At 37.6% G+C, this 144,179-nt stretch overlaps 1 protein-coding gene across 1 annotated transcript; it reads right to left on the reverse strand.

Moving 5' to 3' along the window:
* Positions 1–40,815: 40,815 nt before the first annotated feature.
* On the reverse strand, positions 40,816–110,251 carry hdac11 (histone deacetylase 11). Its single transcript, XM_036559045.1, has 11 exons — positions 110,060–110,251; positions 109,548–109,608; positions 108,545–108,693; positions 106,214–106,314; positions 100,496–100,612; positions 88,257–88,299; positions 82,165–82,241; positions 80,590–80,652; positions 60,852–60,948; positions 55,043–55,221; positions 40,816–46,268 (listed from the first exon to the last, which is right to left on the reverse strand). Exons 2-11 carry the CDS (start codon positions 109,580–109,582, stop codon positions 46,029–46,031), a joined length of 1,101 nt encoding a protein of 366 aa, XP_036414938.1. The 5' UTR covers positions 109,583–109,608; positions 110,060–110,251; the 3' UTR covers positions 40,816–46,028.
* Between the last annotated feature and the right edge of the window lie 33,928 nt (positions 110,252–144,179).

Genomic DNA, 144,179 nt, shown 5'->3' on the forward strand with positions numbered 1-144,179 from the left:
ATTTCTGGGGTCAGACTTTAATTAGTTTAATGGATCGCCAATGATGTGTTAGGGTTGAAAAATAATTCGCAGTAAAATTTGTAATTTATAATTTGGGCAGACTGGCATTGAGTAGTTTACTGCAGTGTGCCCTGATTGTCAAATGTGTTAAACATAGCTTACATTTGAAAGAAATGTTCTCCTCTGCATGAAAACTTTCTTTGCAGTGAATTTTGTGATGTTTGTGCACTGGTGTGCACTTTTTTACAGTGTAATGGCTCAGTATAATGTATGTTGTCTGACTCATGGGCAGCCTTTAACACATCGTTGCATCGTACATGTTCACACTGTGGCTATAATATTGTCAGAATGCCCACACATAGTGAGCAGACTGTATGGTAGTGAATCCAAGCAACCTGAGTTTGAACACAGGTTTGACTGTTTCAGACAGATCAAAAGGCCAGTAGACTCTGTTTGATCTCTAAAAAGATGTATTGTCTCAGGCTACACTCCATCCTGACCTCATACATTTGTGTGCCCTGCTCATGCCCATGCCGACTATTTCCCCATTTGAATGTGCGGATGCCAATTACTCTGCATTTTGGTTTTACAAGTAGAGCACTTCGCTCCGCCATTAAGACTGATGTAAAGTGCCACTGCTGAGCCTGCGTAATCCACTTATAAAATTATTCTAGAGACCATAAAACCAGAGCTAACGGGGAACTTGAAAGTAATTGCATTTGACAGAGTAATGTTAGATGTAATTGTACCATGTATTAGAATCGACTCGATTTATGAAGAACAAACGCTCTTGACGACTGCCCTAAAAGGCTTTATGTGTCACTAGTGTTGAAGTCATTGTGAGGGCTCCTTGTGGCTAAGGGACAGACAAACTTCATTTGGTTTGTTGGACTGGTTCCAAACATATGATTGTAATCGACAAGGAAATCTTGCTGTGGGTCATGTGACACACCCCCAAAGCCCAGTGACACTGAATTATGGGGTTCTATGTCCTACCAAATCCATGTGCTGAGTAGAGGTCTGTAACTTTCTATCATTATATAAACGCTGTGGTAATGTCCTTGCCTTGTGGCTAATGATGAGTTTACTATTGTCAGATCCAAACTAATGCTTAAGAGGATTTGCTGTTTTTTTTTTCTGGGCATTAATGTGTGGCTAGTCAGAAATATTAAAATATACCAGAGCAGTCTTTGTGCTTGGGCATATATGCTTAGACAGTCAAGTTTGCACAAAAGAACCCTACCATAATAAAGCCAGTCATACAGTAAGAACAGAATTGCTCTCTTTTTTATCCTGCTCTTTCCGTGAAGCCCCTTTTTCAAGGCTGGAAGATGAAATACTTTAAACTGAATTTTCCTCACTTCTGTACCTACTTCATCATCCCAGTCCATCCCTTTAACTTTTCATACAGAGACCTCACGAAAATTTATCACGAAAGGTTCCTAGCGAGAATATTTCCTAGGCAGGCTCTGGTGAGACCACCAATGGAGAATTTACCTTGGCCTGCCTTGCTAATAAGCTCAGTTATCTGTGTGATACCATAGTCAGAACAGTGCTGGAAGATTATGGGAAAACATTGGAATGTCCACAGAGAGAGGAAGTGGGTGTAGCAGGAAAGTCTGGAATCTGCATCAAGCTTTGCGTTCAGGCTAATCTCAGCAATGCGGCATCACAACAGGTAGCCACAGACAGCGGAGAGGTTTCAAAACATTATGAATATCCCAGCCACATTGGGAAAATCATAGCACAACTAGTCAACTTATCAACTGCATTTTGCTATACATTTTATTTGCATTGCATAATTATTTAATAAGCAATTACATAGCTGTGTAATGAATTACTTTTATATTCAATTTACACACTGTCTCGAAAGGTTCAGACCTGCGCTTTTGACTTTTTTCTCATTGTTTTGGTGTCAAGGAATGACAAAATTGTGGCAAAAATATAAAAGATGCTTTTTCTTTCCACAAAAAAGGCTGTACCAAGGCCTAATTTATATGATTTTGTTGCCAATCCATATTTTAAGGGGCTAAAAATTTAGATAACTGATAGTATTGGACAATATCATTTTATTTATATATTTTAGATTTTATCCTGCAATAGCTTTAGGTAAAAACATTGCTTTACAAACTTATATGATTGTCAGTTGTCAACTGTGAATTGTGAAATATGACTATTCTCAATGTTTCTTAAACTCAAATAAACAGCACAAAATAACAGGGTGAAGTAATTACCCTACTTTCGTTGCAGTTTTGGTTTTTCTGTTAACTGCCTCCTCTTATTTTTCATCATCTCTTTTCATAGAAAAATGCTTTTTATTTTATATCATGTCCTCATGCTAAAGGTGAGGTTTGGATGCATTTTTTTTTAGTTATTTTGATCATAATGGCATTTTCCATTCAATTGTACGGTAGCAGTTCAACCTGTATTGCTGTCATAGAGTTAAACAAGGGATGACTTTTACTAGGTACAAGCATTAAAACTGGGGTGTCAAACTGGGTTCCTTTCTGGCCACTGCTCTCCAGAGATTAGCATTTTCCCTTTCTTCAAATATTTCGAACTCAACTCATTAAGGCCTTGCTATTGGCTAATGAGTTGAATCTAGTGTGTTTAATAAGGTAGAATGCTAAACTCACTGGCAATAACTAAAACTTCTAAGGGTTAACAGTACAGGCTTATTAAACAGGAAATGGTTACATACTTTCACGGATAAAAGTGGTCACTGATAGTGGAGGTCAGTTTGCACATTCCCTATCTGAGGCCTTTCAACAAAGAGAAAAGTCACTTTCTGTAGATGTACACAATGACAGCTACGCCCACAAGAGAAACTTATCTTGGTTAGTTTGTCACAGGACTGTCTGTAGATTCCAGCAGAGCCTGAAATATTTGCCTGAACTATTGGGTCCCAGGTATCAGGTGTGAACAGGTTCAGACATCATTTCTGAAATATTTGTTATACATGGGTCAGGTAAAATTTTCATGTTCAGCTTTTTTGTCTCATACCTTTATTTTTATTTCCTCTACTTTATTCTTCCTTCTTAGTTTTATTACCTTAAACATTTTTTAAGCCGGGTCTGTGAAGTGACTTGTGTTGGTACTGAGGTCCATTGAGATCAATACATTGTGTAGTTTATCCGGAATATAAATATAGACAGGCAGAAAAAGATCATTCAGGTAGAATTTTGTTAGGCTACAGTCAGGTATGAATTTTGTGGGGCTACAGTCGTATAGGGGTAGAATTTTGTCAGACTGCTGTCGGTTTCAGGCAGAATTTTGCCAGATCACATTTGGGTTCAGAAACAATTTTGACAAACCACTGACCGGGTTAAAAATAAAAACAGCTGAGATACAGTTAGGTTCAGACCCAACTGAACCCAATTGGATTCAGAATTTTGTGGCACTACATTCTGATTCACAGAAAAAAATATTTTGGGCTAAAGTTGGATCCACACAGAATTTTCCTGGGCTACAGCTGGGTTCAGAAAGAATTTTTCTAGGCTATGGTCAGGTTCAGAAAGAATTTTATGGGGCTACAGTCGAGTTTAGACAGACTTTTGTGGGGCTACAGTCAGGTTCAGAGAAACAAAAATTCAGGCTACAGTTAGATTCACATAGAATTTTGTTGGACTACAGTTGGGTTTAGGCAGAATTTTGTGGGGCTACGGTCAGGTTTAGAGTATCAATACTCATTGTAAAGTTAGATTCAGAAAGAATTTTGCTGGGCTATAGTCAGATTCAGAGAAAAGAAAAAAAATAGGCTACAGTAAGATTCAGATAGATTTTGCTGGGCTACAGTCAGATTCAGAAAAAAGGAAAAAAAATAGGCTACAGTTAGATTTAGATAGAATTTTGCTGGGCTACAGTACAGAATTTTGTGGGGCTAAAATCAGATAGACAGAATTTTGTCAGACTGTGGTTGGGCTTAGACAGACTTTTCTGTCTGTTGAAAGGCCTCTAGGCCTGTCTGATATAGTGATGTATTGGATATAGATTGACAAGCAACCCAATGGCGATGCTTAATCCTTCTATTATGTTAACAGATCATCATTATTATAGGTAAATTTTGACCCTGTAAGGCTAAATCCCCTCAAACCAGTCCTAGTATATATGTTACTCTACAATTTCATTTGCCTCTATCTGCCAACTACTTATTCATCAACAACATTAACTTATTTTATTGTATTGTACTTTTCAAATGTACATTATTTACCTCAAAATCTGACATTCATTTTGTTACAAAACACATTTTTAGAGCATGTTATGAGTTTAAATGGCTATTTTGGATTTAGGAGCCACACAAGCTACTGGATTAGCTCCTTCTATCATGTATGTACTTCACAGTTATTTTATGTGAGTTGATAACATTGCATTATAAATATATTCACAAATGTTATGTTTTTGGTTAAAATTGACTGTTATGTTACAAATAAAACCAAAAGGTTTTTTCATTTTTTCAGAAGATCTTGTGGGCACTGGGGTCAATCTGGGCCAATCTAATTATATTTTGAGGTGCCATCCTGCCATGAGTTTCAGAGGTGGATGAGGACTGTGCTATTTGGGCATTTTTTACACGAATGCCTCCCTTCCAGCATTTTGCTGCACATTTCCTCATCAGAGTATAATTCCTCACGCTCTGAATTTATTTCAGCATTGTCCTCTGTTTCAGACGCCTCTTCTTCCATCAGCATCTTGTAAATCATTGTCATCATATTGATGAATGATTTCATTGATTTCATAGACTGTGAACCTTTTATTTAGCCATTGTGGTGGCAAAAAAATATGCAGAGAGAAATGTGGGCTCAGAGATTGTGTGTGTATGTGTAAGAGAGAGGGTATGTGCAAGTATGTTGTGTGTGTGTGTGTGTGTGTGTGTGTGTGTGTGTGTGCATGTGCATAATTTGCAATAAAGTTTATCAGCACTGTGTTTCTACAATCTGCCGCATTGTTCCATTCTGAATTATGTGGTCAAATTTGAGCATCAGTCAACAGTATCTTTGTACCCATATAGTCTAGAGACTTTATATATATATATATATATATATATATATATATATATATATATATATATATATATATATAAACCTACTTTAGCTTTAATGTGAATCAATGGAATCACACTTTTTCCAAGTCATTTTGGGATGTTTCTTTTGGTCCATTCATCAGAAAATTTAGGATGAGAGGTCAGCTTAACTCAAAATGATATAGTAACATGGCTTTTCTTGCATTGACTCAACTTGAGGACACAAGAATTCGCACAGCTCAATCTTCTTAGTTGAGTCAAAAGTTCTCTTAATTTTTAGTTTTGCATCTCAGTTAGGTAAATAAAATGAACTTGTTTTTTACACTTAACTTCCCCAGTAGCCAGGACTCTTTTTATCACACAATTCTGCTAGACATTGTTCCCCTTGGGTGTGCACTTACGGATGGCTATGGCATTGCTAGGGCTAAAACTCACAACCTCACCAGAAGAAGCTCAGGAATGCACATGGTTTCAAGAACAGCTATTAAAATGATTGGTGAAGTAACATATTCAAAATATTTGAGGTTATTCAGTATTATCTTATTTCATGTTTGATTTTAATTAAAGATTTCATTTTAATCGTTAATGTATAAAAAAGCATATAAACTAATTGTTGAAGGGGGTATACAATCAATAAATGCAAATTTTAATAGAAAATATTATTATTTTTATATAGGATAAAATTCTAAACTTGGTGCTGTGCATCGGTGCATTGTTCTCTGGCTGTATTAGCATTTGGATCAAAATTTCAGGCACCATTGTAACTCTATATCCCAGCTTAGCCAACCTCTGTGCCTCCAGTCTTCTAGCAATGATGATCAGAACAGAAGAAACTGTTTGCCCATGTCTGCCAGTGGTGGAGAAATGTACATGCCAGGAAACACAATCTGTCTTGGTCATTCAGTTACTGTTAATAAGCACTGTTGTGCGGTGATTGAGAGACGAGATCAGTTCCAGAGGAAATCGTTGGACTTACAGATGGTTGTTATGTATGTAAAGTGTAAGGGTTTTCATATGAACTCATATGAATGTTCAGCTTCTCCACATTTCCACATTGTGTATTTTTAAATATGACTTATTGGGAACTAGATTTCTCAAGTCCATTTAATATGCATATATACTTTTTAAACACAAAGAAAATCTGAATGCAGACCTCTAATCAGCAAGCCAAGAGTGACAATAGCAGGGGAAAAACCCTTAAGAGAATGAGGATGAAACACTGAGAGGATCTAGACTTGAAAGTGAAAACCATTCTCCTCTGGGCTACAGTGGGTAGTGCAGTTAAACTCAGAGATGAAATTTACATAAATAGGACTCATACATTTAACTTGCATACTTTTTATTGCACATCTGCGAAAAAAGACACCAGAAACTTGATTACATTCGGTTGCAGTGAGTTTTTTCCTTTCATTACTTTCTGCCTTTGTGTCTGTACTTTAAAGTTTGTCTGTGGCTCACACCAATCAGTAAGTGCTCCAGTGTTAATGATGCATGCAGCTGGTTTCATATTTCTGTCTTTAGTTAACAATTTCTCCTCATTAGCCCAACATATACTCAGCCAGCTCATTTGTGCATGATAAATGGGAGTAAGTGCAGGTAGTTAGCAAGGAAGTTAGTTTTGCAACTAATTCAATCTTTTCATATTGATACTACGCAAATGCCATAATCAGGGTTATTGATGTTGCCCTATTCTTCTGTTGCAAGGTTAGGCCAGGTTTACAGAACAGTGGCAAAAATCCCATTTAGTTAAATGAGAAATTAAATTACTCATAACTCATTAAATGACCACCTACATTTGGAGTACATTATTAATTTCAAATGATATTTAATTTGCATGCATGTTCAAAGACACACTTTTAAGATCAGATGTAAAAAAAAAATCTGTAAATTTACAGTAAATTACCGGTTATTAGGTACATTACTTTCACAGTAATATACTGTACCATATTAACAGCAAATAACAGTAACATAGCAACTCAATACTGTGACTTCACACTCATCTGGACCACAAAATTACTGTGATGTAGTTGTATTAGTTGTACGCTTACAGTAATAAGCTGTACTTAAAATACAGAAATATCCTGTATTTTTACATGACTGCTATAAACGTAATGCAACTAGTAATTTACTGCAAATGCAGTACTTGGCTGTGCTATTATGTTATTACAGAAAATGATTGAAAATTAGTTGATTTCACAGTAAAATGATGAATATAGTATTGTACTATGAAACATATTATGAAATCCTGGCCAGGTTTATTTCACACAGAGGCTTATTATTTAGTAGCTACAGAAACTTCAATGCAAACTAAGGAGCTATTCTTAGGTTATAGAAGTGTGTAATAAAACTTTGGGCCCGCTGGCAGGCCCATGGCTTGTTAAGGGGTTAATCAAGCTAATGTTAGCAAAGTGGCTAATTTGTCATTGTAATTTTCATCCTTACTACTTTTGATTAGCTAAAACACCACCGTCCACCTTGGTTGCATAGCAATTTAATCTGGAAACTCACAATTACGAAACATCTTTAAACAAAGATCAACACAATTTCTGAATAAAATTGGATAAGCCAACTACATTTTAGTGGTGATTTAACAACACAAGGACAAACCTTGTCTTATACAAAGTGTGCTGTAAAAAAAAACATGGAAAATGTAAGCGGAAGAGCTCCTTGGGTTCCTCATCAAACTTTTGTGAACTGTGAATACATTATCAGGTAGATAAGCCACTCTACTTCCAGAAATGAAATAATGAATAAAAATGGTACATGAAACAGATAATTATTAATAACTGATCTATGCGATTTCCCTGAGGATATTTAAGTGAAGAAAAGCCCTTATTAGATCAAAAGTAATTAAAGAGTTGAGCTGTTGAGTGCTTCAAGGCAAAAAAGGAGCTACATTGATCTGAGCTATTGATACGGTAAGAGTCTAAGAAGATTTGTTGGATTTCCATGCTCGTTAGTCATTAAGCACTGGTGACAACTTGTTAATTTCCTTCTAATTATCCCTGAGCTTAAGCCCCTTATCACAGCAGTCCCCCATTATATTTCCGGTAGGAGATTTAGTGGGTAGCTATAAAATGAGTTCCTGAAAGAAATCATAAAGATAAAGGGACAAATTAAAGTTTTTCCTCCAACGTTTTGGTCCGTTTCCTGATAATCATGATGAGGTGGGTGATGATCAGGAAGCTGCGGGGACTAGAAGCACTTTATATTCACAATATATATTTATAATATATATCAACAACAACGTAACTACTACTGATGAATTCACTTTAATAGATGGACTAAAGTAGTACAGCTTCATGTAATTCCACATATGTATCAACTTGAGTTTTTCCTCATGTAATCACTCACGTCTTTACATTTCTATATTGGATTAAAATCACTGATGTTGTTGGAGAACAGTTGTTTAACCCCTCAAAATCCCAGTCTTACTACATACTAAGGCTTATTGTTCAGTTACTACAGGGACTTAGCTGAGCTATTCTTAGCTTATAGAAGTATGTAATAAAACCTTGGGCCCACTGGATACTTTTTTCAGCTAATACTACACAAATTCAAATCATAATATATCATCTTACCTTCTATTTGGAAACACTTACAAACACACAACTGTGGTATTAAATCTACACTTTTCAAAGAATTTTCCAGCTTATTTCAATGAGCTAGGAGTGAAAAATAGTTAATGTAAAATTACCACATGCTTGTTGTCGCGGGCGATAGCAGCAACTACTAAGGGTTAAGGATGTTTGGAAAAGTGCCTCGGGCTTCTTGTGTCTTCTCCCCAGGTTTTTTTTTTTTTGACTAATGTCTGTGGAGTGTATCCCTTTGTATGGTTGAGGAATAGATTCTTGACTAGAGCTGTCATGGCCTGCTCACTTAATCAGCTCCTGATTTCATGAAATATTCATTCTTTACCTGCAGGCTCTCAGCATGGGTCGTTGTATGAGAGAAGTGTGAATGTCTGTGTGTGTGTGTGTCTGCATATCTGCGTATTAGATGCAGACAGTGCTTCCAAATCATGCAACTTTTCGAACATGACTCATTGGCATTCCTGCAGACAAACCTCATATCTTGCACTGACCCAGAATGACTGCTTCAAAAATCTATTTTTTTTCTCTTTTTTTCTCATTTTTCTCTTATCCCAGATGTAGTTGGTCAGCCAGGACTTTTGTAGTTTTGCACTGGAGCTAAGAGGCTAATGTAGCTAACCAGTAATGGAGGTAAATGCTTCACCAATTAGCATTGTGCAAACTGCATGCCTCATCACACACTTGCCTAAAATGTGTCAAGTTGTTAAGTAATCTCAAATAGACTTGCTTAGTTCTTAGTTATTGCTATTCAACAGGCAAAACACTTTCTTGTTAAGACACATTACTGCATGCTGAAGTGACCAGAAGCTGTAACTGATGAAGCTTCTAGTGTGCAACTGCACTGCTGGGGGGGCTTTGGGGAGAGAAAGCAGAGAGCTACATGAAATTTGCTTTCAGCTCAGGCCTTCTGGGGATCTGTGTCTTTATGTGTTTGTATGATTTGCTGTTTGTATGCCTTGGGGCAAGGTCAGGTTTGTAGTGTTTACAGAGTATTTCACAAAGCAGGATTTCTCCTATTGTAGCTGGATTACTTTTCCCAGAGGAGGTTGTATAATGTAATGTGTGGAATTTGATCGGCCAGTTGGTTTGGAATAGAGTATCTGTAGACTTTCCCCAAATTCCCACAAATTTGAAAGGTTTGAAAGGTCATAGCCCTGATGTTCACATCAGCATAATGCTACAAGACACGCTCAATAACAATAACAACACAGTGCATGGCCATGTCTGTTAGCAGGTTCTGTTATTCCAGGGGTGCCCACACTTTTGTGGCTTAAGATTTACTTTTTCCAGTGGACAGGTCATCGTGATCTGCCAAAAAAGGCTATCCTCATCCTTTTTAAAAGCTTTGAAACTTTTTAATGCACTTCAGTGGCCAGCATTGGTATTTAGCATTACAGGGCAAATGACTGAAAAATCATATTAACCTTATTCTGATGATTTGCACTGAATAGTGTCAGCCAGGTTTCCCATTCTGCATGGAAGTGGCAAGTTTTTGGTTTCTAAGAAATCCTGTTTTGCAAAAAACAAATGTTTGCACATTGTGTTAACATTTCATGATGAATGGACCAATACAAATAGCCCATTACGAAAATGTATAATAAGGTTTTATATTAGAACAACGGTAAATCTGTGACAATTTATTGGAAAATCAGTAATTTATGCAGTATGATTAGCTGACATATGTGCTGTCTAATACAGCGATCCATCTCTTTTAGTTCACTCAGCAAACTGTTTAGCTCAGAGTCATAACCTTTAGCTTAATCTCTGCTCTGCTTGCAGTCAATAGCCAGGAAGACTGCTCCTTATTACAGTAGCTTGCTTTGGCTTTTATTCTGGATGCTTGAGGATAAAAGATCCCTCCACAAACAAGTTCAATCCAGGTTTTGACACTAATGTAAGCGTGGGATTGTTGAAGTTAGCTTTGACTCCCAAGGACCTTTAAATGTCAGATATACCCAAGAACTTAAAAGGAGAAAGGGAGAATGAAAAGCTTAGCAGGAGACAGTGCCTGGTGCATGTTGGAAATTAAATGATTGAATCCCACATTGACCAAGAATGAACTTTCCAAAGTTATATTTCAAAATGTCAGTAAAAGTCAAACTCAATGGTCAGCTGCATCTCCTGTACTGGATACTATTGAATCATGACAGGCATCATAACACACCATGGCTATCCTTTCACTTGTGAGCTTTCTCAAGGAGAAGCTTTAATACTGTTTACTGATACACTTATTCAACATTATCCTCACAGTTCTGCAAATTTCTTCATGTGCAATATATATATAAATGTATTGTGGTGGAGCAGGGGTGGAGCCGCCGCCTTTCCCTGAACATGTCGTGTGCTCCTCCCCTGATCATGGACAGCTGTAGCCAGTTAGTGGAGGATCACAGGATACATAGAGACTCTGCACGTCTTAAACACACTGGTGAGGGTTTTGGCCCACTGAGCCATTTGTACTTGGTCTGAGTGAGTTTGAAGTGGGTTTTGTTTTGGTGTACTGCAAATATGGTGTATAATAAAACACTTTAGTTAACTCGTGCTGGGGTCTTTGTGTGTGTGTGTTTCTGAGCGCTCATCAGGTTTCCCAGTCAGTGTGCATTGGCCTTTTCTTCAGGCGGCACAATAGTATTTTGATGTCTCCACAGATGATATACAGTGAAAAATAATTAGCTGTATCACCTTAGTTTTATATCACTGCTTTTACTTTTTCTTGTAGCCACATTCAGCAATTATTTATTTGTTTTTACAAAACTAGCCAGCACTGATTGACTGATTTGACTAGCCATGGAATCCAAATAACACTTCATACCTTTGTATTTTCTATTACCATTGTATTTGTAACATTGCATTTTCTCTTACGCTTGTGAGGTTGTTTCAAACATTAGTATCTCTATATTAACTTATATCTTGGTTAATATAGAGATGCTAATATGCTAATGACCTGTTTTTGCTATATTTGAGTTGTGTTGGCTGACAATGGTTTACAAACGAGAATTCACATTTAGCAGATTTCTAGATTATTTTGGTAAGATTAGCAAGGTAACTATAAACAAGCACAGTATTGCTTTTTTATAGAAAAAAATAGCTATTCCTGTCAGGAAAGTGCACCCCTTGCAGAAAAAAAGATACTGTTAAATGTTAGCAGTGTTAAAAGTAAAATACTGTTAGCAGCGCTACTGCCAGTTCTTTACTGTTTTTTTTTTTGTTTGTTTTTTACAGTGGATTATTATTAAGGTCATTACAACACATTATTAAAGAACCTTTAAATATTTGGCCATGTAGATATTTGCTTTATACTGCTGTTCTCTTTTGTAACTTTCAGTGTTGTGTATGATTGGCTTTATGATGTAGTATTTGAGCTCATCTTTGACTTTAGTACATTGAAATTTGCAGCAAAAGATGAAGGTATTGCGAGTTATGTCTGACATTTGACTATGACTTTGAATGACTAAACTCAGATTCGTTCATGCTTTAAAGTTAACATTATGAAAGTTCATGTTTTACTACAAATTTCAATCTTGGAGCTTTTAACAAAGCCCAGTCATTTCTCTCTGCACCACCCTGTCATTCTGCTCCTGTGAAACCCAGGGAATAGATGTGTTCCTATAACAGGAATGAGAGGATTTCTCACCATATGGACAGCAGAGAGAGAGTGGACATAGCTTGAGGCGGTTGTGCTGCCTCCCTTATTCTGTTTCTTGCTCGTTTTTGCTCTCTCTTTCTCTGCGATATGATAGCTAAAGAGCCGGCCGTTCCTTGGTGAAACTCTACTGGGACATAAAGCTTGTGTTCATATATTGTTTGGGCTGAAGTTATTGTGGTCTCTGAAAAATTAAAGGAATATTTTTCAGCCTAATCTCCACCAGCCACATCTGTTTATTACAGTTAATTATCACAAACAATAACTTCATTCAGTTCCATGTAATATTTTGACTCAAAACTTAACTATGGAACAGAAGCGATTGGGCAGTTGCTAAATTCCATACTCCTTCAAGAATCCTTCTTTGCTGAGACTCCACTTTCCAAGAGAAGGGAACGGAAATGAAATCAAGGTGTAGGATGACCTCAGAGAGCTTCATTTTGGGGTTCAAAGATAAATTGCTCCACTGTGCACCATAAAACATGTCTACTTTGTTTGTAGCTGGAAAAAGCAGATGCTGTTGTAAGAATCAAAGTTGTGATCTTCCACCACTGGGATTTTTACTGCACTTCACATGACTTCATAGCTTCATGACACTCTTCAACTGAGAGAATACAAGGATATATCAGCATCTGTGATGACATCACCCAGTACATTAAACACTTTTATAGGTCGGTTTCTCAGGTATGTGAGCAGAAGTAGTAGGAGGCTAATGGCTAATGTCCTGGTCCATTAACATGGCTTTACTGTGTCATCTTTGGGCCAAAAATCCAAAACAGCTCCACATGAAAAGGAGCTGGAGCATGATGTGATCAGACTGCACAAATGACGTGCATCACATGCGTCACTGCATTATTCATAGCTGAGTGGCTTTCTGCTTTCATATTTGTCTGTAGACCTACCACAGAAAAAGATCTGTGCTCATAAACTGTGATCTTCATTCCCACGTTCCAGCTGTTGGACAGAGCGTTGTAACACTTCATAGCTTCACTGGAGTTTGAAGACCAGATGTCTTCAGCATTGTTCAGTAATGCATTATGGATACAACCTGTTTTGCTTATTAACCATTAGGTCATTTAAATGTAATTACATATTTCATTGTATACTGAGTTACGTAACATTTTTTTCTGCATCAACAGGTTCGAGTTTAATCTCGATCATAATGTGGCATTGGTGTGGAGTAAGACATGGAACAGGCCATGATTCTGCTGCAAGTGCTCTTTATTAGAACCACTAGCAGGAAGGCACATAACAGCACAGCACAAATGGTGAGGAGATCATCAACAGCCATATATCAGCCATTGGTAGACACTCAACCCAACTACCCAATACAAAATAACACAGGCAACATGTATGCACATTTTAAACTAACAGAATACAACACAAACAACAATAAATAGTCCCTTGTCTGAAGGTGCACACCTTTCATGAGCCTCCTTGCATTGTCCTTCACATAGCCACACCTCCCATGCAGCTCAGAGGCTGCACGACCAGTAGCGGGACTCTACAATAATAACAAATCTCCTCTTCTTCTTACAAACATGGGATATGGATTAAAGGTTTTGAATCTGCACCTTGGCTACCATATCAACGGGGGTCAGCTGGAATTTAACTCAGCACTGGGGTGATGCACTAACAACCTGAGTTTAGAAAAATACATCTTCACTCCACAACATATTGACGATGTGCAGGAACTGGTTTCATCTTCAATTGACCCAGTATGAAAAGGGGAATTTGTTGCCAGTTCTACAAGTCAGCTATGCAGCCATTGGCCTTTGTTGTTGTATTTTGCACTTTATAGTGCACCACATGTTTTCAAGACAGGTCTGGACTGCGCGCATGCAAGTCTAGCATCTGCACTCTGATTATGCAGACATGCTGTGGTAACATGTACAGAATGTGCCTTGAATTTGTGATGTAGAAATAAAAATGGATGTCCCTGAAAAAGACGGCATCTAGAAGGCAGCATATGTTGCTCCAAATTGTGTGTGTATGTCTTTCGGTGTTAACAGTGCCTTCACAGATGTACAAGTTATCCAAACTATGGGCTGTAATATGTGTCATGATAGACCCTGGCTTTTGAACTTTATGCTGGTAATAATCTGGATGGTCCCTTTCTTCTTTGGCCCAGAGAACACATTGTCCATAAAGGTTGACCCATCCAACTACAGCATTTCTGGACATTGTTGACATGGATTCTACTGTGCATAGGATAATCTCAACTTGCATTTCTGGATGCAGCAACAAACAGTGTTTATTGACAACAGTTTGTCAAAGTGTTCTTGACCCTTTGTGTTGACGTCCATCTTAGAAGTGTGCTGCTTTTTAATGCAGTACTGCCTTCAGATGCATAAAGTTGTGGTTTTGGGCTTTCCATTTAACCCCTTAACAACCCAGGCTTAATACATACTAAGGCTTATTATTCAGTAACTACAAGGACTCCAATGAAAACTGGTTGAGCTATTTTTAGGTTATAGAAGTGTGTAATAAAACTTTGGGCCCAGAACATTGTTCTTAAAGTGTTAGATTATTTGCTGATGCCTTTTTTGTCAAAGTGGTGAGCCTCAATCCATCTGTGCTCATAGGAACTAGACCTTTCCTGAATGCTCCTTTTATATTCAAACATGATTGCATCACCTGTTCCTAGTTTCAACTTGTCCACGACCCAACTTTGATGGAACATGTTGCAGGCATCAGTCTCAGAATTAGCATATATTTAAAAAAAGCAATGCAGTTGATTAGGCAAAATGTTAAATATCTTGTCTTTGTACTATTTTCATTTAAATATAGCTTAAAGTGTACTAACAAATCACAGCTTTTTATCTGCATTTCACATACAGTGCCAACTTTTTTGGAAATATGGAGGTGAGGCATAGAGAACCTGTAGAATTTGGTGGTAAGCATGTACCAACTTTTAGGCTTTTTAAATGTCAGTGTGAAAAATCTATATTCTGGCCTTTAATTTGAAGAGGTTGTATTGACCAACAGTACTGGCATGCACTCCAAACATGTAGCAGGCTCCAGTTTAGCTGTTACTGTGATATTACATCATAGAAAAGAGTTTTGAGGCTTTTTTTTTTGAGAATGTGAAAACCTGTGAGATTTACATTTACATCCGACTTCAGCAAAGGCAAAAAAAAAACAACGAGTAAACCTTGACAGCTATGTGGTTTGTCACGACCTGTTATTATTGCTATGGCCTAGGCTAAGGGTTCTTAACCTGGGGGTCAGTACCCAATTGGGGTATGAAGGTGTGGGGGTTTTAGAGGGGACATGAAGGTGTGGTGGATCCACACTTTCCACAGAGTTTCTCTGTTTTCTCTGAGCTTTAAGCAAGAAATAATTAATATATAATTTCACTATTACTTCCCTGTCACTGGGGAAAAGGTTTTGTTGTTAAAAGATTTAGAAATTTAGAAATATTTGAAACTGTATTTGTTTAGGTTTTGGCTGTAGTCCTCAAAATGATGAGCTTCTTAATTACAACGTCACCACAAGTGCATTGCATGGTTTATGTGTAAAGGACTTCTCATATATTTGCAGGCGATGACTTGCAGAAATTTGGAGTCTTCTGGCAGACTCTATTGGAGAACCAGACTCTATTGTGCTGGTATGGAGTCAGTTTGGCACTTGAAACATTTGGACTGGTGAGTGTAATAAGGCTGGGACAAACGTCTGGTTACTGCTTACAGTATGTTCCACTTGGAAAGCCTTATAGTGTGCTGTATATTACGGTATTCCCAACACCCAGAGGATGAATTCAGTGCATAAAGCACTTTGATATTGCTCTGACCTGAAACAGTCTCATGTTCAAAGAGGCTCTTGTAAAAGTAAAGTGCAATTAGGTTTGATCTCATGAAACAGTCAAAAATCTCCACAACACGAGTGAGGTAGGTAGGAATTTGTTATTCATTAAGTTAACTGTTGAATGAGTGCCTCAGTGAGCATATCATACTATATCTCTCTTATTTGGACAGAACTTTGTTTTACTGTAGCCGTTTACCAGAATATACATTTGCAGTAATTATCCGGTGTTTGCACAAGATAAAAGAGAATGAGTATAACAAGCTAGCTTTAACTGTAGCTGGCTCAGTAATTAGTTAGTCTGCAATCTCCCTAACCGTAGCTAGCACTTAAAATACATAATCACACCACAACTACTCTTTAACCATGCTCAGAAGAGTAAATACAGTATAATTGCTTTGTATATAAGTTTGCTTTGTGTTACTATCTTTGTATATTTATTACATACAATCAGTGGTCCAGTAAGACTTTTCATGTCTGTGTGTGTGTGACTTTGTAGAAAACGGAGAAAAATACAGCTAACCTGTTCTAAAGGCTAAACGGTCGTGACTGGAGTTCCAAATTTCATTTTTATTTTTGGTTGTTGAAGTCAATGTTAGGGTTAGGGTTAAGTGTAGAAGCTCAAAAAAAAATACATATTTCTTAATATAGTCAGTGGACACTCTTAAGAAAGTCAAAAAACAAGGGAAAACAAAAGTTTCCAAAACTGGAGTTCAAAAAAAAAAATAAAATTAGATATGTGGAGAAAATGACAACCATTCAAGACCGTCAGATAAACAGTATTCAAAGCTTTCATCTTTGACAGATGATACGAGAAAATCCAGATGTTCCTTTCCATCCCTCCACTGAGAGACAACAACTCAACACCATGGGTCTGAAAGGATGTGCAGCTGTCAAGAAGCCATTACTGAGCAAAGAAAATAAACCAAAAATAAGAAAGTCTGCAAATCAAACAAAGAAGCTGCTGGTGCAGGAATGTGTTTGGGATTACTGGGATTGTGAGAAGCAGAAAATGCAACCAACTACTATGACTGAACTTTGGAGGTGAGGAAAAATATCCCTGCAGATTTTTTTTTTAAAAACTGAAAGCAAGTCTTCTGAAAAGAGTGGAAGCTGTAGTAAAGGCAAAGTGTGGACACACGCAATACTTAGTTGTCGAGCTCCTGTGTAATTTTCTTTTAAATATGTTTTCTGCTTTTTAATTGATACTGATTGAATGTATTTAATGACAGTTTTCACTTTAAATAAAGCATGGTGTCTGACATTTGCACAGTACTGGTGCCTATGCTTCCCAAGTTACAGCTGTTATTTGTATATAATACTTACATATACATAATACACATGGGACATATGTATGGCCCCATGCCCTGATATTGTATAAAGCCTACATGTGTGCATGTGTGTGGGGGTTGCGTGAGCAGGGAAGGTGGATGGCCTACATGTGTGTACAATTGTGAAACCTTTTTCTCTGCAGGTGCCTCCATATGTACTACTATCTAATCAGCAATCGGCACAATATATGTACAGAGAGAGAGAGAGAGCGAAAGAAAGCATAAATATGTTAATAGCCCCAGATAAACCTCTTTGCCTTGCACATAGTGATTGCCCCAGCAGGTTTCTCGTTCTTGGTCTTTCATATTGGTAACATGCAACATTGGTGGGAAATGTCTCTGAGTGTCTGCCTTGTTATGATTTCAAGCAGGATTGCAAGAGAATCAGCAATGAGCTGACAGTCAGTAAGTAACTCAAGCAGACAATTTTATTTTCATCTTCTGCTTCAAAGCACATTTTATACAATGCACATCTGAAATAAGGGTGTGCACAAAAAAGAGCTTTGAGAAATGGGCCACAAATTCCATGGACAGAGCATACAGTAAATGTCTGAAAATGCACAGAGTTTGTCTCTCACAAATTGCAGAATCTTGGGCCTCATAATTTAGGCCATATCTTTTTAGGGCTATCATTTCTTTTAAATGTCTGCAAAGTTGCAGTTGGGAACCAGTTGGGAACCAGGGATCACAATGTCTACAACATGATTATAGCCATTTTATTTACTATCCAAAACACCAGTGAACCTACATGTATCTGTGAGACAATGTTTAAGGCCAAAATAATCATAAAACAATGTGTCAGATATCAGGCAGTGTATTCATAGCCATTTACTGTAATACCTGAGGGATCTCTGTAAAGGATCTTTTAGAGGCTTTAAACTCTTCAGACGTCTGGTTCCTATCACCACCACTGTGAACAATTCTGACTCTGAAAGTTTCTCTAGAATGGAGCATTTCACATCAAACCACTCTGAATGACAACCATTTAATTATGCAGAAATTTAAAAAAGGTGGAATTCTCCTTGAACATGTAGTTGGTGGTAGAGTGGCTGAGTTGCATACTTGCCCACATTGGCTAAAGTGAAATGTATCAGCATGTGGAATTGGAGCTTTCTCTGAGCTGCCATTTTTCTATCACTCTATAAAATAAGCACCATGCTGCTTTTTATGTTGGATGCACACAGATTTCAGATTACTGTGGAAATTACTGATTTGTTCCATCAGAGACTGTGTGAACTGTTCCTATTCATGTGTTTGTTCAAAATTGTAGATTGTGACACGAACAAAGGAAAATCTACCATTTTTTTGTCTTTGTTAGCCGTTTAGATTTATTTTGACATGCTCTTCAAATTAAATGGACAACAGCATTTAAAAATATCATTATTAACAGAGAAAAGTAGATGAAAAAGTAGAAATAACTGCTTCTTTGCCTCAGCATTGAAAGGTTAAAGACATATGCATGCCAATTGGCCACAAATGGTTGGCACCTACATGTATTTTTGTAATCATGGAGAACCTTAAACCGTTCTATGCATACAATCCCCCTACAGTCCATTAATCATTCTTGACATACCTTCAGTTCATCTAGGTTTCGATTTCTTGTCTTGTCTTGCCAAGAATTCTTCCCTGGACTTGGAGAATACCAGACAGACTGGAAGCCTCGGCCTAGCCCATATTCAGCTTCGGGATTCTGCCCAAGTCAGGAATCAACTTAGGACCTGGAGGCATCTGGATGCATTTGTCTTCCCCTTTATATTCTGCCATTACTGAGGTAACAAGGTGTTTGATGCGCCTGAGTGTAACTTATTCAGATTTTGTCTTTCCTGCCAAAACATAAGCTTCTGCACCAATACATCAGTTTGTAGTAGAGGCAGAGTTGTGCAGAATGTTAGTGTGACTTAATTTGCAGTATTACAGTAGTTTGAAGCCAAGAAACTGTCCAGGACCAGAAAAGTTTAGTGGTATAAACTCAGGTAGCCCAAGGGATGCTGAACCAGTGCTGGCTTTAGTAAGGCTGTCAACTCCAGTGATGCTAGAGTTGCTATTGCAGTAGACCTGTGAAATAATTGGTCCTAGGAAAAAAGGTGATTTTGGGGCTGAAATTTAACTGCTTGTATCTGGGAAGGAGGAAACATTTGTAACTTAAATGTACATCAACTTAGCAATATTTTAATAGAAGTAATTTTGGGTTATTTCTACTGCTCCATTCATCATGAAATGTTCAATGCAAAATGCAGTAAAAAAGAAGAAAGAGTTTGAGTGGAGACGTGGCTACAACAAATGTTCTCCAATATGAATGTAAAATTGAACACTTTGAGTAAATTAGGTCCTTAAATCATCTGTTCTTGATCTACTGTGCATTGCTGCAAGTACTGCGATTAAAATGCCATTGACAAAGGCAGCAGAGGCCTTGGCGAGCTCTGCGATTGGTTCTGATGAAATGTTTGCATGGTTTTGTGAAAGACATACCAATCATTCCAGGTCTTACCAATCAGTTTTGCTTTTTGTCACATGAACCAACATTCTCATTTCAGATATGGTAACTTTTTGCCCTTCAATATATCTCAAACCTACTGTACACCCTGTCTGAAAACAAGAAAAAAAAACTTTCCAAGGTCTGAATGTGCTCATGTCGAGGTCCATATTTCATCGCGAAAGGAGTCTTTGTTGCTGCGGTTCAGACGACAAGCTTAACTTCCTCTGGCAGGGTGAGGCCGTTCAGCTCTCACACGGTGGTTTGGCAAGCTGGGGTTTCGCTCTGGGGTGGAATAAATAAACGCTCATGGATCCTGGCCCGCTTTGTAGCACAGCACAACCTAAAACATGGCCTCTCTGTTGTCTAGACGTCTGCAGCTGGACATTCCCTGGAGAAGGTTTTTCTAATAGGTCAAGAAATTGACCTCCCTCCAGACTACCCCCCTTGTCTTAATATTGTCCATTCAGACTGGCTCACAGCCCTGTGTCCTCTCTCACCTTTTCATTAACCTTGGGGTTAGAGAAAAAGTAAATAGGTTTTGGAGAGCCTAAAACTGGTGAAACCTCAGAGTTAATGATTCAAATATGGCGTTTTTAAATGAATAGCTCCCCTTGGATGGCTATTATGATTATGTAGACTGATATTTTAATAAAATGTGTTACTATAATGCAGAGCTTACATCTTTCCAATGAAAACACAGGCTTTCTCAGTACATCTGAAAAAGTGATTAATGGGGTGCTACTTTACAAATGAGCTTGAACCTTGAAAATGACCTTGAGCTTAAAAATCATTTTGTATAATAAAGTTACCTCTTGTCAAAATAAAGTTACCTCTTAAAGTTTTAGGAAAATACTTGTAGAATACTTATCACTCCTATGCCATGGTTCAGTAGTTTCTTTGGCTGAACAATAATTCATAAAATATTTAACAATTTATTATTTAACATAGATTTCTTTTGTGTTTTAATATATGACTTTAGGTGACTTTAGAAATGGACAAAAAGGTTCAGAAAAAACATAGGCTTTAAAATAGCTGCTACTACTATTTTTAGTTGTGCTATGTACACTGATCAGGCATAATATTATGACCACCTCCATCTTTCTATGCTCATTGTCCATTTTATCAGCTCCACTTACTATATAGGTGAACTTTGTAGTTCTACAATTACAGACTGTAGTGCATCTGTTTCACTGCATACTTTGTTAGCCTCCTTTTACCCTGTTCTTCAGTGGTCAGGACCCCCATGGACCCTCACAGAGCAGGTACTATTTGGGTGGTGGATCATTCTCAGCACTGCAGTAACTTAATTCATAACACTGAAAAAGCAGCGGTCATCACTTCCACCAGTGTTAGATCAAACTAAGCTTAAAGTCAGCAAGAAATACTGCATCATAACCCCTGCATTGTATGGAGGACCAGATTTGCCAAAAAGAAAAATAAATAAAATAAAAAATAAATGACTTAAAAAAATGTAAATTAATATGTGAAGTAGAATTGCAAAGAATAATGATGATAAATCTAAAAATAAATAAATATACATAACAATGAATATATTAATAATTAAAATCTTATATAAATTAATATGTCTGCATTTATTTATGTCTATTTAGTAATTTCCCCTTCTCACTAATTTTTGTTTGTTTATTAACAGTTTTCTGTTTTTCTATTAATTTATTTTATTAATATATTTCCATAACTATTAATTTCTATATTTATTTATTTCTCTATTTATTTCTGTATTTCCTTGTCCTTATGCTAATAAAGGTGCTGTCAGTCAATGATGTCACAGCGTCTTAATATTCCTATTGGTTGATCAGTGTCAGACTCTGTAGTTCGATTGTACACGTCTTGCTCTCTCAGCGGTAACTAAGGACAAGACAGTACAATAATGGCTTCTTACAGCAGCAGACAGTCAGAGATCTGACACTCTCGGCTGATCTGGCTGAAAATGCAGGTCCGGATTATTTACTCTTTCGTGTGGAGGCTGTGGGGACAGTTTGATCCATTTTGCTGTCTCTGCTGATACAGAGGTCGACCCTGTAGTGTTCAGAAGTTTGGAGGAGGTGGTTCAATGTCTTTTCCTGCAAAATTCAGATCACTCAGACATTTGGACACCCGTGAAAGAACAGTTTAATCAGCTCTTCTCCTCCTGGTCTTGATTGCTAAGCCTGAACGTGAAAAACACGCCCCCTCATTATCATATGAACGAAGAAATACAGAAATAAATAAATGAATCAATGAAAATATAAATAAATGAATTGATGAAAAAATAAATAAATGAATACATGAATCAAAGAATAAAGCAAACAATTGTTAAAAATATAGATATGGAAAAAATAAAAATGGCATTAATAAAACAAAATAAATAATACAGAAATAAATTAATTGAGAAACATATAACTGCAGAAAAAGGAAATATGTGTATAATTACAATCACAATAAGCAATATATACTTTATTTAGTTTTTTTATTTATTGATTTATTTACTGAGCCATTTATTTTTTAATTTAATTTATTTTTCAATTTGGCAAATCTGGTCCTCCATAGTATTGAGAATGCTAATTTAAATGGTAACTTATTAGAACCCTAAACAAACATCCAATCTTTAGCAATAGTTAGCCAGTTATAAATGTACTTAATTTAGACAGCTTGTGATAGTGATTGTTATTAGCTAGCCTTTAATATTACAGTACATCAGCTACTTATTGCTTATGACTCCAAAAAGCTAGAGCCCTGGGTATGGTAATGGGGTCGTAGTATGTCTTGGCTGGTCAGCTGTGTGATTGTTATTTGGGTTTGATCCAGAGATATGGCCAGCTGCCTGGCTCTGATGGGCCTGTGATGATGAAAGTCCGTTCAGTGGACTTTTCCCACTGCTGCTCTTTCCCTGTGAGCCATACCTTTATTACTCTGCGTATCATTTTCCATTATCACAGAGCCGTTGGAATGGCCTCCACCCATCTGAGCAGACTACAACCAAAACATAACGTGTGCAAATGGCTGCTCTCAAGCTAAAAATCCAGACAGACCCAGTGTGTTCATTAGAAAAGCTTGTACCTCATTAGTAGTGATCATTGGAGAGGTAAATTTATTTATGTTGTGTTTTTATCGTTCTAATTTGCAGTCTTGGAAAAGGCCCGCTCTACTGGTGTGAGCCAACCATCGCAACAAAGAATCATAGAATGTTTCAATCTCTCTCTCTCTCTCTCTCTCTCTCTCTCTCTTCACTGAAATCTGAAATGTGATGACACAGGTCCAATATTAGTAGGCAACGCCTAAGTTGCAGCTGCAAAACACAAAACTCTCCATACACCCATGTGATGACATGCACACTAGGGATGTAACTGAAAGCAAACATGTTATTGAGAATTAAAAGACGATGCACTCTAAACAGATACAAACAGATAGAAATATAGATGCAAAAGGTGGCATTCATTTTCAAAATGCAAAGGTCCATCTGAAAGTTTTAATCTGCAGGAAACAACTTGCAAGATGCTGTTTAGATTCACAGAATACTACGGAAGACAACACGCAATCCCCCACAAACTGTGTGTGCACCATGTGCGTCTATCACTCGTCAGTGCTTTGCTCCACCATCCTGATTTCTGTCCTGCTAACCAAACCCAGACACATCTCCAAAATACTAAAATAGTTCTGCCCAAATTCACAGTCTGCAGCCTGCAAAGTATCATGTTATGTTGCATGTATGAGCTATTCACTAAAATGAGCGCGCTACTCACTGAAATTGCTTTTATTCACATTTATTGACTACAGTACAATACATTTATGTTATCACTTCCAATATCCAACTATCACTTCCCAGCCTAGATGCAGCTCTGTAGCCTATGCAGAATACATGCTGAGTGTGATCCAATACAGATATTTTAAGCACTAAACAATTGGGACTATGTAAGCACATGGACAGGAAATGCAAAAAAAAAAAAAACTGTGATTTAAATCCACTTTATCCACTTTGATCTGTATTTTAAAAAAAGCTTTTTAGCGTTTTACCTTATCAACTATCAAAAAGGAGCATCCAGGGAAAGACCAATCCTTTATGAGCAAGGATTGGTTGAGGCTTGCCACTTTGCCAAAAGAAGGTATCAGCAAATAATTCAACAGTTTACGAACAATATTCTTCAACAAGCAACCACAAGGATTTAAGCCATGTCACCATCTACGGTATCTAATATCATCAAAGGATTCAGGGAATCTGTAGAAATCTCTGTGCGTAAAGTCAAGGCTAAAAACTACAGGTAAATGCCAGTGACTTTCAATGCACTGCGTTAAAAACTAGCATGCTTGTGCAAGGGATAATTAATAAATAAATAAATAAATATTTAAATTTATAAAGTGCCTTTTGAATACCCAACCACACTTTGACAAACCGTTGCCAGTAAACACTGTTTGTCAATACATTCACTATTAAGACTGTGCTATGCACAGTGGAAGTCGCATGTCAACAATGTCTAGAAACTCTGCCGACTTCTCTGGGCTTGAGCACATCTGAAATCGACTGATGCACAGTGGAAACATGTGTGGTCTGACAAGTCAAACTTTAAGATTGTTTATGGAAATAATGGACATTGTGTTCTCTGGGCCAAAGAAGAAAAGTAACATAGAGACTGTTACCAGCGTAAAGTTTAAAGTTCAGTAGCCAGAGTCTGTCAATGTATTGGGGCATATTAGGGTTCATGGCATGAGTAGCCTAACCTGTACATCTGTAAAGGCACCATTAATGCTGAAAGATATTTACATATTTTTGAGCAACACATGCTGCCTTCTTGATGACATAGGGATGTTCATGTTTATTTCAGCATGACAACAACAAGCCACATTCTGCGGGGTTAAATCACGCATGACTGCATAAACAGAGAATGCAGGTGCTAGACTGGCCTGCCTGCAGTCCAGACCTTTCTCCCTTTGAAAAGGTGTCATGCATTATGAAGTTCAAAATACGACAACAAAGGCCCCATATGTTTGCACAGCTAAAGACTTGTATAATGGAAAAATGGCAAAACATTATGTTTTCAAAACTGGATCAGTTGGTGTCTTCAGTCCCCAAATGGTGATTAAGTGCTGTAAAAAGAAAGGTGATGTAACATTTTTGTAGTGTGTTGTGGGAATTAAATTTGGAATGGCCGTAGATTTACAAAAGAAACTATTTTCATTTTAATACTGGTCAAACAAAATTAATCACTGCTAATCACTAATCACTGCTTTCTGTTTTGTTAGCGTTTCATGTGCATTCCAAACTTTTTTGGAACTGAGGATTGTATAATTTTAGAGTGAAACCACTAGCATAGAGTTATATCCTCCCAGGAGAGACTGTGGGAGTGGGAAAGTGTAAAAAGGTCAGCCGTTAATTGACCAAAACAATGTGTCTCAGGCAAGATGCTGATGTAATTCATAACAGACTATGTAAACATTTTGTCTTGGCAGTTAAACATGCCCCTATGATGAGAAAGAAATTGGCTAATTAATGTCATAACTTTGGACCAGTACCAGAGACAGAAATTTGTTTTTTTGTTTGTTTGTTTGTTTGTTTTTTTGTGATCATACCATGCCTGTTATGTTATGCAGTCAATAAATATGTAGTGGCCCACATTCATTGTGAGTACTGGGCAGCAAGAACATTAAAAATGCAAGTGAGTTCACACTACAGACCTTCACTGATTCTATATCTGCACATATGGCCAATTTCTGTTATCCCATCAGCATGTGTTATGGTCCAAATGCACACCCTCCTCCTGCAGCCACCTGCTGGTCCACTGCACATATTGCAGCATTTATGAATAATACATGACCATCTGGAGATAATTGGCTATAATAAAGAAACAAGCAAAACAAGAAAAGTATTAACTATACGCTGTCATTTACAGCAGTCCATCATGAGTTTAACCCTTGTGTTCTTAATGTGGTGAACCTGCCCAAATCCATTAACAGAAAAAGGTTTTGAACTTTGGATGAGGTTTTTACAACCTGCATTGTACATCCAAACTTTACATCCTGCATATTTCCTTCCTAGAAAAGCTTTAGGTTCAGTTTCGATAAGATCAGTATAAAGAAAGTGACAATATCAGCCACTATGAAATTTCTCTGCCATTCCTTTCCAAAAAGCTGCGAACGCCTTGTGAATACAAAGCGCAGGAGCCTCTAGTGCATTAGTGCCAAGCTGTAAAGGACTGCAGATGCAGATTGCATGGTAATTAGATTCCCAAATACTTCAAAAAAAAGTTTTACATGATGTTTAGAAGCACAATATTAACGCTGTATCACTTACTGTGGAAAAGAATAGGTAGAATATCCTGGAGCAGGACTCAGTGGTTTGTTGCTAATGGTGCAGGTGACAACTGGAAACGCTATGACTGAGTTTGTGATCATGTAAATTTTTAAATCATGGGCCAAGGTGTCTTTCATCTGGGTGTTCCTTTCTTATTCCCTCTCTCTTCTCTTTCACACTTTCTCTTCTGCTTCATCTGCCTCCTCTCCTCTCTCATTCTTCATCTTTAATGAGCAAGGATGTAGTTTTGGGTTCAGAAGAGGAGCTATGAACAATGCATAACTAGAAAACAGTAACAACAACCATCTACTTTTTCTGTTTTGAAGATTTTGAATAACATTTTTGCCTCTTTACCATAACATTATCCAGCCAGTAAAGGTGTTCTCACAAACGGTTACTTGTCTAATCATGGGTAAGGAGAGTAACATAACTATGGAAATGAATGTTGCAGAACCATGGAGATGTGTGTGGTATAACTATAATAATGGGTATAGTTTAACCATGGAAATTAGTTTAGAACAACCTTGAAAATGGGTGTAATGTAACCATGGTAATGAGTGTAGCGTAACTATAGAAATGCATGTACTTTAACAATAGAATTGGGTGTAGCTTAAGCATGAAAATAGATGTAGCTTAACCATACATATTAGTGTAGCACACATATAGTATATAGTATATATGTACACCGATTAGGCATAACATTATGACCACATTATGTCCTTGTTTCTATGCTCATTGCCCATTTTATCAGCTCCACTTACTATATAGGTGCACTTTGTAGTTCTACAATTACAGACTGTAGTCCATCTGCTTCTCTGCATGCTTTGTTAGCCCCCTTTTACCCTGTTCTTCAGTGGTCAGGACCCCCATGGACCCTCACAGAGCAGGTACTATTTGGTGGTGGATCATTCTCAGCACTGCAGTAACACTGACGTGGTGGTGGTGTGTTAGTATGTGTTGCGCTGTTACAAGTGGATCAGACACAGCAGTGCTGCTGGAGTTTTTAAACACCTCAGTGTCACTGCTGGACTGAGAATAGTCCACCAACCAAAAATATCCAGCCAACAGCGTCCTGTGGGCAGCGTCCTGTGACCACTGATGAAGGACTAGAGGATGACCAACACAAACTGTGCAGCAGCAGATGAGCCATTGTCTCTGACTTTACATCTACAAAGTGGAGTGACAAGGTAGGAGTGTCTAACAGAGTGGACAGTGAGTGGACACAGTGTTTAAAAACTCCAGCAGCACTGCTGTGTCTGATCCACCCATACCAGCACAACTCACATTAACATACCACCATCACATCAGTGTTAGTACAGTGCTGAGAATGTGTAGCAAATAGTGTAGCAAATAGGTGTAGCTTTATCATGGAAATGGGTGTAGTGTAACCATAGAAATGGGTGATCCATAACTTTGGAAATAAGAGTAGGGAAACCATGGAAATGGCTGTAGCATAATTGTGTAAATCACAGTAGTGTCATTGTGTTGCATAACTATGGAAATAGGCATAGCTTATCCATGAAGACAAGTGTAGGTTAATCATAGAAATGAGTATAGCATGATGGTTATAGCATGTGCAGAGTGGCTTTTTTTTAAGGGTAAATCCAACAGTCAGAATCCACAAGGCAGAAAGAGGTCAAAACACCAGAAGACCACCAGAAGTTAAAGAGGAGACAAATCCATAATCAAAAAACCAGGGAACAAAGCAATGATCAAACACAGCCAAACACTGCTAAAAGCACATGCCTCAGAACTCAGGAGGAAACTTAGCAGAAATTCAGAGACTCTGCAACCAGTAAGGCCGACCAATTGAGAATATATATGGGTGACCTAATGAGTCCAGGAATGAGGAGGACTGTAGTGAGTCAATACAAAATGAGTCTGACTCTCCAAAGGAGGATGCCAGGGAGGGGCTGGATCCAAAGCAGGACAGGGGAGTCCATGTGGTGTGTCCTTGCAGAAGGGAGACCTCATGACACATGTAGCTTAGCCATAGAAATGGGTGTAGCATGGGTGCAGCTTAACTATGAAAATGACTGCAGCGTAATAATAGAAATGGGTGTAGCTTAACCATGGAAGTAGATGTAGATTAACCATGGAAATGAGTGAAAGCTTGACCACAGATATGGGTGTAGCTTAACAATGGAAATGAATGTAGTGTAACCATAAAAGCGGGTGTAGCATAACAGTTTAAATGACTGCCATTTAATCATGGGAATGGATGTAGCTTTTTATGGAAATAAGTGTAGTGTAACCATGAAAACTGGTATAATCACCTGATCCATGTATCAGTGGGTGTAGTTCTACTTCAGATAGATTTTTATCCATCAGCCCTTAGTATAATTCTATTTCTATCATCCATATTAAGAGTAAACCTGTACTACGTAACAATGTCTCTGACAGTCTTTGGAAAAAAATAAGGAACCAGTGGAAACCATGCCTATAATAATGAAAACGCTAGGTTAAGCAAGATAAAAGGCCACAGTCTGGTTATTTTAGCAGAAATGCAGGTAATTACTGACTTCATGGCAGAAAATGGAGCTCAAAACTCCCCCAGCTCATAGACAAAAAGAGATTGCTGCTGATAAGCATATAAAAGCACTTACACTCTTGCAGGGAGCTGATTTCTGTGGTGCTTTATGATGTGTAGATTTTTTTAATAAAAAGTTACCCACAGTCTGAGAGCTTTCTAGCTTTTCAGCATCCATCCAACCCTTTTCCCCACAGAAGAGCACAAATAGGATTCAAGAAGCAAATGAATGCTCTCAGATTCTCGCTAGTCATGTTGGAGGCCACCTCAGGGGGTATGTGCATCACACACACACACACAGACACTGCAAAAGCCATCAGCAGTGTTTACTCCCGCTATGATGAGAAACCGCTCAGTGCAAGTGTGATGTCCTACAGTGCAGATATCAATTCACACACCTTTCAATTAGGCCGAGAGGGGAGAAGGGACTATTAGCTCAGGCTGTTTGATTACAGCAATAAGCGTATGGGGGGGAAAAAAGACCCTCTAAACCAGAGGAGGAAAAACAAAGGTGTAAAATCAGTCAGTGAATGTCTCTCCAGGTTTTCTTGTGGGATAATGAGTGCCATCATTATGTTGGAAGTAGAAAAGCTTGAGCAGAGTACACAGCTGAAGAAGTGACTCAGTGGTTTGCTCTATTGATTTTACATGATATAATTTCTCCACATTCATGCAGAGCACAATGGGAGAGAGGCTGGTGTTTGGATAGAGAGTCTTGCCATTCCCCGCCCACTAGCTGAGTGACTGTGTTCAGTAATGTCAGTGTGACAGATAACATTGCATGCATCACTTTGTAAAAGTTTGTGGTGAAGACTGAAAACCACAGCAACACTTTACATCTAAAAGTAATTGAAGGGTGTTGGCTCAATAACTGCATCAGTATGTGACTAGCTGTCTTGCTGTGGTTTTTGGACATTGATTTAATAGAGTGTATTGCAGGTTTTGTTTTATTCCCACATTTAACATCAGTTAAAATGTAGCTAACTAGCTAAGTATGCTTATCAATTAATGACACAAAGCAAACAATATTCACCTCTAATTTCCAGCACTCTGGCAGTTTCTCTCCAAATTTACGTGAAAAGTTGTAGAAACCCTTCTTTTTCCCCACTTCATGGATGAGCTGCTTGTGTCGAGAAGAGGCGTTTGCCAAAAACAGTGCATCACATCTTACTCTGCCATTCACGGCTAGTGTAGACAGCTTCATTGATTATAATGGGGGCCTCTTGGTTTTGACATTGTCGCTCACTCACGACACTTGCTCTTAGTGTTTATTTGAGTAAAGAATTCCTCAGGCCCTGTCCCTGCAACATGTTCTATATAGCACTTTGATTTTCCAGTGTAAGAAATAGTGATTAGGGACCACTGCGAACACAGAATATAATTTTTTCTTGGGTTGTACTGATAAGCTCAGTGACTTCAAACGTGGCACTGTCATAGGATGCCACCTCTGCCGCAAGTCAGTTTGTGAACTTTTTGTCCTGCTAGATCTGCCCCTTGAAAATGAAATGGAAGGACCTCGGAGCAACAACAGCTTAGCCACAAAGCGGCAGACTACGCAAACTTACAGAGTGAGGCCAGTGAGTGCTGAAGCGCATAGTGCCTATCCTCTGTTGAATCACTCATGAAAGGGGGGGATAGTGTAAAGCACGTCACGCTGGACTACAGTAGCGGAAACACATTCTGTGGAGTGACAAATCACTATATCTGGGCAGTCTGATGGAGTCTGGGTTTGGTGAATGCCAGGAGAACATAACCTGCCTGACTGCACTGTGCCAACTGTAAAGTTTGGTAGAGGAGGGATAATGCTAGGGGTTGTTTTTCAGGGGTTTGCCTAGGCCCCTTAGTTCCAGTGAAGGAAAATCTTAATGATTCAGCATACCAAGATTTTTTATCTGGACAACCTCTTTATTTTGGACGATTGGATGCTTCCAACTTTGTAGGAACAGTTTGGGGAAAGCCCTTTTCTGTTCCAGCATGACTGTGCCCCAATGCACAAAGCAAGGTCCATAAAGACATGGTTGGGTGAGTTTGGTGTGGAAGAACTTGATTGGCCCGCACGGAGCCCATGACCAGGGACCAACTCCATATTATTGCCTATGGATTTAGAATGGGATGTCATAAAAGCTCCTGTGGGTGTAATGTGTAGGTGTCCCAATACTTTTGTCCATATAGTGTATGTATATGTAATAGCATATGTGGAACTTGTTTAACATCTTTTTGGTCACTCATTGGACTGCCACTGTATGTAATTACAGTAGGGGAGAGCAGGGCACAAACTAACATGGTATCAGATATTTTATGTACTTATGTACTAGGGAATGTAGACACTCACATAGCATAGTCTGCTAATTTTGACAGTTTAGTTCTAAAGCAATAACACACTTTATACTTCAAACCCACACTTCTCTGATTAACGATTGGCTCGTGACACAGTGGAATCCTTTGTTTATTAAGCCTTTGAAAAAGCCATGTCCACAAATATCAATACCAGGTAAGCACATATCAAAAATTTGACTTGTAGCATTTCTTCTTTCTTCTCTTTTTCTTTTTTATTCTTTCTCTTTGACTGTCAGTGTACTATCAGAAAAACCTGTGGGGTATCGGCAAAAGCAGCAGTAGCTCTAATACATCCTGGGGGGTAAAAACAGAGAAACAGTCTAGACCCTCAACAGTTTCAGTACAGAAACTGCAGGTGCCCCCGCGGTTCCCCTCTGGCGAGCCGCTGCCAGAGCAGAGAGCCGCCCAATGCCAGCGATGTGTCACGCTGTGAGCTGTTGTCTTCCTGCAGTAAATTCCCTCTGACAGGATTTTAATAACAGCTCCTGCAGTCTTGCTCCCTGCACAGCACAGGTGCCACTTATCGTGGGCGATTCGCTGTCTTCCGAAAGCTGATGGATCTGGCTCTCGGCCTGCTTAAAGACAGCCCAGCTGCTCCAGTCAAATCCATAACCGTCTGGGCCGGATCACAGCTCAGATTAAAACGTCAGAATTACACAGAACTGGTGACAAAGCCCATTCAGAGGCTTCTGTAACAATTTAAGTGTTGCTAAATAGTGCCAGGATATGCTTTAACCCCTTAAACTGCAGGCGTGCTATTCTGTTATTTATCTTGAAGGAATTTTCTGCTGCACCTGTATCATCCCACCGATTACCATGAACAATGCTTTTGATGCATTTCCCTGGTCTCAGCAAAGAACAGAACACATGTTGACTCCAAAATCCACTGGGCAGTTGCACATCACAACCACTGCACTCTAACAATACAGGTCTTAGAAAATCACTGGAGTGCTTCAAACTGAGGGCTTGTTTTTCAGTTTTCTGTTACATTTTTAAAATGTATTATTCAATAACTAACAAGGCTCCATTTAAAGATGAGTGTTATGGGATGCTTTCTTATTGCTTAAAAAAAATCTATATTTTTTATACATACAAATATGAGATTTACAAAACAAAGTTCTTCATGTCAAACAAACAAGTTAGGCATCAACAGAAGAGGTGGTTAAGTTGACTTGTATGCTTTCACCTTACATTGGTAATGTTGTGGAGCGTTTGCTACAGCGCATGCACCCATTGTCATGGGTTGCCAGGTTTGCGCTTTTTCCCACCAACTGAAATTGCTGTTGAGGGGGAAAATTTTATGTTCTAAGTTGTTTTAAGTTAATAAAGCTAAACATTGGAGTTCTTCTGAGATTAACTTAATATTTATTTAAACAAAAGGTAAAAATAATATTAAAAGGCAGCACTGCCAGCTGCATCTCCAGGATAAGAGCTGCTGTAGTGTTGATGAGCACATTGCCAGAAACCAAAGAGCACATGAAAGCAGAGCTAATTAAAGTGGTTTGATTCAAAATCTGAGGTTAACATGTTGCGTACCTTCAAATACACATGAGACAATTGTAATAAAAATGAATGAATAATAGTTATAAAAGTGAAAGAGGTCATAGTGCAGTATATAGACCATACTTTGATCTATATAAAGGAAAAGGCTTTTTCCTAAACCTCCCCCAACTTCGGTGGTTGAACCCACCATCACCCTGAAATTTTTTTTTGACATCTCCACCACTGGTAACTATTATTTGCTATCTACTATGGAACTAATATTTAAGTTATGCAATTAAGAGAGTGAGGAATTGTGTTTGCTCACATAGAAATCCTTAGAGTTTAAGGGATTAATTAGATAACTTAATAATAATTGTAGCTGTAAATTATGATAGTTACTCTTCAAAATCTTAAAAAACTATTCAGAATCTGTATTAGCAAGTGTTGCCTTCAGAGTTTATCTGGTGAAGTACTCTAACCACCATTAGTAGTGTGAGGTTTCTTTGCACTGGTACAGAACGCTGCATCAAGAAAGTGTTGAAAAATGTCTTCGAAAATGAGTGACGGTGCTTTAATGAATGGGCCCATTTCAAAATGGATGAGCGCAATCAAAAACTTATTCAGCTTCAAAAATATTCCCCTAGGAATGTGTTTACCTGTAACAAGAGACTGAATGCAAACAATAAATTATGCACCTGCTACCTTCCAGAAAAATCCTCCAAAACAGAATAATAAAAAGCAACAGAGTGCCCACTGGCTTAGCCTGAACTGAAAACGGGGATCTAATAAAACAGCCTAATCTCATTTCCATCTATATTGCTTTGCCATTACAATATGCAGCGCTCCCCGGGGTGTTCCCCGCTTTCCCAGAGCAGAAGGGTGGCCTTTCTATTGATGCAGCACAAGCTGTGAGGAAAACGGTCACCAATGAATGCTTCTACTAATGGATGGATGATTGGTTGGTTGGATGGATGGATGGATGGATGGATGGATGCATCAATGGCCCTGGAGTTTGTAGGCTGGTTATTGGTGTGTTGTAGATTTAGACAACAAAACTAATTGATTTGGCTTCATTGAAGAGTTATACTTTTGTATCAAGAATCTTGGTTTGCTAGCCAGAAAACTATGAATCCATAGATGATGACCTTGAATCTTGCAATGCACATTTTTCTATGTGATTCTATATGGGTTTAGACTGGTTCAAGCCATTGTTTCATGAAAGAACGAATAAATAAAGCCTGCGAGCACTCAAAATATCATAAACCGCAAAATAACTGCATTAAAAACATAAAGACTTAAAGCTCAAAGCAGGATTTCTCAGTTAGTCCAAACTCAAGCCTGCCCAATGTAAGGGGACATATGGAACACTTCTACCAGGCAATCCATACTTTGTCATCTAGCTAACCAGAAATCCTATTTTGGGAAATACCTCCATTGGACTCAAAGGACTGTCTTGGAAAAGGAGTTGCTTTACTGTGATAAATTTCCTGCCAGTATGTCAAAAAATGGTCACCAGTGAAAACTTGAAGATGGATGGATGCATGGATAGAGGTATGTATGGATGAATGGATGGGTACTTTTTGTTGACTAATTAATGGCCCATTGTGTTTAGGCTGGTCACTGTTGCTGTGGATTCAGTCAACAAAAATGAATCCCTTTGACTCCATTTGAAGAGTTGGAGTAAACCAGCAGGGACGACCAACTTCAATTAGAGCTGCAACAATTACTTGATTGATAAACTTGATTACTCAGTTTAAAAAAACCTTCTCGTTTAATTCTTGATTATTATGATAATAAGGATTTCAGATTCTCCTACTGGTTTCTCTTATGGTAAGAAACAGTCTGATGGACACACCAAATACAGCGATTGTGTATTAAAATGTGCACATATATATATATATACAGTATTGTTTCTTCATAATCATCAAGTTCATGTTTTTTGTTTGACCTTTTTTACTCAAATAATAACCAAAATAATCAATAGATTACTGTAATCAATGTAATCAATAGTGGCTTCAGGTGTCTTGAAAACTGAAGTGCCAAGCTTGATGAATTGTTTGTCAACATGCAAGAGGGTCACACACAATCTTGTTCCAACTAAGAACAGTTCTTGCATCTGTGCTCCTGAAAATGCATACTGTAATGGGTAAGATTATGCAATCCTTACACCCAGGAGTCAAATAGCTGGTGCTTGGTATCAAAGCGTTATTTACCAACACCTGAAATATGATTCGAACACCCACAGATTTACTGAGATCAAACATCTCTCCCCGCTGGCTGCAATCTCAGAGAAAACAACGAATCTCACATTTACAAGGTTAAATCATTCCAACTCTGAGGCAGACCGTCTTCTCGTCTTCTTGTTTAAAGTTTTACGGCTGATTACCACCACTTTCAATAAAGTGCAGTTCCAGCTATGAGATTGTAAAATTCGTCAACAGGGACAAAGGAGTGGATGAAACAATTCGGTAAAGGAAAAAAACCAAAACACTCACACTGATGTTGCTGCACTCATACCAAATCTGAACTCTTTTGCTCAGATTTAATATTCAGCATATACCGTCAAGCTCAATTCAAACATTCAGTGTTATATAAGAAATTGCATAACCCTTTTTTTTGCTTTCAGAATGGTTGAGGTTAACTGAGTTCATTTAGCACTTTTCCCACTACTCACTCTAGTCCAGAGGTTTGGCTCATTTAATACACCTGATTCAATTCATCAGCTAATTAGCACTGAGCTGAACTCTGAGTGTTAGAAGAGGGAAAACTCTAGGAGTGTAAAAATGCATCAATTTGAATGGTGATTCATTCTTGGATGTTAGAAATGATTATAATGGATTATTGTAATATTTAGTACAGTATGTGCTCATTTTTCTGGCCAAAACAAAATTCTCATGCAGCAAAACAAAAATTATACTGAAAAGCTCTTTTACTGTCTAGATTCCACTAGTGTGTAAATACAGATGGTTGACAAACTAAAGGAAGAATCAGACCCTCTCACAGTAGGGGTCAAGCATTCAGGCCTGTAGTGTTCTCTTCATGCATGTCACACACGCACATGTACTCACCCCCTTTAGGAGTGACTAGTCGACTAGTAGACTGATAAGTCCACTAGTCAGCGCTCTGGGCAACTATGAAGACACTGCCTGAAATACTGTGATGGTAAAAACTGCAGTTAAACCCAAATTCATTTGTTAGAGTATGAAACCAATTCTACTGCAAGCTGTATAAGACTGTGTTGAAATACAGGCTAGTAAGCCAGACTGGGACTGTTCAAGGACTGTTGTCTCTGATAGGAAAGTACGGAAGTCTAGAGAGGTCACGAGCTGATAGAATTTTCTGAATTGTTATCTTGAGATAACAAGATAAGTAACTCATTATTTCAAAATAACAATGTTGTTATCTTGAGATAACAAGATAAGTAACTCATTATTTAATTCAGATAATTTTGTTATCTTGAGATAACAAGATAATTAAATCGTTATCTCAAAATAACAATCCAGAAAATTATAACTACCTCATGGCCTCTCTGGACCTCTGTAGGAAGAGCCATTTGACTGACATACAAAATGACCAGTTACAAAACATTTAGACATGAGCACAACAAAAACAAACTAGAACTTCAAGAATAAGTTCTTAAAATGAGATGTCATGAATGTTTTTGGTTCAGTGACTGGGCCTTTATCTTGCTCTGAAAGGCTTATCTATAGCAGTGCACCAACATTTAGCTAGCTAGCATTTGTTTCCCATCGGACGTATAATATCCAGAGCCAGTTTAAATTCTCTATGAAAGGTGAGATTCTGCGAGCTGTAGGGATTTTAGCATGCAGTTTACATCAGACAGTCTGAATATTAAAAATATTAACAAGCTATTAACAGAATACCGTTTCCAGACATCTGGAACACTCACATATTTTATTTTTTAATCATAATAAAGACTAGTCGATCACTCTTTTTGTATGACTAGTAAAAAATAACAGTAGTGCAACGCCTAGCTCACTTCAAGAATAAGGATGATAAGGATGAGTCTTTGGACCTTTGTTTTTTCCACATTTCTGTTAACCAGTAGCAATGCTTTTTGTATTGTTTTCCAAACTCTCAAACGGTGTTCGTCGTTGAGTGTGTTTACATGCACTTAATAATCCAATAACTGCAGAAAATCAGATTTTGTTAGTAATCCGATCAACACGTTTACATGCTCTTGAGTATTCAGATAATGGGAAACTCCAGGTCTACATGAGTCAGACAGTAATCAGATTTACGCTTTGCACCCAGCCAATAAACTCACAGAAGAGGACAGGACGTAAACTCAATACAAAACTCAAACTTCATGCCGCAGCTTTTTTTAAAAAACTGAAAATGTAAACATACATCATCTAGAAAATGAAGAATATTTAAATCCTTAATTTCTTCAGGCATGTAGTTTGTTTCAGCGTCAATCCAAAAAAAGTGTTTTGCTGCCATCTCACAGCAACGCTTTCTTATTTACAGTACCGCCATCTGTTTCGCACATGCACAGACAAATCCGAAAGAAATCAGAGTAAAAGTCTACATGCACTGAGAAATCTGATTACTGAGCTAAAATCCAGATGTCTTTTTCTCAATCGAATTTCGAGAGCTTACTCCGATCTAAGACATCAGAGTATGCTGTTTACATGACCATTTAAATAATCAGATAACAGCAGAAATCCGATTATGATTGAATTATGGAGTGCATGTAAATGCACTCATTGTAATAAGCAGTTTATGCAATGCAACCCTACTATAACATCCATCTCTATGCAGCTGACACAGCCTGATCACATTCTGCAATGACTTTCTCAGTCACTTGAGGATCAGTTGCTCTTCTGTTTTTCCTTACAAATCTCACTAATGCACTGATACTAAATGTGTGGTTTTGACTACAATTTCCAGCCCTGATGTCCTGATGTCTTTTCCACAGATCTACGCATAGGCATCACTTTAGTCACTGTTTTTTTTAGTTGAGCACTCTTTGTGACTGAAGCTTCTGCCATCCACCAATGAACCTCCTTTCAAAGTCACTTGGATCTTTTCCTCTTGCCATCTTCATCCAATATCAAGGTCAACAGGTTCTGCTCAGCATTTCATATTTGCCACAGAACATGATAGGATGCTAACTGCTTATCTGTATCATGCAGTACACATGTCTGGAAGCATCTGTTATGTCTTGCTATGTTTCATCGCTCATTTATTCAGGTGTTTCCTTTAATTTGTCACCCATCTTTTCTAGTTCTTCTAGTAATATTGGATGTAATAAGTTTTAGTCAGATATACTAAAAAGCCTTCTCCTTTCTGGGCAGAGCGTGTGTGAGTAAAGGATGCACTGCCACCTGGTTAAAGGAGCTCCAGCGTGAAACCTTATTGAAGCCAGGGTGTGTGAGGTGAAATCTGGTGGACACACTCATTGCCTCAGCCTCTATAAACACAGGTTCAGCACCAGTAATGAGGGCCTATAAAAGCTGGCCAGCAGGGTGCCTTTGGAGAAAAAAGAGTGTTTGAGTAGCTCTCTAACCTTCGAACGGACAGGTAGTGTGACGTAAATGACCTCAGATATTTGTTTGCTGACTCATAAAGACCTTCTTGAAATAACCCATGACATCATCCTAAAGTGAGCCTTTAGTGTGGGTGCTGCTGGCATGCCCAGCTGGCTACGTCAGAGCTGCTCAATGGACTGTTTTATAGAGCTGTGTGAAGCACTTTGGGGAAAATATAGGACCTGAAACAGAAAAACAGACTTTCAGTCTGCTCAATACAGCAGTACATGTGGGCATTTTCCATTTTCTTGCCCACAACACATGATTGCATTTGGTCAAAAAATATTTATTTATTTATACCAGACTAAATTTTTTTTTTACAAATGTTCAGGTAATATGTAAATAAAAACAAGGTAAACTAAAAAAATCATTCTTTAACTTAAGTATGAAAAGGATTTTGGCAATTCATTGACTTTCTTTCAAAATTTTGGCAGTTTTATTGATCTAACATAATTTACTTAAATTGACAAAACATAATCTGCCATCACATTTCCAACTGTACCCATTACTAGCATTGATTTAACTTCTTTTGGTCCAGATGATCTTTCTAAAGTTTGTTTAAAAGTCAGTTTAGAACCACAATCAACAGTAAAAAAAATATAGTAATGCCCTCTTACAACCAACAACAAGGCCAATCTTCATCCAATGATATTTAGGCAATTAACCAAAATATGGAACTGTGGTCTCCAACCCTGGACCTGGAGACCTTCCTGCAGAGCCCAGTTCTAACCACAATTTGCCACACCTGCTCCAGTCATTCAAGCTCTTCCCAAGTCCCTGATAGGTTGAATTTGATGCATTAGAGTTAAGTAAGGGGTGGGGCAGCAGCTTACTGGATACAGGTTGGAACTAAACTCTGCAGGAAGGTAGCTCTCCAGGACCAAGGTTGGAGACCGCTGATATGAAATATAAACATATACTCACGGGAAGCCTAGGAGGAAAGACAACACAGAGATGGTGAGGAAAACCAGAGACCCCCAGTATGAAAATAGATGCAATGAGCCAATAGAATCATGTGTCCTGTGCCAGCTGCTAATGTCAACAGACTAAACTAAATTTCAATGTGATGACTCAACTCAAAGATCCTATTTACATAACATTAACATATCAAAAACATAAACTTATCAATACATAAATACATAAACTTCTCAAAAAAGTTCAGCCAGTCAAGTAATGTGATATATATATTCTAAGTACAATAGACTTAATTTATTTAGGAGTTTGTCTTGTAATACCAGGTGGAAATCCCATGAGACTTGAAAAAACACAGTTCATTTTCTTTTAATTGACTTTATTGGCTTTTGCAGATGTAATGTTTGCATTCTTTCATCGCTAATACTTTGAGAACTTTTTGAAAATGGGTCAATCCCATTTACATGAACTTGACTGGGGTCACACTTTATTTGGATGGTCCCCTATAGATGATCTAGAGATACTTATATTATTAACAAACTTGGTGAGAGTTAGTTGATTCTACACAACACTAAGTTTAGGGTCAGGTTTAAAACTAGGTGTAGGTTTTGCCTTGAAGTTAGGGTTAGGTTTAAGGTTAGGGAATGATTTAATAGAATCTTTCACACACAACTTCCAGTACAGTTGCATTTATTAGGTATTCTGTTGAATGTTAAAGATAGACTGAGCATCTGCAAAGCATCTACAGTGGACCATTCAATTAAAGTGTTACCTTGATTTGTTTTCTGAACATGTACAAGGGACAGTTTTATGTACTTTGAGTCCCTTTATGTCTGGTGTCGAGAGTCTTGAGACTAAACTAGAAGACAGTCTACCTAGTTACTGTAGACATAAGTGATAGGTTATAGCACAGTAAAGTGTAATAAACATGCTATGCTCAACAATTATGTCTGAAAAGCAAATAGTTTATAGGCTACTAAAGACTATATTTACTGATCATAAAATGCCTTTATGCACCAGATGAAACTGAGGTTGTGCCCCCTGAGAAAGTATCACCAGTATATATAGAGGACATAGGCAGCTATTTGATATTGAGATTAGGCCCTTGGATGTTAAGTCTGAGACAGATTCATTATATTTACAACATTATGTCCATCTATATTTCTCTAAAAATCATTTGCACTGGTGCATCACACCATTCTATACAACAGTTCATTGCGGCCTAATGTGATTGGTTGAAAAGGGTTCCACATTCGCTTGCTGCCAATTTCTAAGTAAAACCAGTGATTGCTGGAACCACTTTTTGTAGAAGTTAAAAGTGTGCATTGGAAACCTACTTTTTAGTTTACTTTGCAAAGCTGTTGTATGAAAGCAGTAGAACATTTGAGGTCATGTGCTATCGCGAATAACAGCATGGCCGTGATTTGGCTGCAGGCAAGAGCTGAAGGCGGCACTCTCGTGTTCTACTGCCTGCCTGCAAATTTCTCAACACACAACAAACTAGTTATACTCTCATATCTGCTGATGGGAGCATCTCAAGTTTCACTCCACAGCACTTCCATCTGCATCCTATCAATTAATCCTCATCAGTGGAAATGTATGATATGTGCTTTTGCACTTGAACGCAAAACAGGCTAACAAAGACATGGTGGGAAGAAATGATGATAAATAGTATAGCCCGTTTTCTCGCCCTGCTCAGAAGACGAGTGCTCTCATCATTAATCACATTCTTCAGGAGTGGAGAAGCTTTCAAACAATAAAGGTGGATGTATTTGGAGGTGGCAAGCTAATAGAGAAAGAGCCAACATAAATCATTGCTAACGGCTAACACAAGCTCACACAATGTCAAGCGTAATCGTATAATTAGGTTTGATTTATTTGCCCCATTCTCACATAGAAGTGGTATAAATGTTAATGCCAGGTACAAAAACAAAAAATCATGAATCCATAAATAAAATATCATATTTGGCACTTTTGTTAATTGTTTACAAGGTGCCACGATGTGTAATGCATGGAAACAGTACAGTAATGAAGTACATGAGTATTGAACCACATAAAACTTGCACACCCAAACATGTTGGATTAAGCTCCCCTGAGAGGAGAATTAGTGCAGAAATCAGTTTCGATTATATTCTTATGGATAAATAAAAACACATCACCCACATCAATAAAGAAAAAAAAAGTAATACAAGTCCTTTGTAAGACCTTAGAATTCACAGAGAAAGATTAGATTAATTAACATGATATTGGTTTATTTTAGGTAACACATATTGGGGGTTTATTGATGTCTTGTTCATTGCTCAGAACCCAAATTTGACATTTCTGTATTGTTTATTTACTTTGCATTAGGCTTTATGTATCACTACACATATTAGTACATAATGGGAGGTCTGGGATTTCAGAAACATCCTAATCTGTTTTGTTTTAATTCTATAGTTCAAAAATCCCAAACACTGTAGCCATGTTATCCACCATTCCCTCCCATTACCTCCATGTGCTGATGTTCTTACTGCTTTAATAAGTAGTATTCATAACAGGTTATATTGTCAGGGTCAACTAGCATTATGGATATACAGTAAAGACTGCAAAAAATGATATTTTTGACAAGACACATCTTAAAGCTAGTCAATATATCATATATTTATCATATTTGAGACTGTTGTAAGAATATTACAAAATGAATTACCTTATTTCTAGACTTTTATACGATATGCCTCACTTCACAGAGAGCAGTGGCTCCCAGTGGGCTCCTCTCAGAGTTTTTATATGTAAATGTTGAGAAAGGTAAAACAGATGGTAAAGGGTTAAAAAAAAATAATTGGGACTACTTTGTCTTACAACTAGCTGCATGCACCTTCCCCCAGGAATACATGATAAAACTCGGGCAGTATATTCGTAGCTATTTCAAGTAATAGATTTGAAATAATGCCTCTAAAAGCATTGAGAGGTAGCTTTTAGAGCCATTAAATGCTTCAGATGCTTCTGGTTCCTATCATCACCACACTTCTGACCCAGTCAGTTTCTTTAGAATGGCGCATTATACATCAAACCACTCTACATGTCTTTGTTTACATCTTGATGACTGAATTATCCAGAAATTCTGAAATTTGGTGGAATTCCCCTTTAACTAATAATGAAATTCATAGTGATTTTCACCTAACAGACCTCCAGTTACATACTAATGCAGGTCATAATGAATAAAACTTAATGCATAGTACATAAACCATACAGAAGTGTCAAATATAGGCTTTACTGAACAAACAAGAACTTGATAAACCCCCACTATGTGTTCCTTTAAATAAAGTGATTACCATTATTACATAAGGACATGTCCAACCAAATGTCAGAAATTTCGATAGGACAGTAATTTGTAATTTTTTCAAGGACTTATAATAGTCCAGTGCTTTACTTTTTTCATTATAATTGAATTTTAGATCAGGTAAAGTGAAAATAAACACTGCATAACTTCACAACTTCATCGTACAACTCTGTTGTAAGACCTTATTCATAAAGAAAGATGGCATTAATGATCATTATTACACACTGCTAATGATGCTATTATTGACCTGTCCATCCAAATGACACCTGAAAGGTCACATATAAAGTATTGAATCTAGCACCTTCATTCCCTCCTCATCTAAGTGCTAACTAATCAGTCTTTGCTATCTCACTGCAGAAATCCATTATAAATCTATCAGGCTGAAGGCTCGCCTAAAGGCTTTGCATCTTTCATCTTGGCCTCGTACACATCCCTTTGAGTGCACAGTCTTATCACACTCATTAGGAGCTATTACCAAGCTCCCTCCGGCAACAGAGCATTAAAGCAAAAAGACAGGAGACACAAAAGGACCTCTTTAAAAAAAAAAATAAAAAAAATAACCGCTCTGAAACTTTTACATCTAAGAAAGAGGAAATGTCTTACCCAGTCGAGTGCTTTCGGTCTTGTTAAACTCTTAAGTTTTGTGATTATTAGGTTGTCGGCTTCCCTCAGGCTAGAGGCAGTTTGTGAGCGGTAAACTCGGATGAACTCTTCCTGGCTGTAAACAGCTGCATCTGGTCAGGAGAGGCCACAAGCAGCTTTAAGGAGATAAAGGCATGACCTATGAGGAATGCGCACCTGTAATTCATATTCCCTCACTGCTAGATGTCTCAGAATGGATAGTGGGTTGAGGTGAATGAGGAGGGAGGACTTGCTTAAGGCTTGCTGGGGGAGGTGTGGAGTAGGGTGGGAGCTTAGAGCTCTAACGGCCTACACACCATCTCCCAAAACCAAGTCATAAACCGGGCAATAGGGTTTCTGTGGGACAGCAAAGAATGTTAATGAATCTCCAGCTTATAAGCCACTTAACCACAGGTTTAGTTACAGTGTAGTGTATTAGAGGCCTGATATCTTAAATTTTTCCAGTATTTAATTCCATTTATGTCATTTGTGGAGTTTTATGTACAAAAAAAGAGTTGGAATTGATTTTTACATGACCAACTTTTCCAACCTCTCTTTATCCCTTTGAATGTTTTTATTACTGTGCTTTTAAAACTGATGCATGTAAATGAGCTGTTCTGATTGGCTGCCCTGTATAGCACCTCATTCAAAAAGCAGTGTGTGTTGAAACAATCCCTCTAACTTCAGGCTGAGTGGGTGGAGCTAAAGTGCTGTAAACTAAGTAGGTGGATATACAGCCATATGCAAAAGTTTTAGTGCCTAATGTACATGTACTCGAATCGTTGTTGGATGGAAGAGCCCATCAATCCATTATTTAATTTGTGACAAATTCACAAAAAAAAAATCCTTATATAAATCATATGCCAACCAGATTATTTTTGGATGGGCCTAGCAGTCTAATTGGATGGGCACGGCTCCCTGAGGTCCACCCACGTCAACGGGCCTGCAATGGTCCTCATTAAAGGAGGACACCTTTTAAATGAAGACTTGAAAAAAGTCAAATGTCTGAGAAGTCAGCCATGCACTTCAGTTGAACAGCACGTTCAAGCTGTATCATATCCTTATCTGCTTCATCACACCGCTGTGGGAGTGTAATATAGAGACTTTTGAAGACCAAAAGACATTGGGTTCACCGGTCAGGTCATTACTGTGCATTTCAACTAATTAAGTGCAATTCATTTCCCTTTTTGAGGGTTACATTGGGTCAGACCCACAAAGCCAAACCAATAAAGTGCTTATTAACTCATTGATAAGAATCTGACTACTGAATTGAGCCCATGGTGGGGTAGGAAGCAATTCACTCCTAATATTTTTTACCTGGTCATGAATAGCTTCTTGACTTGCTTCCTTTTATTCCTCCAAGATCATGTCTAGATGGATGACAAGGCCTTTTTTTAAATTGCTCTAGAACCAGACTTGAATGTCAGGACTCTCTCGAAGATGTCTTGAAGAATATTACATTGTTGTATCGCCCATTCCTAATCTAAAGACTATCACTCACATTCACAGCAGTCCTTGTCTTGACATACAGTGTTGCCAAATACTACCTACTTCCCTAAAAAAGGAATTCCACACATTTCTCTAATATTCTGCAGAATTAAAATCATTATTAAGGTGTATAAAAAGTCAGAGTGGTGTATATGCCATTCCAGAGAAAACTGCCAAGTCAGAAATGTTCATGGAACAAAATGTCTACAATGTTTAATATCTCAAAGCTACATTACATAAAGTTATTACACAAAATGGTTATGGATACACTGCCCGATGCCTGAGACATTGTTTTATGACAGTTTTGAGATTAAATTTTTTTATTTTTATTTTTATTTTCAGATTTACCTCTAGTTTACCCTTATCAACATTACATATAGATCCACTGGGGGTTGTGTAAAGTACTGTATGTAAAATTACTATATTTGTGTTGTACACATCATGACCCCTTGTTCCTATCACCACTGTTCCAAAGAAATCAAAGTTGGTAAGTTTCTCTGCAATGAACCACTTCACATCAAACCACTCTGAATGATTTTGCATCTCAAAAATTGAATTTTTGAAAAATTGTGAGAATCCCCCTTTAAATGGTCACTACAAGATGCTTCTAGAAAACATCAGGACATAATTTAAGGTTAACATTAACACTATGGTAGCACTAATTAAAATCTAAGAATTATTCAATTGTAAGGAGCTTTATTTTAGTCTTAGAGATAAACATTAGACCAAGAGAATGACAGGAATCTATGAGTAAATTAATGACATAACCATAGAGGTACCACCTAATTTGGAAATGAAGAAATTTTGGTAGAGCAGTAAATTTAGAATTTCTCAATGGACAAAAAAATTAAAATTTCCTTTCAAATTGTATTGGCTTTTGTCCTTATTGGTTAAGGTGGAATTCCCAAAGATATAATGTGCAAATAAGCATTGTATAAAGTACCAAAGTAAAGAAATAAAACATTCTAAAAAGGTTTGATCCATAGTTAATGTACTATACAGTAATGCACCATAGGCTGAAGCGGTTTAAGAGTTTAGGCCAATCATCGTCGTCTAACTGTCACACATCTAACATTTCACATCTTCCTCATCTAACTCAGGCCTAAATGCTTCTGTTACTGAATGAAAATGACTACCACTGTTAACTCATTAAACTCCTGGAAACAATTCCTCACTCTTAGTACTACATAGCTTACATTTTAGTACCATAAAGTACCATTACCAAAAGATATTTCATAGTTGTAAGTATAATAAGCTTAATAGCCATAGTCTGGCAAAAAAAAATCAAATGTATACAGTTTATATAATTACCTTAAATGTAGTTGAACAGCCAAGACACATTTGGTGTCTGTAGCTTGCTTCTTTAGTTTGGCACTGGAGCTATACGGCTATGTAGCTAACAATGAATAGCCCACCAGTTAGCACCGTGCATGCTTAAATCATCGTACCCTTGCTTCTGACCATGATGGCCTGTTAAGTGTTCTCAAACAGACTTGCTAAAGAAGCTTCTTTCACCAAACATTACGCAAATATACGTTTGATTTGTTTTGCCTATTGCTTTTAGATTAATAACTGGGTAATAAGCCTGGAGATTAATGTGTTAAACAAATTAACCAATCAAAGCTCATCAGGAGGTGTCAGATGGCATTGAGGGTAGACCCTGATGAAACAGACTTGCTCATCATGACCGGCACCATGGAAGGCCCCGCCCCATCCAGCACCTCTCCACCAATCAGACGCTGCCTGTGCAGGTTTAGGATGGAGTCAGCGATGATGCGAGCTGTTTTCTTCTGGTAGCCCCCTGACGTCACCATCAGGATGGGGATCCCTCTCCTCCGCGCCGCCCTGAAGACGATTTCATCTCTCTTCACAATGCCCTGAGAGAGGGAAAGAACAGATTCAAATCATTAGAAAGTCTGTCATCTTCTACATACAAAAACAAATGTGGCATGGCCTGAAAGTTTAGAACATTTTGTTTGTTTGTTTGTTTGTTTTTTTCAAAGAGCAACAAGTGAGCCATGCTAAACGTGCTAACATCAGCCTTTAGAAGTTGCCGTTATCGCTGCATATCTTAAATGCATGTTATAATTATATAGCAATTATTTCTCATTCATAATTCATTGAAACAAGTTGTAGATTTGTTGACACAGCACATTCTAAACTTACAATCCCACATTTTTGCTTCTAAGTAGATCTGAATATGCTAGAAAGTCATTGTTCTGCGTACAGTCTTATGTCACCTACTTTTAAAGTAGCAACTCCAACCTTGTGATATAGAATATACAACCCCATTATCAAAACTGGACGCTGTGCAAAAAGAAGATAAAAACAGAATGCAATGATGTTCAAATCAATTAAACCCTATATTTAATTGAAAATAGTATAAAGACAACATATCAAATGTTGAAACTGGTAAATTTTATATATAAAATATCTGCCCATTTTGAATTTGATGGCAGCAACATGTTTCAGCAAAGTTGGGATGGGGCAAAAAAAAGACTGTTGTGTTAAGTTGTGTAATGCTAAAAAACATCTAGTGGAAAATCTCACAACTAATTAGGTTAAATGGCAACAGGTCAGCAACATGATTGCCTATAAAACAAGCATCTCAGAGAGGTTGAGTCTTTCACAAGTTAAGATGGGGAGGGGTTCACCACTCTGTGAAAGACCGCACAGACAAATAGTGCAACAATTCAAGAATAACAAAGAACTTTATAGCAAGAACGCCGCCATGTTCTCTGGGCTCAAGCTAATTTAAAATGGACTGAGGTGAAGTGGAAAAGTGTCCTGTGGTCTGACGAACCAAAATTTGAAATTCTTTCTGGAATCATGGACACTGCATCCTCTGGGCTTAAGACCATCAGGCTTGTTATCAGCACACAGTTCAAAAGCCAGCATCTGGGATGTTATGGCGGTGCATTAGTGACATGGCAGGGGTGACTTGCACATCTGTGAAGGGACCATTAATGCTGATATATGCAGGTTTTGGAGCAACATATGCTGCCATCCAGATGACGTCTTTTTAAGGGAAGGCTTTGCTTATTTCAGCAAGACAATGCCAAACCACAATCTGCATGTATTACAACAGTATGACTCTGCTAAACTGGCCTGCCTGCAGTCCAGACCTGTCACCCATTGAAAACATGTGATACATTATGAAATGAAAAATATGACTAAGGAGACCTGGAACTGTTAAGAAGCTGAAATCCTGTATCAAGCAAGAAGTAAGAACATTTCACTTTGTAACCATTAGCAGTTCCTCAGTTCTCAAACACTTACAGAGTGCTGTTAAAAGAAGAGGTGATGAAACACAGTGGTAAACATACCCCCGTCCCAACTTTTTTGAAACATGTTGCTGGCATCAAATTCAAAATGGGCATATATTTTCCAAAAAACAATAAAATTTCTCAGATTCAACATTTGATATGATGCCTATTTTACTAAACAATTTTTTTACTATTTTATAAATATAGGATTTAAATTATTCGGACATCTTTGCATTTTGTTTTTATTTACATTTTGCACAGCATCCCAACTCTTTTGGAAACAGGGTTGTAAGTTAAATGTATTGTTTTCAAACATACTCCTCTGTGTGCTTAATTATCCTTTGTGCTATTGAAATTTTGAGTCTTCTAGCACAAGTTGCTATCAGGGCGCTTGAGCTGAAAATACAGTGACAGGAACCAAAGGAAACACAACTTGCTAGAATTTTGCAAACTGTCAATTAGCGGAATTATTACAAAGCAGACTTTGACTAAAAAACGTTGACTTTGCATATCATACTGGATTAAAATCAAAGATTTTCACAGTCACTTAAATTAAAGCACCTCCCCAGGTAAAACTAACCCAGTTTGAACAGAGCTTATCTAATTTATTGCACTTCAATTAGTATGTAATGTACCTTAAACAACAAAACAACAATAGAAACAGACACAGGTATGACCTGTGCCAGTAGATTAAAAAAAGCAATATTTACACCTCACAGTCATATGCAAATGTCAGATAGCATGTTTTGTTAACACATCCTCTACAGAGAACACAGTGAAAATCAACAAAACTTTGATCAGGGACACCCAAACCTTTGCATATGACTGTAACATAATATTCATTTTGTCTATACTGCTGTGCATTACAGCTGTTATGAAATCAAACAAATGCTAGAGAATACAGAAGGAAAGCCCTTTTATGTGCTTGCAAGCATTTCAAGGGGAAACCATTTCAATTACCATCATTTTCGAGGTTGCCTTTGTGTTTGTCTTTGCTGATGGTCAGTTCAAGAGGATGAGACTGATTGTCCTCTTTTTCATCCACCTGAGAATAAATGAGCTATTCATTATTCCACCCATACTTTGCCCACAACTGTGTTTTTATTGTAGCTACTGTTAAGAGCTTGGACATGTTTTACAGAAGACTGGTAAAAACCTCATTAAATCTAATTTGAAACTGTAGCAAACAACTCTTTTGTCAAAATATCTACATTTAGAGTGTGGTTTTAAATTAAATGTATATTCACATGCATTTTATCAACAGCTATTTTTTGTTATTTCCACCCCTCACACAGGTGTACTGTTTTTGTTGTATAATCTCATTCTGCCTTACAGCCACAGCAAACAGCCATGACTGATTAATCTTCACCTATGTGGCTTGGCATGTTTTCACTGGGATCTAAAGATTTGATTTACATATTGTGAGTTGTATGCAACAGCTGAGATAGGCTCCGCATCCCACCACAACCCAGAAGGATAAGCGGTTTAGATGATGTGTGTGTGTGTGTGTGTGTGAGTTGTATGCAACGTTTCATCATGTCGAATGGAATTTTTACCAAATATTCTGTAAAGCAACAGTAGCTACACAGTGGGTGGAGCATAGATAGGGCAATTCTTATTTGCTTTTGAAATATGACCTTTAGGACTGACCCGTCCTCAGTGTTCTTTCAGAGTGAGCAGTTCAGATCTACATGTTCTTATCCAAATAGCTACAGTAATGAAGTATTTGCCTAATATTTTTAGCCATCAATGATAGCCAATGCTTGGCTCATCTCCCAGAATGCTGTTCAGCTGTACAAGGAACAAGAAATCTGACCCGTCCCACCGCTATTGTTTGCATCTTTGATGACTTTGTATTCAGTTTTCATGTTTTTCTTTTCCTTTGACACTGCAGCCTGGTCTGCTGAATCTCCTCTCTGCCATTTGTTTTTGTTTTGGTTGATGCACAGAAGCTTGGTGGGTGCTTTTATTCACTTGTACCTTATGGTCTTTTATTTAATCCTACCTGAACCTAGTTAAGCCCTGTGTACAATATTGAGCAAAAGTCAAACAACACCCTTCTTTTATTTGCTTTCCAGACAAAATGGCCATTAAGTAATTCATTTTTCAGTGTCAAGAAAAAAACCAGATGCCCCCTATAGATTATCTACACATGTTCAAATTGTTAACGAACTATCTGTTAGAACTCATTTGATTCTAAACAGTGGTGGGATGAGGGTTAGGATTAGGATCAGGGTTAGGGCTAGGACCAGGGTGAGGGTTGGGTTTAGGTTTTGGGTTGAGGTTAAGTTTGAGGTTAGGATTAGAGCCAGGGTTTAGAGTTAAAGAAAGTAATTGTCAATTTAAGAATCTTTTTAACCTTTTTATTCTAATTATTAACAAAAATCCACCTTTATTTGAAGTACAATGATTGAACGGAAAGCTTAAATCTCATGATAATTTTTTATCATGTCTATGTGTGCCACAAGTGTTTGCATCCCTAGAAATTATAATGTGTGAAATGTAATTGAACTATATTTCCTTTCATACTTTATGTTTTAAAGTTCACCTGAGTGCCTAGGAACACTGAAATGGTCAGCCATGATTTCCTGTTTCACTGGGATTTAGATATGAGGTGACACACAGGCCAAATTCCTTCAGACATCCATTACTACAATCTTCTATATAGTTCTGTTTAAGTACTGAAAAAGGGTTATTTGACTTGTAACAATAGTGGAACCCTTTTTGGTGCTATATAGAACCATTTTCTTTACTAAAAACATCTTTTTTTAAGAGTGTAGACCAGAGAGTTGCCCAAACATGAAAAGGCTACAAGAAAACCTGTCTGTCTGTACTGACCCCACAAAAAGTGAGGAGGATGCTTCAAGTGGCCAAAGAGTCTTTAAAGATCACAGCTGGGGAATTGCCGGATCTTGGGGTCAGAACATCTTCCAAACTAAAATCAGACGCCACCCACATAACTACAAGCTGTTTGAGGTGGTTGCCACAAGAAAGCCTCTGCTGTCAAGGACCAACAAACTCAATCTCCTACAGTTTGCCAGACATTACTTGAACTTTCAGTGGGACTGATGGTCAGATGGGACCAAAATAGAGGTTTTTGGCAACAAACACCAGAGATGAGTTTGGCGTAGACACAAAGACAGCCATGGAGAAAAGTACCTCATCCCCACTGTGAAGTATGGTGGTGGATCTGTGATGTTGTGGGCCTGTTTTTCTTCCAAATACCCTGGGCAGCTTATTTGAATACATGGTACAGCAGATATTGAAAACCTGACTGCCTCAGCCATTAAGCTTAAACTGGGCTATTGTTAGATCTTCCAGCAGGATAAAGATCCAAAGCACACCTCAAAATCAACAGAAAAATGGTTCACTGACCACAGAATCAAGGTTTTGCCATGACCCAGTCTCATGACCTAAACCCCATAGAAAACATGTGGAATGACCTGAAGAGGAGATTCCAAGGAATCTAAAGGAGGATCTGGACAATCTGGAGTGGTTCTGTTTGGATTAATGGTGTCAGATCCTTTGCCATGTATTTTCCAGTCTCACTGTATGAGAAGACTCAGAGCTTTACCTTTGCAAATGGAGGCTGCACAAAGTATTAAATGAAGGGGTGCCAACAATTATGGCACATGATTTGAGAAAAATATTTCATGATAAGATTTAGTTTTTTCTATGATCATTGTACTTCAAATAAAGATTATATTTGTTAATATTTTATGAATGAAAGGCCAAAGGTTAAGCAATAAAGAATGTTTTTTTACAGCCCATTTTTCCATGTTTACCACGGGTGCCAATATTTGCAGAGGGCACTGTATCTAATCCCCTCAGAAATATCTCCTGAAAAAATCAACAACTCGTACTTAATTGCCTTTTTGATTTGAATGAAATAAATAAAGGGTGGTCTTTGACTTATGCACAGTACTATAATATAGTCTGGTCTTAGTCCAGGGTGTTTACTGCATAACTGAAACTGTTTATTCATTATTACTATTTAGGATTACCTGACTCTGGACTGTTTCTTTCCAGGATAATGTTTCCTAGGCCCAGTTGTGAGAGTGTACACCTCGGCTAAAGAGTTTACTTTAAGGATTTATTCCACGATCTAGTTTCCTCTTGAGTTTTCACCAGAGTTTTCCACCTGCCAGCTGGGGAACTGTGTGTATATGTTTGTTTGTGGTGTTGTTTTGTTATTGTTGTGAAGTGTCCTTGAGTTTGAGGAAGGTGCTGTATAAATTAAACACGTGAAGCTTTCAAACTGCCGCTAACCCAACATCATTTGACAGCTTGACACACTTGAGGAAGACACTAACTGCCAATTCTGTTACGTCAGCTAACACATGAGGCACATGTTGCATAGCATCGGGCAGATAGGAGAGGAGGACCATCCTACCCAGCCAGAGAGAACAAGGCCAGTTATACTGTTTTGGACTCCCGGCCATGGATGGCTGTGGCATCACCGAGGATCAAACTCGCGATCTCCCAATGAGGGCTAAAGCTTAGATAGTTGCAGCACTTGGGAGCCCCATGAGTATTCTTTATTACACAGGTATCTACTCAAGACTTTCATCACTACAAAGGCTGTTGGCAAATATCCATCATGTCTAATGAGGAAAAAAAAATGAAATCAAATAAAAGGGGTTTTGAGAAATATAAATATGGTAAACATCTGATTCCATGTGACTGTTCAAATTTCATAGAAACAATCAGATTTCAAACTGATATGCAAATAAATCAGATTTAGGCTAACTGAACACAATTGAGGCTTGAGGATTCAGTTCAAGAGTCCTCATCCTTAAGCTGATTGAAAAGTGTCTACAATTTCTTGGACTGTCTTGTCATTTAAGCTGTTATTAAAACAAGCAAGATATTCTGAGGAATCTAACATTTATAGATGCTTTTTAATTGAATTATTTGACTTTGACATTTGTTTTGTACATTGTAATAAACTTGAAAAAGTACTATAATGACATAAAACATTGTCAGATATGAAAAGAAAACAGTTACACCCAATGTACTGAAATGTGTAGTATATTTGACTGTTAGTGTTTGTGAAATATGCTTGGTATAGAGGAGCTTGTCCTCATGTATAAATCCATACCACAACACACTCAACTCAATATCACGCTGTTGTGAACTAACATCACTCCCTCAGGCTCCCTAAAAATCCTCCAAATAAAGTAGTCCATATCCCTGGGCTCTGCATTCTGCATGACATACCTGACTAACTGATTCATGAGATTATTGATGGGGCTACAGGAGCCGACCAGGCAAGAGCAAAAGATCCAGGATTAGAACCACCCGGTCACAGAAAATTTTGACAGCAAAATTTCACAAGTGACCATTACATTAATTTCAGTGGAAATTCTCATAAGAGTTTCATGTCAGAGTTCCAGTAGTGGAATTTTATTTGTACACCTTCATTTCAAATTCAGCTTTAGCAGAATTACATCGTTGACCAATAGAACAACTGCTTTGGAGGAAGCCTAATTCTAGGCACAACATTTTTATAATTATTCCCAACCCAGCAATAAATGAAAACATAAAAGTAAGACTGCATGGTGCTGTCAGTCCAGAGGCTGGTTTAAATGGTCTAGCCCAGGAGGGTGATACTGGGTTCTTCCAGGCCACAGCTCTGCAGAAATTGTCCCTCATTTCCCTCATTTTCCCTCTTCTAACAGTCATGAAGGTCTTGCTCGTTACAAATAAATTGATAATCACAGTTATGGATAAATATGTTTTTTCATTATGTTAAAACAGATTTTTTTGCAGTTACATATTCTGTATATTTTGGACAGATTTCATGTGTGCTAGATGGGATGACAAAGCCTTTAGGCAAAAGAAAAACTGTTTTGAAAACAAACAACACTAATTTCAGCTTTCACTTCAGAGATCATGGTTTCTCTCATACACATTGACAGTGCCGCTGCAGAGCTTAAGCTCATGGTGGAACTCCCCAGGCTGCATGTCTGTATCTGGCTACAAGAAAAATTATAACTTATTCACTGTTGCACTGCTCATTTTCATCTTCTTCCTACATTCTCAGTATTAAATTAAAAAGCCCACTGGACGTAATGTGAAGGCTTCAGTGTGATATAAAATAACTGATAATGGTTTGGAGCACAGAACATTCATGCATACAAAAGGGAAGAAAAAATCAATAAAATATACTCATGGAAGAAACTGAGAATAACAGATAAATCGATAAGTGGTCCCAGCCCTACTAATAAGTTGTATCAAGGTGTTTTTAATAGACAGAAAGCTAAACTCTGCAGAGCCGTGGCCTGGAAGGAACTCAGTTTGGCACCCCTGCTATAGCCTGACTATCTTTATACTTGTGTGTTTTACTGTTTATAGTTCGTGAATTAGTTAGTTACTGCTAAACTGTTAAGTGTACCCAAAATCCATCTGCAATCTACTGGTTATGTCTAGTTGATAAGGAGAATAGTAATAGCCATTTTGAGTAGGTTTGTGGTAAATTTCTGCAACCTGAAAGAAAAATGAGTGATCGATTATTTGAACATTTAAAATAAAAATAAACCAAAGTGCCAAGCAGAGCCAACAAAGCAGAACCCTTCAGCGGCTCCATTCACACCTGGCATTAACATGAGTCTTGGGTCACCAATCACAAATGGACATTACTAAGTAGAGGTTTGAAGGGGGTCTAATGCATCTCAGGGTGTGTAGTGTGAATGCTTAAAGCATACTGATGCCTCCTCAACACCAACAAAGAACCACCTAATCAACTACATCATCACAGCAGCTCAAACATCTGCTTTACTTGTGAACTTCTTAGCACTGAACCTCCAAAACTGAGGAGACTGAGGAAAACGTAGATGGGAGACTGTATTATTTATTGATTTATTATTTATTTATACTTACCTTTGGGGTTTTACTGTTTGTTTTAGATGAGGTAGCCAGCTTGCTAACTACTATGTTAGCTCCATGGCTAACTTCATCTGCACACAGGTCCTCACTGCCATCAACCACTCCAGTTCTCTACACTTTTTTGCTACAGATTAGTGTGCAGTACTGTGCTGTGTCACGTATATCGTTCAATCTGGTGTTTTTACAGCTTATGGTAAGTGAATAAACCAGCTTGCTAATTGTACACCTCACCTCACTGCCAGCAACCATGCCAATTATCTACACTTTTTGGGGCAACTCAGAGCGCAGTACTATTTTCCCACGAGTATGTAGTTATCTGATGTAATTATGTTCAGTTTTGTGTCGTGACTGTTTATGATTGGCGAGTTAGCTGCACAAACAGGGCTTTTTTCCCCCATCACCAATTTTCTGGACCAGCCTCGTTCCCGCCCATTTCTGAAAGCAGTGCAAACTGTGAAAGTCTAGTGTCGCTGTGGCTGAGAGATCAGGAGCCATACCTGTGGGGAAATGGCCAGGCCTCCGAGTGGATCTCCGTCCAGCACGTCTGTGCCTGCGTTGTAGACGATTATGTCAGGTCTGATCTCGTTCAGCGCTCCCTCACAGTGCAGCTCCACCTTCTGCAGATACTCTGTATCCTCCGTACCCCAGTCCAGCTCCACTTTCCTCTTAATGGCCCCTAGAAAGACCCAAGACAGGTAACAGGTTTGAAACTACATAAGCAAGTCTATTTGAAATTACTTAAGAACTTGAAGAGAATTAACACAAGTGAGTAATGAAAACTAAAGAAGGAAACCTTTGGACACTAGATCTGTGTAGTCCTCCAAAATGTTGGCACCCCTGGTGAACATGACCAAAACAAGCTGTAAAAACATTCTTTATCCTGTTCATCTTTCATTTAAATTATACAAAATCTAGCCTTTATTTGAAGTACAATGACTGAAAGAAAAAACAATCTTATCATGACTATCTCAAACTAAGTGTGCCAGAATTGTAGGCAGCTTTCTTTTGGAAAGACAACAGTCCTTCAAGAGTCTTCTCCTATAATGCTTAATGAGGCTGAAGAGCACCTGGATCTGAGACCATTGCTACATACAGAATCTCTCCAGATCCTTCAGATTCCAAGGTCTACCCTTGTGAAGTCTCCTCTTCAGCTCATCCCTCAGGCTTATTATGGGTTTAAGTCAGGGGACCGTGATGACCATGTCAAAACTTTAATTCTACAGTCAGTGAACCATTTTTGTGTTGGATCATTGTCCTGCTGGAATAGCTCAGTTTAAGCTTCCTGACTGAGGCAGTCAGGTTTTGATTTAATATCTGCTGGTACTTGATGGAGTGAGTGATGTGTAGCTGAACAGGTTGTTCAGGGCCTTTGGAAGAAAAACAGCCCCATACCTTCTCAGATCCACCACCATACTTCACACTGGGGGTGAGGTACTCTTCTGCATGGCTATCTTTCTACACCAAACCCACTTCTGGTGTGTGTTGCCAAAAACCTCTATTTTTATGACCTAACTAACATCTGCAATGCCCAAGCTGTGATCCTTTGAGATTCCTTGGCCACTTAAACCATCCTCCTCACTGACCATGGGGTCAAAATAGACGTATACCCTCCTTCTGACAGATTGTTAACATGTCCAGTTGCTTTAAACGTCTTAATTATTGTGGAATTATTGTGGAAATGAGCTTGTCAATGGAATGCACTTGCCCTTGACAGGTTAGCCTCAGTGAGCTTATGTTTTTTTAAGAGGTTTGAGCATTACATACATAATGTGTGAATAATTGTTTTGTCTGGCTATAAACTTAGGGATAGAACTGCAGTGTAATGCTTTTCTTTTTGTTTTTGTAAACCATGTAGACTTTAGCATGCTAATGAGCCAGCTAGCAGAGTAAAGTGATAAAGTTGTATCAGCAATCATGGATAACAGATGGAGGAGTTTGTAACCCAAAGCCCAGTAAATCGAATGTTATTGTTTTGAAATGTTAAGCATTTTAAAGTAGTTTATTACTACAGCTTTTAAACAGCTTTCTCCACCATTACTTTGGGGTTTGCAAATGGAAATGCATCAGGACGCAATGATTTCTGGGCAAGTTCTACTGCTGCTCAACTAACACCCTTCGCTTCAGCTAATAAAGTAATGGAATAGCCCTTAAAACAGTGCTGGGGTTCTACTGAGGAGAAATGATGAGGCCAAGTGGAAGAGAGGTTGTTAAAATCGGGAATTTGTGTCACCTCATATTTATACCCCAGTGAAATAGGAAGTCAAGCCTTTTAAGTTCCTTTTAAGTTTCTAATCGCTCAGGTGAACTTTAAAACATAAAATATGAATGGGAATATACTTCAGTTTTCACTCAGAAGAATTTCTAGGGGTGGCAACAACAGTGTCTCACAGAAATTTGCAAAATTTTAATTTGTGATAAGATTTAGGTTTTTTCTTCCATTCATTTCAATCAAGGATAAGCAATAAAGAATGCTTTTTACAGCCTGCTCTGCTAATGTTTAACAGAGACAAAAATATTTGTGGAAGCTGATCAACTACATTAGTGCTAAGGGGAAAACTGAACTGAAATATTGCTGAAGTGTGACTGTTAAATGATTCTTTATATGCAAATAAAAAATAAGAAAAAAAATAGGAAAACTAGTTCCATCCTTTCCACTGTTTTTTTTTTTTTTAGCAGGGTGCAAACCCCTTAAATTTCCCTCAAGCCTGATACAAAGGGAAGGAAAGTGTAAGGAACAATGCCTTGCTCTTTTAGACACTTTTAAGACCTAATTAGTCTCTTGTGCTTTTAACTGCAGATGAAGACACGAGAAAAAAAAACACGAGTGTCTGAAAAGCAAGGCACTTTGTCTTTGAACACAGTGAAATGTCACTGAGGGAAAATGTCTCGGAGAGAAAGTAAAGAAAAACAAAGAGAAACGGGGCCGAGCACACCTTATCTTGAGAAGCCAGGCTGTACCTTCAAATGAATATGTAGGATTGACATACAAATTCATATAATAGAGCTTTTGTTTAGGCACTAAAAAGTGGATAGGTTGAAAGGGAAAGCGCACCTTTTCTCCGTTCTGACAGCCCGACTCAGTTTGTCAGGGAGAATAACGATTAAACTACATCCAGGCCCAGAGTGGAAGTGCTGAATTAGCATTACAAGGCCATTTAACTGACAGGCAGCAGAGTACATACAGGCCAAGAATCTTTCTTTATTTTTACTATTTTCCATTTTAGAATAATAGTGGACATCACAACTGTGATGTACACACAGTGGCTGTGTCTGAAACTGATGGCAGCTGTCTCGATGCCTTGCTGCCTGTGCTGTCTCACAAGTCAGTGGCAGTGCTGTCCACTGTGTCAGAGCTGGTGTTTTCTGCTATTTCTTTCTAACCGCATCAAAGTGAACACAAAGGATTATGGGATATGTAAGGCAGTAAAGGATATATCTACAGCCTTCAAAAAACGGCCAAACAGAGGAACCTCAGCAGGCAGCATTTTATACAAACATTCCATTCGGACTGGGTGCCTCCTGCCTCAGAATACTGCCTGAGTGGGCAACGTTTATTACATCGCTGTCCTATTAAAATATCTTTTTTTTAATGTCAGCTTCTCTTTACATTATCTGCAGATTTCTGGTAATACTTCAGTATAGAGGGATGTTATTATGCCCTTGTAATGTTCTTATCAAGCCTTATCAAATCCAGTAGTTGCTAATTAACTTGCTCATTAGAACTCTAATAAGCATTAACTCAGGTGAATAAAGCAGTTTCCAGTGCACTTTTATTTTTATATTATGCATCATAATCTATTACACAATATTTCAGCTGTCCATTATGACCTCATTTATCCTTATCAAGCCAATAGTTGGTAATTAACTGCCTGCCAATTACTCTTTATTACTAGAACACAGCTTTTTAGCAGTAATCAACAATAACTATGGTGAATAAAAGATTTCTCAAAGAGAAGGCTTAAAAGGGAATTCCACCAGATTTCTCCTGCATATTTAAATTAAGAAGTAAAGGAAGTCATTTAGAGTGGTTTGATGTAGAAATGCACCCCTCTTGAGAATCTTGCCCAGTTAATTGTTCACAGTGCTGGTTATAGGAACCAGACATCCAAAGTGTTTAATGCTTCTGAAAGCTACCTCACAGAAATTTATTACAATAAATGGTTACAAATGCAATGTGTGATAGTTTTGATATGGGCATATGGGGTTATTTTTAAAGTACGTTCATTAGATAGTACACAAAAAGGCTATATTTGTCTTGTAGATATTGTGACCCCTGGTTCCTGGCTCCTATCACCACCACTGTAAGGAAATTTAAGTCAGTAAGCTTCTCTACAATGCACCATCTTTCAGTAAACCACTCTGAATGACTTTGTTTGCATCTCGACAATTGAATTCCTCTTTGACTTTTACTTCTTAATTATATCGTAAGATTTTGCTAATTAATTAATATGCACATTTTATGCAGCCATGTTCTAACAAGGGTTATACAAATACAAATAAGGTCATGATGAAATTCCACCAATTTCAAAATTCTTACATCAGAACTAATTTAAATCAATGCTTTTAATCAAAGGTTCTAGAGGCACTAAACTCTTCAGATGTCTGGTTCCTATTACCACTATTGTGAACATTCTGACTCGGGAAGTTTCTCTAGAACAGAGCATTTCACATCAAACCAATCTGAATGAATTTGTTTAAATCTTATCCATTTGACTACAGAGAAATTTTGAAAATCAGTGGAATTCTGCTTTATCACATTCTCAGTAATTGTTAACTAGAAATTATTTTAAAGCAAAGTTTAATGTGGCTTTATTCACAGTTGACAGTTATTATTGGGATTTAGATGAATAAAAAAGCGCATTATGGACCCGATGCTTAGGTAAGGATGTGCACAAATCATGACATATAATATACAAATAAACATGAAAATGCTTAATTCATCTGTGTTGTTGCTTAATAAAAGTAGAGATGAACAGCCATCAGTTAACAGCTACTGGATTGGTAAGGCTTAACAATGCATCAGATATGGACATAATCCAAAATTGCGTCGTTACACTGATGCACGTTAACGTAAAGAATGGTTTTGCCTTCATATAAAGTTATCATTTCAGAGATGCAAGCTTTTCGTACGACAGACATGTTCAAATTCAATCTTTTATTTTAGTTTCGTCAAAGCTGACCCCCTTTGCCTCGATTCAGCTTCGCACAATCTTGCCATTCTCTCAAACGGCTGCATCAGGAGCCACCTGGAATGCTTTTTAAGTTAACTTGAAGTACTTCCACATACACTACACTAGAAATTCTGAAATCGAGGGTATTAATAGGGTGTTTGTCTTCTTTTGCTGCAGTAACAGCCTCTACTCTTCTGGGATGGTTTTGCACTAGAAGTTGGAACATTGCTGTGCATCAGTGGGGTCCGCTACTGATGTTGCAAGATTAGTTCTGGATCACAAACACCACTCCACCTCATCCCAAAGGTATTTGATGGGGCTCCATCACGCCAGAGAATGCAGTTCTACTGCTCCACACCCCAATGCAGGAGAACTTTATACCCCTCTAGCCAAAGCTTGGCACTGGGTATGGTGACCTCAGGCTCATGTGTGTCTGCTCCATTCTATTGGCAATACTTTTCTATGTAGATTACACAAGCTGTGCTCAGCAGAATTCACTAATTAGAAGATGTGTCTAGATACTTTTAGACATATAGTATATGCTCACACCACGAAAGCTGCTGAGAATGACCTGTATTCATCCATATGTCTTAGAAACCCATTTCAAGAATTGAAGCATACAGCTTTAGATTAGATCTCTGAGAATCAGAAAAACATACATGGGTGTCCAAACTTTTGCCTGTTACTGTATGTACTGTCTTTGGGTAGTAATGGAGTTATAACTGACAAACCAGACAGTCAGATGCAGCAGGATAAAGATAGTTCTATCCTTACTGTGGCTTTTTACACTGTGAAAAGTCCCTAAGCTTGGTATAAAGAGAAGGAAACTAGCAGTTTGGAAGGCAATGAACAGCAGTACGAGGGTATGCTGAGGCTGCCCCCTATAGGAGAGTAAATGTTTTGCCTCGTAATTCTACAAAAGGTTTTGTTTTTTCTCTCTCTCTCTCTCTCTCTCTCTCTCTCTCTCTCTCTCAATTGTATGCAAATACAGATTACAGCCATGTGAAATTGCTTTAAAAGCCTTAATAATCAGCTTTACGTTTTTTTTTTCATATCATAGCAGTACAGCCATCTTCACATAATAGCTTTGTGTAATGTGATTGGAGAATGATGCTTTGAATGCTCCTCGACTTACTCTTAGCAAATCCATCCCCTGGATAGATGTAACGATTATAGACGTCCATTATGTACACCCGTCTGTCATCCAAGAAATCCCTTTCATGCCCATTTCCCTGGGAAAACAACAGGAGAGAGCAGACAGAATAAAATAAGTTGAGGAATACCAGCATCTAATTTAATTCTGAACCTGTGAGGCAGAGGTTGGGAACTAAAAGCTGAGGTCCAGCAGTTTGGTCATTTCCCTGCTCTAATACACCTGCTGAACCTGTCAATTAATGAATTCGTTTATTCAGATATGTTTCAGCAGCGAAGATGTGATCTGTTCTTATAGATCTTCAGAGCTGGACTGTTCAGCTCTGGATGTGATCTGTTCTTATAGATCCTTAGAGCTGGACTGTTCAGCCCTGGATGTGATCTGTTCTTATAGATCTGGATTGTTCAGCTCTGGGTGTGATCTGTTCCTATAGATCTTTAGAGCTGGATTGTTCAGCTCTGGATGTGATCTGTTTTTCAGATCTTTAGAGCTGGATTGTTCAGCTCTGGATGTGATCTGTTTTTACAGATCTTTAGTGCTGGATTGTTGTGCTCTGGATGTGATCTATTCTTATAGATCTTTAGCGCTGGATTGTACAGCTCTGAATGTGAGCAGTGCTTACACACTCTCAGAAAAAAGGTACTAAACTGTCACCTCTTGTCACCGGGGTGGCACCCTCAAGGGTCCATATGCAGTACCTTTAGATAGGGAACATAATTGTACTATAATCTGTTGAAATGGTATATTTCTAAGGTGTATTCACTCCACACATACCCCATTTTGTCTCCAGCTTTTTATATTCCTGTTCTGTTTTAAAACATTAGGTTATGAAAAGGTACACAAATACCAATTTTTTAATGACTTCTGGGTAGCTTCCTCCCAAGGGCTACAATATTTATATAATTTAATTTACATTATATATGGGTTTCTGCTGTTTACTTGAGTTTAAGAAATGTGACAGACAATAGCACACTAAAACTATTAGATTATGAAATTTAATATCTAAAGTCAGAATTTTTAACCCCTTAAAATTTATACAAGCTACAAAATGTACATATTGGTCATGCCCCAGATACATCTTTACAGCTGGACTGTACAGCTCTGGAAGGGATCTGTATATATTTTCACAGTTGGATTGTACAGCTTTGAATATGAGGCGTTATAGATTTCTAGAGTTACAGATGAGAGCTGACATCAGTGATTAGTTTGTTTTCTCTCTTGCTAATCGTTGACGCGACCTACTCAAGTCCCCCCACCCCTCTAAGACCACCTCCTATTGGCTGAACCCTGGTTATGTCTCATCAAAAAAACATCAAAAAGTGAACTTTTTAAAATGACAATGAAGCATTTTTATTTCATGTACTGCCATGTAATGTTGTCTGCTGTCCATCAACGCATTGTTCTCACCAAAGTCAACAGCAAGAGTGTTTTTGAAGGACACAAAATTGTGTATGCAGCCATACAGTGAAGACTCTCCTAAGCTGTAGCTATAAACCTCATAGCAATTTATCCTTACTTATTATAAAACCTCGATGTGACTGAAAACCTTGAACCTTGGCCTAACTAAGCCTGTATAATCTGGAGCTATGATAAATGACTATATGTGCGGCAGTAGTGGCCATACGGCCACTTCGTTGCGGCAGCTTTGTACAGCTCAGACAGATTTTAATTACTTTGGTGTTACTGTATGAACTCTGCCACTAGCAGAGAAAAAGCACATTCATTATAACAGAACGGCTGGCCATGGTTTTAGTTTGGCCTTCAGTATTGCACCATTCAAACCCAGAAGAATCAGAATCTTTTAATCTGCCAATACGTATAAGGTCTTACACAATACAGATCTGCAGATAACAAACATCATGTACGGGTAAATGTGAAGCACTTAATATGTGCATAGTCGAGGATCAGTTTTCTGCCTGAAATACATCTGTTATTACTACACTGATCATAAGCTAAAACGCCTCTTCTTGTCGAATTCTCAAAAGACAATGCTTTGAATTTATGTGACTGCAATGTGTACATCCGTTCAACATAAATAAAATCTGATCATTTAAATTATTATTGACTTTCACACTGTGTGTAAATTACATTATACTCTATGACACTTTGTGTTTTCTTTCTAAATATTTTTAAACATATTTGAGTACAATTATATTACATTTTTTATACATATATCATATATTTATACTTATATACAATCAACCAGCACATCTCTACTACAAATGAAATGAAAAATATTGATTTCAAGGTAAGTTTTTTTTCAATTATTGCACTCCAAACAAAGGTTAGATTTTTGTTAATATTTTGACTGATAGTTTTTTTTTATAGCACATCTTCCACATGTTTACCAGTGGTGGCAATATTTGTGAAGGGCACTGTACATAAAAGATCCATATTACATTTCACTTTGCTTTCCACTGAATATCATGAAGTGTCACAATATATGTTTTTCTGTTATAATATGTCAAAAAGCACTACTCAAAGCACTGTTTTTTTCACTGTACTGATAGCAGGAACAGTCTCTGTTGTCTAGCTCCCTAGGCATGACGGATAGAAAAAAAGCAGTGGTTTGTTTTTGATATAAAGTATGAGTGACAAAGCGAGATGAAAGATGAGCGTTTGCTGTCCGTTTACGGACGTTAAGTGGCGTAGTCCGTGTGCCAAAGTCCCCCAAACCTCCATCATTCTTCATTATCCTCGCTTGCTCTGTAGCATCTGGACACTGTCACCTTTCCATCAGCAGCAAGATTCATACCTCTAATGCACTGCTGCTGCTCTCAATCCAGCTCCATTTCTAGCCTTAAGGCCTTATGTTCTACCTTTTACTAGAGTTTTTGCTTCTCCCTGAGGTTGTCTTCCAAAACAACCATCAGAGGCATCACTAGAGGATTATGGATGGGGGCTAAGCCTGTACCATGGGGTCTGGAGTATGGTCCCCCAGGAGATTTTTTTTTTTTCATTATGACTTTTAAAGCAGCAACAGCCAGAAAAATGATCAAAAATGGATGTTTGGTCAGATTGGCACATAGTAGAGCTGTCTCTTTGTAGTTTGTATTAAGCACAGAGCTAATATGACTTAAACACTATATATAAGCAATGCTATCTCCTCTCTCTTAGATAAACTGCAAGGTCCTAAATATATTAATCAAATACACAGATTATAGATCAGTTGAGTCTGCAATCAGTTGGTGAATCAGAATCAGTTGGTGCAATCAGTGTGATTTTGCTCTGTAGGCATGTTCAAAAAGCTAGGTGACAGAATTTCATGGTCATAGTGACAAATATTTTCTCAATTAAGTTCTATTAAATACAGTGTTCATTTTAATCGAAAGCTTAAACAACTCTCCCTCGCTTTCTCCTTGATCGCTAACCTCCATCAGATTGGCTCCTTCACCCTGTCAGTCTCCTTTAGCTTCTTTCTCGCTCTCTTTTCCCATGTTTAATAACTCATTATTTTATTAAACTCAGATTTACAAGAACTCAAGGACATAATGAGAGATCAGAAAAATGTTCTGACTGGCCTTCGACAGCTGCCGCCTCTTAATTTCTCTTAATTCACATTGTGTTATGATCAACACAATATAACTTTTTCACTGACATTAAGTTACTGTAAACAAACAAAAATGTGGCAAATACTGGTGTCATGGTTCCAAATACTGAAGAAAGTATAAAAACATATATATAAAGAATATAACAAAGAATATAAAGAGCTTTCAGCAGCATTATTTCTATCTCTGTTGCTTGTTCACACTCTCACACTGTTAAGTTTCTGCAAATTCTTAAACTAGTTGGCTTTTCAGCTACCCAGCTAATGTTAATGTTAGGCTAACCGCTTTTCTGTGCCTCTTATGAACCCTAAGTTAGTTAGCAACCAAGTAAAAACCCAACAGCCAGCTAAACTGACTATAATCTGCCACAGTTCCATATTCTAGGTAGGTATCTTCACTGCTTACTGTTTCATTCTTTATATTATAGATTCTGAATAAGGTTTATTGTTTATTTTCCTGTCTTCAGCGTCAGTGGTTGCCAGCTCACATTACTTTGCAGAGTGAGTAAAACCAAAAATCCTCCCACAGGTCTGAAATGACTGGCTTGCAACTTACGAGGTCTGACGTAATTTGGCTTAAAACTTAAGAGGTCTAAAATGATTGGCCAAGCTGGGTGTACTACTTTTCACATTATGTTAGTAAATCTCTGGTAGCACAGCAGAGGGAATGCAACTGAGCAGGAGCAGCGCCTCCCCCAGGTCACACCCTACTATGACAGTATACTGTAAATTTGGAGATGCGATGGCACAGTTGATTAAAGAAGAATGCATGAGAATAAAGTACAGATAATTTGAACTAGTAATGTACACTTATTTGAGAAGGGGAGCGGGGCTGAATAACAGTTGGGGGAGCTAAAGCACCCCCAAAATTTGCTAAGCAATGGCCACGACTGTCATCATTTATTTTTACATGACCATCTTCCAACCTTTAGTCAAGATAAAGGTTCTATATAGAACCATGATCCATCAAAGAACCCTTTGCATGATTAAAAGGGTTCCTGGCAACACAAAATGGTTCCTCAGATTGGTGGAGAATGTGCTGTAGATAGTTCTATATAAAGCCATTTTGAAAAGGGTTCTATATCTGTTATTGTTACGATGTCAAGCTTGTCATGCTAGAAGAACCCTTTTTGACGCTATATAGAACCCTTTACAAAACGGTTCTATATAAAACCATCTACAGCACATTCTCCATCACTCTGAAGAAGCCCGTCATGATGTAAAGAACCCTTTAATCATGCAATCAGTTCTTTGAGTGTCGTGGTTCTAAATATATTACCATTTTGTTTACTAAAGAACCCTTGAAGAACCATCTTTTTTTAAGTGTGTGGAATATGTAAATGACCTCTGTTCTGACTGATCCCTTTGCTTTCCATTAGTCTGCAACAGCATGTTTATTCATTTTCCTGCACATCGTCCACTTAAGTCCCCCTGTCTGCTACAGCCTGTCTGCAGTAACAACACTCTGCGTTACAATGTGAACGGGCGCAGCTAAACTGCTGTACCTTGAATGAACAGCCATATGTACACTGGTTCATCAATTCATTTTAATTCAACACCATCATTTGTTACTTGCCGATACCGATACCATAATGTGTAACCTGCTTTGAATTAAGTGTAAATGACAATGCAATAAACCTTAACAGCTAAACTGTTAAAATATAGCTGATTTTAAATGAAGTGCATTAGCTAGTTATGCTACATTAATTGCCTTGGATCAAGTAGCATTGCAGTGACTTTTGTTCCACATCAGAAAATCACTTCTGTACAGCTGTAAGTAAAGTACATTTCACAGTTTTGATCCTAGCTCCTCATCTGTCTCTAGCAGCTCTGCTAACTTGTGTCACACTGTGCTTAGACACTAAAACCAGGTGGTAAAGTACTGCCGACTGCAACAGCTTCAGAAACACTTTGCCGTGCAAGCAGACCCTTGACCACTGCCAGTTTGAGTCGTTTTTTCTGTGGATACAAAGACAAATAAATATATATTTCTTATATAGGCACACAGGGGAATAAATGAATATTTTGGTTTGTTTGTTTATTTATTTAGTTATTAAATACATTTGTTGTGACAGTAACTATTACTGCCATGTGCACTTGTAACACAATACTAGGTGTGAGATTTATTGTGCAGCCCTAATGACAACGTTATTATGCACTATATGTCCAGAAGTATGCGCACACTATTTAGTAAATTCAGCTACCATACCCAAAGCCTAGTATCAGCTATAGGGGTGAGAAGCCCCTGGCCTTGGGCCGTGGAGCAGTGAAACTGCATTCTCTGGAGTGATGGAGCTCCATATAATACCTTTGGAATGAGTTGGAGTGATCCAGAACTATCATCCAACATCAGTACCTGACTAATGCTCTTTACTGAAATCCTCACTGCAATGTTCCAACATCTAGTGTAAAGCCTTCCCAGAGGAGTAGAGGCTGTTACTGCAGCAAAAAGCAAACAAACTCCAATTAATACCTTTGATTTCAGTAGGAACATTGGATGAGCAGATGTATACAAACATTTGGACACACAGTGTATATATAGGACATTATTTTTTCTAGAATGATGTGCCAGTGGGATTCACTTGGCTCTTCAGGGAGGCTTCTAAATAGCTGTTTTATGTCAACAAAAGCTTTTCAGGTATTTTATCTTACTTAAATTAAAAGTAACAGTGAGAACTTTCAAATGTCAAAAGAAGGCACAGCATCACCTCTGCACCACTAGACAGTGCTCTCTGTCCATAACATTTCACCTATAATTGTGTGGGAGCAGCAGTGGGAATAAAAGGTCACATCTGCAGCTCAATTATCTGCAATAAGCGAACATCCCATCCCTCCCATTCCCATCCTTGCAGTATATGAATTTCTCACTGAAAGCAGAAAATGGAGTGAATGTATCCTAAAATAAACCTGCTCTGCCTTTAATATGTTATTGCTAAAAGAAAATATGCTCATTTGTATGAAAAACTCATTTGTTCTGAAAAGCTAGGTGTCCTCACACTGACGGACAGTGTAACTCCACGGACGTTATGAACCAAACACTGGCACTATTTACAGGACATGATCAAACTGTCAGATGGACCTGTGTTGTTTTTTTTTCTTCTTACTCTTCCTGGCCACTTTTCATTGTCCCCAATTTCCCTCCAGGCTAAGCAGCAGCCATCAGGGGAGCTGTACGATGGGAGTGTGATGGCACAAGCTGCCAAAACAACTCTAAAGCTTCTGCTGTAAAGAGACCAGAGAGCTACTGAAACACAAAGGTATTATGCTTTAAACCACTGCTTCCTCTCCGGATGACAAAGGACATTAATATAACGCCTTTTGAAATACTGTCACCATTTTACAGCATCCCAGTCACTGCTTCTCATATTATATATGAGGCTCCTTCAGTCACTTCGAGATTGATCCCTTTATCCAATAGACCTTTCTAGGTCAGTTTAGCAGGCACATATTGAGTCCAGCACTGGACTAAATTAATGGCTGAAAATCCTAAACAGTCCAGAAGTCTGGCCTTCAAACTAATCATCGTTTTTATGGGTTTTTCATGGATTTAAACATGTGACTGGTGTGGATAATGATTATGGATTGCACCATTATGCCCCACAAGCTAAATCTCTCCATCACAGGACTGATATATCACATCTTTAAAGATCCGTTTCCTGGAAACTAAGGGAAGCCATGCAGAAGATTCAATTCAGTGTTAAATGTGACTCGATCTAGTGGCTCACTGTGATTTCCTGTCGCAGTATTACAGAGTAAAGATGGGAGTAAAGATTGTCAGACACCTACTGTTACTAGTACTAAAGCAGCTACAAACATTTTTATTTAGCTTAGTGTTTTATTAGTTCCTGTGTAGGTTTTCCCTTTTGTATTTTTTTAAGTGTTATTAGTACTATAATACTAAAAACATTAATACTAATAACACTAATACTATGTATTATTATTATTATTTTAGTAAACAGATGCATCCTTTAATTTTATGCTATTGTTTGGTATTCACTTATGTTTGTACATTCTTTTAATGATTTATTTACATATATTAGTACTTTGAGCCACTTATTTATGTCTGAAAGCACATATGTATGTTTATGTATGCTACATAAATGATACATTTTTATTTATGTTGGTATGGATGTTCTGCCATGGTTTTCACAAACTAGCATGTTACCAAACACACGCTGCACCTGAATTGTCCTGGTGTGTGCTTTGCAGGAAGACTATATATAAGATTATCACTGGGTTTTATAGCATAGTATATCATTTTAGGGCTATTTTTTCAAATCTATCTAATGGTTACTTTGATAATTAAGGCCAAACAATAAAAGCAGACTTCCACCTTTTTTTTCAAACCTTCCACATAATATAATCATTTGTAAGCATGTAAACAAAGTCATTCAGAGTGGTTTGATGTGAAATGTTCAATTCTAGACAAACATGCGTCACAATTCACAGTTGTGGTGATAGAAATGATGCATCTGAAGCTTAACTCATCTAAAAGCTACATCACAGAAAACTATTACCTAAAATGGTTATAAACATGATGCGTGATGTCTGTGACATTGTGTTATGACAGTTTGGAGACATTTGGCTTAAAACATATTATCTTAAATGCTTTCATGGTGAAAAGGTACATGAAGGATGTTGTAAGGCAAAACAGCTATTTTACCATTCACATTAACGTCTACTGGCCATTTTGGAAAGTAGATAAAATGGTTATATTCGCGACCCCTGGTTCGTATCACCATTTCTTTGTAAAAAAATATGATTTGGTAAGTTACTCTTCAATGAAACATTTCACATCACACCACTCGGGATGACTTTATTTAGAAATTAATGATTCAGTTATGCAAAAATTTAGACAAAAAAGTATCACTTTTAACTGAACCAGACCACAGCTTTTTAAAAGACTCTAAAATACTTTCCTGGAAAAGTAAAAATGTTTTTACTGTAAGAGAAAGAGGCAAAAGAAATTAAAATGTGCTTCATTATTCTGCCAAATGATCGCTGCATTCATAGAGGAGGTTTTAATCAATGACTATTTTAACCGAATAATTGGATTTAATCGCATTATCGTCACAGCTTTAAAATCATTAGAACCAGTAAGTGTGCCATCCCTAGCCCTGAATGCTGTTCTGAAACACAGCGCCATTTTGCCAACCAGAGATCCCTTATAATGCACTTATTCGTTCTATTCATCACAAGCAATTTGTTGTCTCATCGTGCAAATAACGCAGCTCATTAGTACTTATGAATTCATATATGCAGAGGAACTTTGCCACCAGAGAGCACTGGCTGCTATGACATGTCATAATTCAGGGTGTTTAATTAGGGTTTTAACTCCGGCTTTGTGCCTCCCTGTATTTTCTCCAGCCTTTACTCCAGAGCTGAGACAGCGCTTTCAGGCCTGTTTATGGGCCTTCATGCAGATTTGATTCCTACTCTCCGCACAGCCACTCATGAATTATTCACTCCGCTTCTGCATTGATCTGATCCCTCTACTGACTTTGTCGATAAGCAAAAGACGGTAATTATAATCAAGCTATGACTCGAACTGCTCATGGCACTTCAGTGGGCAGAAGCCAAAACTGCGGCACACTCTGCCCACAGTCTGCACTAGACTCAATTAATTGGCCAGATTCATTAGAGCAGGATGTGGCTCATTACAGTGGCCAAACAATGAAATAAGTCAGATTCCAACAGGCTGCTTAGCAGTGATTAAGAAAAAAATCCACTCTGTGGTTCATATTTACTCAAAACAAGTCAATCTAGAAATGACTTGCTTTGAGTAAGTCATTTTCCCTTCAGGCTCTTATAAAATATTATTCTAGCGAGTAATTACACATTACAGCCCTTTACCATTAGCATGCTATTATCACAAGTATTTAGATTACGCCTGCATAGCAATTTACTCCTCCATTAAAGAGATTATGTATAATTGCTGATTGCCATGTTCTGCAATAAACTGCATATAAATGCTCCATAAACAATCAACACCCCAACAAAGTGGTCTGAGTCATGATAACTTTAACCAGTTGCCCGATCGCACGCTGTAAAATCTGATTTACACACACACACATATATATATACATATATATATATATATATATATATATATATATATATATACATACAGTCATGTGAATAAGTAAGTGCACCCCTTGAACAGTGTATCAGCGTATTTGGGCATACAGATATCCGGTCTTCATTTAAACAGTGTTGATAGATAAAAGTGATACCTAAAATTAACATTTTTGTCATCCTTTATTTAATTGAAATAAACAGAAATGCAATTCCTAATGTGGAAAAAGTATGTACATCCCAATATATTACTTCTTCAAATGTGTGAAACTGAAATCAGGCGCCCCCGATCAGGTGCTAATGATTAGATCACCACTGGAGAATATCTCAGAGGAACCTGCCTTATTTAAACCTCTTATATCTGGTCAGGACAAAAGAGCTCTCTGAAGCCTTCAGAAAGAAGGTTGTAGATGCCTATGAGTCTAGGAAAGGGTTTGAGAAGTGTTTCTAAAATATTAGAAATCAATCCTTCTACTGTCTGGAAGATCATCTACAAGTAGAGAAGATTTAAAAGCATTGCAAATGTGTCCAGGTCAGGCCGCCCCCAGCAAATTTAACCCAAGAGCAAACTATAAGATGTCTCTAAGAACCCCAAAATGTCATCTGCAGGTAGCTCATGCCATTGCTAATGTTAAACTGCACACATCTACCATTAGAATGAGACTGCACTTTGACCTACAAAGGAGGTCATTTGTTGTCTAAAAACAACATAAGGGCAAGACTAGTTTGCTAATCAATATGTAGGCAAGGATCAAGACTTCCGAAACAATGTGCTATGGACAAGTGAGTCAAAGATAGAGTCGACTGGTCACAGTACCACAAGCCATGTTTGACAAGAACCTCCTGCCAACTATAAAGCTTGATGGTGAAAATGTTATGGTTTGGGTCTGCTTTGCTGCCTCAGGGCCTGGGAAACTTGCAATCATAGAATTGACTATGAATTCTCTTTCATACCAGAGAGTGCTTGAGGAGAATGTGAGGGCAACTCATTCCATAACTCCATATATTATTAAGTCCTATAACTTTGTTGACTGAATCATGACTCGACTCTGACTCGCCCTTAACTGACTCACAAATCCACTCAGACTTCAGACCAAAGACTCACAAAACTAGCCTGAGAAAAAAACACAAACAAAACTGAAACGGTTGTCTAGCATGTAGATTGAAACTTTATATTAAAACTTCCCAAACCTTCAGATGGGTTAGCACTTGCACTAGCTAGTATGCAGAACTGCTATATGTAATACAGATTAAGCAAAGTGTTTTCAGTTGTTTTTTCTCTTTCCTTTTTACAACACATTTCACTGTGCGTAGCTCTTCAGTTGTTTAATGAAAGGCTTGTTATTTGAAGCCATGTCAACCTAACAGTTTTTATTAGGGGTTTACTTTTGTGAAGAAACTGAACTAAAACGCTCTGCTAAAGATGCATATCCCAAAGACCCGAGACTCAACTTGAACCTGCATCTGGACCCCACGGTTTACAGAGTCAACTCGGACTTGTGAGAAGCAGCTCCACAAGTTTGTGTAAAAGCCTTTAGTGAGTACATCAAATCCACCTGAACACATGCTCCAATGAAAGGGATAATACTCCCTCCTTATACAAATGCCTTAACATGATCAATGTCACAGACTGGACCTAGAATGTGACCTAGAATAGTGCAGAATCTTGACATTTTAATTGTCTTTATTTTACTTAAGAACTTTTTAGTATAGATATAGTATAGTACCACTATATAGTATTAGTACAGTTATATGGTATGGTGCGAGTGTATAGTACTAGTATAGTTATATAGTACAGCACCACTGTATATTACTAGTATAGTTATATAGTATAGTACCACTGTATAGCACTAGTGTAGTTGCATAGTATAGTACCACTGTATAGCACTATTATAGTTGTATAGTATAACATCACTGTGTATTACAAGTATAGTTATATAGTATACTACCACTGTACAGTATTAGTACTAGGGGTGGGAATCTCTAGGCACCTCACGATTCGATTACGATTCAGAGGGCTGCGATGCGATTATAAAACGATTATCGATGCATCTCGATCATCATGCATCTTTTTTTTCTATATAGCATTTATATTTTCTCACTGTGTGAGCTCAAGTTTCGAGTTCAAGTTTCAAGTTTATTTGTCACTTGCACAACATGTCAGGAGATTTATGCATTGAAATGCTTGTGGTGACGCACAGGTAATCACTCCACAGAAAGTAAATAAGTAAAACATGGCTTAAAAATAAAAATGCAGAAAATACTGAAATATATTAAATATACACAAAATATACACAGAATATAGAGACAATATACATTTTAAAGTGACTAAGTGACTCGGTGTTATTGTTATTTAAAGTGACTTGGTACTTTTAAAGCAAAGTATTTGTAATGATCCATAATGAATTTACTTCCAATATCTTCTTTAATAAAACAAATGGAAGTAATGTGGCAAGTGAACTAGAAGGCTCTCATTCAGTGCTCTTGTTTGGAGCACGAGAAGCTGCTGCTACTCATCTGTGATAAAATGCGCAGTTACGGTGAAATAAGATCCAGTGGATGTCCACGCAGCACATGTTACAGCTATTCTACCCGTTTTCTTTAGTGATTTTATAACTTCGGTTTTGGTCTCGTTGTAGAGAACGGGGTGGGGGGGATCGCTGTGTCAGCAAAATATCTTTGAGACGGGACGTGTGCAACATAGCGTGAAAGCCCTGTTTCGCAACGACTGAAAACCAGCGTGCAGACTGCAGGTCACCTAGCAACGATGCGTTATTCGCATTTATAAGCAGCGCAGTTGGTTTCCTGGGACATTAAATCTGCAACGAGAGACTGTCACACACTAAAAAGTTGTGAAGCTTAAGTCATTCTCCCGTTCCACCTTAAATGGTGCCGCATTTATATTCAGCGCCTCAGTTAGAATTTAAGGTGGAACGGGTAAATTCGAACAAGAAGCTGGAGAATAAGAAGCGACTTCAGCCTCGTAAAACAGCCGAAGGTTGAGAGACATTTAACTGATCTACTTCTGAGGAAAAGTTTTCTGGCGGAGATGGGAGGAAAGCGGCTATAGCTGAGCTAAAGCTTAAAACAGAGCGAAGTAAATCTGCGTTTTCGTTTACATTGTTTAGTCTATACTAGGACATCAGCACATACTGAGACACACTGGATATTAAATGTTGCGGCTCCCAAGCTGGTTTGATTTTTGTTGAAAGGACAAAACGGCTTTTCTTATCATTTGTGTTGTGACTCCTGACCTAACCTGGCTTTTAATGCAGAGGGAGCCAGTCGGATTTCTCACTCATCCAGTAGTGTTTGTGTTATGTACTGCCACAGACTGTCCGGGTGCTGCACGAACCCACTTCCAAGTTCCGCTTTTTGCGTTCCATCAACATTACGTTATAAATTAAATATTTAGAAAATTGATTTTTGACATTTGTGAATCGATTCAGAATCGTTTACGTCCGCATCACGATGCATCTAAGAATAGATTTTTTCCCGCACCCCAATTAGTACAGTCATATAGTATAGCACCACTGTATAGTACTAGTATAAATATAGTGCCATTGTATAGTACAAGTACAGTTATATAGTATAGTACCACTGTATAGAATTAGTGTAGTTGTATATTATACTACCACTGTATAGTACTAGAATAGTTATTTAGTACAGTTCCACTGTATAGTACTAGTATAGTTACACAGTATAGTACCACTGTATAGTACTAGTATAGTTACACAGTATAGTACCACTGTATACAACTGGTATAGTTATATAGTATAGTACCACTGTATAGTACCAGCCTTGTGATATAGTGCAGTATAACTGTACAGTATTAATATGGTGATATAGTACAGTATAGTGTAGTCATACAGAATATACAATATAAGAATATAAGATGGTACCACTGTATAGTATTAGTATAGTTATATTGTACAGTACCACTGTATAGTTAGTACCATTGTACTTTTTTTATTATTATTTGTAGTAGTATAAGTATTATTATTATAGTAATATAGTACAGTACAGTGTAGTTAGTATAATTATATATTGTAGTATAGTACCACTGTATGGTATTTTATTTAGTTAGTTACTCATTTACCCGGCAACCATATGGATAATGTTTCTCTTCTGTTTGAGCCTTTAGAGCGTTCTTAATGGCTTGTTGATGACACCTCTATTGTGTCTAGCCATCTTATTGCTCTTCGTTACCTTCAACTGTTCCAAACATAATTGTCTTTTACAATGAATTGGTCCTTTTCATAATACATCCAAAATAAGAGAGCCTCAGTTTGGTTATCTGGGCTTCGAGTGAGAGATGAGGCTTGATTTGGTCAAGAATCTATTTGTTTGTCATCTTTGCTGTCCAAGGTACCTGACCTGCTTTTTTATCATCCAGCTTTCACTTCCATTAAGAACTGCAGTACATACAGAAAAGCTTGGACAACTCTGATCTTCATTTGTGGAGACATATCATTACATAGTATTAGTACAGTCATAGACCCTAGTATAGTACCACTGTATCACATTCAGGGTTGGGATGTAATGGTACAAGTAATGGGAATGCGTATTTCGAATACTTTTAGAGTACTCACCTAAAATAAAAAAGGTTCTAAAGGTTCACTAAATAAAAAAAAATAATCTTCAAAATAAATACTATCAATGTTTGTTTATTAGCTATTTTAAAATCAGCACATGGCATGTAGCAAACATGCTTGATAGGTGAATTTGAAAGAGGATCTCATTTAATGGCTTCTTAACAAACACTGCAGTTCCTACTAAAGCCTGAGTAGTCTGATAAACCAATGTGATGAGCCAATTATTTATCTCAGCATTACTGAGCTCTTTTGAGGGATGATCAACCTAATAATCTCCTCAGTAGTAGACATGTTTGTGAGTGATAAGTTTCTCATCTGTGTTGTACTGGACTCCTGCTTGGGGGATTATGGGAGTAGCCGTGGACTGAAGCAGGCAGTGAGAAAAATTTTCGGAGCTTCATTTAAATGATAAGCATTTTTTTTTCAAGAAACTTCTTAACAGAATATACACATGAAAGAAACTGCCAATAAGTAACTGCAAAGAACAATAAGAAAAGAGATTTTCCCATGTGCCTAACCAAGATATACTGTAAATGTATTCAAAATGTATTCTGAATATGTTAGTTTTTTGTGTATTGTAACAGAGTTACTGAATATATTTAGGAGTGTATCAGTATTCAACTATCACTGCCGTTTCAAAGTATTTCACCCAACCCAGATTATATTAGTATAGTTACGTAGTACAGTACCATTGCAGAGTGTTAGTGTTTATAGTTATCACCATGTTTACAACAATAATTTTCTAGTTTTGACTTTGTCTTCTCTGTTGATTAGATGTGTTCAAAATTCTAACAGGTGCTGTAGGTTTTCACTGATAGAAAGAGCACGACGCTGTGCAGCGCTCAGCAGAGATGAAAAGTTTTCCCTGGTGTGTGTGTGTGTGTGTGTGTGTGTGAGAGAGAGAGAGTGTTGCTGATTGCCTGTTTAAGAGCCGTCTGCTCACCTCAGTGCCACAAAGAGTGACTGTGGAACAAGGACAGAGTTCTTGCCTTTCATCTCTATCTCCCTCTGTCTCTCTCCCTCTGTCTCTCTCTCTCTCTGTCCTGCTCTATCTTTGTATGTCTCTCTTCTCTTTTTATCACTACATGCCCCTCTCTCAATCCATTTCTCCCCAATCACTCTGTCTCTTTCTCAGTTTTCTCTGCATCTCTCTATTTCTATCTCCTTTCTTCCCCTATATCTCTTTCTCTCCTCTTTTTCCCCATCACTCTCTCTCTCTCTGTCCCCTTTCTCCACCCCTCTTTGTCTTTCTCAATCCCCTCACTCATTTTTATTTGTCCTAAACTTTGGAACAAAAATTGTCCTCTTCTTTTATCTCTCTCTCTCTCTCTCTCTCTCTCTCTCTCTCTCCCATCTCCCCTTTCCTCCCTCTATCTTCACCTTTATTCATCCTGAACTTTGGAAAAGAAAGTGTTCTCTTCTTTCATCTTTCTCTTTTCTACACCTCTTCTCTCCAGCTCTCTCAATCTCTCACTGTCTACTTCTCCCTCAAGCCCCCTCTTCATTGTTGCTCTCTCCCTCTCTTCACCTGCCCTTCTCTGTCATTTTATTTGCCCCATCTATCCTCTCTCACTGTCTATCTCTCCATAACTCTCTCTCCCTTTCAACCCTGGTCTCTCACTCCATCTCTCTCCCTCTTCCCTTAATTCTCTTTCTCTCACTCCATCCCTCTCTCTCTCTCAAGCTCTTTCTCCCCCTCACTCTGTATATCTCACCCTCCTTTTCTCCCCATCTCTCTCTATTTTTGTCTCTCTTCTTTCCCCATATGTCTCTCTGTAGCTCTCTCCTCTCTCCCCATTGCATTCTCTCTGTCTCACTCACTCTCTCTCCTTTCTCCCCATATCTCTCACTCAGTCTGTTCTCTTCTTTCATCTTTATCTCTGTCTCTCTGCCTTTCCCCTCTTTCTTTCAAGCTCTCTCAATCTCTCGCCATCTACCTCTCCCTCAACCCTCTTCATTGTTGCTCTCTCCCTCTCTCCACCTGCCCTTCTCTGTCATTCTCTTTGCCCCATTTCTCCTCTTTCACTGTCTGTCTTTCTCTCCATCCCATTCTCTCCCTGGTCTCTCGCTCCATCTCTCTCTCTCTCTCTCTCTCTCTCTCTCTCTCTTTCTCTCTCCCTCCCTTCTTTCTCTCTCTCTGTCTCCCCTCTCCTCTCTTTCATTCTGTCTATCTCTTTATTCCCCTCTGCTCACCTCCTCTCGTCCTGAACTTTGGAACGGAGAGAGTTCACTCCTTTCATCTTTCTCTCTCTGTCTCTGCTCACCTTCACTCGTCCTGGACTCCAGTGTAAAGCTTTAAAGCCCCTCAGGTGAGTCTCATAAGGGCTTAATCACTGGCTGGGTGACTTCAGGTGATACGCTGGACTATAAATGAACAGCAGAAGCTGGAGGCAGTGAGGTGGGGACTGTTTTTGAAGGATAATGTAATAACAGAGGAGTGAAATCAATCTCCTGTTCCAGTCCAGTTTGGAAGGACAACCTGTGTGACATTAAAGCCCAGCAGGGAAAGTGCGCAGACTGTCATGTTCTATTACTAACCGATATGAATGACTGTGAAACGACTGTTTCTGTAAGAGACGTTTGTGAGATGATATCTACAGCAGATTTTCATTCTCAGCTTTGTGTGAGTCAGCAGGAACTGCAGATTGCACACATACACACACACACACATACACAATATCAGACTCTGTTCATGAAACATTGATAAAATAGAAACCGAACACAGATAGATGGACAGGTGATCTGGCTTCAAATTATCCTTGATATATAACTGTAATAACAATATAAAAATGTAACATTTGTATCTTTATAATATTGTAATTGCCAAAGTTAATTCCAGCTACTGTCATGCTGTGAATTTGTTTATCTGACGTATGCCAAGATTTAAATATTATTTAAAAGAAAAACACACCTCCGATGACAGGAATATTAGCAACATTAGATCTGGGGGGGTCACCTTCAACTGATTACACTAAACAGTGCACACAGGAGAGCTATGGATAAATCAACAACCTGCAAACTAATAAATGCAATAGGACAGTGGAAAGCTACAGCTCCCTCAAAACAAGACATGATATGTATAATGGTATGAGAACAACAGGTTACATCACAAAGGATAAAGCGACTGTATACATAATACATACAGTCGCATGCAAAAGTTTGAATACCCCCAGTCAGATTACATGTTTTGTTGATCCTCTACAGAGAATGAACTTACTTTTTAAAATTGCAAATTTTAGTCTACATTTCCTATTTATTAGCTGAGTTTAACATATTGGGAAAAAACCAAAGCCTCAAATATAAATTGTGCCGTAACTTTTGCACAGGCCACATTTTATGTTTTATTTTTTATTTTTAAATTTAGCAAATAAACAGTAGCTGTGCATTAAAGTGTGTCCTCTGTAGAGGATTTTGATTTGTAGAGGATTGTAATTTGACCAGGGGCAAACTTTGGCATGCAACTGTACGATATATACACTCGGTGGGTGGAACATGCAGCCACTGTTGCTATCGCTGGAGGATGGTGATGAAAACTGGAAACTGCATTTACTCCATTTTCACCCTGTATTCACGTTTTTATGTTTAAGTTGAATTATTAATAAAAAAGATGATAAATACATTCTGATGAAGTATAAAGCTATAAAAAAGGCACTGCTTTTTTACATGGAGTCGAACTAGAGCAAGTGCTATTTATCATATTTAACTACACAAACTATTGTAATCATGATTAATTATTTTACTCATTTCACATAATATGGCATAAAAATATATAATATAAAATATAAGATATAAACAAATCAACAAAAAATATTTTTATATTATAATAGTGATGTTTGACTCAAATTAGAACTCCATTGGACACAATGTCCAGTAAAAATTTTCAACCAAAATATATATTTAAAGTAAATAAAATCCTGTATGATACTTCTGCATATGGAGCGGGCAGACTGCCCACTGGTGGTTAAATTAAATAGCTAGGCTAGGCCTTAGTGAGCTATGGTGAGTAAGTTTGTTTGTCTTTTTCAAAGAGCTAATAGCTATGCTCAAATGCTGTTTACATAAACTTTATTTAGTCACTTGGGAGTGGCAAAGCATGTTTATAAAGATCTAACGGTTTAATAAGATTTGTGCATTATTCAATGTGAGGAAAATAATTTAAAAAAACATTGAAGAAACAGATTAGGTTTGCTGTTCGGACCATGTCGCTCCAGTTTAAAACTGGCTTTAAGAAGGTTTAAGTTTGAGTACAAGAAAATAAAAGTTATATTTCTCTGGAATACTAATCCAGATTGATATAGTCCCAATTTCTACTGGTTTCAGTAGTGCTGCTGAAGAAGGTGAAAGCTTGTGGTTTAAAATTATTAGAGCATTTCCAACATGTTTAAATCCTCTATAACTGCTGATTATAAGATGCTTCTGTGCTAGCACTTTGTATTTTGTATTTTTTGGGCAGTGTCAGTAGTATAAAACAAAAGCACAGTGTACTGTTTCTTTAAATAACGTGGAATAGTTGCAGCATTTGTTTATACCAATGTGCATGTAAAATATCCACTTTTGTATTGAATTGCCATGTGCAAAATTTTTTAATCTTAGTGGTTCAAGCTCCTGGGCACGTGCCCATGAAGCCCATGGGATGGGTTTTAAACTTATTACAAAACTGTCCTCCCTCCAAACGTGTGTGAATGGTGTGAATTCGGTCTGAAGGCCATCACACATCGAACATGATGCAGGAAAGCAATATTAAAATACAAAATATTCAAATGAAATATTTTCGCATCAAAAGTCTTTTTTTCACACCATGAAAAAATTGGGCAAAATATGTATCAAAAAATATATACCGGCAGTATTATTAGTATTTCTATTCTTATTATTGGTATTATAGATACTGACGATAGTTTTGATTAGTTAACTGCAAATCAAGCAGTTTCTTTAGGCTGTTAAACTATTATGCTCAAACTTACATGCACTCCTACCAAACGATCGTACAGATATGCCGCAGATGAAACTGATGCTCAACAAAACAGCCTGTGAAATTTTCCTGGACTCATTTTTACAATCAGATTTGACCAAATGTACCTTTGATGAGAAAGGGCCACTATGTTTCTCCACTCATTTATATCTAAGAATATATAAGAAAGGCTTTTTTTAAAAACACAACTGTTAAAGTGTTTTGTGTAACTCCTTTTTTTCTACGATCTAATATACAGCAAGGAATCTTGCATCATCATCATCATCATAATTACACAATAATTAACCCGCAATTATCATAACGACACACTGAAAACTTGATTAAACATCACCATTAAAAATAATAACCACCCTCAAATGAGGTATAAAGAGCGGATGTTAAACAGTGAGGACAGTGTAGAATGTAATAAGGTGCTGCACGGGCAGTGAGAGGCCTGATTACAGTGCTAAACTGGAGGTATTATCTTGTCCACTGTTTCAGCTCCTCTGCAGTGGCAGATTGACAGTGCAGGTTTGGAAAATGACCGCTGCTCACCTGATGAGCATCCAGATCGATGATGGTCGCCCTGGAGACTCCCTCCACTCTCTCGAACAGGAACTGCAGAGAGAAACAAATGAGGGGGGATTGGGACTCTGCAGTTTGACGTTAAATAAATGAGAAGTGTGGGGGTACAGTAACATGCTAATGATCAGAGCGAACACAATCAATTTCTAAGAAATTGGACCCTTGGAAGAAGTCAGACACACTCATTTACTTGGTTTCTAAAGGATGGCTATGAGGCTCAATGTAATTAGGACTGGGCAATATGACAAAAATACATTAAGACACTTAAAAAATTTAATATGTTGTCATGTTATGTAACATTGTGTAGCGCAGCATTGCATCCCTCAGCCTCACTAGTTGACACAATTCACAAATTTGTATCCTTTTTTACCCACCAATGTTTTCTCAATACAATACGTAGCATGCACTACGCAAACATAAAAATCCAACTATTGAGAATCCCTCTCACAATGATCATGAAATGCACTGATGTAGAGTCTAATAAACACAGACAGGATATTCGGCTTCTTAGCAGTAACATTAGCTATCTTGGTTCTTTCTGCATTAGCCAACTAGCGGGAAAAATAAATTTCAAACAGCTCACCCTCATGTATCTCCCCCAAAGCCCTTGTAATTCTTTAAAATGTTCCTTCCACCTTCGAGAAACAGCATCAGAAGGGGATTTTCGTCATCTTTAAACTGGAAAATCTCACTCTCAGGACTACTGTGGTACCACTGTAGGATTTGAGCAGGCATGTTCACAGTAGATGTAGTGATGGTTACATTTGTTATTTTAAAAGTCTTTAAAAAAGACTTTAAAAGTCCAATTAGGTTTTTTTTTTATTCCACCCTTTACAGGAACAAATTATTAAGTAAGGAACAGGTGGAAATTCAAACAACTGGTAAAAACAGAACAGAAATAGAAAGAAAATAAGATAATGGCATAATGGGTTGACATGCAATAAGCAGCTTGTTCTATACAGTTTATGCAGTTACTACACTCATTGTTATTGTTTACAGGCTCTTTATAATCTGTCTTTATGATTTTATGGATTGTTTCAGTGTTCTAGAAGCACAGTTGGCTGCAAAGTTTGAACACTCCTGTACAAATGGAATGTTTTTTTGATATTCTAAGTGAAAATAAGTACACACATCCTCTACAGGGAAAAACTTAAATATGGCATTTTTCAGCAAAATGCTGTGCACAATTTTATTAGCTGGGTTTATCATATAGGAAAAAAAACTAAACAGAAAATACAAACTGGGCCATAACTTTTGCACAGGCCACATTTTATGTTTTATCATTTTTAATATGTTAAATTCAACAAATAAACAGTAATTATACCTTAAAATGCACGGAAGTAGAGGATGTGAACTTATTTTCACTTAGAAAATCAACAAAAAGGTCATTTCGACTTTTGCATTCATTTATACTTATGATACCCATGATATGAAAAGTGTATTGTGATGTAACTTTGTTGTCATATTGCCCACCCCAAAGTAAATAAATACATGTAAATGTAAAGATTTAGGCAGGATCGCTGCTTTAGCCATGTTGTTGTTTACCTTGATAGCCAGCGTGATGTCGGCATATGCACAGAAACCCCCTCCCTTGTCGCTGGAGCAATGGTGGAAACCCCCTCCTGAGACAGAAACACAGTGTTAACTGAGTGTTAATAGCTATTTACAGCCACTGAGGAGATCCCATTACAAACAGTACTATGAAGCAGATGCCATAACTAGATGTAATAACAACGTATTAACATACATTATTCATACTAAATGTCAAGGACTACATAAGAAAAATTCAACCATAAATGTAATGTAGTTGCGTTGCTATGTGCTGGCTAGACTATCCTTGTTAACTCTAATGAGGTCAGCTAGTAACAGTTCACCTACTACTGCAGAATAGACTATAGCTCCATTCCAAAGCCTAGGCTGCAGCTGAGGTAGGGCGGGTCCTCAGTAGGACTGTCCTATGAAGATTCCTCCTTAGTAGCCTATTGGTCACACAAATGGAACAGTCCTAACGAGGCTGTGTGGTGACATCACCAGAAAGGTCCCGCCTCTTGCAATTGCGGTGTGAAACTTGTGAGGGAACTGGTGAGAGAAACTGGAGCCCATTGCATTGTGTTTGTTGCTTTTTCATTTCTTCACGGAAACGGAGGAGACGTTCTTATGTACTATGATAAACTACATATATACAAATACTTCTAAATAAAATATGATATATGGATGATATACAATATATGGACAAATGCTTTAATTAATCACTCACTTTACACTTATATATCTATATATTATATAGAACTGTGGGTAACCGAAGGCCTGGAAGGATACATCTGTTGCATCCTCGAAATCACTCAGAACGTAGGCTGCATTTCTAGACCGTATATGAAGTGTCCTTCACTTCGAAACTGCCTAATATGACGTAGCGGCCGAGAAATGCAGCCTACCTTGGCTGCAGCCCTAAGCTTTGGAATGCAGCTTATAACACTACAGCCAAAGGAATAGGTGCAGAGGAGGGCTAAATATGGGTTGCTAAACGATTTAGGGATTTGAAAGTCAAAAGGAGTTGATACTGGATGTATTACATCGTCGTTGTTGTAACAAAACCATGTATCGGTGAAATGGAAACTCTGTAAGAGAAAAAAAATATTTTCAACTTTACTGTGTACGGTAACATAAGATCTTATTCCAAGAAATGGTGGATCATTTCTTTCGGTACTGTGGACATTTTCAAATGGTGTAAAATAGGTAAAGAGGTACCAGGCTTTGAAAAGACAGTAATGATACGAGTATAAACTGTGTAGTAAGCAAAACCTGTTTTCCAAAATAGCAACAAAGCCTATATGTAGCACCTGGGTGAGTGTTCAATAGCCAAATGTCTCAGAGTCCAAGTGACTGAGAGGCTCTCTTTTTTAATTGGCTGCATATTTATCTATTCAGGGAACGGATCCAATATGTCCTTTCCTGACCTGCCATATTTAGTCTCATTATATGGCCGTGTGCACCACTGTCTCCTCTGTGGCGATGAGCTGAGTTTTCATTAGTATTTATTGCTTGTCCGCGCAACCCCACTCAGCCATTCACGCCTTTCAATTACCACCCGACGTCCTGCGAGGAGACAAGAAAGGAAATCTATGGACACCCGAAGCATGAAAATGAACGTTCTTCTATTGACTATTTAAAATAATGTTTATCAATGCAGATGCGGCGGCTCCGTCTGATCCAGAATGTGAGGAAGCGGCTGAGCCAGCAGGAGCCATTGTGATATAGTGTTTCACTCTCAGCAGTTAGAAATGAGGACGAGTGTGGATTAGCGATGGGTAACACACACACAGCCGCTGGGGAGAGACAATAGTGGCAGAACACAAGTAGTGGCTTTCCACTTCCACTTTACTATAGCAAGTCATTAACTCTGTGTTTGTACATATGATACTGTGCAAAAGTCAAAGATCAACCTTCTCTTATTTTATGTTATGTCATTAAAGCAAGTTCATTATTAGATAAGATTAGATAAGATAATCCACTGCACAAGGAAGGGAAAAGTAAGAGAAAACAGGAGTGTCCAAAACTGGAGCTCAAAAAATGATTAAAAGATAAAGAATAAATGGGACTCCTTACAGCCATGCAAGACCTGGTAGACCACCAAAACTGTCACCATCCGATAAACAGTACTTAAAGCTTTCATCTTTGAGACATGGCAGAATATCAAGCTCCACTTGCATCAGATCTGAAGAAACCCACAGGTCTTTCTGTCCATCTTTCCACTGTGAGATAACAACTCAATTCAAGTAAGAAAAAAAAATTGCAAATCAAACAAAGCTGTTGGTCTGAACAACAGACTGACCACCAGAGCCCTGACCTCAATATCATTTACATGCACTCAATAATCCGATCATAATAGGATTTCTGCAGTTATCTGATCATTCAAATGGTCATGTACACTGCATACTCTGAAGGTCTAGAAATCTGATTAAGAAATCTGATAGAGAGAGCTGGATTTTAGCTCAGTGATCTGATTTCTCAGTGCATGTAGACTCTTACTCGGATTTCTTTCAGATTTCTCAGTTTGCGCATGTGTGAAAACAGCAGTACCCGAAATAAACATGCAGCACTGCTGCGAGATGGCAGCAAAACACATTTGGAGCGACGCTGAAACCAACTACATGCTTCGCTAAATAAAGGATTTATTTATTTTTTTTATCTTCTGGATGATATATGTTCATATTTTTAGGTAAAATGGCTCGATGTTTAAAAAAAAGCCATGGCATGAAGTTTGAGTTTTATATTACGTTTACGTCAGGTCTTCTTCTGTGAGTTTTTTGGCTGGTTGCAAAGCAGAAATCTGATTACTGCCTGACTCATGGAGACCCTGAGGTTCTCCATTATCTGATTACCCAAGTGCATGTAAACGTGTTGATCGCATTACTGACAAAATCTGATTTTCTGCTGTCATCGGATAATTAAGTGCACTGTAACCAATGACGCTTTGAAGCAATGTGTGAATAAGCATTATTGTTGCCTTTAAAACCAGTGACGAACCGTGACTATTAAAACTAGAGGCCATAAATGTCAAAACTCAGTCAAAAGACTGAGAAAAAGAGGGAAAAAATGATGCTAACGTCTGCTAGCATCGATACGGGATTCCAGTAGTTTGTCAGTGCTAAACTGTGGCAATCTGTAAAACACACTTTTTTTGACTGTTCTAGATTAAACCGACATTTTAAGCGCTGAACTACATTCCTACCGGCTACCATCACTGTTATCCATTTTTAATAACCCCACTGATAAGGCCGCACTTGTATTCAGTCAGTGACATATCTGGGAATTCTAGAAGGCCTTTTTTCTCATGAAATCGGTCCCACCTATTGAACATCAAAACATGACAGGCTGATTTCTCTATCACGTCTCAATTATTCTGGTAGTTAATCTAACGCGTTAGTCCATCTCCTTCCTAACCAATAGGAAAGCATGCTTAGCTATATCTACCTAGATAACAAAGAGAAAAGTCATCCCTGATTGGCCAGTTTTCTGCTAGGTGTTTCAATAATTTAACCCCTTTCTTTTCATCCACAACTTAACTGTAATACCCGCACAGTTTAAATATCAGTATGATTCTATTTAATAAAAATAAACTAAAAATTACAGACCTGTAATTTTAATTCGCTGAAGGCCTAGAGGGTCCTGAGGGGTTAAAAACAACATTCAAAACTATATTTAAAATGACAATATACTAATCTGTGATGATCTTGTTGGCCTAGTGGTTGTCAAGCAGTTCCAGCTCTGTCTTAAAGGAGATTACTGTTAATGATAAGGCCTTTATCTGACAAAAACAAAGCTAAAAATGGATTTCATTACCTATTTTGGGAGGTCAGGATTTTATCTACAATATCACAGCAGGTTACATGAGGGCTATGCAGCACCATGATGGCAGCATAGTGGTGTTGTCCACGTCACAGCTATAAGCACATACCTTTTTCAAGCTACCACAAAACAATAGCAAGATTACTCAAACATTAATGAGAACACAGGTTTATACAAACCCAACAACCAATGCAATGCATCCACTCTTCACAAGCAAAACATTTATCCCAGTAAGGATGAAACAGCTGAAAGGTACAAAATAAAGTCGTAAGCAAACAGTAAACTTAAAAATCCAAGCCATCAAGCGTTCTAAGCTAATGCATACTGCTAATGCGGGTGCGGATTTTTTATTTCCTTTCATTTCACCTAATGTCTTACCTCGGCTGACTATGCACAGAGGTAGACAGTTCTCAGATTACTACCGAAAAGGATGATGCCACTCTTTCCTTTAACTTGGGTGGATCTGTAAAAGATCTCACTTTTACAGATCCCCAGGCACATCTTTTGAATATATGAAGCTTCGTTTTCAGAGTACATTCAAAGGAACCCTAGCTCACTGCTAAAAACCTGAAAGCTTTACCGAAGCTTTGGCAGATAGTGGAATGGTTGCTAAGCAGTGGCTAGAGGAGAAGACAAAGCAAAGACGTGAAGAGCATCTGGATTATGATTAGCTGTAACACAATGACAAATATGAAGTTTATTTTTTTGCTCTGCTGCTCGAAAAGTTCCCAGAGTGAGTGAAAACAGCTGTTTGGATTTTCTCATAATTGCCAGTGGAAGCCTCCTAGCGGCTAGGGCCCCTGGGCCATAAAACCCATGGGATGATCTGGGTCTGGCTGTCGAGTTTTAAACTTTTACAGAATTGTTTAATTAGAAAAGTATAAACAAAAGTGTTTTTGTGAGCTGAGCTGGAGGCAGTGTGGATTGGACACATAGTTGCTCACATCAGATGTGTTTTGCATTGAGTGTGAAATTGTGAAAAAAGACTGAACTTCGGATGTGTAGAAAGACATGCATATCCCTTTGAAAAACTGAGAGCAAGTCGCCCAAAAAGAATGGAAGCTGTAATAAGACATTCTAAAATGATAAACAATTTAGTGTAATTATCTAATTAGAAGTTTCTGCCTCGAGATTTCACCACTGCTTTTGAAAAAGAAGGCATTCTCGCTATTAATTTATTATAACTTAATTCTCGATTTTATAGAGATTCATCCACCGTTCTAATCATCATTCTAGATAAATTTAACACTTGTTTCTTCATTCTCAGTTTCCTCCTCTTTTAAACCTGTGAAAGCACACAGTACCAGCAAATTAGGATCATTTTATGCATTCATCTGCAACCAAATAGGTTTTATTTTACTGAAAATATTTCAAACTTTTGAATGTGAATCTATTTTCTGTTGACAAATGTTGACAAATACTAAAACACTTTACTGTTTACAGTTAACTGAAAAGAAAATGAGTGAACTCAGAACTCCATAATTCAAAATATTTTCCACAAAGCAATTGAAAAAACATAAAAGCCTGTGAGTTTTTCAAGCCAGTGACACTAATGCTAGTTTTCAAATGACTTTCCTGCATCAGTGAGCAACAAGTAATAAATAGCAGACTATTTACAGTTTGAGACGATGTCAGTCAGGCACATTACAGTGTCTTTATTTGTAGTCTGTTGTGAGATCAGGCATACAGTATACAGAAGCTGAGCTTGCAAGCAGGACAAAAAAAGCCTACAGTCCAATAAACGTTGAGATCATTTTCATGTGTAAAAATTACTCACGATAACGTCACAGATTTCCAGTGAAGAATGGCATCCATGTGGGAACCAAAAAGACACTGTAAAAGCCTGATGCCCAATAAACACTAATCTAATAGCACGTATTTGAATCTGCTATTAACTTGCATTGAAGCTCGGCTTCTATAGAGTCCTATGGGCTGTGTTTCCACTGGCATCCACAAACATGTTTATGTAGACTATAATGTCTATCAGACCCAGCTCATATCCAAAAAACAAACAGTACCAGAGTGCAGTGACATACAGTAGATATTTTACTCTGTAATCACCAAAAATATGGATGAGTTACGAGCAATACAGACATGCTGTTACCTACTTACAGTGCTCAGTTATGATGAATTTTTACATGAAGCTGTGCTTCCCGTGTAGTCTTGGTATGTATATATGTATTATGTACATGCACACAAACACACTTCTATGTGTCTGTCTGTATGTACACACACACACATACACATATACACACATAAATATTTACATGAGTATATTACCAACTCACCCACATTTATAGCCCATCCTCTGTCCATGGCAAGCTTTCCAGCCTACAAAACAAGAAATAAACTGTTAAAAGAAAACATCTCAACCCGTGTTTTGAAAGAGTTGTGTTTCTGGGTATTCGGCTGCATTATGATGCAATCTTACCACAGGGTTTGCAACATGTTATATCATTATACCTGAAGCCACAGCTCTGACATTCCTGAAATGGAGCTCTAAACCTTTTTTCCAACAACCTGAACATTTTGTATTTATTACACCCCTATTTTCTGTGAGCCACGTTGTTAAAAAAAAAAAAAAAGTGGCAAAGTAAACAGCAAAATACTTCTCAGTTTCCGAAAAGTTCTATCCCATATGGTACACTGAAGGGCATATATCTTACTTGTTTTCCCTGAGGTGCACTTACAGCATTTGTTTGGCTCACTGTTCAGATAACCATTTTCCATCCTCTCTTTTTCTTTTTTATTCATTACACTTTAACAGGCTATTTTGGTTACTATGTCTTTAAGACCAATTTATGCAAAAAAAATCTCTGTTCTCACTGGCTGCCCAATATTGAATTTTCAACTTTCCTGTAGTTTCAATTCAGGAAAGACTGGCAGGAAATTGCCTTCACTGGAACCTGTGTGGTTCATAATATCAATAAATAACTGTCTACAAAAATGCTCTATCTCTGACACAGCAGTAATCAAAAAGAAATGACATCAGAGATAATATAACCCAGACTGTATTACTGTAACAAAAGACATCTATGGTGAATACAGTACCAGTCAAAAGTGTGTACACACCTACACAAACAAAGTAAATCTATTATTTGTAAAAATAATAGATTCACTCCGATCAGAAATACTGCCAGTCTACCAAATAGGGCTATATAGAGCCACAACACACCTGATTGGCTCCAACACACCTGAGGACTCCACTAATTAATGTTCAGGTGCATGCACATGCAGTACATGAGGGGGTGGGCAAACATGAGACAGTGATTTGAGAAAACGAGTAACACCAAAACATGTGATAAACATCATAGAGAGAAAGCAACTTGATATTGACTGGTTAGCAGTGAATGATGTATGGTGCTTTTTCAGATAAATATGCATATTTTCACTTTCAAGAAAAATGAATAAATATTATATTTAATTCCTTAAAAAGCTCCTTATGATGATGCACTTTTGTTGTCATAGTAGCCAGTATAGCTTCATACATTTTACCACACTACAGTGAGAGTGAGAATAGTCGTCACGTTTTAAAAGAGCAGTGTAAAGGTTTTAGTGCCATCTAGCAGTGAGGTTACAGACTTCAATTAACTGAATACCCCTCCCTCGCCCCAAGCGTGTAGTAGAACCTATGGTGGCCTTCAGGCTTTCTGCTGCTGCCTGTCCCAATTTTGTTTTGCTTCTTCATGTTTTTGCTGTTTTGATGACGAAGATTCACCCTCCTTTTTACTATCCGGTGTCGACCAGAGTAGAATGGGTTCCCCTTTTGAGTCTTGGTTCCTCTCAAGGTTTCTTCCTCTTGTTCTCAGGGAGTTTTTCCTTGCCACTGTCACCACTGGCTTGCTCATGGGGGCTTGGACCCAGATTTGTCTGTAAAGCTGCTTTGTGACAACACCTGTTGTGAAAAGTGCTATATAAATAAACTTTGACTTGACTTGACTTTGCTTTTTCTTGAGCTAAATAATAAGCATGATCCTCCATTTGTCAAAATGTGGGTTCTCAAATGTCTCATAACACAAAATGGTTAGCAAAATGGTTAGCACCAACAGCTGCTTCAGAAAAAAAAAACATGAAATGTACTCTCTAAAACCAGTGTTTTCCATTCTGGGCTACTGCTGAAACATGGCGGCAAAACATGTTAGAAGTGGATCTGCTCCTGTGTAGATATGAGGGGCTCACTCTAAGCTAAAAAAACATAACAATTCATAGTTACAGGTGTTTATGCACTAATGAAAACATGCTTTTGTATAACATATTCCATTTCTGCTAAAAGATCACCCTAAATCTTACACACTGCACCTTTAAGTATTTTCACAGGCCAGTCATTCAAGAAAGAATAGTTTTTAAGCTTTGCACAGGCATGTTTTGTAACTATATCTTAGTAAATATGGTCCATAGTGTACATTCAGTCAGGGTGTCCTAATCTCAGTAAGAAAAGTGTGATCAGAAGAAAATCTGACAGCTTTTGTCACTTAGTGTGGCCAAGAACCACCTACTTTGACCGGAAACGGCCAGCCAAATAGTGCAAGTGCAAAACAATCAATCACAAAACACCTGAATGCCTTAACATAAAAAAACATAAACACAGTTTTTATTCAACAACTATATATCTTGCTCCAAAAGGCTTTATTATTGTTACACTGAAGAAAAGACAACTGCTTGCTGCTGGTGCTGGTCAGCAAAAGTCTCCCACAGAGATGGATAAATGTATACACAGATGTGAGGACAGCCAATCAGAATGCAAGTGATCAAATAATAAATAATTTATTTACTATTCCTTCACATCATATTTATGCCTGTTATTGCACATTTGCACTGTCTGTTTTGCACTATTGCTACTATTTGCACTTTCGGTAGATGCTAACTGCATTTCATTGCCTTGTACTTGTACTGAGCAATGACAATAAAGATCTATCTATCTATCCATCTATCCATTCATCCATCCATCCATCCATCCATCCATCCTGAGAGTTAGATAGGTCATCTTAGCATGTGATAAATATCAGATACTCCGTCTACATGCAGGTAGAGTGTCAGAGCCTGACAGTAGGTGTGTCCTGATTTTTGACAGGTACTCCATGTTACCATGTGACCTTTCAGATTTATATGGCACTCTGGTCCAAGAGCAGCTCACCTACCAGAGGCATCCAGGTCCATCTAATCCATAAACAGCACATTAACACCAGTGCAGGAGAGAGGAGAAGAGCCCTCACTCACTCACTTATACAGCAACCAAACATGCACGCATGCATAGAAGCGGCCTTATCGAGTGTTCTCCCCCGAGTCTTGCTGCATGGCTTTGCATGAAGTAAAGGTTATCTAGTGGCCCTTGAGGAGCCACATCTCTCTCTCTCACTCTCTCTCCGTCTATTTTTCGTTCTCTCTCTCAGTCTATTTCTCTCTCTTTGTCTATTTTTCCCTATTTCTCTATCTCTCTGTCTATTTCTCTCTTTCTTTCACTATTTCTTTCTCTCTCACTATCCATTTTTCTCTCTTTGTCTATTTCTCCACCTCTGTCCATTTCTTTCTCTCTCTCACTGTCCATTTCTCTTTCTCAGTCTATTTCTCTCTCTTATTGTCTCTTTATTTCTCTATCTCTGTTTCTCTGTCTATTTCTCTCACTATCCATTTCTTTCTCTTTTCTCTTTTTCTCTCCCTCTCCACACACTCTCTTTCTCCATTTCATTTGCTCCATTTTTCTCTCTAGTTCTCTTTTATCTCTCACTAAGTCTTTCTTTCTTTCTTACTCACTTTTTCTCTCGCTCTCTTGATCTTTTTTGTCTCATTCCACGTCTCTCTCTCTCTCTCCCTCCTTCATTCACTCTCTCTGTCTTGTCTAGTTGAAGATGCACCTAATACAGCACACAATATTTAAAATTTCAATCATCCTTCATCAATGTGAGTAGAGTAGAACAGTGTGCACATATCGCCCTCTATATTACATTTTTAGCAGGATATGGAGCTGCAATTCTAAATGCGAGTGAAGACTGGAGTATAAGCATTTTCATCTATCATCTCGTAAACCCCTCAAATCTGAAAAAAGCCTCAAACCACTCACAAAGCTAAGTGTAAAGCTGCAGACTCAATGTATTTCCATCATCAGAGCGTATCTCTGAGATCTAAGATGGATCTAAGCAGTTTGTTTCTTTGTGATTCAGGAGCTGCCTGTGTTTTTTTCCCTGCTGAGAAGAATGGCAAAGCTCTAAAAGACCAGTAGCTCCCTAAAAGCTCCCTAAAAGCACTTTCCACCTGAAGTTTAAATCCAACCCGAGTCATAATCGCCCCAGCAGAGTCAGATAATGAAGTGATTCCCTCGGAGTAAACAGGGACAGGATTGTACACATAGCAAGCAGGATTACACACACATGGCCAGTGCACTCCTCTAGCCTGGACATCTATGCGGACCCTAATCACCTGCAGAGATGGCCCTGTTCACACCTTAGGGTCATTAAATAATGCAATAAATACACTGATGGGTGACCTTTGCAGATCCACAATTACACACTGTCATCCATCTGTTTCTCTGCTAGCCCCCTTTCCACAGGACCACCACAGAGCAGACATTCTTTGGGCAGTGGATCATTCTCACCACTGCAGTGACACTGACATGGTGGTGGTGTGTTAGTGGGTGTTGTGCTGGTATGAGTGGATCAGACAGTTTAACTGAGGAAGACCGATGCTACAAAATGTTTATCCACCTGTTGCATGCAATTACACATTTCCACCAGAGAGGTCTCCAAATCCCCAAATCTGACATAGGTTAGCTTTACAACTAACAAAATAATTTGTCATGAAATGTTCACACAATTTGAAGGGCATCTTTTTTCAAATGAAGTACACAAATAATAACCAATAATAAAAACAGTTTTTGGTTATGATGGCGACAACATAATAACTGGTTGCTGTGGAGTCATCACTGTTATTGTTTGGTGGAGACCAATTAAGTGTTTCTTTAGTTCAGTCCATTTTGATGTGTTAACACTCCACTAGACTCCACACTAAATAAATAAAGTACAATGGGTCTCAAAGGTCATTTACAAGCAAAACACATCACTGATGTGGCAATATCAGAAATATGAGAAATCCTGCAGTCTATGCTCGACAGAGCTTGCAAGAGAGAAGCTAACAAAAGCAACAGCAAAGCAGGAAGCTACAGTTCCCCTCAAAACAACAAGTAACAAAGTGGTATGAGTGCGAGAGGCTACAGTCTCAGAGGAGTTGGAACATCCAGCCGCTGCTGGGCTCAGGGGATGCCAGTGATAAAAACTGGAAACTGTGTTCACCTGTTTTTCATCATCACCTTGCCTGAGTTTCATGTTCAGAACTCTGCATAAACACAGTGAAAATAATGGAATGGGATTATTGAAAATAAATAGCTTATTTTGTCCACTTATATACAAACCCAATTCCAAAAAAGTTGGGGACAGTATGTGAAATGCTAATAAACAGAGAAAGCAGTGATTAGTACATTCTGTTTGACCTGTATTAAATTGAATATGGCAGACAATATTTTGTAGCAGGAACATGTTTACCACAGTGTTACATCGTCTTTACTTTTCACAGCACTTAATAATTGTTTGGTGACTGAAGACAAACTGATTCAGTTTTGAAGCTGAATTTTTTACTATTCTTCTTTCATAAAAGTGTTCAGCTGTGCAACCGTATGAGCTCTTTGCTGTTGTGTATTGAGCTGGTCAAGAAACATTATTTTTAAACCTCTGGATTTTTCACTGATGCATTTTTGGCAAAGCGGTTTCGACCCATCCTTCCTCATAAAGGACTCTGCCTTACTTGGATGCCCCTTTTAAATCCAAGCATAAATGCATCACCAATTTCCAATGTTTTTAAAAGTTTTTTTTTCTTAAATTGCTCCCATCCCAACTTTCTTTTGGAACATGCTGCAGGCATCAATTTCAGAATGAGCATATGTTTACAAAAACAATGCAGTTGATAAGGTAAAACATTACATACCTTGTCTTTGTACTGTTTTTGCTCAAATACAGCTCAAAGTAGATTTATAAATCACTGCTTTCTGTTTTTGTTTACATTTTACCTACTGTCCCAACTCTTTTGGATTTGGGTTTGTTACTGCAATCCTTTTTAAATGGGAGCAAGTAGAGTGAATAAGACCAAAGCTATTAATTGTGATTAGCTACAAAAATTTGCATTAGGGATGCATTAGGGATGCACGATCAAAACTGTCTGAAATCGGAATCAACAGATTTTTGCTCAAAGCATGAAATCAATAATCAGACAGTTTTTGTTTTTATTTTGGGAGATGTTGCAATTTGTGATGTAAATAAGGTACATCGTGAGGCAGGTAAGTGCACTTACACTGTATCTGAATGCTGCAGCTACACCTGCATCAGAATGTCATAGCATAATCAGGCATGACCCCTTGTGCTTCTTACTTTTTATGTAGCACTTCATTTGATTCCTGTTATTTAAAAAGACAACTGATTTAAAATTGAACAAATGAAAATGCCTGTTTGACCGACTACAGATAATTTAAGCAAATAATCTTGCTTATATTGCAAGTTTGGCTAATAAAAAGTACAGGAAATGTGCTAGTGTGTCTTATTGCTCATTAAGCCAACACAGTGTGTACTTCATATGTAAAATATTTAGCTAATTTTGGCTGTTAAGAAATTACCATAAGCCATTAAAATTCATAGTCTGCTTTTAACACTGCTTTTCTTATATATTATATATATATTTTGTATATATTTTATATATTTTGCCCATCCCTGACCACGCACATGCACACACGCATCCTCAGCACTGACTCCCAGACTACCTTCTTCCATCACAGCTGAGCGAGACTAGTGTGTTTAGAGTATCCTCTCTCTCCTCACAGTCCGCTCTGTAGCTGAAACTAACCGCTGCACACGCTGCCTCTGCAATCAGAGCGCTGCCAGGCAGCTCTCTGCAGGCGGACGAGGCTGGCAGTCAATTAGCAGTGCGGGTGGCTAGCAAGAGCGGCCTGACGGGTGGGTAATTACATACTCCGCCTGAGAGACAGAGAGAAACTCCTCACAGTCTCTATTGCCGGCCAAAAAAGCCTTAGAGGACACATGTGTACCGGGGCCATAAGGGGAGCGCTGCATTATGTACCAAAAGTTCAATGCTTTTTCAATACTACAGCATGGCAAACAATTTAGATTTCTAACTTTCAGTTAGACAGATCAGTGGCTGAAATAAAGGGGAAAGTAAATGGGAAATTTCATCATTACTGTCAGCCCAAATTTAAAATTACTTCTGATAATAACAATTGATAACTTGGCTGCTGAGCGTTTGCTTGCATACTGGCGCACATATAGATGTGCGTTGATGCTACATGGTGACAATGTCAGTGTGAAAGTTGGTCAAGGTTCTCAAAGAGGAAAACAGAGCTGCGGACTTTCACTACCTACCCTTAGAAGTCTAGAGCTATTATCAATTTTTTATAGCTACATTTGATTTAAAGGTTCATGTCTGCACTTCTTTAGTCAATTTTTTAAGGCCAATAAATGACAAATATACAGCAAAAAGGATGTTTGGCTTTCCCTAAAACAAGATGCAACAAAAATGTTTCATTCAATTCAAATCATAAAACAATATTTGATCTACTTATAAGCACAAACATGGAATTGACTTGAAGTTTACAATTTGTACTTTTGACCAAATTCTCGATATTCATTTCAATTGAGAAATAGTTAACATAAAATTAGACCTTGCTTTTATTAAATCAGCAGTAGTGGCAACGTCTGAGGGTTAATTTTAAGAGTTTGTTCTACCAGCTGATAATGATGTCTATGCTACAGTACTTCTGGGCAACCCACCCACAAGTAAATCAGGTAAATCAGGTTCCATATCCATACCTGGATCTTTACTGTCAGTTTGCCATTGGAAGTTATTCAGTGTCAATGTTAACCATGACAAAATGTAAAGCAGGGTAACAAACCACTACTAAATATGTTACACAGTACAAAAATAAGAGTAAAGCAAATATATTCGGTCACAGTGGAACTGATATACCTCTCTTGAGCCTTCCAAGATATCGTTCTGCATGCAGAAAAAGAATAAATACACAGACGCAGTTTAAAGAGTGATGAACTACCTCCAACTAATAGAAATGATACTTCCTAGAAGCTTTCATGTCATAATACCTTCTTCCTCCACTTCTGAGAACAGTCTAATGCTTTTACTCATAATGGTTCAAAGAATAGTTTGCTGAAAAAACTAATTTACACCTTACACCCAAATGTAGTCAGTCAGCTAAGACATGTTCAGTGTCTGAAGTTTGCTTCACTAGTTTTGCACTGGAGCTGCAAGGCTAATGCTAACAGGAAATAGAAGAATATATACTACTAATCAGAATTGTGCCAGCCTAAATGATCACACACTTACCCCAAACCGTGTTGTTAAGAAATCTCAAATAGACTAGCTTATGTGGTTTTTGACACTGTGTGACATTCTTGTATGTATAAAAAATTACAAAATTGAGGCTTCAAGATGGATGCTGTCATTGTTTTAAGCTATGCTAGCTTTTGACTACATTCGCCTCTGAGGCTGATCCTCAGAGCTACAGACTTTCACTACCTAAAGCAAAATAGCTTAAAACATTTAGTCGTATGCAAAAGTTTGAACATCTCCGGATGAATGACGTTTTGTTGATTTTCTAAACGAAAGTGAGTTAACACATTCTCTACAGAGAATAAACTTTATGTTTATTTGCTGAGTCTGACATATTTAAAATGTGCCATAAAACATTTTATGGGTTCTTTTCCCCAGATATACTAAAATGAGCAGATAAACAGTAACTGTGCATTGCAATATGCTGAAGTGTGTTTTCTTAGAAAGACTACTTAGATAACCAATAAAACATATATTTTGCACATGACTGTGTAGCCCAGCAATGCTGGATCAGGTTAACCCAGTGTGTGTTCTGTTATATAGTGACCCAGCCCTGGGTTATGGATATGACCCAAATGTTTGCATACAACTGCATAAGGCAGATAGCATTCGCAGCTAGCGTCCAGAGAATATGAGGCACCTAACCTTATGCTCCCTGCAGTTCATTTATGGATTATCGTGCAAACTTGTTAAAATGCAACAAACGTAAAAAAAATGGTACGAACATTTAGGGTATTGGCATCAGACACATCAAGACGTAAATTATTGCTTATACCATTTACAATATCATACTGGTACATACATACTTTCAATACTTTTACCATATTGGTTTAAATTTAGAACTGAAAACTTATTTCAAAATCCTTTCACTTTGAATGACTCTATACTTTGATGTTTTTGTTATTAAAACTAATTATTAAACATTCCATTTTGTCACGCAAAAACAATCATAACACTACCAAAATTTTACCAAATGTTTCAGTAGTGACTACTTCGGCAGTGAGAATTTTAGTTAATTTTGAGCAGAACGTAAAAACGCCAGTACATGAGAAGCTAGCAGAGCTTTTACAGTTGTACACACATAAAATCAAATATTTTTCCTTAAAACACAAAAAGTTTACTTAATTGCAGAAAATACATTTCAGTAGTGACAATTTTTAATGTTACACACTGATTTTCAGACTTTGGGACACATTTACTTACAGTTTGGATCTAACTGCTTACCATGTGGCCATGAGGGATAGGGATGCAGTCTCACTTCCTGCTCTAAAATGCAGGGGTGTGGCTAAAATAAGGCTCAGCCTATGGGATAAAACTCTGTGTTTCAGTAGTGACATGGCAATGTGGGTCAGCATTTTTTTAATAAAGTACTGAAAAAAGTAAAATCATGATAAATCTAAATTGTTCAACTTGACTTTAAAAGAAATCAAAAAGATCGTTTAAAAGATCTGGCAAAAAAAACAGCAAGGCCAGAGAATGTGACCATAGCTTTAAAGGAATAGCTTGACCAAACAGGCTAATCTAGCCACTGATTTTAGCACAATGTCATTTCTCCAATGCTGTGGTGTTAATTTTTATTTACTGCTTGCATCATTAGCTTTTTGACTTTAACAGAGTTGCACCACTTGGCGAATCCCCTCAGAGTTTTGGCTATCACAGATGTTCCAAAACTTTCAAACCGTCTGTTTTTCCCCAGGTTACCATCACTTCTGCCAGCAAGGCCCAAAACAGCAATTCACTGGTGCTTTTCCACAACCCAAAGCATTCTCGTTCACAATGAAACACTGAATAATCCTCCACAGAGCTTTTTTGCCCTCAAAAAATAAAACCATGGAGCTTTTTTTATACCATGTAAAAACTGAAGCAGTAAAAGGCAAACCTAGAGGACAATAAACATTCCTAAATAAACAAGCAGCTACCACTGGGTGCCATAAATCCGTCTTCTAAACAGAGAACTAAGGGAAATTAAAAGTGCAGATTTATTTCGAATAGGCAACATGGCTAGTATGGAACATAAAGCAAAGCACTGAGTAGAACAATGCTATACATTTAAAAGCCTCTGAAGATTCATCAGTATATTTATAAAGATCAAGACCATATAGAGGACAGAAATCAACACAGAGCTATTAGTTCAGGACTGAGGGGGAAATGGTCACTAAAGTTCTAATAGGCATTATAAGTATAATATTGAAAATACATAATTGAAGTTAGAATTCCTAGAAATAAAGAACATGGATATGAAATGAACTGAATAAAACAACTAATGAAGTTCTTCATCATTATTTTTTTAACTTTAACTCTGAATTTGAACTGAAGACTGAAAAAAAAGATAAAGCAGTAGAAGGTTAACAGCATTCACACAAAGGGAAACAACCAGATAAACAACCGCTGAATGACATCCAGTGTGAGGAAGCTGAGTGCATCCTCACTCACTCATTTGGTCAGTGTAGCTGAGGGACTGAGAATAACTAGAAAGCAGGGATGCAGGAAGGTGTTTTAAGTTGGGGTGCTTAAATTTTAAACAGCATATAAGTGAACCTGAACAATGACGTCATGCAAATGATTTGCCTTTTATTATTTGTCTGTTTTTCTTACATTTATATCAAGTAGGTGTCATAACATGCTATAATGAGGTGAGAGGAGACAAAATACAAAAATAACTGAAACATCAAACCGCTGATGCATACTCTTTTTCTGCTCTCTCTTTCTGGATGAACTTTATGCAAATGAACTGAGCAGTGACCAATCAGATTGCTGATATTGTGTCTTGAGATTAAAAGTGGAACACACACAGAGTGGGAGATTTAACGGTTGATTAAAAAAGCTATTATTATGTTCAATTTCTTGTATTTTAATATTAAAGTACAATATGAATTCAATACAATATAAATATAATATTAGGCTGCTTTGGGGCTTGGAACACTTTTCCTCTTCGCACCTCAACCCGCTTGTATTTTAGAGGTGTGCCCCCAAGCGGGCAACAATTGTTGGGGGAAGTGTTTTCGTTCGTCATATTGAAAATACAGTGTTAAATTTAACAGTGTACAGCTACTGCGGAATTTGAAATTATATACACTCACAGAGCACTTTATTAGGAACACTGTACTAATACTGAGTAAGGCCTCCTTTTGCTCTCAAAACAGCCTCAATTCATCGTGGCATGAATTCCACAAGATGTAGGAAAGGATTCCATTGAAATTCTTCATGTAATTCCTGCAGATTTTTCAGGTTCACTTTCATGCTGTGAGTCTCCCATTCTAACACATCCCAAAGCAGGATTCAGATCCGGTGCCTGGGAAGGCCACTGAAGAACAATGAATTCATTGTCATGTTCATGAAGCAAGTTTGAGACAACTTTTGCTTTGTGACATGGTGCATTATCATGCTGGAAATAGCCATAAGAAGTAAATTGTGTAAATTAAGAGCTGCACATGGTCAGCAACAACATTCAAATAGGCTGTGGTATTCAACCGATGACTAATTGGTAGGGCTCAAAGTGTGCCAATAATTGGTGCCATTTCCTACACTACTGACCCTACTATCTGTGTGCCTCAGCAAAAATGGAGATTCATCAGACCAGGCTACGGTTTCCCAGTCTTCAACTGTCCAGTTTTGGTGTGCCCACAGCAGCCTCAGCTTTCTGACAGAAGTGGAACCTGACTCAGTCCTCTGCTGTTGTAGCCCATCCACCGCAAGTTTTGCCATGTTGTGCATTCTGAAATGCTTTCCTGCCCACCACAGATGTACAGAGTGGTTATCTGAATAAGCATAACCTTTCTGTCAGCTCAAACCAGTCTGGACATTCTCCATTGACCTCTCTCATCAACAAAGCATTTCCATCTGCAGTACTGCTTACTGGATGTTTTTTCTTTATTGCACCATTTTGCGTAAACTCTAGAGACTGTTCGGTGTGAAAACCACAGGAGATCAGCAGTTATAAATAACTATGAAAACACAGATTTACACACATATTGATTTGCATCTTGAATTTACTTCCTTATCATTACTGTTGTCAAGGTCAGTTAAAGCTCTAATTCCTGTCTTTGCATCTGATATCATTAAGAGGCTGCTGTGGGGTCTTAAGGGGTAAATGCACAACGGTTGTGTGTGTGTATGACTCTGAAGGACGTACCATGATTGTTCCTCCTGTCTGGGTGCGTAACGGCCTCAGCACTTTCCGCTGCACCAGGAAATTGGGCAGAAATATAAGCGGAGGGATTTCCGTGATGGTGGCAACCACCAAAGACCACTGCAGAAAGATAAGAAAACACACACACATATTTTCACGCTAAAAAGCAAGTGTTGATTATACTATAGATCTTTATCACAACTTCAGACTATTAGGAAATACAGTAAACAACAAACAAGGCACAAAAATGCACCAGTGAGACAAAAATTCAAGCATAACACAAAAGCACAGCTTAATGTTAACATCCTGGGCCCAGTTCCCCAAAAGCATCATAGTGTTAAGATCATATTAACTCTTAGAAGTCTAGAGCTATTATCAATTTTTTATAGCTACATTTGATTTAAAGTTCATGTCTGCATTTCTTTTTTCATTGTTTTTCAAGGCCAACTAATGACAAAAATACAGCAAAAATGAGAGAAATAGTTAACATAAAATTAGACCATGCTTTTATTAAATCGGCAGTAGTGGCAACTTCTGAGGGTTAATTTTAAGAGTTTGCTTTACCAGCTTATGATAATGTCTATACTACAGTACTTCTGGGCAACCCATCCACAGGTAAATCAGGTTCCATATCCATACCTGGATCTTTACTGTCAGTTTGCCATTGGAAGTTATTCAGTGTCAATGCTAACCGTGACAAAATGTAAAGCAGGGTAACAAACCACTACTAAAATATGTTACACAGTACAAAAATAAGAGTAAAGCAAATATATTCGGTCACAGTGGAACTGATATACCTCTCTTGAGCCTTCCAAGATATCGTTCTGCATGCAGAAAAAGAATAAATACACAGACGCAGTTTAAAGAGTGATGAACTACCTCCAACTAATAGAAATGATACTTCCTAGAAGCTTTCATGTCATAATACCTTCTTCCTCCACTTCTGAGAACAGTCTAATGCTTTTACTCATAATGGTTCAAAGAATAGTTTGCTGAAAAAACTAATTTACACCTTACACCCAAATGTAGTCAGTCAGCTAAGACATGTTTTGTGTCTGAAGTGTGCTTCATTAGTTTTGCACTGGAGCTGCAAGGCTAATGCTAACAGGAAATAGAAGAATATATACTACTAATCAGAATTGTGCCTGCCTAAATGATCACACACTTACCCCAAACCGTGTTCAGTTGTTAAGAAATAGACTAGCTTATGTGGTTCTTGACACTGTGTGACATTCTTGTATGTATAAAAATGTACAAAATTGAGGCTTCAAGATGGATGCTGTCATTGTTTTAAGCTATGCTAGCTTTTGACTGCTATTGCCTCTGAGACTGATCCTCTCTGGGCAAACCCATAAGGTTTGTGTTGACTTAAGCTGGGCCCTACACTACACAGTTGTTTGCCTGATTTTAACCTTGATTTGCCCCTTGAAACAAATGTTCACAATCTGAAGCAATTTTCCAGATCGGGAGCTCAATTGGAAGCGACTAACAATGCAGATAATCTGATAGCATGAAAGGAGAAACAAATGAATTTTTAGCCTTCTCATTTGAACTCTGAAGTGATCGGAGGCTCTCTGATATTATCAAACATGTTTAATATGTAAGACTCGAAACATTCACAAATCCTGTAGTGTAAGAAGGTCAGAGATGTTCTCAGTGTGATTCAAACAGCAGCCAATCAGAGAGCTAAAAGAGTGGAGAAAAAGGCAAAGACATGCGCATGCACACCACCTGAACTGCAGATCGCAGAGACAGAAGAGCTGCGTGTAAATCACAGACAAATAAGAGCTATTATCATGTTTTTAATGTATGGATCCAAACGACAAGGCACTCTCTTTACAATTTCAGCTCAGCTGCCAGTTTGTAGCGAAATATTTCTCCAGCTCTTACTGTGATATCAGCATCTCTCAACCCCAGATTAATCCCCAACTGTCCAAGAATGTCCTTGACCTCTTCTGTTGGAGAGGCTTTGTTTGATAGTTCTATATTCCTATATTTCTATAGATTTTTGTTCTATAGTTCTACACATGATTTGTAATTATTAATAGTTGTTGTCTGAACTTTGGCTGTACTTTTGTCCATTTTCATAGATAACAGTATGTCATGCAGTGTCAGAAACCACATAAGCAAGTCTATTTGACTATAGACATAGTTTGAGGTAAGTGTGTGATGATTTTGTGATGAAGCAGTTTAAGCACTTTAAATGACCATGCTAATGATAATGTACTAATTATGTCAGTTTTTAAGCATCAGTGAAGAAGTCCAATTTACACACCTTTTCCCTTGACATCAGCCAATACATGTTTAGTGTCTGATTTGTACTGAAGCTGTGAGGCTAAGGCAGCTAATAACTAATGGAAGCCTATACCTCAACAGTTAGCATCATATAAACTACTTAAGCTAAATCATCACATACTTTCCGCAAACTAGATCTAGTTGTTAGAATAACCTACTAAAAACTATAGAAATATGGCAATATAAAACTATGAAACGAAGCCTCTCCAATAGGTGAAGAGGTCAAGAATATCCTCATTGGACAATTCTCACATCCAAAAACAAGCAGAATTCAGGCTTCAACACGGTTGCTAATACTGTTTTTAGTTATGCAGTGCACATTTGTCCATTTTTATAGAAAATAGTATGCCATACAATATAAGAGACCAAGAAAGTCTAGAAGATGACCTAACAACTCGACACAGTTTGAGGCATGGGATGATTTAAGCAGGCAGTTTGTGTAATGCTAACTGCTAACCGTTAGCATTAGCATTAGCAAAGCTAAAGAATGAACCTTAAAACATCAAACATGTCTTGGCTGATCGACTACATTTGTGGATACGAGAAAATTGAATAAATTTGTTGTTTTTTTTTGTTCTTCCTTTAAGGAATGGAGAAAGTTATTTTAGCATAAAGAAACATTCATTCCCCAACGTTGTGCTGTCAGCCAGCACAAAGACCACACAGACACCAAGGGGAAAGACACTGAATGAGTCATGCATCAGCAAATACAGTCGGAAAAAAAGGCTATGAAAAGGGGCAGGCCGCACGCTGACCCTGGGCATGCACATTCAGTTTCGATTGCTAGCCGCAGAGCCATTAGGAACTCCCTTAACTTAGCGGTCTTGCAGAGATACCATGAAGGGCAGTTGACTCATGCTACAAAAATAAAAAAGGGACTTGGCGCAAGTCTAGCTGCAGGGGACTGTGACCTGATTGATCGGGATGGAAATCAGTGCCTCCTCAGGGTAACCCAGTGCATTTTAATTGCACACGCTTTCTGCCTGTCACTGTTCTGACGTTCACGAGGGAAATGCAGCACATCCAAAAAGAGGAATATATACAGGCAATGGAAAAAGCTTGACTAGTAACTTCACACAATGAATTTAACAATTTGTTTCTTTAAAGAGGACTATGTAAATGTTAACACATTACACACTGGGCCTCAGGACGCATTCGTTCTTGTTTCAAAACACATGTTGGCTTTCAAAGGAATTTTTCAGCATTTTTAATCTAATCTCAATCTGCAACATCTGTAGCATCAATTAACATAAACTATATTTTGGATGTGTTTTCCTTCGCTTTTGATTAATTAACATTTATAATAAGATACTTTCTCTGGATAGACAAAGCACTTTTTGTAAGTCGCTCTGGATAAGAGCGTCTGCTAAATGCTGGAAATGTAAATGTAAATGTAATAAAAGCTAAAATCCAAAGGGGAGTCGCTGAAGTTCATAAGTGAGGTTTAGGCAAAAATTCTTCAGTCAAAAGTATTTGTAAATGAAGCTGCTCATCTGTATAACTGGTCCTTTCAGAGATGGAAGATTTCCTAGAGGGATGAATTCATGATTAACTGCTACCAGCATAGTGGTGTGGGTGGGGTTTTCACCAGTTCCATTTGATTACAATTGACATCATGGCCTCGCCCAACTTCGACTCACCACTCAGAAGTGTGTCACACCTGCGTTACTCAAGCGGTCACTCACAGCACAGGGGGAGAGGGGCCTGTGAAAAGCGTATTTTTCAATTGAAACACACTCGCCCTCGGCTAGGTTAGGTTCAGTGAGCCATGCAAACTTTGCAATAAAAAACATTTTTCAGAGGTCTGAACATACATTATATGGCCAAAAGTATTCTAATTACTGAGTTCAAGTGTTTCAGCCACACCCATTTGCTAACAGGGGTAAAAATCAAACACTTAGCCATGCAATCTCCACAGATAAACACTGACAGTAGAATGAGTCGTATTGAAGAGCTCAGTGATTTTAAATGGCACTGTCATAGGATGCCACCGTTGCAACAAGTAGGCCTGAAAAACTTCTGCCCTGCTAGATCTGCCCTGATCAACTGTAAGTGCTATTAAGTGTATGTGAAATAAAGCATTTAGGGGGAAAACCGGCTCAGCCAAGAAACAGTAGACCGACAGTAGACCACACAAACCCACAGAGCAGGGCTGCTGAGCACTATCCTCTGTTGCACCACTCACTACCGAGTTCCAAACTGTATCTGGAAACAACATCAGCACAAGAACTGTACATCAGGAGCTTTATGAAAGCAGGAGCAGTAGAAATGTGGAGTGATGACTCATGCTTGACTATCTGGCAGTCTGATGGACAAATCTAGGTTTGACGGATGCTAGGAGAACACTATCAACCGGAATGCATAGCACAACCAGTAAAGTTTGGTAGAGGAGGAATAATGGTCTGGGGCTGTTTTTCAGGGATTGGACTCGGTCCCTTAGTTCAAGTGAAGAGTAATATTAATGCTAGAGCATACTAAGACATTTTAGACAATTACATTTACCTTTCTGGCAACAGGTACTTTCCTTTTTCAGTATGACTGTGCCCCTGCTCACAAAGTACATAAAAACAAGGCTTTATGAGTTTGTTGTGGATAAACTGCAGTGGTCTGCCCAGAGTACCCTGACCTCAACCCCACTGAACACCTCTGCAGTGAATTGGAACGCTGATTTTTCAACATCAGTGCCTGACCTCACAAATGCTCTTTTGACTGAATGGGTACAATTTCTTACAAACACACTCCAGAATCTTGTGGATAGCCTTCCCAGAAGAGTGGAGGCCGTTATAGCCACAGGGTGGAGAGAGGAGGATAACTCCATGTTAATGAATGTGGTTTTGGAATAGGATGTCCAACAAGCTCAGATAGATGTGATGGTCAGGTGTCAACGTTTTGGCCATATTGCGCACATCAATTTTGTCAATAATTGCTTTCTCTGGCTTTGGTTTATAAGCTTTGGTTTAGAACTGTGTTGCACCGCTTAAATTTTTGTTGCTGCTAGTTATGTTGTCTTTATCATGCTAAGTATCAAGCTATCACAGTAAAGTGACAAAGTTGTATCAGCTGTGAAGTATAACAGATGAACTAATTTGCAACCTTAAACCTCTTCTAAACACAGCAAATCAAATGCTATGGTTTTGCTAGTATTTTATTGCACAGAACTCAGCAACTGCTCATTGGCCTTTTCTAAGGGAAACCTAAAAAATACTGTCCATGGTAATATACTGTACAATACAGATGCAGCAGACAGAAATTAGATTCAAAAACACTTCTTTACTTCTTTAATCTGTAATTTTTTATTCTTCAGCTTATTGTAACCTTTTACAATCAGTGTTTAGAACAACAGTAGTTGGAGAGGGGGGCTGACAGAGCACTGTCATTTTTTTAGCCAGTCAAACAAAAAGACAACATAAAATAAAGCAACTGTACCTTGAGTCTGTTCAGGTAGCGCTTGGTGTGAACCACCAAAAGATCCTCCTCACTGGCCTCCCGCGCTGGCACGATCATTTCATCTGTGATGAACTGTTCCTCTGTGGAAACATCAGACAGACAATTCTGCTTAAAGGGAACAGATCAGAGATCTGGAGAAATGTAAAAGTTAAAGCATCCCCGGTAAAACTACATATTTTGTTGATTTTCAAAGTGAAAATATGCTAACACACCCTCTACATGGAACAAGCTTAAAAATTACATTTTTCTGCAAGGTTTAGTGCACAATTTCTATTTATTTGCAGAGTTTAAAATATAGGATTAAAATAAAACATCAGATAAAAAATTTGCACGGCCACATTTTATGTTACTTTTTTCTAATATGTTAAATTCAACAAATAAACTGTAATTATGCACACAGTAAATCAACAGAGCGTAATTTGACCGGGGTACCCAAACTTTTGCATACAACTATAACAACTGTGTGACTATGATTTATTCCGTAGTTATGTTATGAATTAAATTTACATTCAATACACTAACACAAATGTGGTATGGACTAATAGGTTAGAGTTTCAATGAGACATGAGTGAGAAATAATTCATATAAAATTACAGCATGCTTTATTTAACAGTGGCGCTAACTGTGACCTCTAAGGGTTAAACGGATGTGAACTACTATTAAATGTGAGATTATTACTTCCCTGAAGTTTTCCTACAACTACACTATACAGAGCTTAACAAGACATCTCCACGCTGGCTTAAAAGAGTGCTGATGGTGTGGTGCTTTGCTGATAAACAAGGCCATGAGCAGAAGAGGCTTTATTGCTGACGGGTTTATCTGAAACGCTGCCAGAGTTGCACTCTTCCTCTGACCTTGTGCTCAAAGCCGAAGGATTTTACCTGCACCTTTTGCCCCTCCCGCTGGGGTTCAGCTTCCCTCATTATCTCTGCCTGCCTCCTCTTGCTCCCTCCATTCCATCATCACTCCCTCCTCTACTGTCTTTACAACCACCTCCTCCACAAACTCCCCTGAGTACTGAGTCAGAATTGTTGTCATGTGCTATTATATATAGAGTAGGCCTGCAATGATGTCAACAAATTTGATTACATTAACTATGGAAAACAATCAATGTAGCATTTAATTTATCCCTTAAGTTATTACTTAGTATTTATCCAGTAAGTATTACTTACTACTAGTTATTACTTTCAATTTTCAACACTATTCAAATGCAATTATGGAATTACATATTGAAGTACATAGTTAGTTGCACAATTAACTAGAAGGGGAAAGATTGTGAACAAACTTTAAGTTGCCTTAACAAAGCTGTTGCTAGAAAATCCCAGCTGGTTGCTAGGTTTTGCTATGTTATCCCAGGTGGTTGCTAACATGTTGCTAGGCCATTGCTATGTTATCCCAAGTGGTTGCTAGGGTGTTGCTAGGCTGTTGCCATGGCATTACTGGTGGTAGCTAATATGTATGAATATGTGTGCTAGCATGTATGTGAGTCTGTATGTAACGTCTATGAGGGGTAGTGTGGGAGATGTCCTGTAATATCCTTGTAATATCATTTGTGGCAGTTACTTTTTAATTTTCGTGTCTAAGCAAACTTTGTACAAAAACCATATGTGCGATCGATCCAAAAAGCACAAAGTTTTGTGGTTCTAGCTCAAAAAACTGCAGCCTCTGAAAGTCGTACAAAAAGGGTGTTGAATAATAAAACAAAGAACAGTAAACTGGCTTTGCCAAGAGAACTTAATTACATTTATATTTCATCTACATTCATTTATATTTCATTTACAGATTTGGGTTTGCAATTCTGACTTTGCTCTTTGGTTTCACTGTCCAGAAATGACAAAAATATTGCAAAACAAGACCATATACACAACAACAACTTTTTCTCAAATTGAAATCATAGTAAATGATCTCCTCTTCTACTTACAGACATAAAGGTAAATGATAAATTAAACATTTAGAATCCACACTTTTCACAGAATTTTTCTACTTCTTAGAATGAGCAGTGAGAAATAATTAATATTAAACTGCTTATAACTGCTTCAAAGCTTAAAAAACAGAAGCTCTCTGTAAAGCTACACAATACACAGTCATTCAGACAGACTGCAGTACACTACAGGAAACATAGGGGGTGATATGGCTTCCAGTGTTCCACTGCATCATAAAAGAAGAACTGTTGCAAAAATAATGCTTCAATTAGTCAACTGATCAAATTACAGTAAATAGATTAATCAATTATGAAAATCATCATTAATCGCAGGCCAAAAGGACCAAAAGTCCCCTCTTCCCTCAGCTGCTTACGTCAGGCAGGGTTACCTTTTAAAAAGTGGATGACCTTGCCCCATTTGCCAGCGTCAAAGGGATGGAGCTTCTCCAGACCCATAAAGGTGATGTTATACTCTGGGGAGTAAACAATTGGCAGGCATGTTGAGGGAACCTGCACATACAGCTGCGTCTGGTGTGAGCTGGAGGAAGAGAAAGGGAAAAGTAGACTTATGTTTATCACAGTTTTATTCCACATTATGCAGCTCTCCTGCAAAAAACACCACAACTGTATTACTTGGTATTACTTGGCATTGCATTTGATGTAAAAAAAAAAAAAAAGGTTTAAGCCTTACTTTTCTAAAATCATAACAGGTTATTAATACAGAATTAACAGGGTTGGGATGTAATGGAATACAATTACTGGAAATCTGCATTCAGAATACAGAAATTAAGTATCTGTATTCAGTCCATTTACATTTTAGAAGAATACTTATAGAATATTTACCTACAACACAAAAAGGCTTCTATCTTTTTGTTTATAAACACTGAAGTTCCTACTAAAGCCTGAGTAGACTGATAAATCACTGTGATGAGCCAGTTATAAATCTCAGTGTTTCTGAGCTCTGCTAAAGCCTGAGTAGACTGATAAATCACTGTGATGAGCCAGTTATAAATCTCAGTGTTTCTGAGCTCTGCTAAAGCCTGAGTAGACTGATAAATCAAAGTGATTTGCCAGTTATTTATCTTAGTGTTACTGAGCTCTTTAAGAGATTATCAAACTAATAATCTCCTCAGTAGTGAATATGTCTACAAATGATGTCTGGCAAGTATTAGCATATATTATAAATGTATTCTGAATATGATTTTTTTTATGTATTATAATGTAATATGTTACTGAATACATTTAGGACAGTGTATTCGGTATTCAGCCATCACGTCTTTTTAAAAGAATTTTGCCCAACCCTGAGAATAAAGGCCTATTTAAGGTTTGTCACTCACAATATTGATTCTGCTGTGTTTGGCCCTTTTTTGAAATTTTGAGTGAAATTCTTACCCCTTATTTCCTTCTGAAGTTTCTTTGCTGGACATCTTGGCCACTGCATCCCAGTTTTCAACTTGAAGAGATTAAAAACAGGAACAGAGAAATGCAAAATAAGGATAACCTGCACACGCACTAAATGCAGCACTACAGAATAAGTATCACCCAATGAAACACTTAGATGTACATACTTTTTCTTAAATTTTAAATCAAAATTTACAAATAAAAAAAAAGAAATAAACGGTGTTCTACAGTAGAACAGCGGTTTTCTAAGGAACACAAATGACAAACTACGTTTCCCACAATCCTCCGCCATGCATGCGCATGCGCCCCAGCAATTCATGAGACGCAACACTCAATGTTTTGGCGAAAATATTTTCTTGGCATTTCATTTCAAAATCTCAGATAATCTCGGCGGATTTAAGGCACGTAATGATCTTTAATGCGTTTATTTCTTTAAGGGCTCGTTGCCCAAGGAACCGACTGAACACGGACTTTGACAGAAAATCGCTGTGTGCAAGACTCACCTGCTGCTAGCCATTTTACAGTTCTCTCATGTATGCGGTGAGATTACTTTCCATCCTTCTAGTCGTTTATTGCACAAAGGAAACATGCTGCAGTCTTCTAAAATGTCATTTTGTGTTTTTACATCCAAATGTGTGCAGACTGTCAGAAAGCCCGGACCTGCAATTCCTGCAATTCCGATTACTCTGTTTCCGCTGTCTGTCCGCGTGATTACGTCACACGTTGTTGACAGTTGACAGCAAAATCTAAACAGATGCACTAAAATCACTAAAAGTCACTTATGAAATCAACCTTTGTGGTGCTTTACACAGTGTTAAACAATAAACACGAGAGTTTTCGTACCCACTCTGCCTGTTTAATTGATATTGTGCAGTGACGTTATTGACTCTGAGAAAATATTTGTGGGAAAACAGACAAGCTGCCAAATTGCTGCAGTCATAATCAATATTGTGACAATAATGAGATGATTATTATAAATTACACCTAGTTTCACTACTGCAGGTGAAACACGTTGCATATAGCTGTCTAAATGGCACAATAATAATAATAAAACTGTAAAAAAGATGTAATTAGCCTATCTCATGCTTTATGTGTCTGTTTACAGCAAGTGAATGGATACCTTTGTAGAAATGACATGCTTAGATGCAACATATTAATAACTATATCATACCTAAATGGAAGCATAATTCAAATGTTGAGTTAATCAAAATGGTTTGATGTGAAATGGCGCATTGTATTCTCTCAATAAACAGACCATTACAGAAATCGGATGTATGGTCATATAGGCACATATATCATAAAGGGATAGGCATATATTGCAGAATAAATGTACATATATGTTGTATTATATAATATATATGTATATATATTATATATATATATATATTATATATATATATTATATATATATATATATATATATTCATATATGTAAGCATCAAAGATTGGGCATATATGCATAACGTATGAACCATACATATATGAATTGAATACACCCCAGTACTGCTATAACTGCTCCTATTTTATCTGTTTGCTTTTAATTATAAAATATTAAATTATTTAAATGTGTCAGGAGACAATATTGTCATTTATTTAATGTTTTTTTTTGCACAACTTACAATGTGCATGGTTTTAAAATTAATTATGTTGCTATTACACTATTTTTTTACATTACATTAGAAAGTATTTGGAAGAAACTAAGATGCATAAAAACTTTCTATTATATAACATAAAGCTAGCATATATAAGCAAAATATGTAAAATAATGTTTTCTATCATATCATGTTAAATATATGTGTTACATACATTTGTATAAGTTGATATTTGACAGACATATATGCCCCATGTTTGAAAATTTCAAGTAAGTTGATATATATTTTACATCTATATGCAACAAATGTTAGTTAGATTTAGGGGAAATTTCATATATGCTTATATATGTCATATATTTGAAGTCCTAATGGTAACAGTTGGCCTGATTTTCGATGTATTTAATGGTTTTCTAATAGGATTTAAAGGTGTTCTACAGCTAACTAGTGGTCTTTAATGATAACTATTAAGTTAGTTCCCATTAGCAAACCAAACCATAAGGTTTTAAACCTAAAGGTTTTAGTGTAAAGACTAAATTTCTTTACATTGGTAATGACTGGAACCAGGGGTCCTGAGGTCTCCAACGCAAAGAAAAACATATCATTTACAACTGAAAATGACCAGTGAACAACTAACAAGGCTCTGCATCTGTCTCTCTGCCATTAACAATCTTAAAAAAAATTAAATTAGGCCTAATCTTTATCACAAAACCATTGTAAAACAATGGATCAGGCATCAGAGCATGTATTTGTAACTACACTATATGAACAAAAGTATTGGAACACACCTCTTAATCACTGAATTCAAGTGTTTCATTCAGTCCCGTTGCCACAGGTGTATAAAAGTCAAGCAGCTAGGCTTGCAGTCTGCATTTACAAACCATTGTGAAAGAATGAGTTCTAAAGAGCTCAATAAATTTGAGAATTTGACATTTGACATTTCTTCCCTCCTAGATATTCCACGATCAACTGTGAGTGGTGTTATTGAAAAGTAGAAGTGTTTAGGAAACACAGCAGCTCAGCTACAAAATGTCAGACTATGTAAAGTTACAGAACGGGGTCGGGCATGGTGTATAAAAACACTATAAAATCTTGTAGAAAGCTTCCGAAAAGAGTGGAAGTTGTTATAGCTGCAAAAGAGGGGACGAACTCATATCATTGCCTATGGATTTATAAAGGGATGTCATAAAAGCTTCTGTAGGCGTAATGTGTAGATGTCCCAATACTTTTGTCCATTCAGCGTATTTCATGTAATAACTGTAAGTGATATTGTTTTTCGAGTCATTAAACATTTCAGACATCTGGTTTATATCACCACCACTGTGAACAATCTGAAAAATCAGAACTTTTGAAAAATTGGTGGAATTCCCTCTTAAAGATGCAAAGATATAGTTTATGACGTATGGCATACCAGCCTACTGCACAGTACTGCTATAGCATACCTGCATTCTGCATTAGTGACTCAGTATCTTCCCACAGTGTGTCACCACAAAATCTCCATAATTTCACAAATTTCAGTGCAATTGCAACAATATGACCAGCGTGTTGCCTAGCAATTCAGGAGAAATGTGACTTGTTATTTGCTTTTCCTGTGCTGGGTGATCCAGTCCCACGCTCGCTGCCCCCAGCGGTGTGTTTGCTATAAATAGCACTGTGTGTGTAGCACTTGCGTAATGATGATGTCGTTGCAGAGGCTCAGAGATGAAGTAAGGCTGGATCTGCTTTCTCATTGGCTCCCAGCGTTTAGGTCAGTGAGTAGCCCGAGAGCGGAAGACATCCGCTGACCATGATATCAGAAAACAGCGCATTTCAACGCTCTTGAAAGAGAAGATAATGCTCAGAGCTTACTGGCTCATATATCCAGCCTTTCCTTTTATCAATAACCCTAATGCCTTCAGAGGCTCTGAAGTGAGCTGAAGGAACTCAGTGCCACCATGTAATGTGATGCGCTCCCACAAAGTGTATTCTCTCTCTGCAGGCCTATTCTTTGAAGCAAGAGCAGCCCGTGGCATGGCCTGAGTAGCTTCTCTGTATAATGGAATATATTTGCATAAATTGAGGTCAGTGCTGTCGATTTTCATTTGTAGAAATACAGTCTTCTCTTTCTTTTTCTCAGCAGGAATAAGCGACCCTCTCCCTAGGTGAACTTAATTAATGCCTTGGCATTCAGGTTTTTTTTGCTTTTTAATCTGCAAGAAATTGCCTTTAAGATGCTCGTCCAGTGCATCCATTATAGACTTCGCTGAAGATGTCCTTCACTGAATACCTACCGTTTACCGCTTAATAAAGGTTGTTTATTAACCCTCAGAAGTCATGGTCATCATTGGCGATTACTAAAGCTTGCTGTAATTTTATAGTAATTGTTACTCACCCATAGCCAGTGGTGTAACTACCGGGAGGAGGGGCAGTATTTGCACAGGGGGGGCTGTGCGATTGGGCCCCTAAAATCTTTATTGGGCCCCTTAAAAACACTGACACAACTATACATGCATGACTTACAGAAAGATCCAATTTCTTAACAGTATATCTCACCAGTTAGCTTCCATCAACCCTACACGGACAGCACTGACCTCTATAGACCATTGAAGTCATTCTGTAGGCAGCATCATGCCCATAATAGGAACTTGAACATTTTTTAAAAACAATCAGGTTTTTGAAAATCACCATTACTGTGCCAAAAACTTATTATGTTTTATCCTACTTACATTTTTTCCTCTGAATGTCACTGCTGTGCACTGTTCAGACATCATTAAGCAGACAAATACACAATAATGCCCCAAACAAACCAGCAAGCTTTGTCAAGTGTAGTAGTTAAGTTGCTTTGGCAGCAGTAGAGAACTTTTGGTGAAGCTAGTGTTATGACATTACAGTGTCGAAGATTAATAGACTTATTTTCGTGCAGTGTTACTTAAGGTAGCTTGGTATTAGCACAGACCTGGCAACGTTTCAATTTCGGCTCCTTAACAACCTCATAATTCAGAGGATGCAGTGACATTCAGAGGAAAACTGTACACAGGCTAAAAAACATTGAATTTGGAGTCATTTTGTGCATCACAGAGCACGATAGTGGGGTTTTAAAAAAAATATCTTTGCCATAGAGAAATCTAGCTTAGACCCATAATTAGTAATGTGGGCATGATGCCAACTACAGTATGACGCACAACTTCAGAGGTCTGTTTATCTCCCTCTTACTCATAAAGCATCTCATGCATGGTAACTGTCACAACCTGCAGTATGTTACAGTACATTCATTATTTATTTCTTTTTAATCTTAAATAGGAAGTCTAACATGAACATTTAGGTTGACATTAGACGCTAGAGGGTAGAGAGGCATGCCTTGAGTGCATCATAAGTCATATGCAAAGGTTTGGGCGCACTAGTCAATGTCATGTTTTGTTGATCTCCTAAGTAAAAATAAGTTAAGACCTCCTCTACAGAGAACACACTTCTGCACTTTTTATTACGCAATTACTGTTTGTTTGCTTTAAATATTGGGAAGGAAAGGAAAACATAAAATGTTGCCTGTGCAAAAGAAACGTCACATTTTACATTTTATGTTTTAGATTTTAAATATTTTATATTTTATTGTTTTATTTCTTCCATTATGTTAAAAATCAGTTAATAAATAGAAATTGTGTGCTAAAATTTGCAAAAATGTTGTATTTAAGTTTTCCGTAGACTAGGGGTGTCCAGTCGTATCCGCAAAGGGCCGGTGTGGCTGCAGGTTTTCACTCCAAGCAAGCTGAAGCACATCTGATTCATGTGTTTAATAAGTTGGTCCTCGTCTTCAAGCATTTCATCAGGTGACCTCCTACTTTGTTGGAGAGAAAACCTGGAGCCACACTGGCGCTCTGTGGATAAGATTGGACACCCCTGCTGTAGAGGGTGTGTTCGCTTCCTTTCACTTAGAAAATCAACAGAACATGTAATCTGACTAGGTGTTTTCTAACCTTTACATATAACTGTAAAAATAGTGAATACACTGGTGAAGCAGTGGCTGGGAGTTTCAACAGGATGTCATTGTGAATGTGGGTGGGTTTGGTTGGGGTGTGTGTCGGGGTGTTGGAGCAAGATTGGTCAGTTGTTCCACAGACTACCACTAGTGAAACAACTCTCATTTTAACGGTGTGAACACCTGCCCCACAGCAAGGTGGAAGCCAATTACGTGGCAGATATTTTGGGGTGGCATCTGGGGTGGCCAATCAGATTTTGGTAGGACCGTTTTAAAACCATGCATAAATGACTAAACTACATTCTCTTTTTTATTTGCTTACAGTAATGTTTTATGTAAGTGCAGTCCATTAATATATTTTTTTTTTTTTTCACGGGGACCCATACAGTCCCTGTTATGCTACTGCTCACTGAAATAAGCAGAGTAAATCTGAACATTATCGAAGCATTAAGCTTTAAGCTTAATTTAAGCTTATAAGGTACAGTTCCAGCTATAACAAAAGCATATTATAGTTTAGTATTAATTACTTCTCAGTCCTCAAATTGTGGATTGTAGAGGTTCAGTACATACCATTTACATTTGCATTAATGTTTGTATCTAGAAGCAGAAATACTTTATTATAATTTGAATTAGATGGAAAGTTATTATTGTATGTACAGTCTTGTCTTGTGGATAGAAAAACATCCTTTACATAATTGCTACATGTTTTTAATTTATTATGCAGACAGAATGTAAATTAAATGCACATGTAATTTCGTTTCTGCATTATTCTTGTATTTTAAGGTCCATTTACAATGTTTGTGTGGGTTTATGTGCCATTTCTCTACCTCCCTTTATACCTGAGAAGTAAACAGTCAGTTTTTGTACTATACCTTTAAGACTGATATATGTAAATTACCTCTGTTCTGATAGGCTGCCCTGTATTGTACCTCATTTAAAGAGAAGTCCTGGCTGAAACACTCTTAATAACTTCAGCATAAATAGGTGGGGCAAAGCTGCTGCGGGCGGAATAGGCAGATATTCTTAACAATGTATACACATCAAACTCACCAAAAAGGCAGGGAAAATGTCAATGTTATGGGCTATTTAACTGTGTAATTATGTAATTGCATTTAACAGTACAGCAAAATAAGATTAGTAACTCTAGACTTTTGTAGACCTCAGCTATGCCAACACAGTCAAAGATGCATTGAGCTTCACTGCATACCTGAGGCTCTAAATCCCAATATTTGATGGAATAAAGGATTCTGCCGCCCTTCTTGCAGCATGAAAGGATTTTGTCGAGTCATGTAATTATTACCATATTTTCCTTTTCCATCAACACTTTCACCAAGGAGAGGCCTTAGTCCTTCAGACACGGTGACTCAGCAAGATCCTCTGAATATTCCTATTATATTTCTGACCTTAATCCTTTAATTAAGAATAAATGTAAACTTGTGTGCTGCACTTTAACAGTACAAACAAAAGAAATCAGACAATAGCCACATACCCAATCAAACTTGCTATGTTTGCAATTTTAGTGCAGGGGAGCTAATCCTGAGCTAGTTGTGACACTGAAAAAAGATATTAAACTACAGCACTAGAGGACCAGAGACGTGTTTTTCATGAGGTGAAGCGTGTCCTTATACATATATACACTATATCTCATTAGAAAAAATGAAAAAAAAAAACAAAAAACATTACAAAGTGACAAGAATTTCTTGTTTTCACAACAGTAGTTAATTTTTTTGGTTCAAGACGCCTCAATGCCCACATCCATCTCATGGATTTGTTTGAATCCAACAGGTGCACACTTGGATATGCTGCGCCATATCATTTAAAACGGACTTTCCCTCCCTTTTTGAAATGAAAGACTTTGATGTAATATGTAAAACTTTTAAAGTTTTAAAATGTACCTTTTCACTCTTTAGCCCATACAGTATATTTGGAAATTTAGGTGCAAAAACAGCCTGTTCTGAATTCACTGTTTTTATGATGTCACACAATCACATTTACAAATAGACCCTAGAGGGATAAAAAAAAAGGGATAAAAAGAGATTGAACTGTTTTAGTACATAAAATTGTGCAAACATTATAAAGTGGACCTCCGGGAAAATAATAAAACATAAGAAAAATGTAGGACATGTGCCCTTTAATGAAGCATTGATTAGCCAGACCAGGTATTGGACCATAACCACAATTAATACTGGGCTGCCGTGCCATGTTTGGAAATGGTTAAACAAACACACTGGTATACATAAAATCACTACTGAAATCAAATTGTTGTAATTTTCTTCAACAGCTGAAATATTATAAACATAAACCCAGACATTTTTAGAGAACACCAAGAAGGTATTACCCCCTAATTATATAATTATACAACTTTTCTTGTAGAAGTTCATGTAAATGCATAAATCACTGTCATTCAATGTAAAAATTGATATATATATATATATATATATATATATATATATACACATATATATGTATATGTATATATATATATATTTCTCCTTACACTTACACTTGCTGACCTCTCTCTGAGCTCCACCTACCTAATAGGTGGTCTATAAGTATACAGTCACAGACCGTAGCCCACCTTTTGCTGCACAGTTTGCCAGCCGCCCCCTATTTCACTGATCATTGGTCAGTTTCTGACCTCAGGAATGCTCTTGACCAGATATTATTTAGGTCATGAATCATTCTCAGCACAGCAGTGATACTGACGTGGTATATGTGCTGTGCTGGTAGGATTTTATCAGAGTAGTTGTGCTGCTGCTGGGCTGAGAGTAATCTACCAGCCAAAAACATCCAGCCAAGATTACATCAGAAGCTGACCACTGAAGAAGAGCTGGAGGATAAGTGACAACTTTGCAGGGGTAGAACCAAATACAGTAAACTTAAAAAAAGAAAGAAAAAGGTGTAATTTTGTTAAACAGAGAGAAAACATGAGCATGGGGGGAAAAGACAGTGGTTCATTACTGTGGGACAATGCTGCAATCACCGGTCCAATGTGAAATCAGCATGGACATGTAGCATGTAATTGAATGCAATGCTCAGTGCAATCAGGGAGAAAGCACCCACTTTACTTCACCTGCACTGTCACTCCATATGCTGTGGCCATTAAAGGACATCTTCTCTGTTTAAATGTGGACTTTTACAGTACTGAACAAAAGTCAGATACCCTTAATTCCGGGCAAAATGGCCATTAAGTACACGCTATTCATTTTTTAGGAAATATTTCTGAGGAGATTAGATATTAAATAATCCACTTGCATAAGGAAGAGGAAAGTCAAAGGAAAATAAGTGAAAAATCAGCAGTTTCCAAAACTGGATTTCAAAAAAATGATTAAAAAATACAAAGAGAATAAGACTAGGGCTGGGAAATGTGACCATATTTTATTATTATCATGATAATAATAGATAATAAGAATTTTCTGTCCATCCTTCCACTGTGAGAAAACAACTCTACATAGTATGAAATGCAGTGTAGCTGTGTAGCTGTCCCATAGGATGTGTAGAAGCCCTTTAGAACACTGAACACTGAAACTGGACCTGGAGTGATATTTTATGGACTAATGAGTTTAAATCTGTCATTGGAATTGCTTGGATCGTGAGAAGCAGAGAATGCAACCAACTTCTAAGACTGAACTTTGCAGGTGTGGAAAAATATCCCAGCAGATTTCTTTGAAAAACTGAAAGCAAGTCCACAGAACAGAATAGAAGCTGTAATAAAGGCAAAGTGTGGACACACTAAATACTGAAAAAGTTTAGATTATAATTAGTTGTTGAGGATTCTGCATGATTTTCTCTTAAATACGTTTTTCTAACGTTAACAAATGAATAACTTTTACTTATTGACCATTTTGACAGGAAAATAAAAAATGGTCTCTAACTTTTGTACAGTACATGTAATCTTGTTTTACCTTGTCTACTACAATTTACATGTTTTATATATTGAGGAAAGCATACATTTTAAGTTTTTTTTTTTAGATTTTCTTATCTATAGAAACTGTAATGTATTTAGGAATAGCTTGATAATAAATTTAAAGAGAACCAAGTATAGCATCTGGGAAAAATTAACCAAATGTAATGTAAAAACAAACACATTTTAAAAATAATTATTAAAAATAAAAGACAAATATCACTACATAAGACCCAAAATGAAAAGAGAAAGTGCCTCCGTATAATACAGAGTTGCCAGTTTACTAGAGACTAGCTACTAGTTTGAAAAATGAATGTAGTTGCACTTAATGCCTGTTTTAACTGGATTATTATAATATATTATGATATTAAATGAAGGGGAGTTCTCTGTTTTTTTGCACATTAATATATGTGATAAGTGTACCTAATAAAATTGACTATGAGTGAAACTGCAAGGCAGGAGTACCTAGTAATCTGTGAAGTCTAGGCATCATGTATCTGCCATGATGAAAACACTTTTAAAACTGCAACTCTTGGGGGCTCCCAAGTGGCCCAACCGTCTAAGCGTTGGCCCTATCATCAGGAGATCGCAAGCTCGAACCCTGGTAATGCCACAGCCTTCCGTGGCCAGGGGTCTAGGAGAGCACAATTGGCCTCACTCTCTGGGTGGGTAGCATGCCCCCCCCTCCCCCCATCACTCAGCGCAATGCTAGTCAGCACAGGTGTCTGTTAGCTGATGTTACAGATCTGGCGGTTGGCACTTTCCTCCAAACGCATTCGGCTGTTCAAATACGTTTATTCGCGTAAGAGGCAGTTCAAAAAGATGCGGCGGTGCTTCACAGGTCTTGGTAGGAAGCCTGTGCTAGCCTTCATCCTCCAAGTGCTGGTGATATTGTGTGATTGGGGGAGTCCTAACTAGTGGGTGGAATTGGAAACAACTAAATTGGGGAGAAAAATGAAAAAAAAAAAATGCAATTTTCATGACTGATAAGTTATCAAGGACATAATTAGATTTTCCATCACATCCCATCCCAAATGACCTGAACGAAATGAGTTAAAATCCACATGAAAATCTCAAATTAACCAGTGCTTTAAGGTGTGTAGCTTGAGTCACATCTCTTTGAATTTAAATCTGTATAAGTACATGAATGCAGCAAAGAAAGTGTAAAGCATCACCTGACAGAAATCTTGAACCCCTGAGAGCAGAAAGCATGAAAACAGCTGGTTTCCTGCCAATCCAATGGTGAAAAAACCTTAATAAGAAGATGGCCGTTTTGTGATTTGTGATGGCTGTGCCCAAGCACTTCTAGTTTGAGATACAGGCACTAATTATTTATTATTATATTTTTTAATTTTATGAAGGCTTTGTTGTGCTTTGGTCTTTTTAATTACATCCTTGATTGCGTATTTCTATGAAGCTGAAAGTGTAGTCACTGCCTATGAAGTAAGCCATCATTAGGCTGTAGAATCAAACAAAGCCGATCAGAGAGATGGCAAAAACATTATGTGTGGCTAAAACAGCGAACTTGTAGAGAGGAGAATTTCCGCCCTGGAATGTCTTCTGGGTTACTCAAATGCTAGAGGGCGCTCCAGAGCGAGTCCAAAATTAATAGGTTAAGATGGAGTATTTGAGCAAAATCATAGTTCATACATCATAAATCATAGTTTATACATGCTGAAATAATATAATAAAATAGTATAATAACACCGCTATTATATTTTTAAGAGCTTTTAAACTCGAGTTATAGGATTTTAAAACGGCACCTTATGTATCTTCATGACGTCAGTGAGTGCGAACAGCCAATGAGCTGCTCTGCTCAACAACCAATGTAGAAAAAATTTCATTGAGGACTTGCTCATGGGTGTCCTCTTGTGTTTTACGGTCCTGTTTTTGACGGGGGAACTCATCGTAAACTAGCTCTGGCCAAATAAAGCAATAAGCCACGAGAGGCCATGTGTTACTGTTATTTTATCACTGGGAAGGGTGTTCTAAAACTCCCTTCCCCATGATAAAATCGAAGTAACGCATGGCCTCAAGTGGCTTATTGCTTTTATACAACAGCGGCCAACAAAGAATATGATTAAATAGACAATTGTTCAGAAAAATAATTTCAGTTATTGTTAATAATAATTGACATAAACTTTTCTAAAGTATTCTTAAAGTATAAAGTATTCTGCCAAGAAATGTAGCTCATTCAGCTCTATTTCCCTCATGAAGGGAAAACCCTTCACAACAGCTGGCCAGGTCAAGAGCATTCCCTAGAAGTTGTGGAACAACATCTTATGGGCAGATGAGACAAAGACAAACTTTGGTTGTGGGCACTCAGTAATGGTTTTAACCTTCCTCTTTATGTACAGAGATTTCTCTGGGTTGGGGCTGATTCTTTAGATCAGGGTTTCTCCTTGGGCCAGTACTGAGGGCCGGTGATGGCACTTTGTCATAAAAATCAGTGAAAAAATAATTGACTTAACAAATAAAAATATGTATAAAATGTTTTTAAACAGTAAACAACATTGTGAAAAAATGATACAGAAAGAATGGTTTATTTTACCTCGTCTCTAGGAACTAAATACACTTGCCTCTGATGCTTCACTTGAAACAATACTAAAAACCCTCACAGAAATGTGTTGTACAAAGATTTCACTTAATGTGCCATGCTGCTGATATTTTATGTTTACTAATACATGTTATATATTGCAGGGCAAGTCACCCAAAATTAGCTGTGTTGAAAACTTCCTAAACTTTTTAAGCAAAACCGTTTTTTTTCTGTGGGCCTTCATGCTTTCTAGTAATGGGTAGGTGGAAAAGGTTGAGAAACCCTGCTTTATATGATACTCTGCATCAAACAGGATGAAATACCTACAGTCCTTGCAATCACTGATTGAGGAACATTGTTCTTAAACAGTGGATGCATTTTTTGGCAAAGTGGTGAGCCTTGACCTATACTCACGCATAAAGGATTTTCCTTGGTGGTCCTTTTATACTCAAGCATGACTGCATCAACTGTTTAAGATGTTTTGTGGAACATTTCACAATGTTGATAGTCTTAAATGTCCTGATGCAACTTTTTTAGAATGTGTTGCAGGCATCAGTTTCAGAAAGAGTGTATATTTACCACAAAAAAAAAAAAGAATTTCAAAAGGTAAAAAATTAAATATTTTGCTTTTATTCTATTTTTATCTAAATGCACTTCAAAGTGAATTTACAAATCAGCTGCTTTCTGTTTTTGTTTACATTGGTTTGTGCAACATCCTTGGGTTTGACAAGAGAGCTTGTAAATAATTATGAAAAATAAGTATATAAATAAATAAATAAAATCTCTCAGCTTCAGCACCTCAACTTACAAATTGTGAAATATCTTCGTCCTCTCAGTCAGAGCAGGTTAGTGTTAGATGGATGGCTTTGGCGGTTTGAGGAACAGCTGTTGCTTTCTGCCCATGCTTTGTCATGTATCAGAGAGAAATCACTGCTCACTGGAGAGAAGCACACACCTGCTCTCTGATACCCGGGTTGATCAGTTTCCATGACGACAGGCGAGCAGTGTTGACGGCAGTGATGTGTGCTATCAGAAGAAGATGCAGCTTGACCCGGACTCGCATGTTGACAGCACAGGACAAGCAGGTCATCTCAGATATGACCACTGTGATGTACTCCAGGAGACGTCCGTGACATTTTACTTCATCTTATAGTGAAGTGATAGTTCAGCAAAAGATTTACACAATTTTCCACCTTATCACAAAGGGAGTTAATCAACCAAAGCTAATTCCAATTAATTAAAGCTAATTCCAATTCCAATTCTAATGCCCAAATCATGACACACTCCCCTCAAACCACATCAAGATGTTAAGTATTCTCAAATGCACTTGCTTAAGTAGTTAATGACACTGTATAATAAACTGTCATCTAGAAAAACGAACAGCGGAAAAAAGTAAAAGCCATCCTTTTTGTCAGATTTTACAGAAAACAGTACGACATACAGAGTCAGAAACCTCCAAAGGTTTAATTATTTTTCATCCTCTGTTTTATATTATTCTATTTTATTATTGTACTTGTTACCATTTTTGTCTAAATGTGAGAAAGCCATTGAATGAATATAATTAATATCTTTCTTAGCCAATAAAACAAAATCTGATTCAGATTCTCTGAACATCTGTGGACATCTAACCTCATATAACTTTCATTGTACCCTTTATGTGTAGGACAACAAGCCATGAAGCATTATTAGGAATGCACTGAAAGGAGGATGAATTATGTGATCGATTGGAGGGGGCTACATTTACTGGCTTTTAATTGCTTGATGAATGATTCAGGTTAAAATGTCCTGCACACACAATATGTAGGCTGTGAGGAAGCAATTGGTGGCAATATTGGCCTGGGGTAAAATTATATGACATCTACAAAGTGTGCAATATTTATATTATAGCATCATAACCATGCTCAGAGCGAAGTGGTGGGTTTTATAGCCTTAAATGTTTTGTAAGTGTTCAGATGGCCTCCACTTTATAGAACTGGAACATATTCCAGCAATGAAATCAAGTATACAATTTTACCTTCACCCCAGATGTACCCGTTCAGCCATGATTCTGCCAAAATTCAGGCTTCAGTGTGGCTGGTCCTACTGTTTTTAGCTATGTGATGTACTTTTTGTCCATTATTATAGATAATACAGAGTCAGAAACCACATAAGTAAGTCGACTTAACAAGATTACTTAACAGCTTAATCAAGATTACTTGACACAGTTTGTATTGATTTAGGCACAATGTTAATGTGTGGCTATAAGCTATCATTACTTTGAAAAGGGTTCTATATAGCACCAAAAAGGGTTCTTCTGTTGTTACAAGCTTGACATTGTAACAATAGCAGAACCACTTTTGGTGCTATATAGAACCATTTTCAAAAAGGTTCCATATAGGACCAAATACAACGCATTCTCCATCAATCTGAAGTACCATTTCACAATGCAAAGAACCATTTAAGCACAAAATGCTTCTCAACAGAATCTTTCTCTTTACCATAGAACCCTTGAAGAACTATCTTTTTTAATAGTGTACATGTGTGGCAAGGGGAACTTGAATAAATCTGATTTATGGCCAAACCACCGTTTTAAGAGATGCTGTGTGCTCCTACAGGTATTAGTACAATTCATGATTTTATGGACTCAATGTTTCCTCCTATTAAATCATCCACACTGAGGGCCTAATGTTTCATGAGCAAACTGGCCAGTTTCACAAGCCTTTCACAAGCCTAACACACAGTTTATAGGCCGCATGGTAAAAACGCAAATTGCACTTCTCTTCCTCATGCAAATCGTCACTGTCCAAAGAAAAACATCTATCTCTAATTTTGTTGCTTTTCATTTTTCTACACCATTTCAACACAGCAGCTGTCTTTTACAGAGAGTGCAAAATTTCTTGAAGATTGGACCAATGGAAAGGCCCCAGAATGACTTGGAATAAAATCTCTATCCACTGACTGAAGTTCAGAACGTTTTTGCCTTCTCCTGCAAATTTCCTATTTGGAAGATACATTTTTTTTTCTTTTTATGCAAATTCACTTGTTTGTGAAAACTTGCTGTTTTTTTTTCATAGGATGAAAAAAAGACGTTACTTTTAATGAAACTGGTCACTGTTGTACTGAACCTTTAGATCTGGACTTTTTCTGCATGTGAGCTGACAGCAGTCATTGGTGTCTCCTCTATTTGTCCAAAATCCACTTCACTGACTGAAGCCCCGCCTCCTATTGACTGGCGTGTGAGTATGTCAGAGTACACTCCATCAAGAGTTCAGCTAAAATAGTGAACCATTTTAACAGACAGCAAAATTTTTTGCATTGCCAAGCGATGGTAACTGTTGTCTGTTAACGCATTGCTCTGAAATCAATGGCAAGACATTCTTTTTTACAGAATGAACACAACCTTAGAGTCTCAAAAGATGCATTGTAAAGAGATTTTCTTTAACAACAGCTGCAGACACAGCGGTTAAATGGAGGTATGAGTCTCAAACACATGCTGAAAGAATGTTTACCATCAGAAAAACAATGTTTAAGCTCTTGAGACCAGATAAACGTAAGTAGCCACTTTACATGCAGCCTAAAAAACAATTAATAATCTGACTAACAGCTCAATCAGAATAGAATGCGTCCATGTGCACCTCAGTCGTAATCGACTAGTCGAGGTGGGTAATCCTGTAAATAAGCCGTTAAATAGAAGAATAATAGCCGTGTAAACGCCTGTATCTGGTTACATTCCCAATTGGAAAGTTTAAGTACATTCTGCGCATGTGCGTCACGTCATAGCGAACATTCAAAACGTTCAACATGGCGGGAGCAGAAACTGGTCTGTAGAGAAGACGAAGTAAAGTAAAGTAATTAAAAGCACAAGCACTGCTCACTGCTGCTTCTCATACTGACTGGACTCACATGATGCTGGTTGTCATGGTAATATCTACACTAAGTGGTACTCTACGTATGCATGTAATTTTGGATTGAATTACTTGCAGTGTGCATGTAAACGGAGATTTTCCATCAGATTGTTGAGTACGGTGAGCATATAAACACCTCAGTCTTAACCTAGAATCGGAATGTATTCAATCGGATTGGCAAAAATCAATGCATGCACACATAGCCAGTGAGAAGATGTGGCGCAAAATATGCATGCGCAGTTATCATTTCATCATCTCATCATTTCATTTCATCATTTCTATTCTCTTAGCTGGAGCACAAAAAACACCCCTGTAGAATTTTTGGTGGGAAAGAACTTCATTTATTAACACCTCTATATCTTCATCACTGAAGAATCCAAACCCCAACTCTCACCAGGGGACCAGCTGTATGTCTGGAGAAGTAAAGTTTATTATTTTGCGCGCAGGTACCAGACACCTAGCCAGCCCGTAAGACAGTGGACTGACGCCAAGATTAGGCTCAGCCTATACATGACAAGTGACAGGTATGACAGGCATGGCCATGTAGGGATAAACAAAATTAGGCAGAGCAGAATGTTTTAAATACAGTCACAGTACTGGCACACATAACACAACAGTAAACACATTACACAGCAGTTAATTCCTTTATCACTGAACTTTCATTTTCTGGTCTGTCTCGAGATTGTTGGTGGCTCCATTATTTTACTACTGTGGGTGGGGCTATGCGCAGTTTGTGCGCTGCCTTAGTTAATTGAGCGTAAATCTCAGGCACATTTTGTGCTTGTACACTTATCTCTCCATGAATCTTTATGCTAAAAAACAGACACGTCTAAGCCCTTAGCTGTAATGAAGATGCTTTGCTCCAGATTTAAATGTTTTGAGGAACTGTGGTCAGTGTAGTTTGGGGTTTTAAGGCTTTCTAAAGCACCTGGCCATTAACGAAGCCCTGGAGAATAATTAACTTCTTGTTTACAATCACTGCATCAGGCAGCACTCACAGTGATGTCTACACAACCGGGCCATAGCAGGAGGCCCTTTGTGGGAATGGAAACTAATTACCTGCAGTCAATATTGAACACTAGCATACATTATTTCAGACCTGTTCATTAGCTGCCTTTCACCTCATCTCTCTTTATACCTCTTATGCATATCTGACCAGCGTAGATACATTTTTCTTGATGTTTTGTAGGTCAGGGCCTAGGAATGTTTCAAGTTTAGATGTGCCATTTGCAAGAACATGGGAAGGTATGTTTAGTTGGGGGTGCTGAGATTTTAAGCAATTTGCATGTGGCGTACACAGTGATGTCATGTTAAATTATATGTTTCATATTTCATTTATATTTATTGTACAATATGTATAAGCACCAAACACAACTTATGCTAAAATGCATTACTGTGGAGAGAGAGACGACAATGTGCACATATAAGTGAAACATTAAGCCGCTGATGCACAACCTGATTTCTCTGTTTTAAGCCATTCTGGATTAACTTTATGAAAGTGAGCCCAACTATGACCGAACAGTGACCAAATGTGTCAAATGTATCATAGCCAAACTACACATCGAAGATTCAATGCTCAAATGCACATGGAGTGGGAGTTATAATGGTTAAGTCATTGTGATGGTATAATGGTGAGTCGCCCTGTAAAGTCTGAAATAATAGTTTAAAAGTCAGAGGCGTCAGGTCGAGTTTTCCAGATCACATCATGCATCTCTACATATTAACATCACACTCACAGACTTAAAAAGAAGATTCAGCTTGCAGAGGTGTAGCCAAGCATGGCCAGCATGGTCAGCCATCATCAGTCATTCAGCCATTATTAATAAAACATCAGTTACATTTTATGGTAAAAATCTGCCATCGGGGTAGTTACTCATCTGATGACATTCCATTTAGTAATTAGCATAACCTACTGTGATAGGCTAATTTGCTCAGCAAACAGGTGAGTGAATGTGCTCTGTGTCCCTTCAGCAGTGCTGCTCTGTGAGCTACATTGTGAAGTAGGCAATGCGATGGGAAGATGTGTTGACTATCAAAAATGACTCAGTTAAGATTTACATTTATCATGCAAACTATGTGTTCTAGGTTGCAACTTGTATGGCCTCTCTGTATGAAATGTTTTTCTTAAAGTTAGCATTGTGCACTGAAAAATGATGCATTTAATTGACTTGATTCAAATACATCATTACCAAATTAATGACTAAAATGTATTACAACACAACACAGTTTTGTCTTTCAGTTTACTTTTGGCTGTAGATGTATTGATGTAATATTTTATTCCAGTGGAAATGATGGACAGATTTAGTTATATACAGAGAAAAATCAATGCACCAATTTATACATCATTTTTCATGCAATAATTGTATTTTATTTATTTTTTCTTAGCAGTGTACCACCCCATTCTAAAAGTTGTAGTTGATGTTTAGGTCTCAAATGCAAAATCAACATTATACGATGAAGATATGATGAAAGTAGTGGATAATACATTCACATCCTTGGAAGACACCAAGTTTTAACTGAGCTCTTTTTGAATGCCCTTTCAATGTGCTCACAATCATCAGGTTCATTTGTTCTGGGAAGGACTACGAAGCATAGTTAGTGTTACAAAATGTTGCGTGTAATTTCACATTTCCAACAGAGAGCTCTTCAAATCCCCGAATCTCCAAAACAGCACATGGCCACTGCAAATTTTGAAAATATATAAAAATAACATAAAATAAAAAATACAAACTAACAAAAGTTGTTATATTTTTATTTATTTATTCGATTGTTTTTGCTATTTTTTGCAGTCGAAGTCTAGAAATCTGGGAATGCTGCAACCCCCTTAGCAACCCCTCTTTCTTAGCCCCTGAACATTTGTTTACAATAATGAACAAGAATGTACTTTTTCAAAAAGCATTATAAACATAAATGTTTACTAAACATTACTTAACAGTGGTCAATCATTGATGCTTTGCTTGTATATCCTGTTATATGTGCATTTGTACTACTATTAGTTGTAACAGTCATTGATGCTGTTCTATCTTCTGCATTTTTGTCTATGTGGTCTGTGTGTGTCTATGTTGTGATAGTCTTTATTTTAAATGTAAGTTATTTTAAGGTGCCTTTTAATATCAGGCCAGAGATAGTAGATGAAAATTGGCCTCTTGTGCTAAATCAGGTTCATTAACAGTTTTGTTGACAGTGTGTGTTAATGGACAGAAATAAAAAAAAAGCAGAATAAATAAATAAATAAATAAATAAATAAATACTGCAATTACACTACCATTACACAGAAGTAAACAACAACCCCCCTCCAACCAGCCAGCATGAGTAACTGATTAATAGCATGGTGCAGTAAATCTAGTATGGACAAACCATTCCTTATGAAAATGCCCTGTAGGATTCCTTGCAGAAAATATGCTGACCAGAAACTGTAAGGAAAAAAATGCCCATAAGCATTATGTAGATTGATGGGTATTTTTGTCTGTTTCTCTGAACTGGGAGCAGATACAGCAGTCTTAGAGGTCGTGACCTCATGATTAAGCACAAACACGTCTCTTAAGGCCATTGAAAAATCTTCCAGTCATACAGGGAGCTTCTGAGAGGAGTAGTTTGGTAAAAAATCACATTTACAGTTTCCCCCTCACATTACATATAGTCAGTCAGCCAAATATGCTTGGTGTCCAAAGTTTGCTTCTCTAGTTTTGCACTGAAGCTACAAGGCAAATGTTGCTAACATGCTAGCTTCTAGCTTAAACACCAGCTATCTTGAAGCTTGAACTTTGTCTGTACTTTTGTTTAAGTTTATATAGTGTAGGAAAATTGTTTGGGGAAAACATAAATGAGTCAATTTCCAAAAAGCCTTTGGTTCTATAAGTCTGTCTCACTCTCAGTGGAGGAAGTTCTGTCTTATCACATAGAAAAATGCGAACAGCTCACAGTCTCTCAGCCTGCTGCTCCATCGGCTTCACTGAGCGAGAGTCAGATCCTCAACTTCCTCTTAACTCTCAGAGCATGATCCCTTTTTATTGGATAACTCACAGAGAACAATGTCTGAATGTAGCATTTAACTATCCCAAAAAGAAACTATTATGAATTGTGTCACTCTTCCATTGCAGCCTTCGTGCTTTTTAGACTGTCATTTCCTCAAGCTAGCACAACCAAAGCATTGATCATTACACTGCTAACATAGTGCTGTTTGTTGGCACACCTACAGGATTTTCTTTGTCATGTTAGTGCCAAAATAACTTAAAGCTTTCATTTTTGAGATAGAGGAGAAAATAAAGCTCCACTCTTGCTTTAGATCTGAAAAAATCCACAGGTGTTTCTGTCCATCCTTCCACTGTGAGAAGACAACTCAGCATTATGTCTCTGAAAGGAGATGTAACTGTTAAGAAGACATTACTGAGAAAAGGAAACAAATAAAAAGTTTTGTAAATCAGACAAAGAAGCTGCTGGTGTTCTCAGAATAACTGAGCACCCCAGAGTCAACATTATTAAATGTGTTTGGGATTACTTGGATTGTAAGAACCAGAAAATGCAACCAATTTCTAAGACTGAACTTTGGAGGTGTGGAAAAATATGCCTGCAGATTTCTTGGAAAAACTGAAAGGGAGTCTCTTATATAGAATGGAAGCAGTAATAAAAGCAGAGTGTGGACATGTGTGTGACTGGAAAAAAATAAATTAAGGGTGATTTCTGATTTTTGTGTATCCAGAATACAGTAACAATAACAACAGATGTTCTAATAGAAAAAAATACAAAGAATGTATTTATCTTTAAACCTACTGAAGTGTCAAATGACCAATGAAAACAAGATATTCACATTTCCCACAGAAACCCAGTTCTAATAAAGAAACGGCAGAAAGCTGCCAAACCTGTAGAAAAAAATATGGCACCAAGGATAATTGTTGTTAATGTTATTTTTGACACCACAGTTTAGTCCAAGGGTGGTCAATCCTACCACCCTGCAGAGTTTAGCTCCAACCCTAATCTAACACATCTGATCCAGATAATGAAGGTCTTCCGGGGCATCTGAACATTAGTGCCAGGTGTGTTGGATCTGAACTCAGCAGGGCGGTAGAGCTCCAGGACCAGGATTGAGCACTACTATTTAAGCCCATATGGCATTAGAAAAACTCCTGTCTTCTTCTGGGCTAACAGTGTTTTAATGAAGGCAGTGATTAATGTGAAATGAGCTTTTAAATTATATTACTGAAATAGCCATTAAAGTTTATGTTCTTTCAGATAGACAGTTCAAGGACCGGCCAAATCATAAACTTCTCATTAGCACAATAACCATGAATCAGAAGTACAATGCTAGACTGGTATAAAACTAATCCTCTCTGCTTTTTCTTGTGTTTACTTAGGGATCATGTTACCATTGGTAAACCAGAATGGGATTTGATTGCAAATAGCAGAGCTTTGTGCTTTAGATCCAAACAATCCTTCTTAAGAAGTTTCGGCATATGAAATCAGGGATTTTTGCTGTGTCCTTAAAGCGATACGTTGGCAAAAAAATCACATTTATGCAATTCCTCTGTTACTTTAAACATCCCAGAGCAATAAGCCAGCATTAGCTTATAAAAACAGTAAATAGGTTAGAGTAGCATCTAAAATGTTTTTATTTGAAGATGCAATATAGGTGCACTTTATAGTTCTACTGTTATAGACTGTAGTCCTGTTTCTCTGCGTGACTTATTACATCCTTTTCACCCCCTTCTTCAAAGGTCAGGACCCCCTTAGAACCACCACATAGCAGGTATTGTTTGGGCGGTTTTTAAACACCTCAGTGTCACTGCTAGTCCACCAAAAATATCCATCCTGTGACCACCGATGAAGGACTAGAGGATGACCAATACAAACTGTGCAGCAATAGATGAGCTACTGTCTCTGACTTTACTTCTACAAGGTGGACCAATAAGGTAAGAGTGTCTAGTGAGTGAACACAGTGTTTAAAAACTCTAGCAGCACTGCTGTGTCTGATCCACTCGTACCAGCACAGCACACACTAACACGCCACCACCACTGCAGAGCTGAGAATGATCCACCATCCAAATAATACCAGCCATGTGGTGGTCCTGTGGGAGTCCTGACCACTGAAGAACAGGGTAAAAGGGGGTCTAACAAAGTATGCACAGAAACAGATGAGCTACACTCTGTAGTTGGAGAACTACAAAGTGCACCTATATGGTAAGTGGACCTGATGAAATGGACAAAGAGTGTAGATACAAGGTAGGTGTACTTGGTGAAGTGGTCAGTCAATGTATTAATACGTAAATGTCATATACTGTGATACAAAAACTGTCAAATACTTTACTCATACCATGATGAGAACTTTTGACCATTACAGCTCAGAAGTCAAGTCAACTATCCTGGTGTAAAGACTTTAACAAACTATCAGTGAACTAAGATATTAAAGAACATAGCATCTTTACATATATATTCATAGTCATGGTATGTAGTTAAAGACCCAAAACAATAGTAAAACATGTTGTATGAAAGAGCATGATTTGCTTTAAACAGCTAAACAGCTAACAGACTATCAGCCTCTTCCAACAATATTAAAGCTTTAAATTGAACTGTCTACTAAAGAATTCACTGTAAACAACACACAAAGTAAAAAATATGTTACTGTATGTCTTACAAGCTTCAAATTCCAAAAAATGCCATAGGTAGTATTACATCCACAGGGAAAATGAATGTATAGTACTGTACTGTTTATCTGATGGTGATAGTTTTGAGTGTCTATATCAGGTCTTGCATGATTGTTAGGGGTCCCATTGTTTCTATATCTTCTCCGTTGACCTCCAGTTTTGGAAACTCCTGTTTTTCACTTTTTCTTCTTTTTCCCTTCCCTATCCTAACCTTTACTTAATGGCTGTTTTGACTGGAATTTTTTGCATAGTACTCTATGTACTTTGTTTATCATTACCCTTTATACTGCGCAAATGGAATAAGTTTTCTTATGAAAGCAATGATATACTGACAGCATGAGATGTCCAGTATAATAACTAATACTTCAGTATTGTTAGCTACAGGCTAAGAGCTACAGGGTAATATCCGTACTTAGTTTATTTTGTACATGGAGGAAAGATCATTCTTAATCTTCACAACTTGCACTATTTATTTATCTAGTTATTTATTTATCTATCATTTTCCTTATCTATTTTGCTCTGTTTCATGTATTTACTTGATACAATGTTTGACAAAAGTTGTTCCAAAAAAATTCTTGGGAAGAGGATACTACTTAAATGGGAATTCCACCAATTTTTCAAAATGTCTGTATAATTCAGTGGTTGAGATATAGACAAAGTCATTCAGAGTGGTCTGACGTGAAATGGTTCATTTGTAGAGAAACTTGCCAACTCATATTTCTTTACAGTTATGGTGATAGGAACCAGGGGTCACAATGTCTACAATGCAAATATAGCCATTTCATTTAATCTGCAAAACCACCTGTGAACCTACATGTGTCTTCTGAGGTTTTATGTGTAATGTGGTCTGAAAAAAAGAGTTTTCTTTTGGGACTGTTTTGCCTTAGAACAGCCTTAATGTATCCCTCCACCATGAATACATTAAAATAAAATGATTTATCACAAAATTGCTGTAAAACAATGTCTCAGACATCAGGCTGTAATAACTTTCTGTGAGGGAGCTTTTAGAGGTGTCAAACTCTTCAGACGTTCGGTTCCTATCACCACCTGAGGGAACAATTCTAAGTCAGCAAGTTTCTCTAGAATGAAGCATTTTACACCAAATCACTCTGATTGACTTTGTTTATATCTTAGCTGTTTAATTCTGAAGAAATGTTGAAAAATCTGTGTTCCTCTTTAAGTACTGAGTAACTTATAAAACTGCTGAACTTCTTATTACATTCAGCATCTACCAGCATAAAAACTGAAATTTGTTGGCCATATTCTTCCCTAATGTCCAGAGAAGTGGAGGCCTTGCCAAAGTCCGAACACAACTAGATCATGAAGTTTGGAGCCTAGCTGCTGCTGCTGCTGCTGCTGGAAGAAAACAAAGCTTCTGTCCCTCTGCTATCTGTACCAATCCCCAAACTCCACTGCCTTCTGCTGCTGCAGGATGACACACAACCCACAGCCGGCTCAAACAAAGCATCCACACAGAGGGAGATGTGGTCACCCTCACAGAGCGGACCGTCTGCCTCAGAGAAGCTACACATCATCCAGGATCTCTCTGAGACTCACAGTGCATTTTCAGCACAGTCTGAGTTCAAGAGACTCATTGTGGTTGAATGCCTTTCTATACATACATACTAAAATGTATGGCTTTTGACTGGCAAACAAATAGGTAAAGATAAAGCATAAATGTCTATATGAAGTTTATTTTGAAAATATTCCCATAATATAATAATATATAATATAATATAATATAATATAATATAATATAATTATAATATAATATAATATAATAATGGTGTTTTCTGAAAACACCAGCAGCTTCGTTGTTTGATTTACATTTTTTTTTCTTGTCTTCTTTTCTCAGTGAGGGCTGCTTGACAACTACACATCCTTTCAGACTCATAGTGTTAAGTTGTCTCCTCACAGTGGAAGGACAGACAGAAACACTTGTGGATTTTTTCAGATCTGAAGCAAAAGTGGATCTTCATTTTCTCCTCTCTCTCAAAGATAAAAGCTTTAAGTTATTTTGGCACATAGCATAAACAGCATTATATTAGCAGTGGTAAACAGTGGTAAAAGGCTGCTTGCAATGTGAACATCTCTATATCAAAAAAAACTAAATAATGACATGTGCATGATTATATGGCAAAAAATGTACCTGAAATGTTGCACGCTTAGGTTTTGCTAGCTTGAGGAAAAGACAGTCTAAAAAAAGCACTGGTGTCAGTTTTGGTGGTCTACCAGGTCTTGCGTTGTTATTATGAGTCTTATTTTCTCTGTAATCTTTGATAACTTTTTTTTAACTTTTACCAGTTTTTTCACTTTTTTTTTAATTTACCATTTCATATGGAAGTGGATTAACGTATATCAAATCTTCTTATACATATCTTCTTGTATCTAACTTGTACTTAATGGCACAACGAAGGGTAATCTCTGACTTTTGCACAGTACTGTTTATATCCAGACGTATGCACACACCCCTTCTAATTAGTGAATTCAGCTACTTTATGGTGCACCTATTGCTGACACAGGCCTTCAGCACAGACACAGTTTGTATAATCTCCAAAGAAAATCATTGCTAATATGGGACACATATGCTAATGGGACACTCTGGAGCAGCCACACATAAGCATAATGTTGTCATGCCCAATGCCAAGTGTTGGCTAGAGGGCTATCAAGCAGTGGAACTGCATTCTCTGGAGTGATAGAGCTCCATATCTTTGGGATAAGTTGGACTGACCCAGAATAATTATCCAAAATCAGTAGCTGAACTAATGCTCTTGTGACTGAATACAATCAAATCCTCACAGTAATGTTCAAACATATAGTGTAAAGCCTTCCCAGAAGAGTAGATCCTGTTACTACAGCAATCTCCCTATAAATACCATTCATTTCAGAGGAGCGTTGCATTAGGAGGTGTCTACAAACTTTTGGACATCTAGGGCCAGATAGGGATTAGAGTACACTTTCCTTTCAATGGATTCAATGGAGAGTCTCTGTTCAGAATGCTCCTGAGTCCTGAAATAGGCTTAATCCTTCTTCAGGGAACCAACACATAGCGTGTACAATTATTACCACAGAGTCTTTAGAGTTGCTGAAATATTTAGAAGTGTGATGGATTGTTTTAATTTTTCCCAGTAACTTTAACTGTACAGTACCAGCGCACAATCACCTGGGCCTTTCTTCTCTCTACAAAGACTCTGAGCCCATATTACATACAAAAGATGAAAACAGGAGAAAAAGCAGACAGTCTGCCATCACAACTGAAATGCTTTCTCCTCCATAATACAAACACATCATACAATGGGAAAAAGCAACCAGCATGTCAACAGCATGACATGAAAACACAGTCTAGCATCCATAAGAGAAATACGGCCTGCAAAAAAATGGAGAAGGGCTGGGATAGAAAAGGGACTGATAAAAATTATCCAAATATACAGTATTTCAATTTGGCTTTGCTTCACTTTAATCCATTAATTCAATGAAGCGTGCATTTACATGCATTTAATAATCTGATAGCTGCAGAAAGTCAGATTTTGTATGTAATTCGGTCAATATGTTTACATGCACTTGGGTAATCAGATAATAGGAAAACTCCGGGTCTACATAAATCATACATAAACATTAAACATAAATGGATTTCTGCTTTGCAACCAGCCAATACATGCACAGAATAAAATGTGATGTAAACATAACGTAAAACATCAATGCATGGCTTTTTTTAAAAAACATCGACTGACTTTACCAGAAAATATGAATACAAATCATCTAGAAGATGAAGAATATTTGAATTCATTTCGCTAAGCATGTCCAAAATTGTTTTGTTGCCATCTTGCGGGGGCTGTTAAACACTGATTGCTATGTGCAGATTGAGAAAAATGAAAGAAATCCGAGTAAGGGTACACATGCACTGAAGAACCTGATTACTGAGCAAAAATCCAGCTGTCTATCAGATTTCTAGAAATCTGATAACAGCCTTGATCAGATCTAAGAAACTGGAGTATGCTGTTTACATGACCACTTGTATAATCCGATAACTGCCCAAATCCAATGATGATCACACTATTGGTGTGCTTGTAAACACACTCACTATAGTCTTGTAAACACTATAGTTAATTGTCTTGACAGATGTCATTATGTTTGATGTCATGAAGGCTAGCTAGAGTATATTTAGCAAAAATGAGCATTTGACACAATCTGTTATGATATCAAACTTTCCGACATCTGCCAGAATTACCAGTAATGGTAATATGACATTAGCTTACATTTCCATCCAAAGGGTTTTATTACAAAAAAAATAGTGTTAAAATTGTTTATTGATACCTGAAATGTTGCTAAGCCTGTTTTTGTTTTTTTGAGAAAACACAAATTTAGTGCCATGTGACAGATTTGCCCCACTTGCCACTAACAGCAAACACAAACAGCATGGCAGAGAGGACTGTGACAAAACGAGGGCATTTTTTAAAGGAATGCTGCCACTTTCAGCTTTTACAGAGAGAGATGTCCAGAGAAAGCTACAGCCTTTCGAAATGGTAAGTGCTCAAATAGCTCTATATGGCAGAGAAACACAATCTCTTGCTAGGGTTAGGGTTATTTTGAAGGGGAAAATAAATAAATAAATAAAATATAATAGTAGAAAACTATATAGATATTTTCTATATATAGATTTAATGCATACTTACTGTAAATATAGATATACAGTAAGTATTCATTAGAATGTGCAGAGGTATGCTCTTTGTTGAGCATGTGTGCTTATTTTCACTTACAAAAATAACAAAACGTCATCTGATCAGGCAAACAAACTTTTGCACACAATGTAGATTATTCACACTGAATAGACAAAATGTTTGTTACAGGAATAGATGAATATGTATTTCCTGTGAAAACCTCAAAGCAACTCCAATGTCACATTTATGCACCACACGTTTGTATTGGAACACCTGAAATTGCCAGACCGTGTGGGTTTGAAGGACACAGCGTAGGTCACAGACAGGATGTAAACAAAACACTTACTGGCCCTTCAGGTCCAGATGTATGACAGCAGGATAAGAGCCTTATTACTGTGATAATGAAAACAGAATAACCCACTGGCTGTTACAGACACCAGTTCGTACACACACAATTCTAAACCAAAGATAAAATATTTAATCAATATAAAAATAAACAACATCCTGTGCCCTGTGACTACTGATGAAAGACTAGAGGATGACTAACACAAATTGTGCAGCAACTGATAAGCTATCGTCTCTGACTTTACATCTAAAGGGTGGACCAACAAAGTAGGTGTGTTTAATAAAGTGGACAGTGAGTGGACACTATTTAAAAACTCCAGTAACACTGCTGTGTCTGATCCACTCGTACCAGCACAACACACACTAACACACCACCACCACGTCAGTGTCACTGCAGTGCAGAGAATGATCCACTACCCAAATAATATCTGCTCTGTAGTAGTCCTGTGGGGGTCCTGACCATTGAAAAACAGAGTAAAAGGAGGCTGACAAAGCATGCAGTGAAACAGATGGACTTCAGTCTATAATTGTAAAACTACAAAGTGCACCTATATAGTAAGTTTACACATTACATATATACATTATATTCAGACACTCTCATTCAGAGTGACTTAGAGTCTAAACATGTTAGATAATAAACTAATGTGCAGTTAGGAATCTTGCCCAATGACTCAACCCATGGGTTCTTTCCTGAGCAGAGAATCAAACGCTGGTTTGCTGGGTGGTGGGCAGTGATGCCACCCACTACACCATACCAGCTGTAAGCTAAAGACAAGAATATATTTATTAAATACTTGTTGAGACATGGGGTGTGTTCAATAGAAGTGCCAATGGTAACATAACTCTTCCAGTCATGAGGTTGCAGTTTGCATAGCACAGTGGGTAAGACCTCTTCCCTCCACTCAGTAGACCGGGGTTTCCTTCCCTGTCCAAGTATGCACATCATGCGATGCCAAAAAATGTCCCTGGGCAAGACTCCTAATGCTACAATAGTTTATAACTTTATAACATGATTAAATTGGGAGTTGTACTGGATAAGTGTTTGCCAAAAGCTGTAAATATAGCATAACACAAAAAAATAAAAAATAAAAAAAAATATATATATATGTATGTATGTATATATATATATATATATATATATATATATATATATATGTTACACCTGTATATGTTGGCAGTGTAACGTTGGCTGAACAATGAAATCTAAGTTGGTTAAACATGAACGAGGATGACTACAGCAGCAGCTGTTGAGAAAACTAAAAAATCTTCATGCTTTATGTTGCCTTAACATTTCTCTCAACAGTTTCTAGCAGTCAGTATTTCATAGTGGGGGTTGTAGGAACCAGTCTGCATATAATGGCTCTAAAAGCACCCCCACAGAAAGCCATTACACAAATTGGTTGCAAATATGTTGCCTAATGTCTCAACATGTCAACATGACAGATTTCACCACAGAAATTGAAAAGAAAACAAAAGATGGTTTATTGGGCTATTGAAAGGAGAAAAGCTTATGTTTCTGTAACCAGCTACATTAAGAAGCCGTGTAACAGCTGTTTAAATGGTTGCTTGTGTCGGTCTATTTTCCTTTTTTAGCCTTTAGCATTGCTCCAAAATTGTTTTGTTGCCATCTCGCAGGTGCTGTTAAACGCTGCTTGCTATGTGCAGACAGAAAAATGAAAGAAATCCGAGTAAGGGTACACATGCACTGAAAAACCACAATTACTAAGCAAAAATCCAGCTCTCTTTATCAGAATTTTAGAAATCCAATAATAGCCTTAATCAGATCTAAGAAATTGGAGTATGCTGTTTACATGACCACTTGAATAATCAGATAACTGCCCAAATCCAATGACGATCACACTATTGGTCTGCAAGTAAACACACTCACGATAGTCTTGTTAACACTATAGTGAGTTGTCTTGACAGATGTCATGATGTTTGATGTCATGAAGGCCAGCTTTCATGAAACAGCCAAAACATGAAACAATCAAAACAGTAATTATACATCACATGATCATGTCAAACAACATACTTACAAACGACAGATTTCACCAAAGAAATGAAAACGAAAAGAAATTTTTTCCTGAGCCATGACAACAAACATAAGCCTCTCAAAGCTTATGTTTTTGTAACCAGCTACATTAACTAGCCAGCTTATGCTAACAGCTGTTTAAATGGTTGCTTCTATCTGTTTATTTTCCCTTATTACCCTGCTGTTGTTGTGATTTATGTAGCTAAATCAATTTCTCCTCTCTTGATGCCCTTAATTTTACACAGCGCTCAGTCCAAAAGATGAAAATGATTACAGCACGGGAGCCAGAGACAAGAACAGCAATTGCAGCTAGAAAATATATACAAAGATGATGAAAATGTTGCAAATGTGTAAATGACTGCAATATTATAGCAAGAACATCACAGTGTAGGCCTGTCAACAAATATGATCTGTTAATTTTACTATATGGAATAAATGAATATGTTGTGTGCAACTTTGTTTTTGAATTGCTTCATGTAACTGTCTGTTGCATAGAAATCATGTTGCAGGCATGTAGGCCAGGTTTCACCATGTAAAGTTAGCTTAACATCTCCATATGTTCCATCAAATGTCAACTCATTTCCTTGACATCATGCCCCCCCGCAAACAGCTGTAAAGCTGTTTTTCCCATGTTAAGATGATGCTTTGTTGCATCTTAGGTTTAACTCTGTTTGTTGTTGTCCATCTTGAAGCCTTCTGTGTTTTTTTTCTTCTTTTTTGGCCGGTTTGTGTTGTGCATAATTTACTGTGAGCTGTGTGTCGCAAATCACAGCTTGCCGCTTATTTCATCAGTCCACCGCTCTGATTGATTCTGTTTATTTGAGGTTCTGGCCTGAGTTTGAGTGATGGACGGAGTGCGTGTGTGTACTGTGGGAGTAATAAAGTTCAGCACCAGTGCTCTTCTATCTAGCAGGACTCAAGCTAATGGTTCTTCTGTTGATTTCTGAAGGATCAGCCAGACACACTTGATGGAAATATAAACAAAAACAATAACAAATATAAAGCTCTAGATGACTTACAAGAGGGCATCAAAAATGATCACAACACTTTTTGTACCAATATAGCAGGTCGTGAGTTTATGTTGATTTCAACCCTTAAGGCTGTTACTAGGGGTGGGCAATATGGAAAAAAATTAATGTCACAGTACTAGACATTTTCACGATACACAATAAATATCACAATAATTATTTTATTTATTGAACTAACAATGCAAGAGTAGTGGCACGTTCATCAACTGTTATCAAAAACTTTGAGTACAATGATTTTTATGCGAAGTGTCACATACCGCACTGTGTGGAAGGCCATGTTTAAATATGGACTTTGTATTTCAAAATCTTTTTTCTTAAAATATAGACCTACCTCTCTAAAGACTTAGCATCTCATAAAGACTTACTATGTCAGAATAGTGACTTATTTTTTTTAAATATTGATTTGTCAGATAATGCCTCATTATTCTGAAATAATTACTTACTTTTTTGAAGTGTAATAACTCATTATTTCGACATAGCATCTCAAAATCTTGAGAAAGTAAGTCATTGTTTCAAGATATTAAGTTAGTATTTTTGATATGCTGCTGCAAGAAACTAAAAAGGAAAAAATAGTTAATTTTTCTCTTCTTTTGTTTCTGGAAGCAATAAATCAAAATATAGACTTCTATACTTTATCTCTATATAATGACTTATGTTCTAGGAATACACTTTATATTTTGAAATAGTGACTTATTTTCTCAAAATATTGACTTTATATTGATAAATATTACAAATGTTCTAGAAATTTTGACTTTTGATATCTCAAAATATTGATGTAGTATCTCAAAACAATGACTTGTTTTTTTAAGGTTTTGAGATACTGTGTTAAACAGGACTCAGGACTAAATTATGCACTCTTTGTAAGGGCTGGATTATACTTTCCGCACCCAGTGTCACATGAATGAGGACGGAAGGTGTGCGCGTACCTCGTGACAAACACGTGTTCTACACTCAGTTGTGGCACGTATTCAGAAGTGCCACAATATTCTCCTATCTTCTGGGTGGCCATTTTCAGAAGTCTCCATGTTCCTGGCTGGCATCTGCATCCGCAGCGCCACGTAATAATTTTTCAGTGTGCACGAAGCAGCAGTCGACTGATTTTTCAAAATGATAGCTTGAAGTCACGGAGGGAAAATTACGATCTCCACCTTTATTTTTGAACCTTTTACCATTTAGGCATGGGTTTAGGAGAGTGCTTAGGCATGTGGGGGCCTCCTGAAAAATCCTGCTTAGGACCCCCAAAATGCTAGAGCCAGACATGAGCTAGAGCTATGTGGTTTCCATTGGTTTCCCCAACACTTACACCTGTTTATAGGGGTGCTGTTAATATTTAGATACTAAGCTAAATTAGTTTGTGTGGCGCAACCCATTTTGATTTAGCAATGCATAAACCTGAACTTAATAAACACTTAGTAAACACAAACAGCTGGTGCAAGCAGCCCCAGGAGAATCAAAATAGTTTCTTTATAGTTACTTTACAGTTTGATGTGATAACAGCTTTCAGAAAACAGAAGTTAAAAGTTTTGCTGTTTTCCTTGACATAATAATGTTTATTTAATTCAGTGTTTCAGTTGAAAGTTACCATGGAAAAGCCGCCTAAACTAATCAAACTGAACTGAATCACACATAAGTAAACCTGCAGAAGGTCCACACAGCTGATTGACTCATTGTTATCTAACGTTAGGAAACTGAAGTAACCAGTTTTTATTTTATTCAGACATAATTTCACATCATCACTATTGTTCACACATAGTTTTTTTCTCCGTTGTCATTGTCAGCTACTTTTAAGAAGATTCAGGCTCTCACAGAGCATGAGGATGAACTATATTAAATATGCGTATTAAATATATATTTATGTCTGTGAAAATTACATGTACATTTTTAGAAGATGCTATTATCCATACAGATGTAAAACAGCAGGTGAGTGTAGCGTAAAGTGTCATACAAAAGAACTGTTATTGGTATAACAATACCGTTAATGTCTGAATAGGGCAAAAAATCAGCTCTCCTGTGTGGAGTGGAGTGTTATTCATGTTAAAGGTAGCTTCCTGACTTGTGCCACATCACTTACGTATTCTGCTCATATCTGGACATTGTAGGACAAACAAATGTTCAAAACAAAAGGTCCTACTGTACAAAATCATTGTGTTTATTGTAATTGTTTTATAATTTTTTTTTTATAAATAAGTTTTTAAATATTAAATGCAATAATATGTCTGAGCTTTTGTAATTAGTTTGGAATGAAATGATTCCACCTCACATCGCAAAAATAAAGCTTATATTACCATATGTTTTATTTATAACAAAGAACAACATAAAACAGCACTTTACTCATTGCACTCAATAATGGTGGCACTTTAAATGTTTAAAGTGTTTTCATAATTATTAATATGTATTACGGGTGTTTTATAATTATCTACAGGTCATTTATCCACTTAAAAGGCATTATAATGAACACTGACACTGGTGTTACTATCAGTTTAAGTCAAGTGATCTTTATTGTCATCCCTCAATATAGCTTGTATGCTTTGGAATAAAATATCATTCTTCAGGCCCCATGGTGCCACACACAACAGCAGCACATTGCACAGGACTACATAGAGTGCAGATACACGACAGTGTGAGAAGAATGCAAAATATAGATTTAAATATAAATATACAGAGCAACAAATTATAGACCCTTATTAGTCACACAACAGGGAAATGTCACCTCCACATTTAACCCATTCATGCAATGAAACACCACATACACACTAGTGAACATACACACTAGGAGGCAGTGAGGTCACTTGCCCGGAGCAGTGGGCAGCCCTATCTGCAGCAGCCGGGGAGCAGTTGGGGGTTAGGTGCCTTGCTTAAGGGCACTTCAGCCACATACTGTCGGCTCAGAGTGATCGAACCGACGACCTTCCAGTCACAGGGCTGGTTCCCTAACCTCCCGCCCATGACTGCCCCTTTGACTACTTGTCAGATACACATGACAATAAATGCTTGACAGGACAACAAAGCCATCTATACGAATGGGCATTTTGTATATATACACACACATAAATATATATGCATGGAATGTGTATGTTTATAGGTTACTAAAGAATGAGTGAAAGTTCATTATTAGAGCCTTATGAAGCATTATTACAGTTAATTATTTAAAGTGTAATTATTTATGCTTTTGAACAAATGGCTTAAAGTGATGTTGAACGATTTAGATCTTTAAAATTTAAAAATGTAAATTAAAAAAAAACAAAAAATGCTGTCCCATGTTTCCTGTCACCACTGAAACACAAGGACTTTTAGTCCACAGGCGGAGCCTTATTTTAGCCACCCCCCTGCATTTTAGAGCAGGAAGTGAGACTGCATCCTTGTCCCTCATGGCCACATGGTGAGCAGTTAGACTCCATTATTTTGAAGTAAATGTGTCCCAAAATCTGAAAATTAGTGTGTAACATTAATAACTGCCACTACTACACTAAAACACATGTTCTGTAAACTCCCGCAACCCAGTAGGATAAGTTGCTTAGAAAATGTGTGTGTGTGTGTGTGTGTGTGTGTGTACGTGTGCGTGTGTGTGCGTGCGTGTGTGTGTGTGTGTGTGTGTGTGTGTGTGTGTGTGTGTGTGTAAAGTAAACTTTTTTGTGTTTTAATAAAAATATTATGATTTTATGTTTCTGGCGTTTCTAAGTTCAAAATTAGTTAAAATTGTCACTACTTAAACTGTCAATCCTGAAACACACAAGTTTCATGCAGCATAATGATTTTTTTTTCATAGTAACAGAATGAAATGTTCTTTTTTAAATAAAATAAACATAATTAAGCTATAGGGTCACTCAAAGCAAAAAGGATTTGGTGGAATGATCTATATATTGATAAAAATAGCCTTATTGATAATGTGGATCATACAAATTCCAAAACAAAGTGTGAAGAAATGATCTGGATACACTAATGTTACCACCTCTTTCATTCTCAGACACTCTAAGCTCATGTACAGTTTACAAATGGTTTTTCCACTTAGCCACTGCAGATTTAACTCAGTTACTGCCATATTTTACTTTTTGCATTT

The sequence above is a fragment of the Colossoma macropomum genome, unplaced genomic scaffold (genome assembly GCF_904425465.1).
Source record: "Colossoma macropomum unplaced genomic scaffold, Colossoma_macropomum, whole genome shotgun sequence".
In the NCBI taxonomy this organism is placed as follows: Eukaryota; Metazoa; Chordata; class Actinopteri; order Characiformes; family Serrasalmidae; genus Colossoma; species Colossoma macropomum.

Coding starts and splice junctions, on each gene's coding strand:
- hdac11 (XM_036559045.1), bottom strand. CDS start 109,582: ATGTCCAGCAAAGAAACTTCAGAAGGAAATAAGGG. Junction 88,300..100,495: donor AGACAGGAGGAACAATCATG/GTACGTCCTTCA, acceptor CTTGTTTTGTAG/GCTGGAAAGCTTGCCATGGA. Junction 82,242..88,256: donor AGGATGGGCTATAAATGTGG/GTGAGTTGGTAA, acceptor TTTCTGTCTCAG/GAGGGGGTTTCCACCATTGC.